Here is a 144179-nt window from a genome sequence, read left to right as displayed (position 1 = left end):
CACCTTTCCACATGATGTCCAAAATGGGCTATATATGACAATTTTGCCATCTTGCCCTTGCCAGAGGATGAGCCCTCCCATTGCTTTTTCTGCCTGACAGAGAAGTTCTAAGATGGTATACCTGTCTGTCTGTCTACCCTGAGCACTGTATGCCAAGCACAGATGTTCAGCTGCTCCTATGCTCTGGGCAACATTGCAGGTGCAGATGTTTAGGTGCATATGGTGCACAACCCCTCCAGCAGCTCCTGGTGCCTCACTGGCAGTGTCCCTGCAGTGTCCCTGTTTAGTAATGAACCGAGCTCCTTTCCATGCTGCCCGTATTTTAGAACAACCCTACTGAACGTGCCTCAGGGAACTAACTCCTGGAGAGATCCAAATGGGCTTTACTCTGTCCTGAAACCTCCTTTTTGGCACTCTTGCTTCACTGGGTCACTTATCAATTAATAATTAAAATATGAGGTCATTAAAATTTTATGAAAACCTTCTCTAGCCCCTCAAAGTAAGATATACCAGCTTCTCTAGCTACACCATTTATAACGATTTTGCTACATCCCCCAGACATGATGATCTGGCCATGGCATCTTGCTGCTGTGGAGATCTGGAGACAATAGCCTCTGGGAGTGACTGCACTAGTCGCCAGCAGTTCCCTCTGGGGCCTTGATGTATTTCCAGTACTGGTTGCATCATTTGCAGCATGGCTGTGTGCTGGGACATGCTCACATGTATTCATGCCAGCTTTTGTTTCAAAAACAGGGTGGCTTTAACTCTTTGTATTCACCAAAAATCGGAAGCCCTGGATCCTCTCACAGCTGAGTTATGAATGCACGAGATATAAGCAAGAATCACTGTGAAAGTCTAATTAAATTCTTCCATATCAAAGGAAGACTAAAAACATTTTGTCCTTTTTCTGCCAGGTAAAAGATGACCATTCTAAGAGTTGAACCTGTAAGCTGGGCCTTTTGTCTGTATTAGTCAATCTAATGTTGGCAATAAAATAGAACGTTTCCTACAGAAAACACTGAATTTTTCCAGGCATCTAGATGTTAGAATACATCAATCAGACTTTGAATCCATACTGCTCCCTGCTTTCTCTGCCAGAGCAGATCCCCTCTCCCCAGGGATGCTTTCCTGGGTGCATTCAGGCCTCTGAAACACTCTAGCTAAATGGCATTCATTAGTTTAGGGGAATTTCTTCAGGGGAAAAAAAAAATCCTGTGCTGGAGCCAGAGTCCACCAATGTGCAAGTGGCAGGGTCTGCACTCACCAGTGGAAGGAGGACGAGGAGCTGGGCTCTTTCACTCACAAATGTCTTTGACAGTCTTGACAGCTCTTTCTAAGTTTTTGTGGAAAACTAGCTGCCTTGCAGGATTAAAAAATGCTGCTGCATCAACAGCTGTGCTCACAGGAGCATGTGAGATACAGCCCTGGTGTTTTCAGGTTGTCCAAACAAGACAGTTTCTGACTGTAGCTTTGCCTGGATGCTAATGTTGGCTGCCTGACCACATTCCCCTCATCATCCAGGCACACAGGGGAGCAAGCTGGGGGGTGGGGGGGCTGCCACACTTCTCCAGCCACACAGACCCACCCCCCTGGCCGTGGGAGCTCAAGGGCACGTCTGTGAGTCTCCATCTTCCCATGGGCCATAAGCATCTGCAGAAATGTGCCCAGAGCTGGCAGTGGACACTTTCCAGTCTTCCCATGCTTCACAGCACGTCGTGGCATGTTTAAGGGTGGGGAATGTAGAGGTTCCTAAGCCTGAATTTCCTCAATAGCTTCTGATGGGCTAATTACTATTGACTGACATTTCTGGAGTTTTCAGGGCACTTTCGGAGAGGAGCAGAGTGTGGGAAGAGGAATATGTTGACAACTTTTCACATACTCCTTTCCAACCCCCTCACTTTTCATTCAGCCATGGAACATGTCCAAATATCTAGAATTTTAAAGAAATTAAAAGCAAGTGGACCAAAAATTACTCAAAAAATACAAGAAAACACACAAACGGCTGTTTCCCTCCTTTTCAGCCCTTATGCTGCATGGCTATGATGAGTGATCAAGGGGATCTGGTGGTGATATTGGTAAGCTGTGCTGCCCTTGTCCCTGGCCCCAGTTCAGGGCAGTTCTCCCACCCCTGTGATGCCACATGGTCACCATGCTTGGACACTCCTGTGGTGTTTGGTGTGAGGATCTTCCGCTCCCTCTATGGTCTGCCACCACCTCCCATCATAAGGACTTTTTACATGACTGTCCTCTGCCCACGCTAGGACTCTTATGACAGCCTCAGTCCTTTTACAAGGCAGGTGGTTTTGGCCCAAGGCCCTTCTGTGTTGAGCTGTCTTAAGCAAAGTTTCGAGTGTCATAGTTGCTGGTGCATATTTATCCCAATCCCCACTGCACCTCAGCATATGGTGTTCAGAATCCCTATAGGACTCCAAACAGGTTTGTCACAGGAAAATAAAAGATCTTTCTATTGATAAACAACAGTCTACTTTGACTTAACTGACCTGAAGAAAGTGATTTGTATTGCCTATGCTATAAAGATGCAGTTAAAAGTGGCTATAAGGGACAAATGATTGTGAACTGCATACATGAGCATCGACATGTGCAACATCTATCTCAGCTGCTTTAAACTCATTTGCAGAAGTTTAGCAGTGCTTGTGTGTCTGGCAAACATCACTGTGTCCTCACTGCTATAGCTGCTGGCTCTGGGCAGAGCCGGCATGGCAAAGTCTTCGAAAGATGTTTCTGTTGCCTGCTAACACTGCCAAAGTGCAATTCAGACATAGCTGGAGCTTTGGCTCCTACAAGATATTCAAACCTCAGCTTGAAAACACATACTCTTTGTATTTTCCCCGGGTAGTTTGCTTAACCCTTAGGCTTCCTGGGTTTTGACTTGACTCTGTATTTTGAGTGGGAATTTTAAGAGAAAAAAAATCAGCAGATTGAAAGTAATCTAACCATTTTGATTTAAGGCAAATGTGGGAAATACCAAGGGGAGAATAAAACCTTCACTTTGTGACCAGTGTCTTGGCAATCAGTGGCAACACGCACTTAAAACGGATCCCAATATCTGCCGTCCCCAGCTTAAGGTTATTAAAAGCTAAACAAAGCTGGATGGGAGGATTTTTCCCCCAGCATTGATTAGTGAGTTAGGAGAAAAATGAAATTCAGCAGAAATCCTCTTAATCATTTCACATCTGAATTTCAATTGCCTATTTGCATGGATAATCTCAGATTAGCTTTAGTTCACTTTTTTGTTTGTTTGTTCCTCCTGCCTAAATAAGTGCACTTTTGCAGTGGTGAATGAGTCAAACAATTCTTTAGGAGAATTGCTGTGACATCTAAATAAAAATGACAAAAAAAAGTCCGTCTAAAACCAAGCAGCTTGATGCTTTTGGCTTCTGCCCCCTCCTCCCCTGGCCTCACTATGCATTATTCATAGTAGACAACGGGACCAAATCTGTACACTCCCTGTGCAATTACCAGGAGAACATATTCAAAGACATATATTAGTGCCTCTTAGTGAAAAGAGATGTGCAAGCACCTATTATTTACTAGACACTGTTATAAAATCTGCAAGTTTGACTCCAAGGTTGAAGCTCCCCCGGTAGCTCTTGTCATCCATCTAATTCAAGCCATGCAAAAGCCTGGTGGTTGTTTTGTGTGCGTACAATGCACTGGCTGCTTTGGCAACATGTTGGTGGAAAAAATGTGGTTTGCATCAATTAGCCTTTTTATAGCAAGGAAAGTGACTGCATGACAGTCACATCTGAGAAGTGTGTACAACTTCCAGCACTTCACTCAAAGCAAATAAACACTGAAGTTGTCTGTGTTATCACATCTACATTTGACCATGCTCCTCCAGAGCCTGGAAGCTTTGGTAAGGATTACCTTCTCTGTTTATTGCTTTCTTGATCAAATAAATGTATTTCCTGTAAGAGAACTCTTCTGTGGGATTTATTTAAATTAGTCTCCTCAAATTAACCTCTGCAAACGTCCTTCCTCTCATGTCTGACATAAGATGCATTGATCTCTGCACAGATTACTTTCTGTACACCCTTATCAGTCAGTAACCTCTGTGCACGTGGACATAATTTTCCTCCAATCACTCAGATCAGTTAATCTCTTTTTTTTCTCAAAGTGCACCCTCAGATACGCATGCCTCTTTAGAAGTGATGTACTGAGCGGTGGTGGCATAAAGGCATCACCAAAAGCACCTTTGAGATGAAGAAGTCTTGGGTTACTTGTTTTTAATAGATGCATTTGACATCTCTGGTACAACCACTGCTAGGACAGAGATGTGTAAAGGACAGGGACACCAGTGATTAACTTGCCATCTATCCCGATGGATTACAAAACACCCCTGGGTAAGAAGTTGATGCTGACAAGTGTCATCAAGGCAGTAAGTGAAATGAGAGCAGCGAAGTCCTTCTTGTGCCATCTGTGCCAGGTTTAGGCAGCTGCTCTGGCCAGGAAAGGGCTCTGCAACAGCGCCAGGATCAGATAAGAGTGGGAGAAGCTTCCTCACGTACTGCTGAGGGATGTGCTGAGGCAACCTTGGTGCTGGGAGTTGCAGCAAGGCCCATTGCCTGTGTCACTGCTGTATCTTGTTGTAGTTTACCCACATCCCCTCTCCTCTTTGCCCTCCTGTTCAGTCTTGCACCAAACGGTGTTTCCCCAGGTCTGCTATCCCCTGGGGTAGCCATCCTCTGGCACTGATGGCATGGGAGGGGGCAGGTGGCACTTAGCACCCTGCTCTCCCTGAGCACGTCCCTGTAAAAAAGCAGCAGCTGACATACTGAAGATGGGTAGGTATGAAAACACAGCACCTCTTTCCTTTTGAAGTGGGACTGCACCTAGAAGTTAACTGTTAAACTTTAAATTTTTGATTTGACAGCATTGTTCCTTGTCTGGGAAAACAGTTAGTTGTAAGAATCTCTGTAGAAACACTCATCTTGATTTTGAGCAGAAGTAAATTGAATTAAGTAGACTTATTTTGAATAATTTATGTGAAATGTGCCCTTCTTTTTTTAAGCAGACACGCTCTTTGCAGTGCTTTGAGAGGTAAAGCATCACCTCCATTTCATCTAGACTGGAAGGAGTGAGAGAAATAGTGATCTGGTGTGCTTCCCATACAAATCCTTAATGTAGACATGCTGAAGCACCCCAAAAGGGAATTGACTACACTGCAAATGAAGCAAGGCTTCAAAGTGCTTTGTTGAACAGTGGCCGAGCTCTTTGGTAATAAATAATGGTGACAAAAGAAATGAAGCAGCAAGCCGTGCTAGTCTGATGTGGTTGCAGTGGAGTAGCTGTTCTGATGATTGCTGCCGTGCAAGATGACATGTGAATACAATCTATCTCTGCACTTTACTACAGTCTTTCACCAGAGGCTAGTTTAAAAACCTTGAAGACTTGGCAATTAGGAGGACCACTAATTGAAACAGAACAACGGTAGTATTTTAATTGCCATGCAGCTCCCCTCCAGAGCATTGTGGTCTAGAAGAAATTCAAGGTTTCTATAATCAGGTTTAAAAGCAGATTTTAAAAATCACACAGAAACCATGTCATGTGTGTGCTTTGCCTCAAGGACAGTTTGTATCTGTGAGGAAGGGATTACTTACTCCAAAGCACAAGGGCTGCTTGTAAGGGTAGAAAAGACAGGCTGCTTCAATGGGTGACACTTGTCCTGGAAACAATTGTGCTGGAGGACAGGGAAAACATCTGCAAGCACAGGACAAGTCAAAATGCGTAAAACATGCTCTGGAGCATGGAGTTGAGCATCCTTAAAACACACCACTCCCTGGACAGGGACTGGGAAAACCCACTGGTGTTGCACAAACTGGGATGGTGGTATTCTGATGTGCCCTAGGGAAGTGCTGCAGAGATCCAACTCACATCAAAGAAACAAATGGAATGGGAAACCAGGTTATTCTGACCATTATCTGGGTTATTATTTGGTTTGGTGGTATTGACACAGGGCTCTTCAAGGGACGTTCATACCTCCTATGACTGGGCAGAGAAACACACCAGGTAACGCTTAGAATATGGTAATGGATATGTGTGGAAGTGTATCCTTCAGGGAAGGAGAGAGATGCTAGAGGCACTGGGAGTGATGCCAGTGTCCCCTGTGGTGGATGCCTGGCCCCACACTAGGCAGGAGCCACTGGCAAGTGTATGTTGTAATATGTTAATATATTTTTATAATTCCTTTCATTTCTGAGACTCCCCCAAGACATGCTGCAGCAGATAATCCCCTTGATTAGTCAAATCAAAGCTTTGTGAGCAGAAACTGCACACTAGGGAGCTGTGCAACACGAAATCGATGTACTCTCTACAGCAAGTACAGCTGATTCACAGCCCCCATCTACTTCCCAATTCAAGGAAAGTGACATCTAAAGTATGATTCTGGTGTTGTTTTCCGTTGCTAATTACCTGCTGGTTGTGGGCTGGATGGTATTCGAGACATAAAAGACACTATCCTTTCCCCAGGTGGGATGAGGACCCGCCTGAGAGTAAACTAAACACACTGAGAGTAAACAAAGCAAGAGAAGGTTTCTGCTGCACAGTCTGTGCAAGACACCAAAGTTGGGCAGAAACTGCAAGTTCATTTTAGGAAGGAACCTGTAAAAATTGCTAAGCATGTGCCTGGGATGAGGAGGAGAGGAAACACAGAACAATGAATGAAGAATTAGGATCTTTTCCTCTACTCAAAAGCTGTATCAGGAATCTTAATCTAAAAGCAGCTGGAGTCAAAGCCCCTGCTGTGAGCTTGGGATTTGACCTTTATTTTTTTCAGAAAATCCCAATGTTAAGGGATCCAGTCTGCAGTTGGTTTCCGCCATGCGTTTTAAAACTGGATCTTGGTGCTCCTTGAAAGGAAGCAGGTGGCAATAGCATTGCCGGGGGAAAAAACACCTAGCAAGACCTCTGAAACGGCTCCTTCTCTGCAGCATCCATGCTTAGCACCACCAGCAACCTTATTCCCATCCCCCCTGGCACCTGCAGCACAGCGACAGCCTGACACTCCCCTGCAGGAACACCTATTAGATAATTGACTGTATTCCCTGCCAAGGCAGAAGATAGTCTCCTGACAGAGGCTGTAACAGATATTAAACATGCTACTCTTGATCTCAGCAAAAAAAAAAGGCCACTGGAGTAATTTTTTTAACCCGCTAAGTAAAAGCTTTTTAGATAATATTAATAGGTTTTATCTGATGACAATGGTACATTCATCACAGAAGGGATTTTCATCCCTTTTCCCCCCCTCATTTAACTTTCAAAGAAATGATTGGGTTTTTTCTTTTTTTAAGTTGTCATTGATTTTTTTTTTTTTGTGAGTAAAAATGGATATGTTCAAGCAAAAAAAAAAAATCTGTTTCATTCTAAATAAATTTTCACTTAGGAAAATATTTCAACAATACAATTTCCAATTTGATCTCGTCACATCTTCCTTGTCTTGCTGTTACACGGGTCAAAACGTTACTGGAGATTGATAAAAGTGTAAAAATGTGAGTTTGTTTTACCAGCAACTGGAACTTCTAGATTTGTTTCCAGACAGTTTTGTCTTGCTACTTTCCCCTTTTCCTATCAGCCCAATAGATTAATGCCCTCAGAGACCAGCATGTTGGTGCCAAGTCTGTCATGGGGATATTTGTCCCTACCCCTCTTCCCATTTCTAAATGACCTCCTCAAGTGGACAGGGGGTAAGACCCATATTCGGATGGGCAGGCACCAGCACAACTGCCACAGACAATGACCAACGAGTAATTCCCGTATTGAAACCAAACCCCTTGCTGAAATGCTGCCCATCCCATGTTCCCAAAAGCCTTGGGGCCCTCAGCCTTGACCTGCTCCTGCCTACCTCGTTGTAGGTGTGCAGGGTGCAGAGCAGGCAGAGGACAGCAGGGGCCAGACCCCCAGCAGAGTCCTGCTCCCTCTGGACAGGGACCACTGGCATGGTAAACCACTCTGTCCACCCAGATTGTGTCACTTGCTTGGCTTTTGGATATTGCCATATCGCCTTGGTGCCATGAAATACCAGCATTGCCAGCAGTGCTGGCACTGCATCTTCTAGGACTATGTGCCTTGCAGCCTCATAAGCCATATATCGTGTACAGTCAGAGCCATGTGGAGCCAGTTTCCAGGAGCCAGGACTTCCCACTGTTGGCTCAGCACCTCTGCCTGCAACCTCAGATATATGTTGTGATTGTCTCTGTGTGGTACCAGCCAAAGGAAAAGAGGGAAAAGGTGAAAAGCAAGGAAGTGAGCTCTTCTCTGAAGGAGGGAGGGGAACTGCTGTCACAGCTCACAGGGGCACTGTCTGCCATGAGTCAGCAACCAGCTAGATTTACTGCCAATTGATTAAATTAACATTTCTTATAAGCCAGGGAAGAGAGGAAGGAGGGGAGAAATCCTCTTCATGGCTCTTGAATTATTTATGCCCTGAAAACCTCCATCCGGTGCTCAAGACAAGCAGCAAGCAATGCAAGCTTCAAGCCCCTATGCACAGGGACAGGCTGGGCTGCTGCAGGACCTCCTGTCCTCTGACAAATTATGGCAACATGGGGTGTGCATAATGGGCTGCTCCAGAAGACATTTTCTTGCCCTTATTTTGAATACAAGCTGTGTTTTCCCACTAACGCCATGATGGATGGTAGTAAAGCATCGCTGTACTTATGCCCTCCACTAAATCATAGAATCGTTTCATCTGGAAGAGACCTTTAAAATCACCGAGTCCAGCCTTTGTCCCAGCCCTATAATCCACTAGACCATTTCCCTAAGTACAACATCCAAATGTCTCTTAAACAATTCCAGGGATGGTGACTCCCACACCTCCCTGGGCAACCTGTTCCAATGTCTGATAACCCTTTCAATACGAAATTCCTCATATTCATATCCAACTCGAGCATCACCTGGCACAACTTGAGGCCATTTCCTCTTGTTCTGTTGCTTGTTACTGGGGAGAACGGACCAACCCCTGCCTCACTACAACTTCCTTTTAGGTAGTTGTAGAGAGCGATAAGGTCTCTCCTGAACTTTCTTTTCTCCAAGCTAAACAGTCCCAAATCCCTCAGCTGTTCCTCATCTGAGACGTGCTCCAGATTCTTTACTGGCTTGATGGCTCGCCTCTGGATCTTCTCCAGCACCTCAACATTCTTCTTTGAGAAGGGCCCAAAACTGGACATAGGTGCAGTCTCACCAAAGCTGAGTACAGGGGAATAATCACCTCCCTGCTCCTGCTGACAACACTGTTCCTGATAAAGGCCAGGAGGCCACTGGCCTTCTTGGCCACCTGGGCACACTGCTGACTCATGTTCAGCCACTGTCAGTCAACACTCCCAGGTCCCTCTGCATGGCAGCTTTCCAGCCATTCCTCCCCAAGCGTGGAGCCCTGCTGGGGGTTGTTGTGGGCCAAGTGCAAGACCCTGCATTTGGCCTTATTGAAACTCATCGCATTGGCCTCGTCCCAGCCATCCAGCCTATCTACATCTCTCTCTGAAGCTCCCCTACCCTCGAGCAGATCAGCACTTCCACCCAGCTTGGTGTCATCTGCAAACTTACTAAGGGTGTACTCTATCCCATCATCCACATTAATTAATAAAGCTATTAAACAGGAGTAGCCCCAGTACTGAGCCCTGGGGGACACCACTCATGGCTGGCCACTAACTGGATATAACTCTATTGACCACTTCACTGACTGGTGCAAGAGTAAGGCTAGATTTGTATGGGCAGGGACAGGCAGGGCTGGCTTTATTCCACTCCTTTGGCAGGGGGCCATGAACAAGGAAAAAGCCAAGCTGAATTCCCACACATTTAATGTGATTTGTTTTTTTCTGAGGTGCTAATAAAGAATCTGGATGGAGTCACCTGGATGCTCTTAGATCTCAGAGAAACCTGCCTACATATGCAATACATGTGATGTAAGGCACTGAATTCAGGACTAGGCTCCGCAGGAGATGTCAGATGCCTGATGGGGAGGGCAATAAAATGTGGTGGCACTGCTGAGACACATGTTACATGGACATTGCCTGAACGGGCTGGACCTGCCACGAGAGACTATACATGCAAATCTGGACACTCAAGTTGCTGAGCCACTGAGGAACAGGACCATGGCTCTTTTGTTCTTGTGGCTCATGTTGAGTTTCAGTCCCAACACAGGACCATAGCCCTGTGTCATGGTTTGACATGACAGCCTTTTCTGGTAAGGGGGAAGGGGTTGTAAAGATGGCTTCTGTAAGAAGTTGCTCACAGCTCTCCCCAGCTCTGAGCCAGACCCACTGCTGGGGCTGAGCCAATTAGACACCGCCACAATCACTTTTTAAGAAGAAATCGGAAGGGGAGGTTTCTTCCTCCATCTTCCTTCCTTCTTCTGCTCCTTTTTCTTCTTCTGGCTGGTGGTGGTGCAAGGAGTAGGAACAGTGAGAGAAACAACCATGTGGACTCCAACATCAGTGATGAAAGAGAGAAGGAGGTGTGCTGGAGCACTCCCCTGCATTCTATGGAGAGAACTGGTGAAGCTGAGATTTATTTTAATTTCTTTAAAGTCCCCTAGTCAGGGACAGTGACTATGGCCGGAGGAGGCCGTGTCCCATGGGAGGGACCCAACCACTTCACTGCAGACCCCGAGATGGGTGGTGATTTTCTTCTCTAAAACTATGGTCGGAAGAGGCCGTGTCCCAAAGGAGGGACCCTTTATCACTGTGGCCAGAGCAGGCCATGTCCTGAGGAAGGGACCCAATATCCACAGCTGTAACTGTGGGGAGGAACCCACGACAAAGCAGCTCATTAAACTTATGCCCAGAAGAGGTCTTGTCCCGAGAGAGGGACCCTGTAACTGCAGAAACTGCAACCGCGGTGAAGAATCCACGCCAGAGATATTCACCAAGGACTGTGTCCCGTGTGAGGGACCCTGTATCGGCAAAAGCCACAGCTGCTGGGAACAACCCACACCAGAGAAGTTTGTTAAGGACTGTGTCCCGGGGGAGAGACTCCGTGTTGGAGCAGGGGAAGAATGCCAGGAGTCGTCCTCATCTGAGAAGACAGAAGCAGCAGAGCCCATCTGTGAGAGACTGACCACATGCCCCATTCCCTGCCCCCCTGAGCCATTGAGCGGGGAGGAGGTAGAGATATCGGGAGCAGTGAGCTGGGCCCGGGAAGAAAGGAGGGATGGGGGAGGGAGATCTTAAAGTGCTGGTTGTAATTTTCTCATCATCCTTTGTAATTTTCTCATCATCAGCAAAAAGGGAGCTTTTTGCTTTTATTCCGTTTCTTGTAGAATAAACTTTCCTACTTTCCTCTCTAAGTCAAGTACTGGAGTCTGTTTTGCCCAGAACCGTAATTGTCAGCGAGCCCTCCCTGCCCTTGTCTCAATCCACAACAACCTTGCTTATCTTTTTACTCTTATTTTGCTGGGGCCTCTGCCATCCTAATGAGGGTGGGGGTGAATGGGGTCACTGAGCGAGAGACTGTTTTGGTGCTGCTGTGCTAGCTGGGCCAAACCACGACACTCTGACCACAGCGGTCATCTATCCGCAGAGCTGGCCATCGGCCTGAGTGAGAAATAAAGCAACTCTTCCCTTTCTCCTACAAACACCTTGGCACAAACACCAGTGGGGTGTGTGTCCCTCCCACTGACTGAGTGGCAGTGTGGGATCCCTTGTCTCACCGGAGGGTGACGGGTGAGAGGCATGCTCCTGTGGGGATGGGGACACACAGCAGGGCACAAGAGCAGAGCGAAGAAAGGAAAAGCCACCCAGGCACCAGTGTAGTAGCAGCGGTGACCCCGGGTGCAGTGTCACACCTCCTGTCCACACCAAGCCATCCCAAATCCCAGCTGCTGCCTGTACCTTTGCATAGCCTCACCTCAGAGCCCATGCTGGCACGTGGGGAGTCCCTGGCCGCCCATAGCCCTGCAGAGCCCCTGCTAGCCCTCCGAAGCCCCATGCTACTAAGCAGCTCCCCAGAGTCAGCAAAGCAGCCAGTGTGTCTGTATCAGAGAATGAATGTAGGTATTTAAGCTTCCCATTACAGTCAACTATGAAATATTCATAGTAACAGATAAACGAAGAGAGGAGGGGCAAGCCTATTGCACAAGGGCTAAAAAAGGAAATAACTTTTTACAACTAGCTGATTAAGTTATAAATCTAGATACATTTAGGATTTATTTAAGGTGCTGTCTGGCTGTAGGCACGCAGCACTCAGCAGGGGAAGGCACAGGAGGTGTGCAGTTTGTCCTTCCCTGGGACAAGAATCAGAGCGGATGGGAAGAGGTAAAGGTGTTCAGAAAGAGAGGAATCTGGTGTTGGGGTTATAGGCAGAAGTCAATAAGGAAATCAAAGGAAGGCCCACCCTGCACAGCCTGAAAGAGGAGATGGGGGTGTATGGCAGTGAGGGGTGGCAGCAGGGCTGATGTTGAGTGAGCCAGGACACTGGGTAGATCTCTCCCCTCTCACTGCCCATCTTCATCCAACCTGCAGGATGTTATAATCCTACCTGCTGGGGTTTAAAATGAAGGCTCTGGTTGCTGCTGTGGCATAAAATGAAAAAGATAGCAAAAGCTGAGAGGTGGGCTCAGACCACTGAGCCCCTTCCTACAGGTGCCTGAAGGGCCATTGCTCAAGGACTGTTTCCTACCACTGTCAGCTGGAAGGCAAAAGGCCTCTTTCCTCAATTCCTGCTGCAAGAAACAGCCCTGCCAACCTGGTTTGTAATGGTATAGCTTGAAATATTGCAGGGAAAAATCCACATTGTCAACACGAAACAATGATACATGGCACTAGGGAGGGGATCTCCTCTGCTGGTACCAACCAGAAGATGCCCAGGAGTGAGGCGCTTTGGGTATCCCTTCCCCTTCAAGCAGCTGCTCAGCCTGAGCTCAATCTCCAGCACCTGGAGAGACACCAGCAAGGAGCAGTTTCAGCAGATTTTGTTATTTGAGACAGGCCAGTGAATGAAGGGCCTGATGGCACTGCTCATGGAACCAATGGCAGGCAGAGCTGCCCAGAAGGTATACAAGAACCCGTCAGCTTATCAGCAGATTCCCCTCTGTCATTATAGAAGAAGTGGGTGGGGTGGAAAGGCTGTTCTCTGGCTGCACATCCCTTCCACAGAGCCCCATCTTTAACCCTGTGGCTGTGGCTGTTGCAGGGGCACTGGCCAGTGCAGGAGTCCCACACTGAGGTGGGGGGGGGGGGCCTTTGCAAAGTTTTTTTTTCTGCACAAGAATTTTCTCTCACCCAGGCCAGGATTTTGCTGACCCCCATAGGCCCAAAAGCATTGTACAGGTCAAGGTGTATCTCAGCAGTGCAGCACATCTGGCACAAGGAGCAGATGCCTGGACCCCTCTCGCAGTAGCCGTTTCAGATTCATGGACGATATTGCATCACAAAGCTCCAGCTTTTCTGCATCCCAGGAAGCTGAGCTGGCAGGGAGGGTCAGAGGTGTACCAAGGAGAGTTCAGTCACTGATGATGTTTCCAGTCATATTCTATTTTAATGTTGAGATCCTTCATTTGTTCAGTTCCTAAAGATGTCCCACAAAGGAGAGTACAATCTGGGCTCATGCCCAGTGTTCCCTTCCCTGTGCTGAATAAAAAGACCTGAAAGTAGGTACTTTTATTAAGCTACTTCTTGGCATTAGATATGTGGAGCCTTGCTTTACCTCAAGAGTTTAGGGAGGCAAAAGGACTTGCAAACAGTGTGGTTACAAAGCTGATAATGGTGTGAGCTGAGCCATTGAGAGTTGACTGGAGCAAGCTGTTTACTGTCCAGTGTTTCTGTTTGTTTTGTTATTAACATGACTTAGTTTCAATAACCAAGGGACATTTTGGATAAAAAGCCTTTGTTAAAGCCTTGGCATCATTTTCCCTGTTACAGTACGCTTTTCATAGAGTCATTCTCCATCTGCATCAGTAAAACATATTGACTATCACTTCCATCAGCTAAAACAGCAAACAGGAAAAATCTTTAATAACTTTGCCCCTCCAGGACTGTCATCATAGAGAAAACATACCTATGAGACAGTAACCTGGTCCTAGGCCCCAGGTGCCCTGATGGCTGCACTGGCTGCTCAGGGCTCTTTGCTTTTCCATGAACTGCAGGCAAAGACGACTGTAGCCCTCCTCTGAACACATCCCTTCCTCAGAACAGCCACCTCCGCTCCCCACTTTGAGGGAGGATTCATGGCTGGCCTCCCATCAGAGGCTGTTGCTGTGACACCCGTACATTTTTGTGCAGGCTTTTGTCTGGATTTGTATGCATGTCCTTGGAGCTGTATCCCTGTCACCTCTGCATAGACAACCCACACCCCTCTCACCTTTTCTTATTTCCAGAGACAGTGTTAAGAGCTGGGTCATTTTTGACCTCAGTTGGATGCCTATACAGTTGACAGTAAAAACGGTCAGTGAATTTCACCACTAATAGAAATTCACTCCCCAAGGGCTGGAATTGCTTTTCAATGCCTTGAGGTTTCTCTTGTGGTGTCCCTGCCTCTCCAATCCTTGCTGCTGGGCCAAGGCTACTGCTTGCCTCTGGGTGGAGCATGCCAGCCGTGCTAGCAGGCAGGAGGAGGGCAGTGGTGAAGGGCTGGGGATGCTGCTGCAGCTCTGCCTGTGCTGAGTCACACCCACCGGATGCTCCTGCACATCCCTCTTCTTTCCTATGCTGCTGGAAAGGTAGCAAGAACATTAGCATTATGAGTACAATCTCTGAAAAGTAAGACAGCTGGATCCTTGTGAGCCCAATCTTTGCAAAATAAGAGCCTGATCCTTGCAGTAGGCCCTGTAACAGCCCATGGCTCCCTTCCCTGTGTCCTCCAGCCACCCATATCACCCAGGTTTAGTGGGTTCTGTGTGCCGGATGTTCAAACCAGTATCCTTGGCCCTCTCCAAAAAAAGCCTCCAGACCTGGTAAGTCTCTGTCATAGCTTGTTTACAGCCAGTTTTTCTCCCTTCCATGTTCCAGTCCTCCAGTGAGTACAGTGATGGCTCCCACCTGTTTGCCCCAGCCCGTGCCACTACCCATCTGTGGGCATCATTATGTCCATGCAAGGACCAGACTGACACCAAAGTGGCCTTCAGCAAAACTAGAGACTCAGATATTGGACTTTTGTTGACACTTGCAAGCATGGGGAGGAACTGGACTGTCCTGTGCCCTGGGAAGCTCACACCCCATGAGCTCCCCTTCCTTTCAGCCGAAAGCAATCCCAGGGTCCCTCTTTTGTCAGGGTTTCTGTGACAATGGCTGCATTTAAAGTCTGAGGTTCCTGGACACTATGGCAACAGGGCCATACAAATACTTAGGGCTGAGCCACACTTTGTTTGGGGTTTCTGGAGCTCTTTGGTGTGACTGATGAGCTCTCACCAGACCAAAACCATCTCGAGCAGGCTCTGCCAGGACCAGGCTCCTCTTGACGTCAGCAGGATTTGGACCAGGGCCCGTTTTCAGAGGAGGCAAAGCCAAAGCTGGTTTTAAACTGCACTGCTTTTGCTGGTGGTGGTGAGGACAGAGTGGTGTTCAGGTCTACAATGGCCTTGGCAGGGTCCTCCAGGGATGAAGCTTGATCAGATCCACTTGTTTCAGCTCACTGGCCTTGGCTAGCATGATGGAGAGCTGCTGGGGCCACCACCTTGCCCCCAGGACCACAGGGCTGCTAGTGTGGGCAGTGAAGCCAACATAATACTTAGCCTGAGAGTCCCAACTGTTGCTTGGTAAAATAGGGATTCCTCTGCCCAGCACATCAAGCATCATCCATAATCCCTCCACACTTTCCTCGCCAGCAAGTTTTCATGATGGGAAGAGGTTACTGCCACCAGGCTCTACTGACTCCTGGGAACTAAGGGAGACTGAGAAGCTACAGGACCAGCTCTGGTTGGCAACTGCACTGTGGGTGACACCGAAGAGATCAATTGTAAGACCCCATGATCCCAAAGAGCTATCAACAGTACTGTAAATGCCAAATAACCAGTATCTCCAAGGTTAAGCCATAGTGGTGGACTTGCAGCACTCCCATGGTGGTAGTGAGTTGGTGAGGCTGGGCCAGGGTGAATGAGTGACCTCCCCAGGGTGGGTGGCCAAGGTTAGGTGTAGGAGGCTGACCCCAGTGCTGTAGACAAACCCTGGCTGTGAGGCTGACCCCGTGGTGGGAAATCAAGATGTCTGGTGCTGGCTTTTGCTGTTGGGCATGGGTGGCTGACAACCACCTTGGGGTGATCAGCTGCTGAGGTCAACTTGGGGTAGAAAAATAACCACCCCAGTTAGGCCCCTGGTGAGAGGTTTGCCTGGGATGCACAGCCCTCTATCCCTGGGAGTGGCTGGTGAGGTCTGTTTGTGGCAGTCAGGCAGCCACTCTGGGGTTGGCAGATGGCGAGGTTCGCTGGGCTGTAGCGGTGGAAGTCTGAGGTTAGGCTGAGGAGGCTGACCCTGGGGTGGGAGGCTGGCCCCAGGGCTGGAGAACGAGGGTAGGCCAGGGAAGTCAATCCCAGCGTGGGAGGCTGAGGTTAAACTGAGGAGGCCGGCGTTGGGTTGGGAGGCCAAGGTTTGGTGTAGGAGGCCAACCCCAGTGAGGTAGACCAACCCTATCTGTGAGGCTGACTCTGCGGTGGGAGGCCAAGATGCCTGGTGCTGGCTTTTGCTATCCCCCAGCACAGGACCACCTGTTACCCCAGTCCCAGAGGCGGTGGATCTCATTGTACCCTGGTGCCCCACTGCCTGGGCAGAAACCATGCCAGGCACACTGTGAGTGGTCCATATCACCTTGCTGCCCCTACTGTCCTTTCCTGGGAAGGAGGGCACAAAGGGAGGGGAAGGGGGCAGGGAGGGAGATCCAGCCACGACAGGCTCTCAGGCATACTCTGCAATGCCCTGGAACAGGGAGCGCTTTTGCTGCTGCTCCTTCCCCACTGCTCCAGGACCTCTGCATGAACGTGTGTTCTCTGGCTCTGGGCTTGCCACGTGCCTAGAGCCCTGCTCCAGGGCTGCTAATCTTCCTCCTCCCTGAATTTGTTGAGCTGTTCTAGATCTCCCTGACAGGCATTTCCTTGTTTCCCAGCTCCTTCCTGCTCACTCTCTTCCATCTCAGGGCTACTCTCTGAATCTACCAAACTGCTTCTTGGGTCTTACACTAATTTTAACAAAGGCATTTCCTTACCCTGAGGATTTTGATAGTGTCTTTGTCAAAGCTGCCTTTGAAAGCTTTGATACTCACACTCACTAATAATTTAGTGTTTGGCTTCTGCATGGCTTCCTACTGTTCTGGCTCCAACAGTCTCCTTCCTGCTTCACTTGTATTCTGCCTCACAGAGGTTGGGAGAAGGAACCCATTAATATTTGATTTCCCCCCTGACTACTGCATCTGGGAGGCATCAGGGGATCAGCCACAGCTGCCCAAGTAGGGAGCAGGAGCTTCCTAGGGCTATTTGCTGCCCTCCCAGATGTCTCACTTTGATGCATTTGTGCCTGCTGATGCCTGGTCTTCTTGTTCCTCCCCATCCCCACCCCCTGAAGGTCTGTTCTCCGTGTTGATAATCCATTATCTACATTTAATGCCTTGTTGAAGTCCTTCCATTTGTCTGATGGTGAAACCCCCGACCAGATGTGAAGCTTCTTCTGTTACTAATGGCAAATGCTTTTGCAATAGCTGGTTGGAACACGGGGGAAACAGTTTTAATGAAATAAAAATTGAGATGCTGGACTCAGAGAACCTTACAGAGGTTTTGCTTGATATTATTTCTGTCTTTTTACAGAAAGTCACCCTTCAGAACCGTGGCTCAGAAGACAAGTTTGTATTATTGGTACTCATGCTGCTAAACATTTCTTTTGCTGTTCCAGTGTAGTTACTATTGCTCTCATGGTCCACTTGCCTCTGAAATAAAAAACCACCAAAAAAACAAGGGGGAGCAAGAGATAGAAGAAAAACCCACAAGCGTTCTGTTATGTGTTCAGACCTCAGAAAACAGAGGTAATGTTTCCAGAAAGATGACTGCCCTCTGTGGAGGCTGAGCATGCCAGGGTGGATGCCTAGAGAGAGTCCAGGAAGGGGGTGAAGTGCAGCTCAGAGTAAGATCTCCAGTTAACCCTCAAACTGTGCTTTTCTCATGTGGCATCATTTCCAGAGTCCTTCTGTAAACTTCCTCACTGCTATAACGTGTTTGGTTGTTCCATAGTGCCACCCCCATGAAAAATCACCACCATTCAAGTTACTATTAAAATATATCAGTGCTGGCTGCTACACAGTGGCAGAACTTTACAGCAACAGCAGCAGAGCTGCAGGACCCAAACAAAGCCCTCAAGAGCCTGCAGATGAGCCATGCCAAACTGGGACAGCACCTGAATGGAGACCCTCACGCTGGAGGGATGCAGATAAGGCGTGCCGCTTCCTGGCAAGCCAGCGCTAACACAGCACTTTGGTCTTGCACTGGGCTGTGTGCACTGGGATCTGCATCCTCTATCTTTTTGCTGAGAGAGATGGTAACAGGAGATCCTGGGATGCAGGAACCAAAAGCACTGCCAGCAAGCTGGGAGAGAACTGTCTTCCTGACCAAACCCATTGCTACATATGTGCCTATCTATGTTTTTCCTTCAGATGCAAGCATTCATTTTTGCAGCTAGTCCGAAATTCACTGACAAACGCCAGCCTGAAATGTCTCATCTCCTGTTGAATGAACTGTCACTGAACCAAAAGAACACCAGATCTGCAAGGACATGCCTAGTCTCCTGGTAAGTCTGCCCACAAGCCAGGATCTGAGGAGCCTTCCGGACTCACTCGTGACATTCTTCCAGTTGAAGGAAAATCTAACTAATTTCTAAGTTTTGGTCAAATTCAGGAGTTTTTTTTGCTTTTAATTTCTGAAAACAATGGAATGTTCTGTGAACTGGAAAGCCTGTGTTAGACCCATGGAGGTTCTTGTGTCCTGTCACTTGGAATGGAAAAGTCAATGAACTTATTTGATACCCCAAAGAGCTGAAACAATAATCAGAATATGCAAACTGCAGACACACCAAGAACATGAACACCTAGACTGCTTGAGAGATTCAATGAGAACTGGTGCAGCAAAGAGGCTGGATTGTAACTATGAAGATATCCTGGGGCAAGCAGAGCAAGCAGAGAGCAAAGCTGCAAGAGACAGCTGCCTGGAAGTGGAAGAGCAGGCTGGCAAAGGGAGCTGAGGAAAAGAGAATAGAGGGAGAGGTGCAGGACCATGCAGCAGCAAAACAGCCCTGGAGTCATGAGCAAAGATATTTTTCCCTATGCAATTTTTCCTGGGCACAAGGAAATGTTTATTTGTGAAGGTAGAGATCAGCAGCAGAGGTGATTCCCCTCACTATCATTTTGTCTTTCTAAGGCCCAAAGGCTGCCAGGCATTGCCCTTTCTGCTCCCCAGCACCACCAAGGAGAGGTGGCCATATGAGGAGTGATGGACTTCAGTGAAGCCATAGTTCACTGGATCACCCAGCTACAGAATTTTAACCTGGGAGGGAAAAACCTCTGGAAACAGTAACTGCATCTTTGCCTGGCTTTTACCCTGAAGCTGAAGGCAATAGCAACGAACTCAATGTGGGAACAACCAGGGCAGATGCTTCGGGGTCTCCCATCCTTCAGTCCCCTCACCTTGGCTTACTGCTGTAGTTTAACAGCAAGGAGTGCAGACAGGGGCAGACAGGCGCTGCTGGCTGCACAGTGTCAGCAGGAGATGCTCATTGCACTGGATTTTTTTCTTTCCCACTTTTTTTTTTTTTCTGGAAACTTTTGCTGCCAAGGTGCCCTCCCACACGCAGTGGTGCCACCAGCATGGGGCACATGCTGGGCATTGCTCTGCCAATGTGGAGTGAAATAAAAGTATGTCAGGAAATTAGGTATGACAGAGCCAAGGATTAGACTTGTCACTTCACTTGCCGTTGGTGTGAGAACCAAAAACTGCCAGTGCCAGTCAGCGAGCAGGACAAGCAGATGCTGGGTCATGGGGCAGAGCAGGCAGCCCCTGTGCTCCCGAAGCCATGGCACATACACAACCCGGCCACCACACCCATCTCCAGCAAAGGCTGAAGAAATTATTCAGGTTTTGTGGATTCTCCAGCCACCAACTGCACTCACCTGAGTGATAACTGAAGCAAACTCCTAAGCACAGGACAAAGGCACTAACTGCAAATACCCACTGCTTCTGCCGCAGCAGCAGGACAGTGCTCCGCCAGCCACTGCGATGCTCCTCAACGGTGAGGCCTGCCACCAGACACATAGCAGAACAGAAATCACTGCATGGGCCCCCAAATACTCAACTTTGCCCCATTAGTGCGGCAGAAAATCTCCCATCGTGCTGCTGCCTCCTGCAGCATAAGGCATGCTCCTTTGAGACCCTTCCTAATGGAAGTGCTGCAGAGCCACCACATGCATTTCTATGATGTCCACTCCAGAGGTTTTCTGGACATTTAGGGACCTCAGTACTCAGAGGTCCAGGATGGGACCAGACTTTACAGGTCAGGACAGGAGAGAGAATTTCTCACTGCTGAGGCAGAAGGGCTATTGTAGGCACATAGCAACTTTCTGGCAAGAGAACTCCACATAAGTGAGGGAAGATTTAGGCCTTGTGACCTCCAAAGCAACTCAACCCATGGAGACTGTGGCTGTATTTTGGCAAGCAGGGCCCTTCCACCTGAGATGGGGGTGGCAGTGGCTGGGGGTGGGTGGGCAGGAGCAGGACAAAGGCCCTGCTCCCCACAGCTCCGGCAGGCAGTCTGACAAATACGGATGCAGTTGGCACCTACTGAATCCTCTATCCCTATCTGCCCCCTGCCATGGCTCCCTTGTGCCGCCGTCCGTGCAACTTTTTGGGGGCTAAAATCAGTGCTGCTTCCTCCTTGCTCACAGTTAATTGCTTTAATGCATCTTGAGGCACCTGCTCTGCCTCCCTCCCAGCAGTGCCTCATGACTTATTCAGAGTGCTGAGCCGAGGAGCAGCATCCCACGGGCCATCACACAGCAGGGGGCTGATGCGGGCAGGCTGCTGGCCACTGAGAACCATGACATCACTTTTGTGTTGGGTGCAGACACACAGGGCTGGGGGAAAGGCTTAGCCCACTTATCTTCCAACATACACCTACAATTTTCCCTTTCAGTCTCCTTCCAATCTGGCTACTCCCACGTGAGTTACTAATATAGGACACACAATGGGGCTTCTCCCTGTCTGGCCTATCCTCATCTATTTGACTAATTAGCTCGGTTTCGCTGGGGGCATGTGGGGGTAGAGAGGAGGAGAAGGGATGAAAAGGGAGGGGGAGATTTTGTCTGAAATCAACCCTTCTGCTCTGTCTTCCCTAACCTCCAAGCTGGTCAAACTGAGCACAGCTCTGCTGATAGTGGCTGGCAGGACCCACTGTGGTGGCCCAGTGCTCTGCAAAACTCGGGTCACATTGGTTCTTTCTCATCCACCCTGACAAAAACCTGCCCACAGCAGCAGCCCTGTAGGTGCTGGGGCAATATTTCCCCTGCCCTGGGCAAATTATAGCCCCTGGGTGGCTGGAAGGAAGGGAGAAGAGCAAACAGGAGAGGGGTACTAATTTGTTCTCCTCCTATCTCCTCTTACAACCTGTACCTGGCGTGAGCCTGGAACAGATGGGGGGTTTGGGAGATATCTGTCCCTGGGAGGCGGTCCCTGACCTCCTGGCACCAAGACCCACCAGCACCAAAACTACCTGCAGCTGGACCTGTGGCACATGAGAAGCTTTATGAGTTGTTCAGTGGGGAATGAGTGGTTAATTACCATGTGGCACTGCCGTTAACCTTTGCAAATAAGTCTAATTATCACAGATTAATGAACAGAGTGCAGGCACATCCGAGGAGCCGTCACTGAGGGTCTTTCCAGGGCCACATTTCATTATCTTTCTAAGGGCTGCTGTCCTGCCTCCCCAACTGTCCCCCTCCTCCACCATATACCCCACTGATGTGCCAGCTGGTCTCCCAGAAAAGCAGCCCCATGGCTCCCACATTGACACGGCAGTGGAGAAATCCCAAGGGGTGAGCCAGAGAAGGCATGAAATCGGGGTCCCTGACAGCTCCCAGAGTCATCCCATGGGCTTCAGTGTGGACCTACAAGGATGCTTGCACTTCAGGGCCATCTCCTCACACAGTGTTAGGGGGATCCTTGTGATGTTTGGGTTCTGCCCATCCCAGAGGCTCTAGCTTTTGTAGCTAAACAATAAGATGAGATACTCCTGTGTCATCCAGGAAACAAAAACAATAAAATAAAAAACCTAAAGCATGTCATTAGCTCATGTGGTCACAGGGAAAATCTCAAGTGAATCTCATAAGCTGAGTAGACAAATGTAAAAGAGACCATCGTTTTTGCTGGTTTTTGGGTTTTTTTTAAACCCACTCCTTCCCCACCACCACCTTGTGAGAGTCCATGGCTGGGCAGAGAGAAGCCCTGGAGCCTGCCAGTGGCAGGGGCATCCAGCTCACAGGGCACAGCTGTGGGACTGGGCTGCAGCTGGGAGGAAGGGCAGAAGGCTGTGAATGGTATGGGATGCAGCCTCAAAGCAGGGAGCATTAATAAATGATAAGATTTTATGATCACGTCAGGAAAGCTTACACTTCCAGCATGAAAATAATAAAACTTTTTTTGTTTTTTTAGCTATTCTGACTTATTTTCAGCACTTGCTGAATGGCTGATGCTTTGTTACGGTTGCTTAGCCAGCACTCAGAGCATCCTTTCAGATTTGAACCAATTAGCCCATGCTCACCTTGATGAGCACTGCTACAACACACACACACACACAACCACCGTACTCAGGCTCCCGTGCCAGCAAACTGACGGAAGCCATTTTTTCATTACCCTGCCCGAATTTAAGTTGCTACTCTCATCTTCACGTGGTTTGGCACCAGGAGGGTTTTGCCAGTAGAGAAAGGAAGTTTGCAAGCAGGGATGTACTGCCTTTGCAACCAGAACCTTGCTTCCCCCACAGAAGAGCATCACTGGCCTCAGATGCAACATGTCCCATCACCTCCCTCATGATGAGCAGCACAAACGTGTCCCTGGCTTCAACACGCTGTCATGTGGAGGAAACCAGCAGATGCAGAGGAAGCTGGACGGGCAAATGCATGTTAAAATAATTGGAGCCACCATTTCGGACCTGGTGAATATGTTGCTCAAATTACAGCTGTGCCTTGAAAACAAAACAAAAGAAAAGCCCTGATGAATGTAACATTAATTTAATAACAGTGAAACTTGTAAATAATGTAACACTCATTTAAATGGTTGCTCATGCAAGATCTCTTGAGGGGAGAGTAAGGGACTTTATAATTTTGGGGCTGAGATGACACATGTTCTGTAAAACATGATGTTTTATTCATCAGCTCCCCCAAGAGCTGGGGGTGGGCAGTGGGCTGGGGCTGAGGTATTCACTGGCAGCAATGGTAGGCCCCCCCTCCTCAGTGGTCCCTTGGCTCTCCCCAATACCATCCCTCCTCATGCCGGGTGCTGGTGGCTCCTCAGGGTACCCCCAGCCCAGGGCCCATCTCACCCATCCTGCAGACATCCACGACATCCACACATCTCAGATGTCTCTCCTCCCTTCACTGCAGTATTTATTTAAATGTTTCTCTTATCCCTCACTCTCCACCACAAGGTAGAATTAAATTCACAGAAAAACAAGAAGCGCAGTCCAGGGCCAAGCTAGTTATTACTATCAAACCTAGAGAAAAACAGAGTAGAGATACTCAACTCTTTGTCCTTTCTATTTTTTTTTTCTTTTGCCCTGTTTTTTTTGAGGTTTTTTTGGTCTTTTTATTGCTGTAATAGTCTAATACCAGCATCTACAACTTCCTTTCACCAAGGATCTCTGGGTTTTTCCCTGCTTGCTTCCTCTGCCTTATTTATTGACATATTCAATAATTCAAAGAAATCTTATTTTAAATGCACAGGGCAGAACTCGCCCTCAGGTTTAAAAAACAAATCCTGTCACATTTGGCAAACAGTTGCACATAGAAGGCAGAAATCAAACATATATATCCAAATATGTAAATTCAAAGAATCAATAGATACAGCGCATTCTTTATTTTCATTTTGCATCTGGAAATAAAAGCTCATGGGTAACATTGTCATAATATTGTTGTATTGATTTCCTTGTGGTAAGGAGCATCCTAGGAGACGTGCCCTAGGAACAAGCTTTCCTCCTGGAGTGAAGGTCAGCTTGCTGCCACAGAGATTATTCTTACACAGCCAAAAATGCCTGATGGAGAGCTGATTTGCAGGGCTGGGCTCTTACCTAGTGAGATCAGTCTTCCTTCTCCTCAATCCAGGAAGCACCTGAGTATCAGCTAAAGGAAACCCTTATGCACAGGGCATTCAGGACGAGTCCCAAGGCACCTAAGTGCTCCCCCAGCAAAGATCTGGGGTCTGAGCTGCAGACACGAGGGCTGAAGCCTGCAGATCAGCACTGGCCATTCATCTGCCCCTTGTCTATATTGAGCCTATACACTAAATGTTTTCTGTTCCAATGTGCTATTCAGAAGGTTACCTCTCCTGTTTTATAGCCTGTAGCATGTGTACTTATTTTTCACTTCTCCAGTGTCCACCATGTTACACGACCTTGCAGTTGACCAGCTATCTCCAGCCATCACCTGCCAAATAACTGCCTGGGTTTTGTTTGTAGATAATTGAGAAAGAAATGTAAACACACCAAGATGATTAAGATACACACAGCTTCTGTCACCAGAAATGGGAAAAAGGAATGAGCACAGAACACATATGAGAGAGCAGCCCATGCTGTTTCATACTGACTCATCCAGGACTGGTAGCCTCCAGATGATGCCAAAGGCAAAGAGGCTGCATTGCAAAACTGCCGGGCTGTGCCTCTGGGATTTTTTCATGCATTATTATTTCCGTCTTGCTACTGTCAGTTACAAAATAAATACATACATCGATACAGTAGTGGCAAGCAAGGTTCTGTTTTGAAGAGATGTTGGCATTGTCTTATAAATGTCAGCAGCTGAATAGCAGCAGACTCTGTCACCTGTTACTGCTCCTATCGCTTCCCTTTTATTAAAGATACGTATTGACAATAAAAGCTCCAGGAAAATTAAAAAAAAAAAGCTCTTCTCCCTACCCAGAAGAAAGACCTTGCTCTGCTCTTCTTGGAAAATCTTTAAACTTGTGCCCTGTGAAATGACCTTACATATCTTCTCCCTTCCTGTGAATGCCATTGAAAGCTTTTAAAGACAGGCAGTGAAAAGCGAGGCTCCTGTAAGCACTTTAATAGTGGTGCTTCTCACAGCCCCTGCTGCAGCTGCAAATCTTTGAGCTTTCAAAAATACTGCATTTTGCCCAGCACACCCCGCTCCTGGCCAGGCAGGGTGGTCAGTGCCCAAATGGCACACGGCCTGTGGGCACTGCAGGGATGGACAAGGCCTGACACCAGCGTCTGAGGCTCTTGCTGAAATTGAGGGGCACTGAGTGCAGAGAGCTCTGCTACCCCTGGCATGCAGAAGCTGGGCTGGAGCTGCCAGGGAAGGCTACTGATCGCTTCTTTGGGTGCAGGCAGTGAGGAGAGGTCAGGAAGGGGGTTGGACTAGATGATCTCTAAAGGTCCCTTCCAACCCTCTACCATTCTGTGATTCTATGATTCGAAGAATTGTGAGTGATCCTCCTCATAAAGAGCTGGGCAGGTGTGGAGAGCATTGATCAGAGCTGACTGAAACACTGCAGACCACACTGTTACAGTTTTGCTATGATCACAGTTTGAATTATTTTTTCTTTTTTGGTAAGTGGATTAACTTTTAATTGAAAATTATTTTTAAAAATTGAAAGCCCATTTCTTTCTAATTAACACAGGAGAGAGAATTTAGAAAAGTGTCCCATGAAAGCAAATGGGCTTTATTTCAACAGTCCATTCCTAAAACCTCACAATTTGAGTTTCTGTCTCTTTTTTATTGCTTTCCTTCATCAGACATCTTGAGGAAAGTACAGCAGTGTTTTAAAAGGGTGGCTTACTGTCAGCAGCCAGCTGGGTGCTTCAGGCTCTCATGCATATCTCAGGTTTGCACTGGAGATGCTGTTAAACAGACGATGGTCACACCTGCAGTTTGCATCCCTGTACACCTCTGTATCAGGGAACCAGAAAGCTGCAAGTCCCAACACCTTCAAAGAAAATACGCTGTTCAGGAACATGAGCATGTGATCACTGTCACATTAAAGGTCAATCACCAGGAATCCTAAACATCAGCCATTTCTAAACTATCTGACTACAAGTCAAATTGTTTTATGGTTAGAGGAGCATTTAACATACTATGAACAGTTTCAAGTTAGCATTTCATATTCAGAGTGATTAATGACACCACATTGTATTTCAATTACTATAAGATACTTCCCCATAATAAACGATGACAATAATATTCACATTAAGCCAATAAAAAGTATCTTCAAAGTGTGATGCATAAGTGCCATTACTGCAGCCCAATGTGAAAGCATCATACAACAGGTTAGCAATAGTGATAACAGAAACCCCAGCACCCAAGGTAGATGTTTGTGTGAGGCAGAGGTATTGCCCTTTTGCTCAGGAAGCCATATCAGCTTCCCCACTGCATCTAGGTACAACTTCACAAACTCCAGCCTGGGAGCTGATGAGATGGGCACAGCGAGAAGGGACATGCTACAGGCATTTTGAAGGCACTAATGGCTGATAAGAACTACACAACAGGTCACACCAAAGCCTTTAATTCTCTCTTTCTTCTTCCCTGGGAAACCTCACTACCTGGAAAGGGAAATTATTTTTGCTCATACTGTTTTGACTTGCTTGCATGTTTTTTAGTTGCTAGCATTGATTTAACTCAAGTGCCCAAGAGCATGCTGACTGGAAACAGCTGCTTCCCACAACCCTACACCTAGAATATAGTGCCATCTCCATTCCAGAAGTGGAAAACTGGAAAAAAAAGTTGAAACAAAAGAAAATATTTAATGTCACTAAACAGTGACATTTTTTGCCTTGGCATCTTAATTTATTTTTTTTTCATCTTACTAAAATAAAAACATACTTGGCTTAGATGTCAAAACACAGCAACGTATATCAAAAAATTGCTACACTATTAAATAGCATCTATAAAAGATAATGAGAAATTAATAACTGTTGCAAACTGTATTTATAACTAGCAGAAAATGTAGTAAAATGAGAAGGCAGAAGTAAAAGCTCTCTGCATCATGGAAATAATAGTTCTGTCTCTGTCAAAACAAGACATTTCACCACTATCAAAACAAAACAGAAAAGCCAAAATTATTCACTTTGACTTTCCTGTTGAAAATTATATCCAGATCGGCACATTCTCACACAATGCCTCAATTTCCAAAAAAACCTGCATGTTATTCTGATGAAAATTCATTTTCACCAAAGACCTTTGCAGCCACTCCCGCTAAAGGGCTTGGGAGAAAAGGTGACTCTGGTCACACATGGCACTTCTGTCCCTCTGGTTAAGGATTGGGACCACCTGCCCAAACCCCACACACTCTCTCTGCTCAGTGTAGGCTGGACTCAATGGTCCTCCTGTTTCTAATATAAAATATAAGCAAGTTTGTCCCTCTGCTCCACAAAAAGCAAGGCACACTCTTTGGTTTGACCACTAAGAAGCAATGAGCAAAGAACCAATATAATCGGTATTTTGTTATACTCTGCAAGGTATTTCAAAAAGCAACAACCAAACAAGGAGAGAGAGAGAAAATAAAACATTTTTCTTTGCAGGTCAGCTTTAACACACTCGATGTGCGGATTTCAGGAGAGCATGGAAATCTCGGAGGGAGCCATTATCTGTAGATCACTGCCCAGGCAGACCATAATGGCCTCTCCCAAGCTATTACAGGCAATTGTTTCATCCTGCAATCAATGGCAAGACAAACAGTGGTGCCCCTCCAGGCTCCGCTGGTCTAGGTAAGACAGTCCTCAGGCAGCAGGTCCCACGGCCTTGCCGTGGTGGCCAGTGAGGACCATGTCAGTGCCTGCCTGGCAGTGCTTCTACACACAGATGGGCCTGTAATGGCCAGTGCCCTTCTGGAGCCAGGCAGCTGTAGCTGCCCACTGCAGCCATGTGTGCATCTGTACTCCTGCATGGAGGTGCCTCCAACGATATGCTCTGCAAAGCACTGCTGAGCTCCTTGGTATTCTGCAGACTGCCTCTGTGCTGGACTACAAACCCCCATTGTTATGACCAGTGGCCTTTATCAAACAAACCTTTAGACAACTTAGACACAGCTACAGATCCTAGCACTGTCTCCCTGTGCTGCAGCAACCAAGATCTGCAGTGGTCTTGCACAGATGCACAGGGTGACCACGTGGGCTATGCCAAGGACTGTGCTGCATCAGAACCCTCCCACAGTACCTGCTCATCTTGAGGCCTAGTTTCCTGCAGCCAGCAAAGGCTGTGCCTGGGGACATGCACCATGTCACACATAAGGATTAAACCACTGCAATCACGTCAATGTATTTTTATTGTGTCTAGTATACTCTGAATGAGAAAATATCAGTCTCTTCAACAAGTCTGTATTTAAGGTTTTCTTTACAAAAATAGCTTAATTTTATATATCTATACTTCTCTACCAGCTTGTCCAAAGGAGGAATAAAACATGCATGACTAATACAGGGTGCATGTGCAGACACACAGTGTGCCCAAGTCCAACTGAAAGTAGAAATTGCCTTAAATTAATTAACTTAATTAACTTAAAGTAGAAAATGAAGAAACCTCCATAGTTTATCAGTTCTAATCCAATTAATGCTAATAATGCAGGTTAGTAATAATAGTCTGTAACTCTCTCCAACACAAATCAAACTTGTGCTGCTCACTGTACAGCTGAGAGGTGGAGACAGACAGAGCAGTAAAACACAGGCTGAATCTCCAGGTCAAATCAGGCCATGCCCTGGTCATATTGTTCTCGCTTTCCAACTTTTCGTATTCTTCATTTCTTGAAACATGTTCCTACTTAAGCCAATGGGAAAATTGTCATTGACTTCAAAGGGATGTGAAGCGAGCTCCTACAGCAGTTGCTCTCCTTAAGGAGAGAGAATACTCTGCTAATCTTCACCGCGCCAGCTTACAGAAAACACACCCAGATTTGTGCAGAATTCAGCAAACATATTCATAGAAATGATTAAAACATATCAGAGGCTCAGCCCCCACAGTTGGCCTCCCCAGGTGGCCTCTGGTGAAATGAGTTCTACCCAGGTTGGAGGAGACAAAGTGGAAGCATGTAGCCAAGGGCTTTTCCTTCTCACCCAAACAGGAGAGGGTTCATTCCCTGGCAGGGCTGTACTGACAGCAGGATAAAGTAGCATTGTGTGTCACCTGTCCAGCGAGTGCAAGCCGATGTCAAAAAAACAATGATGTCTTTGTGTATTGCCACGGGGAAGAAGCGACACCAGAGACCGAGGCAGCCACTGAGCCCAATTGTTCGCTTCCAAGAATGTGCAATAGTTTCCGGAAAGACATATCCCTCTCCCCTTCTTTGCTCCTCCAAGGCTCTGCCTCTCCATCTCTCAATGACTGGTTTAAAAAATCAGAAGGGATCCATCACACCTGACAGACATCTGCCTTCTGCTTAGCAAAGCTCTGTCAGAAATGATGACACCTAATATTTCTAGCCTCAACCACCCTCTCCAAACCAGCTCTCCAGGCAGGCTGTTGCAGAACAAATCTTCCTGGCTACCACTTAGCACCTGTATGATCTCTTAATTTCTTTCATCAGAAAGAACAATGTCCCAGATAGCTCATCTTCCATAGGCAATCTGCACTTTATAAAATTATTTCCCCCACTCCTTGTAAAACAACCTCATAACATTCCCTGTGGTTTTAATAGTAATAATCAATTACTCACTGTTGGCAGGAATTGCCACGGGTAGAAAGAGCAGGGATGACAAACTGCTGGCCACCATGCTGGGTGACCCAGAGGAAGGAACAACTCTGCAGAGCTTCCTCAACTCCCAAATGAAGGCAGGCAGCAACAATCTTCTCCAGCCACGCAGAGCTTGGAGGGAGCAGGTACATCAGCTACAGGCTAGTCTCTGTGCACTGATTGGCAGTTTGAGAGGGTACGGGGTTTGTTCTAGGTTCTGTCTTGCTTTGTGACTTGGGCTAAACTTTATCTCTCACATTTAAATCACAAGCTCTCATGTTGTGCAATGAACACGCCAGGAGGAACAGAGTGCTCTTGGTACTACTGCCTTCCAGCAGAAACAAAGATTATGGTGGAAGAGAGGTCCAAAGAAAATTCTCCCTCTTTAACAATATCCATTTTCCTTTCAGAGTCCACAGCTGCCCAGCAGGCAAGGGCTGAGCCCCCAGAAGAGTAATTTTTATTTTTTTTTACCGACTGTCTGCAGGGCCTTGCTCAAAGGTCTCACTTCAAGCAAGGTGAGGGCTGAGAAAGGGAGAAGCCCTCAAGGTGCAGCTCATGTGGGATGTGAAGGGACTTTTCAAGACAAAAGCTGCTGTTTCCATCCTTTTTTGTACAACTGTTGTCTCCAAAGAGATGCTCTTCACAGGGGGAAGTTCTGTGATACCCAGGTGATGCCCGTGTCATACCAGCAGAATTTGACTGACAAACCAGAGCAGGGGCTCTGGCCCAGGGTTGAGCTTGGCTCCAGTCTCTTTGTACGAAGCCTGATCACTGCTGTGGGATATGTATGTGCTTCCTGTGCCAAGCCAGGTATTTTCAGGCACCTCTGCTAGGGAACATGAAAAGCTGGCCAGCAGGCATGCAGCACTGCCAGGACACCCACATGCACCCAGCATGATTTGCTCTGGCAGGCGACCCCAGAGCCTTGGCTTGTTTTCCTGCACTCCAGCACTTCCTTATTAATTGACACATCTGTGCCTGACCGCAAGAGCCACATCTTCATCAGCTTCTTGTAGGGAACAAGACTGAGAGTGAAAACCCAAAAAGCATGTGGAAACAGCACAATAAGAGAGTCTTGCAGCTTCCAGATGAAGACAGGCTTTGCTATCAATGCACTGCATTTCCTTCATCTGCAAAAAGTCTAAGGAGAAAACCCCATTCATGCGGCTCTAATCCTTGCTTTCTGGATAGCCCTCTCCTTCCCACAGGCATCAAGTGCCACAGGCGTTTGCTGTGGTGCCCCAGAAGAGCTGCCACAATGAGCCCACCTTGCTGCATGCGCTAAAATGCCAGCATATTAAAGGGCTCTGGCTGGTTAAAGCCAAGACAAACCAATGCTTTGTCCAGAGTAATTTGTATTGCCAGTCCCCAGTTACCACCTGCTGAACTCTGCCAATATTCTTCTATTTTATTGTAAGGTTTCCTATAAATTACCCAAGTGCAATCCAACTCAGTCACTAAGAGGCCATCAACCTGAGAGGAAGCACAGAAATGTGTATTCCTCATGTCTGCTGACAGCCACACAGCATCTCTCACTGCTGCTGAGAAGCCAGGCCTCTCCAGCAGCATTGCTGCACTGCCAGCAGCAGCAGCCCAGGAAGGTCTACAAGGCAGACACCTCATGTGAAGGCATAAGAGTCGGGCCAGAGTCTGAGACTCAGAGGTCTTCCCTGCAACTCATTATTATTTATTATTTGTACTGTGGGAATACTGAGAGCCTACTAATATGATCAGAGACTGTTTATGTCAGGTGCTGAACACCAACAGAATAGTAATGATAACTGTCCTTGCCAAGAAGTTCAGAAACATACAGATGACTTTGGGCAGAAGGGAGGACTTGAAAGATAGCAGAGGGAGCAGTCAGATCCCAATGGCTTCAGAGCTCCTGGTGGGATCTAAAGGAAATCCCATTTCCCATTGGTAACACTGGTGTTGTACCTACCTGCCTCTGGAAGCTTTGACCCATCACCAGACTGCTCTGAGAGTAACTGCAGTGCTCTCCTGGACAGCAGTGCTTTGCATTCTTTGCATTAGTCCAATTCCTAATGCAACCAGCCACAGCCATAAGGTAAAAATGACTAAAAGAAATATGAAAATCCTAGAGCACACGAACAAACCACTAAGCGGAAACTTGATCCTATGCCAAGTGTGCTTGGTGTCTTTTCAGGACAGGGAGGGCCAAAAGCCTCCAGGCCAGATTCAGATCAGGCCCATTCAGCTATGATTCCTAACCTTCCCTTGAAGCATCAGGCTTTGTCTTCTGTCTCAGCCCAGAGTACCCAGTTGGATAAAGTTTCTTCTTCAGGATGGCATGTCCTGCTTTCCTACCAAGTATCTTCTGCGTCTGGCCAGTGATTAACTTGCAAAGTCCACTGAAGGCTGTTGGATGCCCTAAGCTATGATTATGGTTAAACCCATTAGTTTCCAATCCTGGAGGGTGCTCATTTGCTGCCCTGTAATTAAACCCACTGCAATGTCCACAGAGCACTGATTTGAAAGGCAAGGGGAGCCAACTGGTGCCTGTTTTTAGGAAGGAGGAGAGGCATGGGAACCTGGTGTGCCATGCTCTGCTGTCCCTTTCCATCACTGCAGATCTGGTGAGTAGCTTGTGGCTCAACGGATGCCAGGAGGCAACTCCCACCAACACAGGCCCAGCAGGGAGATGCCACCATCTTGCTTCACAGTGTGGCCTGTCCAGGCAAAGCCAAGCACTGGTGAGAGCAATTGCTGCAAGCTACATCCATGCTACTCCCCAGGGAGACGGGAAGGGAAATCACCTGTCACCTGTGCCCTTGGGATGCTGTTTCTGGGCTGCATCTGCCAGAGGGATGCACGAAAAACTGATCTACTCTTCAGGTCACTGAAACACTGCTGTGCAGGGACAGGAGAAGGACACAGGGACAACAATACAGACCATTCTCCAGGAAACGGAGGTCTCAGGAAGAAGCAAGAGGTTGGGAGGGTAGGAGGTATCCAACTGGAGAGAAAACAGAGGATGCCCAGGGCTTGTGGAGAAATGCTTCACATTTGGAAAGGAAGTTATCTGCCTTTCAGCCTCCTGATGCTTGTTGGGATTTTGTTTCTCATCAGGCATGGATACAGATGTAGACACATTCAGGTATCAGGAAGTGGCAAATCTGAACAGCAAGGTGGCTTGTGAGCTCTCCTGCTGTGCCACCTGGCTGTAGACCACAAGTCCTCCCCTTCCTCAGCAATAGCTTTCTGCACCCACTCCTGGAGAAGGTGTAGCTGCAAATACAAATGTGCTTCAATGGGCTTTTCAGTGCTCTCCTTCACTCTTTGCAAGGCTTTAAAACCAGCAGCAGCTTCAACCCTTCCAATCTGCAGGCACAGTCTCCTCCGTAAGCAACATTGACTGAAGAACTAATGCCAACACTGTCACAGACTTTAAGCATGGGAAAACTGTATTGCCTCTCAATTTGAGATGGGGAAAGGAAGAGATGCAGCTGGCAGCCTAAGATACAGATGTGATAGTAGAAAAAACTGCTAGCCTAGACACACAGAGAAAGTGCTCTAGGACTTTTGTGACAGAGAAGAGCATGGGCTTTAGAACTGCATCATGAACTGTGTACAGGGGATCTCAGTGCAGTTGCTTCATTGATACCGAAGGGAGTGCATCTGGTGAAATATTTATAAATTGATACAACACCTAGTGGCTTTACAGACCCTTGTCACCACTCACATCAAAGCAATGAAACAGCAAACCAACACCTCAAAGTTCCTGGAAAGTCAGTCTTCCCTGGTGGTTCCCTATTAGGTACCCCTCATCATTGGTCCCACAGGTACCTGGGCTTGAAATATCACAAGGGAAAGCAGAGTAACCAAAGTTGGGATTCTACACACACCAGCAGCTTGCAGAGACTCAGCCAAGCGCAGGGGGTGTTTCTCTGCTCCAAACTTGGAGACAGTAGAAGAAGTTGTTGCCAGAAGTCCCAGAGCAGACAATGAGAAATTCAACCCCTTCTCACAAGTAAGTGAAGTCACCTTTTCCCTTTCTCTAGAAGACAAAAGGAACAAGAAAATGCTTTCTTTCCTTTCACTATGACTACCCACTTCCATTACCACCCCTTCCCTTTCCCCAGATGCCAAGATCTGCTGGCACTATTGCACAACCAGCCACAACCTCCCTGCATCCTCCTGACACTTCAGCAAATCACAAGAATGATTTGGGCTAGCCATTTGATCTCCCCATCCAGGCTCTTCTTTTTACATATTATGGGACAAATCCATGCTATGGCTGAAGTACCCATCCTTACTGTCTGCAGGTCCAGCCTGCTCCCTTTGCCTGAATTTTTGCATAGTCCTCTGTGCCCTTGAGCCAGCTGTGTAGCAGTGAGGAGGTATTGGCTCCTCCTCCACATTCAATTGCATTGCTCTCCATAATGGGTGGTGTGGTTGGGCTGGAGCAGGGAAAGTGGCTATCTGCCAAGAGTAAGGTCACTACAGCCTGGGACAAAAAAGAGAGCTTAGCAGAAATTGCCTTCCATTACCTCCAGGTTTGCACAGGTAGATGTTACCTCAGGTGCAGGACTGACAGCATTATACCCAGTGTATCATCACTTTTTTGTCTAGACTTTTCTACTTCTGCCAAGCGACAACCCCATTCTGCTTTCTCAACTGACCTCCAAAGCAGAGTATCCAAGACAATAAAAACATAATGTCTGCCCGGAAACCACTCAGGCAAGCAGCCAGATCTGTAGCCCAGCTCTTCACCTCAAGGCTCACAGCCAAAATCTTTCCCTTAGACACAATTCTTCCTAAAGCCAGTCAGAGCAGCAGACCAGCATCTGCTCACCAGATCTGGCCATCAGTTACAGTGCAACCTGGGTATGGGCTGGGCTCTTTGCTAGTGTACAGCAGCTGAGCTTCCCAACTGAGAACACCCTTCACCCTGAGGGTGGAAAATTGCCTTTTCCTACAGAGTGTTCAGCAGAAAGTTCAAGATAAGATAGACAAGCAAAAAGACTTCAATTGATTCAAATGAAAGATACTCAGTAGCAAACAGAAGGGATTATCATAGGCAGAGGGTTGCCCTCCTGGGCTGCCCGCCATACAATGAGCTTTGCAATAAACCAAAGCATGAGCAACTCCCAGTTTGCACAGGCCAGGTGTCCTCTCATGTGTTAGTGGGGAGCTTGGACATGAGAGCACTAAACTTTCTGTGTATTAAACAGCAGTTATGCTAAACAAGGCCCTGAAATATAGCACATAACCTTTTTTAGCCACAAGAATTACAACATTTGAAGACAAAAAGGTACATTTAATTAGTCTGTACCATGAACCTTTGCTGCTTTTGTCCTCTATTTCCTTGCCTAGGTCAGAAAAAGCCTCTGCATATGCACATGGCCTTGTTCTCACAAGCTCTTAAGGATAAATGCTTATCAAAAGCTTTTTCTGAAACAGGTATTTCTTGCATAAGCCTTTCGGCATGGGAGTCATGTTATGATATCCAAGTGCTGCTTCTTTCCAGATCTGACTACCTTAATCCAGCTCCCTCCTCTCATCTTCAAATTTTCCCTTCCCATGGTGCCCAGGAAAAATGGCGCTTTGCCAGATTGAGGCATGCTTGGAATTGGTAATGACAGTCTGCAAGACCTCTCCAGCAGTGCTCGCTGTGCAAACCTTCCCACTAACACATTTACACATATATAGACACATTTAAGAGAAAGAGCAGTTTATTATTCACATCCAGCCTTGCATGTAGCTTTTCTGCCAAGCTAAAGGTGCCAGAGATGGTCCTTTGAGACCTACAGCTCCCTACATGAAGGCTGGGAAACAGGCACTGTTTTCATAAGCAGCTCACAGAAAAAAGCCACCTTCAAGGGAGCTGCCCCTGGACAATCCAGACCTGCAGTTTCAGAGTCAAGGCCGGACCAACAGCTCCCACAAGCCAACCTGCTGCTTCTGCAATGCAACACCCAAATGAAAAGTGTTTTGCAGAGGCAAGACCATTTACTTAAGACAACTGCTCAATTCCAGTCTCTCACAATTACTGCAGTTCCTTCAGTAACAGCTTTATTTCCCCCTTTACCTCTAGATTTGACTCCTCAAACTACAGTGCAGTGTTTGCTTCTGAAGTGTTTATTCTATAGTTATGCAGTATTGCTTGACAGAACCTAGAAGAATCTGGGGTTGGTACAGCCATCATCTAGGCTTTTTTAGGGGTTTATTCTGAGCAGCTTTCTTCAAATATGGCTTTCAGAATTATTAACATGGACACAGCCTTGGAAAAGGCAATTTGCCTCATCACCAAGAAAGAAGACATACCATGAACTAATTACTTACTGATGAGTTTTGCTGCCTCACACTTTCATATCAATCCTAGTGGGACACCTGGGATGAGATGTGTGTACTAGTGACACTACACCACTTTATACCAGCTGAGGCCTGGCCCAGACACTCATCTAGTTGCAGAAGTTAATAGCGAGTAGAGACATTTTAGTTACTTAAGGCAAATGTGGCACAACTGGTCTAAAACCAGATAGATGAACCACCTTAGCAGCATCTGCTTGTCTCAACATCCAATCCAACTCACACAGTTGACAACTCAGCATTAAATGGCACCAGGTGGATGCTTATCCAGCAGCCTGGTAGTTAGATCCCCTGGCAATACTGGGGATGGGACTACAGGGGTCTGTGAATTTGAAAGCAACAAAGTGAGAATGTTATTTCTTCTATTAGTAGATAAACCCTCCCATCATTAAATGAACACACTCAGTTGTACAATCCTTCCAAAAATAGAAATGCAACCATGTCCAGTGCCAGACAAATTCTGGGGAAGATCTGAACCACACTAAGGTCAAACAGCTCACAAGTCAACCCAAACTAGCACTCAGGGCTCAGCCTACAGCTAAGCCTAGTTAAATACCATGACAGACACCTTAACAAGCACACAACCTGTGTTGGCCTGGCTGGATTGACAGCCAGCACTGCCTGTGCCTCAGAAGCTAGGCTGCTGTGGTCTCCACACACAACTGAAAACATACTCCTTAAGCCAGCTATTCTTGCTCTGCCTCCTTCCAACTTCCTCAGCATACCTTTTACCCTGCCACCTGTGACCGAGAAAGCAAGCCTTATGTCGGTCTGGCCACCCTCGGTCCCTAGGGAGTCTAGGGCGGATGGCTAGAGAGCAGCACACGGATGCAAGCACCCCCGTATCCAGCCCGCTCGGCGACCCAACGCCACTCGGCCTCTCAAAAGCTGCGGTGATGCAGCCGACACCAACAGTAACCCGCCCGCAAAAGCACCCACAACACACTCTACCACTGCCGCGCGCCCCGCCGCCCCCTTATATAGCGCCCTAAAAATAGCTCGCCTCGTACCGCCTCGCGGCCGCGGGAAGGAGGCAGGAGCCGCGCTCCCGACCAATAGACAGCGCCACTGGTGGCTCGGCCCCGCTCCACACGCCGCTAGCGGCCCCGCCATTGGGCAGCAGTGACTTCAGGCGCGCCACGGGACCGCCCCTCCCGCCCCGCCGTTTACCCTACATGGTCACGCGCTGCCTGAGTGGGCCGCGCAGCTGCCTTCTCTGGGGGGGCCGGGGCCGGGGCCGGGGCCGGGCCCGGGCCCGGGCCCGGGGGCGGAGCGGCGCGGCCGGGAGGCGGCCATGGGCACGGGGGGGGTCGGGCCGGGTTTGCCGAGGGAGGGTGAGAGGAAAACGGGGGCGGGGGGGGGGAGGGGGAATGTGGTCTCCCGAAAATAAGCCGGGGGGAGGGCGAAGGGGCGGGGAGGCTGTCGCGAGCGCGCATGGCCGCGGCGCGGGGCCGTGCGGTGTGCGGCGGCGGGGACGTACCCCGGTGCGGCGGCCGTGGGGTGCTCGGTGCGCGCCGGCGCTCTCTCGCTCTCGCTCGCTCTCTCTTTTTTTAAAGTGTGACTGAAACAAAACAAAGCCAAAGGGACGCTGGATCTATCATTGGTTGATTTTCCTCCTCCTTTTTTTTATGATCAAAAACAACCCCCCACTCGAGCAAACAAACACACACAAAAGCAGAAAGAAAGGGTCTTACTCAGCAGCAGCATGGATGTCTTGGCTAGTTATAGTATATTCCAGGAACTCCAGCTTGTCCACGACACCGGCTACTTCTCAGCTTTGCCATCCTTGGAGGAAAACTGGCAGCAGGTGAATAATTTAAATTACTCCTGTAAATCTCTTAAGCGCAGACAGGCGTTTCTGACTTTATTTTGTTTTTGTTCTTTAAATCAGGGTTGGGTGTGGTTTTTTTGTTGTTGTTTATTTTTGGTTTTGGGTTTTTTTCTGCGTGGATAGACCTTTAAATCTCTGTATTTTTTGCTATGACAAACTAAGCAGTCCACTCAAATCTGTCTGCCTTCAGTGCTTTCTGAGCACGCCCGGCAACACCTGAGATCCGGTGGCATTCTTCAGGGTTTTGTTTTTATGACGATTACTATTTTAATTTTATTTTTGCGCTGTTGTCATTCTCTTAAACAATGCCGATCACTTCCAGCCAGTGCTGACAACTGGCAGCTGGTGGAAATGGAATAGATAATTCTTATTTTCAGGTAATTAGTATATGCCAATAAAAATCATAGCTTAAATCAGATGAGGGGATGGGCAGGTGTGTGGAAGCACTAGCAAAAGGTTTTAGGCTAAATTCTGTAACTAGGGAGGTGAGTTATTTTTCTTTTTTTTCCCCCTTTTTGTGGAAGGTGGGAAGAAACACACTTCTTGCTGTATCTTGAAACAATGATGCCTTAGGCTGGTTCCAGGAAACCAGCATGTTATGAGGTAGTGAAGGGTTAATATGCAGACAAAATTAGCATAAAGATAGAAATCAAGTATTACAAATGCATTAAAATGACTGGTGGCATAGATAAATAAGATTCAGGAGATCAGGTTACAAGGAAGAGTTGTATGAACTGAACCATGAGCCCAAATGCATAGATCTGCAGTTATTAGCTGGGATACTGAGGGAAAAGGGAAGACAAGATTCCTTGTTATGGCAGGATGTTACGGAGACAATTCTATGTCTTGTTACAGTTTTCTGGCAGCGGTGATATGCCAGGCGAAATTCTGGAAACTAGTATCTCTTTAAATAAAAAAAAAATCCACTAGTGGGTAGGAATAGTGGAGTGTGGTTGGGATGACATGTGGTGCTAATGCTGCGCAGGGACCTGTGGCACTAGTGGTGTGAGAATAACGAGCCACTGGATTTCGATTTGCCAGCAGTAACATTATTGTTGACTAGTGTCAAGGTACTGTGTGCTGGGTCTCAAGTAAGTGACAGCTTGAGATATTATTTTTTTCTTAGAAGTGTGTCAAGACAAGAGTGGATGGTAGTGCTTTGGGAGAGCATTTGGGCTGTAGCATTGTCATCCAGCTGGACTGGGCCTGGATCGTTAAAGATTTACCTAGTAAAACTGTTTCGGCTTCAGCTTTGTATGTGTATATGCACACACAGGAGAGGTTTGTTGACAAGCTACAGTGTGAAGACGTTCAGGATTTTAATTTGCAAAATAACCAATCCAACTTTGCTTTATCCTCTGAGGGGGAGGGGATGCTTTTTGTTACGACTGTTCAGCTTGCACATCCATGATGGTCACATCTGCTTCCCTTTTATATTTTTAACATGCTAATTAAACTGAAGAGCTTAATATAATTTCGTTTAAGAAATTAATTTCATATCATCATTGTTGTTGGATCAATTGCATATTCAGTTGCATATTAATAACAGTCCAGACAGTCCAAAGCGAGATAATCTGTTGACATAGCCAGCATGCTTCAGGCAGTGCTGCGTGTGATACTCCCTCTCCTGCTGCTTTCTTTTATGGGTGGAAGAACACCAGTTTGTTTTATACAGTACAATGTAGCTACCCAAGGCCACTGTTACTATTGTGAAATTTAAACTCATACTCTCCTGGTTAAACCCCACTGATTCTCCTCATATGTTTGAAAATAATTTATTACATTTTCCCTTATTTTCCCTCAAGTCTTCCAACCAGTGCCTGGTGTTTAATAATACATCCTGTATTTTCACTTTGTTTTTATTCCCTTGATGCTGCCCAGGCTCTCCTTCCAAACAAGGGGTAGCAAACCTGATGTGTCAGTGGTGGTAGCAGCTGAAGCTGGCTGTGCAGAGCATGCTGTTATGCAGGCTTGGCAGACCCAGTGACACAGAGACCCCGATTTCATTCTTCTGGATCACTTGCAAATGTAGATGGGTCTTGGGGAATTATTTATTTTAGTCAAACCATGGCAACTTTGGGACAAGGGATGTATGTGCATGTGCGTATGTTTCTAAACCTATCCTGTCAGGCTGCAGTCAAGACCCCAGGAAAGAGAAGCTGATAGGGCAGTGACTGAGCCCTGCAGGAAGCATCAGAATTGGGAAGCAACAGCTTTAATTTTGAGTGAAAACATTTATATGGGCCTTGCTTCTGCTTCCATAAAGAGCTCTGGTGCCATACCTGAGCTCCCCAGAAGCTCCAGAGCAGTGCTTCTCCCAGCAGCAAAGCAGTGCCCTGGGAGATTACTTCACTCTCTTGAAAGGGGGAAAGTAGTTGTGTGGGTCAAGAGCAAGCTTCCTTACCGTGTGAGCTCCACTTGTTTTGTGGTTAGCAGCTGCTAGTGCTTGATGTGGAGAGGTTAGTCTGTGCCAGTTCCTGCTCCTAAAAAAGGTGTCTACTGTGATACCATAAAAGATGCACTTGCTCCACAGAAAATCGGAGCACGCCTTTGAGTGCAAATGTTGACAGTCGTGTCTTCTTTTTCTCCTGAGTGTGGACCATGCTTTTGTAGCTGCTGGCTGAGGACTGCACAGCTGGGGCAGTTGTTGTATTTCTGATTGTGAAACACCACTCACAGAGGGCACTGGCAGCACACGCAGGTTACTAAATGCTTGCATGCAGTCAGCTGATCTCTTCCTTTTTTCCTTCTCACTGTGAAAGAAATGTGACCAAGTTTGGTATCTATGCTTCTGACAATTAGCATTGGAGTTGAATGATAACAACCCAGCAGTATGTACAAACCAAACAGATTTTGTGTAGGAAGAGAGTGTCATCTCTTGTGTAGGTTTCTTCTTTTGGAAGGAAAAAATACAAATAAAAAACCCCCTTGCTCTGCCCTGGACATAATTTACACTGTGAAACTGAAAATACCTGAGGTGGAATCTGGAAATGAATCCATTATGTGTTTCCCATTGTTTTAAAACATGTTAGAAAGGAAGAGCTTGGTTTTTAGGCAACAAAAGCTTAGCTTCACTCTGTGAGCTTTGGATGTACTTTTTCAGGCAAAACACTTTTGAGATCAGGAGGGATTTATCTTGGAGTGAGGAGATCATCCTGATGAAGCATCAGGAGAGAGAGAATTGTATTTAGTCTTTGTTTGGCTTTTCCATCAGCATTGAGTTGCCACAGCACTGAGAGAGATTAAAGAGGTGGGCTCTGTGCATTGGAAAATGAGGTGTTCACCATGCGTCAGCTGGATTGTATCTCAGCATCTGTGTGTTTCTGCCAGGCGCTTCATCCTGGCTCTGAACCCATCCTAGCTGTTCTCTGTTCTTGCAAGCTGACTCTGCAGTTCAGGACCAGGGTGGAGCGGGGGCGGGGGTGAAGATTTCAGCACCTGTGTGGCTGCTGCGGTGCAGCGGGGGGACCTCTGGCCACAGTTGCCATTGCTCCTGGGACTAGCTGTCTGATATGGCATCCCTGAGATTGGAACCAGACTGCTGGGAGACACAACATGAGGCTAGAGTGCCTCGTTACTCTGCAGAGGAAGGAAGTGGGTAGGAGGCTGTTTTTGAGGGAAGCGACTGTGAGGAGTATAGCCTGTGTGGTTGCACGTGGTCCCAATCTCAGTGTGCCAGGCTGTAAAGAGAGGGAGAGCAGAGCTGAGAATTGGGAAGGGCTGGAGATGTGGCTTCAGTCTGTTCTTTCTGCTGGACCTTCAAGATGTCATTTGGGGGATGGTGATCATTAACAGATCAGCATGCCGGAGGCATCTTTTGTAGACAGATATGTCTCTTTCTAGGAGTAAAATTTCGAACCATCTCTATGTCTCCATAAGCTTCAGAGGACTCTGGACTCACTATCCTTATGTGGAGAAGGGGTGTGCGATATTTTGGGGCAGCCTCTGGTATAGCAATTCCCAGTGCCAGAGCATGGGAGCACAAAGAGCAGGTAGACACACAGGGTTCTTGTGTGTGTAGCTGGTGCAGGTGTATAAAATCAGCAGGGCTTAGCTGCCAAACCCTGCTTTACTCTAAAGGAGCCAGCCTTTCCCACATGTGTCATTGGGCAGAACAGGTCTAATTGGCTGGCAGAAGGGGAAATGGCATTACATTGTTTGCCTGAGAATTATTGCCTGGTAACGTTTCCTCTTGCCTTGGCTGACCCAGCTGCTCTCGGCTGCAGCAGTGATCCTTTCCAGGAAGGTGCATGTTTCCTGTGAAGTGTAGGATCAAGGAAACCTTTGTTTAACTGTTTTGACTCTGTCATAGAGCCTTCTTTGCATATTTTTAATAAATTCTTCAAGCCTCAGTTTCCCTTTTCTGAAGTGAGACTGACAACAATGATGCTAAGGCATGGTCTTTGTGGGACTTGGGAGGCTGTTTTGACCCATTCTGTCAAAGGGCTTTGAGATCCCTGTGCTGTGTGAGAGCAGAGTATCCTGAGATGACTTAATCTAGCAGAACTCTTAGATCTTAATGCTGACTTCTAATTGGCGGACGGAGTCTTTTTTAGGCCTATAGGAAAAATTTCCACTGATACTGGAAAGGAATAAGTCACAGTGGAGAACATTTCTCCTTCCCCATTGTCTCCATTATTCTAGTTAAATGGCATAGTTGGCCACTACATAAACTAAACCATCTCTTTTAATATTGCTATTTCATCTTGGTTCCAGTCACAGTGTAACACATTTCTTAAGTGCTTATAGTACATCATGCCTCTTGAGAATTAAGTTGCAGAAATGGTTGACTTCCAAGAAGAGGCACATGTGTAATACAGCATATTTCAGACTGAGCGCCGGTCCGTTTATACCTGCAGGCTTGCTTGCTTGCTCCCATGTGCTGAAAGCATGCTCTTGTCACCTTACAGAAAGAGAGAGGAAAGACAAATTTGAAAAGCTTGAAAGACTGACTTTCTGTCTTTATCGTTTTGTTATTCTTTAATTACTGAATCCGTTGTTATAAGTGATTACTTCTTGGCATTAGGAAAATGTAGAGCCCTACAATCCATCTTACAGACCTTTAAGTAGGAGATTATGTGTATGACTTCTGCCAAGTGATTTTGAAATGGAGTAAATACCTTTAAGCAATGCACAATCATAATGTGTGTACTCAACTAGAAAATATTTTCTGCTATTTGTTTGGTATGCTCAAACCTCCCCTCCCCTAAGCCCACACATTTCTGTATGTCCTACTGAATAGGCTACATGAAAATCATGATCTGTTTGTTGCTTGTTTGCAATGTGATACTTCCACATGGAAACAGCAGAAGATCTTCAGTTCCAGGCAGTCATTTCACACTTAAGCCCTCCAGAGTGAAGGCAAACAGTATCTTCTGGATATTGCCATATGTTTTGATGCCTTGTCAAATGACTCTCTACTGAGAAACACCTAGAGTGTTGCATATCCATTCTGCATTGGGAAATGTTATAGGGAAATGAGAAGAAAGCTGTTTTGTTTGACTCTGTAGCACTATACAAACAACCTTGATTGCAATTATCGTTATAAAGCAAAGGGATTTTGCAAAGGGATTGACAAAGCAGCATTGATGTTCAGTACATTAAGCAATGGAGTAATGGTACACCAAAGAAAGGAAGAAAAATTGTAAGCTTTCATTGTCATCATCATGATCTAAACCTCGTAAAAAATCTAAAGTATTGAATGGTGGTGATTTTCCTTTTTTTGATGGTAAACCTGAATTCTTGAGAGTTAATAAAGGTGTTTTCGAAAATGGTGCTGGGTCACTCGTACTTTATTTTCTGTTTCCCTGGAATCTCAAGTGCCTCCTGCCCATTCCTATACATATTCATATACAGTGCCCCCACCAATTCCAAACTCTCAGCAACACTCGGGAGCTGCAAGTGCCATTTTTGTGGTGTCTTTCAGGCTCAAGTTGCAGGAATCACCTACCTAAATTGCTGAATCTCTTCTTCCTATAGGTCCTCTTTGTACTATGGATGCTTCTGCCATGGTCCAAATGAATCTTTATTCATTTGAGCTGCAGGGTTCAGTGGATTCTGTAGCAAACAAACCAAACAAACCTGCCAGGGAAAGAGCCTCACAAATTTTCCTGCATAGTGAACAGGTTTGAAGTACAGATGTTACACAGGTATATTCCCCAGCTTGAGGCTATTGGATTTGAGTCTGTCTCAGTTTTCTTCCATTGGCTTTAGTCTTGATAGGTGCTACAAGAGTTTTGAGTGTCTGAGTTTGGTACTTGTCTTGGCAGTATCTCCTTTCCAGCATAAACACTTTGAGTTAAAAAACTGTATGCCTGTTTCCCAAAACACTGAGATTGTTTCCCAAAGACTGAGATTGTCTTTAAAATCACAGATTTTTTCCTTTAAATTTTATATTCTTTTTACTTTCCTGGCTTCTGAGCTACTAAAGATTTGTTTTACCGTCTTTTATTCTAAAAACCAAAGCCCAACCCCTGGTATTTCCAACACTTACTTGATTCCAGCTGCATTAAGAAAGTGCCACTATGGTGAGAGAGAGACTCAGAGCTATTTTGAGAGCTGGCAGTACCGAGATAGGTGTGTACGTCAGAAAAAAATCTTGCATATTGCTGCGTTCACCAGGCTGTATTTGCCACCCCTGCTCTGGCAGCAGCTGGTGAGGAAGGCTGGCTGGTTGTGAGAGCAGGGTTCATGTCTCATATCTCTTTTAGAAGGAATCATTTCAGCCCTTATGCTCAAAGATAGATAGACATCTTGGATTTAATCAGGACATCAAACCTTTGCTTCTCAGTTCTACAGTTACCAGATGAGTTGGCAGCTCTTCCTTTCTCATGGGCCTACTGCAAGGATTCACGTTATGGGTCTGTGATGCTCCAGCGCAGCAATTAGGGTAGGAGAGGGTTGTGCAAAGCCATGGGGAGATAAGCAGCCAGCCCCTCTGAAGCTGCTCCAAATGCTGCCACACCAGCTGGCAGGTGCCAAATGCACAGGACAGCTCTTGTTCAAGGAGCCCTCAGTGAGATGCCACATTGCCTGTCTGGAAAAATAAAAAAAAAAGGATCTGAAAAGGAAGCTTAAATCCCCTTTCCCAGAAGTCTATGTTGTTTTTGAAACAACCTGTGCCTCGCACTAACTTGACCCCTTCTCTAGGTTTTAAAAGGTGTAGGAGTTGGGTGTAGGAAAGTCAAGCTGGAAGACGTGGGATTCTTTTTTTTTTTCTTTAAAAGGTTTAATATATCAGCCCTGGCATATTAAGCTGTTCTGACACCCTTAATCCTTTTAAAGCAGTTACTTGTCCTCTCCTTGTCCTTACACATGAAGGTTCCTTTCCAGTCCAGAGCATTTTTGCTTAGTGCAATTGTGTATTCATTACATGGGTTGTTTGGAGAAAATTCTTAAGGTGCATGTGGTATATACCTTAGAATGTACACCAGAGGCTGAGCCATTTATGCGCAGACTGCATATGAATGCTTGCTGAAGGTCCTGCAGGTGTACAGGTTGAAGTGTCATAATGGTGAGACCATGTCTCACATGGCCTGATCCTCATGGTTATTTCCCAGCATTGTGGGCCTGAGTGCAAAGCTAGGGTTTAAATCCTATGTGGGGATCAGGAGCTCCTACTCTGCAAGGGACAGAGAAGTAGGCAGTGATTCAGGCAAGCTTGGGAGATAGCATGAATAAAGGAAAAGGATGCTGGCCTGTGAGAGGCTCTTCTGAGATGTTTCAGTTGGTGTCCTGATTTACAAATCCTGTCCGTACACCTGCAGCCTCCCAGGATCAGTTTTAAAGTGACAATGGCATGGGGTTGACATTTGACCATGACAGATCTTTGTAAACCAACATGTTCTGGCAGAAACTGCCATCAACTGAAGTATCTCCATCCAAATGATTAGAAAAGCCCTGAAAGTAGGGTTTGTGTTTTTTGGGCGGGATCATCTCTCCCACCTGCTGCTTTTGCAGCTCTCACACCGCAGCATTCTTCCCGTACCACTGAAGTGACTGGAAATCGAAGTGAAAATGACTGTTAGTTTGGGTTGTGTGGTGAGGAAAATGCATGCATCATGACAAGTAAATTAGATTTTTAAAATGCTTTCACTACTAATAGGCCACTATGCTGTTAGACATTTGGTTTTAATCTTTACTCTTGAGTTGGCAAAGTTCACTTTCAAGCATCAGGAAGGTTCTTCGGTTTGTAAACAATTACAATTTTTGCTGACTTGTCTTCACTCCAGCCCAGGAGAGAAATTGCTTTGTGCTAGTGGGGGTGAAGCAAGGGACTACCTTAAATTGCCTGTCTTTATTGCCACTGTGAAAAGTGTTCAGTGGGTGGAAGAGCAGAAGGAATGAGAGATGTCTGCTTGCTTTTTACATCCAAAATGGACATTGGCCACATCACAGCACTTAAGTGTTTCTCTAACAGACCTAGATTTGAGTCACTGCTTTGTTTGATTCAGGTCTGCCTTTCCTGATTACATCTTGGATGTATGAAATTTCAGTGGATGATGTGGTGGCTCCAAACCCAATACATTCCAATAAAACACTTTGAACTGGGAGAAAAAAAAGAGAGAAATTTATTGAGAATGTTTGGTAGAAATGTTTCACCTGGTTCTACTTTCTAGAAGTTGTCCCGAGGGCCTGGCCCTGTTTTTTATGTGAGAGACTTGGTTTTGCTAACATTTTCAGCTCTTGTCAATTTCAGCCTTCCCTTCCAGGGCTTAGGCCCCTGAAATTCAATTCATTTTTTTTCCCAGCTATTAGCAATATGGCTAGTAAAAGCTATCCAAACTCTGAATTCTGTGACTCTCTTGCATCTTTTGAGAACTGCAGCCACAGCCCTATGTGATGCTGTAAGCAATGTCTGAATACTTCTGGTCCCTAGGCTAGGTGCCTGCTCTCTGGGTAAGGGTCTGACAAGGCACCTTGATGCACAAGATGCACAGGAGTGGTACAATTACATGTTTTCCTCAGCTCCTGGCAACTGCTGGTCACTCCTTTCTTCTCTTGTCAGCTGCTGCCAGTGAGGTACTGTGCTGGTTTGTTGGTGAGGAGTCAGTGCACTCACCCTCCCTTGGCACTGCTGGCTTACCACTGAGCCTGAGGTGCCCTACATCCCAGGGTGCTGGGTGAGGTGAGCGATTCAGGGCCTTTGTTCTTTTCCTGTGGCTGCACAGCAGTTTGAAGGGTGCTAGTCCTCCCGACCTTGCTGTCTGCTTTGAGCTGGTGAAAGATACTAAATAATCCTGGTTTGGGATTTGTTTTTTTTCTTTTCTTTCTTTTGGCCTCCCCTGTCAGCCTGGAAAATTTATACTGCTCTGAAGAAAACATTCTACACCTCTGAAAGCTACAACAGCTGCTGTGTGAGTAATAAAGTATGGAAAGGAGGAAGGGAGAGGGGAGAAGGAAGATGGGAGCTGGTGTTTCATATGGAAAGCATCAGGCCAGAAGTGGCTTTGTTTCTGACACGTGAACATTGGAGAGGCTGCATTTGCTACTCAATGGAAAATCAGTGCCAGTGAAAAGAAACCTCCTTCATCAGTGACTAGATCAAATGGGGATGAACTCCGGGGGGAGGGGGGAGTTTGGTCTCTGGCTTTTGTGTTTTAAATTTATCTGCAATTTAAAACAATAAGGGACAAGCAAGGGGCCCTGGACTGACAGATTTGAGAATAAAGTCAGTTTCAGCAAAATAGTCTCCATCTGATGTGGCTGTCCTAGTTCACTCTTGTGGAGTTACAGCCCTCCCCAGGCATGAGCTATGCCAGCACCTTAAATTGGTTGTGAACATCTGAAGGTTGCAATACATCAGATTCTTAGGAAACTGCGTGTTCCTCTTCCTATTTGCTTTCCGATCTTTCAGGATAGTGTGAAGTCATGTTTGTAGGCTTTCCTGCACAATTGAGGAAACCGGGAGCTTGTATTTGGTGCTGAGAAAGGCAATTCTGATTCGGAGGCCTCCGAGAGGTAGTGCTTTATGAAACATGTGAAAGACATGCAGAGGTGCAACTGGGAAGGCTAGAGCCCTTCTAGAATTAAATTTAGGCAGGGATGTCAAGGACGGTAATAAGGCATTTTTCAAGTACGTCAGCAGCAGAAGGATGACGAGGAGGGATGTGGGCCCGCTGCTAAACACAGAGGGTGCCCTGGTGACCGAGGATGCAGAGAAGGCTGAAGTACTGAATGCCTTCTTTGCTTCAGTCTTTACAGCCAAGCTGGCCCTTGGGAAGCCCAGTCCAGCAAGGATAGTAGGATGGCCTGGACAGCAGAGGACTTGCCCTGGGTGGAAGAGGAAGAGGTTAAAGACTTGTTGGCCAAGCTTAAGGTTCATACGTCAGTGGGACCTGATGGCATGCATTCTAGAGTGCTGAGGGAGCTGGCTGATGTGATTGCTAAGCCTTTCTCCATCATTTTTCGTGATGGACATGGAGGACATCATGGAGGACAGGCGAGGTGCATGAGGACTGGAGAAAAGCCAGTGTCACTCCAGTCTTCAAAAAGGGCAGGAAGGATGACCCAGGAAACTACAGGCTGGTCAGCCTGACCTCCATCCCTGGAAAGATGATGGAACAACTCATTCTGAATGTTATCACTAAACATATGAAGGAAAAGATGGTTATCAGGGGGAGTCAATATGGATTCACCAAGGGAAAATCCTGTTTGACCAACCTGATAGCCTTCTATGAGGGCGTAACCGGCTGGCTAGATGAGGAGAGAACAGCGGATGTCATCTACCTTGATTTCAGCATGGCTTTTGACACTGTCTCCTATAACATCCTCATCAGAAAGCTCAAGCAGTGTGGCTTGGATGAGTGGACAGTGAGGTGGATTGAGAGCTGGCTGAATGACAGAGCCCAGAGGGTGATGATCAATGGCACAGAATCAAGTTGGAGTTCCACAGGGATAGGTTCTGGAGCCAGTCTTGTTCAACATCTTCATCAGCAACCTGGATGAGGGGACAGAGTGTACCCTCAGCAAGTTCCCTGATGACACCAAACTGGGAGGACTGATTGATTCCCCAGAAGGCTGTGCTGCCATTCAGTGGGATCTCAACCGGCTTGAGAGTTCGGCTGAGAGGAACCTCATGAGGTTCAACAAGGACAAGTGCAGAGTCCTGCATCTGGGAAGGAACAATCCCATGCACCAGTACAGGCTAGGGGTTGAACTGCTGAAGAGCAGCTCTGCAGAGAGAGACCTGGGAGTCCTGATTGGTAATAAGCTAAATATGAGTCAGCAATGTGTCCTCGTGGCCAAGAAGGCCAATGGCATCCTGGGATGCATCAAGAAGAGTGTGGCCAGCAGGTCAAGGGAGGTTCTTCTCCCTCTCTACTCTGCCCTGGTGAGGCCTCATCTGGAGTACTGTGTCCAGTTCTGGGCTCCTCAGCTCAAGAGGGACAGGGAGGTGCTGGAGAGAGTCCAGCTCAGGGCCGCCAAGATGATCAGGGGAATGGAACATCTTTCATACGAGGAAAGGCTGCAGGAACTGGGGCTGTTTAGTCTGAAGAAGAGGAGATTGAGGGGAGATCTTATTAACATTTATAAATATCTAAAGGGTGGATGTCAGGAGGATGGGACATCCCTTTTTTCTATAGCAGCTAGTAACAGGACAAGGGATAATGGGATGAAGCTGGAACACAAAAAGTTCCACTTAAATGTAAGAAAAAACTATTTTACTGTTCAGGTGACAGAGCAGTGGAACAGGCTGCCCAGGGAGGGTGTGGAGTCTCCTTCCTTGGAGGTCTTCAAGACCGGCCTGGACACATTCCCATGTGACCTGATCTAGGTGAACCTGCTCTGCAGGGTGGTTGGACTAGATGATCTTTAAAGTTTCCTTCCAACCCCTACCATTCTATGATTCTGTGACCAGTGAGGGTTGCAGTCAAATAATGAGAGGAGGATGTGTTTCTGTCTGATAAGACCAGAGGAAGGAAACATTTGCAGTTTCAGATGTTTGCAATATCTTAGAAGAAGAAATAGACTCCTGATGTGTGCTGATGTGACCCAGTGAAAAAGCTTGTAAGATGCTTTCTCTTGCAGGTTTGGGAATTTCAAGGTAAGTGGATGTCACCTGGGGTAGTTTCCTACTGTTTACCACAGGAAAACAGCATAGACTTCTCTTATCAGCACATCCTTTTCTGTGTTTTTAAAGTGAAAAGAAAAATTGTTGTATACAACTATTGAAAAGTGAAAGGGCCTAGTTTAATCTGTGAGGTTTTTTTTTCTACAGGGAATGAGTCATTTGGTGTTTGTAAAGTTAAGGTCAGGAGTAGCTTTGCCATTTTATCCATTTATTACAGGATGAAACCTTCCAGACACAGGCTGGAATCTGTCTCCAGTGCTTCCCTGGATTAAGGTGTTTGCTTCGATTAGTGCCTCAGGAGCTATGGTGATTGGGGTGTTAAAGAAGGTGGAGGAGAAGGCTTGCTCTGCTCATTTCAAATGCCTACAGGACAGTCTAGTGTCATGGCACCAGCCTGTACTTCTGAGTTGACTGCACAAAGCTCTCTCTTCAGGCAGCCCTGATTTTCTGCTCACTTCAAGACAGTTTTGTGTTTCCTGAGAGTCACTCTTTTACTGACATCTCTTTTGGATGCTAGGAAATGAATTTCAGGGTACTCAGTTTAAATACTCTCTACTGAGCATGCCTAACTCATCTTAAGCTTTCTGAGCTTGGGTGGTTTTTTTAGAACATGTATAAACCCCAGTTGTTTGAAGGAAAACAGAAGAATGCCAGTGTATTTCTAGTGTAAAGGGCTTGGTGAACTGGTGACTCACAGTTTCTCGATGAAGAATACCAAAGTGCACAGAGCCCTACAGAGGCTGGATTGGGATTTCTGTTTCCTGACATGAGAAATTCATGTGACATTTCTTTGAAAAGCACATTTGAAGGAGAGCAAGGGAAGTAAGGCATGGGTGGTTTCTTACTCCAAAATACCTCCAGCGCATATGACTGTAGAAAATGCTGAATACTCATCTTCCAGGTCTTGAGTGCCTGTCAAGCTGGACACTGAGTGGATGCCTTAGGTTGAAAAGTCCTCCTCACTGAGACTGTCTCACATGGATTATCTTCATGTAGTGAAGCTGTATCAGTGGCAGCACCTTGTAGTTCAGTCAGTATTTATTTGAGCAAGCTGCATCTCTGGTGAGATGTTGTTGCACTGTGGGATATGTATGGGAATTTCTGTCTCCTTTCCATTTTTTTAGATTTAAGTGGAAAAGGTCAAGGAAGCCTTTGCTATTTGGTGCTGGATGCCTTTTCTCTTTGTAAAGCGGAAGAATAGTACCCACATCACGTTGGGGATTTCAGATCAGACAGTGAGTCAGATCTCGCGCTGCTACAAACTGATGCAGATTTACCAAAGTCACAGCAGCAATACTGGATTTATACTGGTCCAGTGTCCACGAAGACACTTGACACCTTGCAGGAAAATGGTTTATACAAATCTCAGGTCTTGTGAGGATGTGGAATAAATATCAGGATGTGGACAGAAAACAACACATCTATATTACTTTTTTAAATTAAAACAATGTTGCTGCTCTGTGACTCTCATAAATCTATTTCCCTGGTGTTGGGGCCAGGGGGAGGGGGGAAATATTCTCAGTGTTCTAATGAGAGAGAGCATTTTAAAATATGTTTCAGAGTAGGCCACCAAGTTGTGCTCTAGCCACATTGGCTTATTTCTGTTTTATAGTGAGTGTGGCCTTAGGCATCCTATAAATACTGTTTCTTCCTCCACCTTCAGCTAATAAATAATGGAAACTGTACTGGAAAGACATTTTCTTTCCATGAAAGAATGGGAGGTCCTGAGCTGCCCTCTATAGAACAAAGGAAGTAACATGATTTGTTTTCTTTGGTTTTTCAAATTAAGAAGATGTGAGAGTAGGAGGGAATTGAGAAGATGTTTCTAAGCTCTAAATGTGCTCTTCCCAAGACTGCAAGGTAGGATGATGTCTGGTGTGGGCATTGCCTCAGAACAGTAATACCTATCTATGAAATGAAAACAGACAAGGACAGTTTCAGTGCATGGGAAAATGGAAAGATTCCATTCTGATTTACCCTTGGGCTTTCATATCCAGCAGTACAAACCAACCCAAAAGTGAGTGTAAATGAGCATCTAAAGGAGACATTTGTGTACTTCAGTGGGCTCTGTTGTCCGGGGATCATTATCAGAATGGCCCTTTTTAACTTTAAAATCCACTTCTCTTAAGTCCTCTTCGAGACTTTTTTGGTGTGTTTTAATTATGTCAAAAAGCTTTAGTAAATGTGAGTCATGAAGGATTCCTGTATGTGCACGTACAGGTGGCCAGAAATGTTTCCTTTTGAGAATCCATCACACGTACTATGTGTCAGATTGGCAATGTGTCTGAGAGGAGAGACCAGCTTTGTAGAGGTGGAAGCTTCCTCCTGCTCTGACTAGAATAAAAAGGGAGTCCATGTCATGTCATGATGTGGGGCCACATTCAGACTACACGCAGGCCTCGGAAGTCAGGGGAGACTTTGTGTTCAGCAAGGGGACCTTACTGGCTAGTTTTGAAGGCAAATGAGGTTCAAGAGCAGGATGCACATGGTGAAAGGGCATTTTGGATCACTGCCTTTATCCAGCAACCATAGACTGTGCATGTAGGCAGATCTGGCCCAGAAACAAGCTCAGGAATAAGCAATATTAGATCATGAAATTCTTCTTCCTAAGTGCCATTTTTTATTGTATGCCTTGGTAATGCTTTCTAGTCTCATTTGAAATCCACATAGCGTGAGGCCCTGCTTTCCTTGGAAGCATGTGCTAAAACCTAACGACGGAGAATATCTGACTGTTCTCTGTTCTATTTGTGTCTAATTCTTCTCCTTCTCATATTCTCTCTTCTCCATGAGCAAGTCCATTGCTTTGTTTAGGGTCACCCAGATCATAGCTGTACAGTCTGTGATGCTTTTTCCCATCTTCATATTAACTCTTTCAAGGATTTTTATCTAAATATGATATGAGACCCCTGCTCATTGGCTGGAGATTATAACACTGACTGTAGAACAGATGTGATACAGTAATAAATGTACATGTCCCTTTCAATTTTGTCATACTTTCCATCTCCATGTTTCCATATATCAGATGCTAAGAGCATGTCCTCAAAGCTGTATTGGCCTTCTCTGTGTCTTATCTGTTCTAGGTCCCTTTTTAACCTAACTGGATCTCTGCTTTGTGTTGAATGTGCATGTTGTGTTGCTTTTCATTCCATAAATGCTTTAATTTGTCTTTTCTCCAAATTCAATCTCAAAGATTTACTTCCTGCCCCTATGTGCTTTTCTTTATATACTGCCTCTCTCTGCTGGCATAAAAAAAAAAATAGTAACATTTCCTCCTTGAGCCCTTTTCCTTGCTTTTCTCCACAATTAAAGCTTTTTATTGGTTTCCTTTTCTGATTTGTTGCATGATTTTGCAGTGAGAGTTGTGATCCAGCAGAGTAAATGGAAACAGAAAAAAATTGATGCTACATTTTTTTTATGTTTAATGAAACAGATCAGACTTTAACCAGGATGAAATCAAATTGCCGCTAATGACTTGATGGTAGCTGGTTCTAAGTGCTGGTTATTGACAGCAAGTTGTGGAAGATTTCAGCATTTTGAAGAGCCTAAAAACACAATTAGAATTGTGAGGTTGAAAGTCACATTAGTGGTATTAGTATCAGAAAGAGCAGGGTTCCTCTGAGTTACTGCCCTTTGTTTGGGAAACAATATCTGTATGGTGGTTAATGAGATGAAGACTACTGATTTTGTGGTTGATGGGTGTTCAACTTGGATCATGGTTAAAGATTAAAGGCCTCTTGGATTTCGATGCCCACACAGCACACCTCTGCTCTTCTCTTGAGCAAAGGGAGCTGCTCCTATTTAGGCAGGGAACAGGCCTGCCTGAAGTGCTGCAGGGTGAGTGGCAGAGTCCTACCACTGTCCCTCTGGAGAATCCCCCTCACTGGGGTGGGTGGCTGTGGTGGCTGTGAGCTCTGTGGCTCCCTGCCAACCTGGCCCCATTGCATTTAAGAGAGGATTTGCCAAAGCTGCTGGCATGACTCAAAGAAGCCTGCCTGAGCTGCAGGGAGTATTAGCTGCTCCAGCCTGCAAGGCACTCTGGGGTTCACTTGGTGCATCACCCCAGGCACTGGACCTTCCTGCTGGATTTGTCTGCTGGGCTGCTTTTAACCATCTCCACACCTTTGAGTCAGTTTGGGCTGCTTGCATGGCAAAAAAACCCCATTTTCCTGGTGTTTCAGAAGATGAGTGATTCCTTCCTATGCAGGAGGAAAGCTGCTTGTCCCATACAGGGTCTGCTAGAGTTTTTAACAACAGTGGGGCCTTGCCAAATAGCAATGAGGTGCACAGCTGGCTTTGGGCAGTGAGGCCCTGCTGGTTTTTTGTTTGGTTCTGCCTCTCAGAAAAGTTCTCACAAGAACTGTCAGGTTTCTTCCCCGTATTCAGCAAGCTCTTAAGCTGTGGGTTTGTGAGGCTTTTTTGTGTAGAATGTGAGGAGTGTGAAGAAACAGGTCCTAAACCATGTGCTGTTGGTAAGGATCCTGCAGGCCAGCACTTAAAAAGCCAAAAGTTCTAACAGAAATTAAGGAATGAAAACAAAGAAAAGACCTGCTACAATGAAGCACCACATGGCCTTTGCACTGGTCTGTGCATTGCATGTGTTCTTCCATCTAATGACTTCCTGGAAGAGCTGAAAACAGAGGGGTATGCAGAATATCCACTGTCCATCCAGATATTAATTGGTACAAAAGTCGAAGTTCAGAAATAACATACGACTTAGAAAATTTTGGGAAAGCAATATTCTCTCTGCCTACCTCTATTTCCGTACCAGGGACTGTGCCAGCAAATTTGTGCAGTCTGGAGCAGCAAAACCACTCAGCAGTACCCTGATAAGTCAGAGGATCTGACAGCTACAGTCATGGAACCAAAAATGGCAAGTTGCCTTTTTGAAGCTCAGAATTTCGAAGAGTAGTGACAGAACTGTTTCAGCAGAGAAAAATACATACCCTTTCATCCAAGACCCAGAGGTCTATAGCATTCATATGTCTGTCTGATTTGATGATTGGGCTTTGAACAGATAAGACGCTTCACAGCTGTTGCCCTTAGAGAGCAGGGAAGCTGTAGCATGCCCATTTTACATGCTGGGAAACCGGCACAACCAAGCACTCAGTTGTTGGAGAGAGGAAGTTGAGAGCAGAGCTTGAAAAAGATACTAGCTCCCTGATCTCCATTTTCATTAAATTCTTTCTGCAGTTGTCTTCCCTGGCAGTTTAACTGTTGGAATGTGGTCTAGTAGAGGAATTTTTGGCTGCAAACTTGACAGGAATATTTTTCTGGGCCAAATTCTTGCTTAGTGTAAATTAAGATGATTCCACTAGCGATGATTACAGTGCTAGCGATTTACTCCTCTCTCTGAGAATCTGGCCCTAGTTTGGAGACAGTGGGCAGTGTCATATCATTTGTTCTTTTTAATTTTACTTTGTCTAGACACTTTTGCTGCAACCATTTCTGGGAGGACTTTGTGCCAGCAGCTCTGGAGCAGCACCACACTTCTCTGGTGAGGAAACACTTGGCAGACAGAGTATGGAGGTGGCCTTGTGCTCAAACTCAGCATTTCACCTCCCTAGTGCAGGTCTAGCTTTGATAATCTTTGTTTTTTGGTGGAGAGATGGCAGAGGGTATTTGTGGCATGATTTCATCCCTGTGGAGGGGGAGCAAGTGTGTTGTTTACCCCATTTATGACAATATGTTGTCCCAGCTGAGTGCCGCAGAAAAATGGCTGTGCTGATGCAGCACTTCTGTGGTAGTTTTTCATTCCAGCAATGGATGACACACCTCTCTTTGTGAGTAATAAGGTTTTTCTCTTGGTTTTAAAGGTTATTTACTGGTCTTGTGTTTATTAATACAGCCAGTCCTTACTGCAGTCAGTATTTACTGATCAGCCCTTAGCTTCTCTGCTATGTTTTCTTCAATACTGAGTCATGTGGCATAGGCATGGTACCTCTCTAGCCTTCTTCAAACTCATCAGGAGGCACACACAAGACCTAGTTTTTACTAAATGCTCCGATTTGCTGGCCATGGTTAAGCAGATGATTAGCTAAAACTGGTTTTCTTCCCGTTCCATTCTCCTGCTAATTCCTGAGTCACTCACAAGGATTGCCTGTGTTTTTCAAGAGCCAAACACAGAAAGGCCACGACTCTGTCTGGAGCTCAAGAGTGGCAGCATTATATACCTTTTTACTACCATTACTTCTGTTTGAATCCAAATGCACTGAAATCAACCCCTAATCCTCATAATAATTTTACAATTTTTGCTAATCGTAAACTGCTACCTCTGTTGTTAACCATCTCCATTTATGTGTCTGAAAGTCCCTGAAGATAGGGATCTTAAAGTTGTTAAAACCAAAATATATGTTTGAGAAAGCCATAATGCACACACTGTTTCTGGGATTCCACCTTAGCTTGATGAATACTAATGAAGCAGAGCTCTCCCAAAAAAGCAGCTTACATAGAAATAGATAAGAGAGTCTTTGTTCAGTCTTAATGATTTTGAGAGATATTTCTCCTGTGAATTGCTGTAGGAATTTGCACCCCTTCCCCCACACTCAGCAGAGGCAAGAACATACGACTATCCTCATGTAAGGTAGCACAGTGTTAATAATGCTGCTGTATTGATCAAATTGGGCTGCTTTGTCACCAGGGACATCTGGGAGGATTTATTCTGATTCCTAAGGCTGTGCCTCCTAAAGTGCATTTTCCAGTCCTTTCACTAGGCCCAAGGGTGTGTTGTGCTTTTTGTCTTAGCCTGGAGGAGTGATGCTTTCAAAAGCTTTCATGGTGTCCCACCATCCTCTGCCTCTATCATTTCTGCTCTCAGGGCTCCCACTTCACTCCCACTCAGAGTTCAAAATTGTCAAAATGCATTTTGCGGTGAGATCCAGTTGTTTGCCCTTGGAGAGAGCCTGGAGGAGCAGCCACTGGCAGCTGGAATGTGGATAAACACAGGGTGACGGGAACAGGAGAGGCTTCCGCTTTGCTTAGAAAGTGAGCAAAACATCACTAAGAAAGCAGTGTAGAAGGAAAAACATGTGCAGGGTGTTTTTCTTCACAACATCCTAGGGCCGATACTCATGACCTTGTTAAAAAGATCAATCTGCTTCAGAGACTGCACGTGGTCACTTTTAAGTGCAGTGAGAAATCAAATGTGGCTTTTATTTTAACATGTGATAAATTGCCAATTGCAGGTTTTACTTACAGAATACTCTGAGCAGGCTGAGAAGAACATGATCACCTTGATATTATATTTATTAGTAAAAACAGTATGAGGCAAAGAAAGCTCTTAGCTCGCATGTAAAGAAGACTTTTAATGCCATTTTTGCTTCCAAGAATTCACGTATTACTCCTGGTGGGGAAGGGACACATTAGCAGGCTTGACAGGAGGACTGAAATGCCTAGGGGCACTCAGGGACTCGCAGGGGCCATTTGACATCGTGCTGCTTTAACAGGTGTTACAAGCTTGGTGTTGGGTAGTGATGGGACATCTGCAGAGCAGGGAAGAGTTTGAGACATTTAAAATGTAGGAAGACCCCTGAACCTTGCTCTGGTGATGGTAGAAGCAGATCTGGGGCTCTCTGAGCAGAGCCTGCATGTTCAGTGTGCTGCAGTTTCTTCTGCAATTGATGGCAACCAAGTCACGAGTTATGCTGGGAAAATTGTGTTCTGAACGTGTAGGCTGCCAGTAGTGCCAGCTATAGCTAAAAAACATAGTTTGAGTGCATTTCTCTCTGTTTCTGAGTCCCAGTTCTTGGACTACTGGGTCTGAAGCAGATTCTTCCAGCAGCCCGGGCCACCACAAGGCATTTTGGCTCTTGCTCCAGCTCTGATATCATGCAGCCACTTGGGATGCACAACTGCTTGGGAAGTGGAGCCGGCTGGAGGCAAAGTAGCAAAGTGCTCCCAGGAATGTTCCCTGCAAAGCAGACTCAGTCTGTGGTCTCTCATGTGGCTCCTCCTCCAGCATAAAGGTTACCTTGTATGTTTATAACCAAAATAAAATTGCAGCTCCTGAAAGCTATAATTTGCACTTAGGGGAACATAAAATTTGTGTTTAGCTATTGCAGGGATTGTACCAAAGCACAGTGACAGAGGTCTGAAATGTTTAAGATGACGATAGCTGGCCACAGACTCTGCCTTTGGGGCTACTAAAAACAACTTTAGTTAAGCAGTATCAATGACAAACAAAATACCCAAACAAAATGCTGTACTGTGAGGAATGCCCCTCCTGCAGTGGGAGAGGCTGTCCTTCCTCAGTACCTGCTCTTCCCATTCCCACAAACCAAGCCAAGAGAGCCCAGCTGTGGTCTTCTGAGCTGTAACATTGGAGATTTCTGTCCCATCTCAGAAAGACAATAGGGGGAAGGAGTGGTATATAGCCAACCCACAAAGGCAGACTTATCTTGGGAGATGCTATATAGGCCTAAATAGAGTGGAAAAGGGAAATCAGGGAAAATAGGACACTTAAGGTAAACTGAGTACATTTTTAAAAAACATCTGAGTTGGAAATACTCCAGATAACTTGTCCATTGTTGGGGTTATAATGACTACAATACATTTCCTCTTTTCCTGGTTGGTAAGTGGGTTTTGTTTGTTTCCTTTCTGGACAGTGGTGAGAGACCACGGTTCCCTGCAATGCATGTTCAGTAGTGAGCTGGAGCTGTCAATGACAGTTTAATGGGTGAGTCTGTGAACATGACATCTTGCAATACCTGGCATCATCATTTGGGTATTTTGGTCTCAGGGAAAGATGCAGTGATCCATCCTTAAGGAGGATGCCTAGGGATGGAGCTGAGAGCCTCTTGGCAGTGAGGGTGCAGGCAGAGCAGGTGCTAAAAGCATTGCTGGTGGAGATGCCTTTGTCTGGTATTGTCTCTGCAAGGTGGTGCTGAGTGTTGCGTTTGGTGATGTACCTGGAATTAATTTGGGAACACTCCCAATTAATTTTAGTGGGCAATGTGCCAGCATAAACTTGAGGAGGAGTCTAGTAGTTTTGCATGCTATTTTCCAATGCATTTCCAGTGATATTTTGCCAGGAGAAACAGAAGGTTTAAGAGAGAGCGTGAAAAGAGACAGTGACTTTCCTTTGTTGTGAGGCTCCCACCCAAAAGTGTTGCTGAGGATGTACTGCACAAAGAAGCAAGGGGAGGAGAGAGTATTCACAGCGGAAGGGAGGCTGAGAGGAAGAGTCTCTCTGGGGTCCTGAAGTTAGACAGGTTTCTGAGCAGGGCTCAGACAGGTCCAGTCCCATCCTCTACCTCCTTCAGAAAGAGGAGAGCTTCTCCTGGCCTCTGTTTCTAATGGTGCTTCAGCCTCTGCTTTTCACCAGCCTGCTTAGAGTAACAAAGTACTACCCTTTGGGCCTTTCTGTATTGCAGTCTGCAGACTTGGGAGTCTGCAGGTACCCATACAGGGCATTTTTATTAAGGCACATATGATGGTTTACCATATAGTTAGCTCCCTGTACAAAAGACATTTTTATGCACAGAAACATCTTGAAGCCATGTTGGCTGCTTGGATGCTGAGAAGTCATAGTATCTTCCAGGAATACCAAGACACTGCATTCCTTCTAGGCTATTTTCTGGCTGCTTTGCTATTAATAACTTTGTCCTGAAATAGCACTTTTGTATTGCTGCATATTAAAATCCATGACAACTGGTGGATGACCACAGTCAACAGACTGAAGAAAGTGAGCCACTGAGGGAGCCATGTTTGTGTAAATTGGCTCACAGAAGTGTGCTGACTCTGAGCAGCTGGTGATCTGATGTACGGAGCTTTCTCAAGTCAATATATGCCAGGGCCCTTAATGGGATCCCCTGGCTTCCCATGCCATGCTGCAGTAGCTGTACAGCCTGCTGGAAACCATGCTGACACAAGGCTGATCTCATGATCCTTCCATGAGGAGTGAATAGTGCCTCATCCAGTTCTGACAGCACACCTTCAGTTGCTAGTGACATCCACAAAAGGCCCTGCCAGGTCTCCCTGTTGTTTGATCTGAAGCATTTTGGGGATACAGATCTCCTCAGATGCCTGTTGGCAGCTGTCTGGGTGGCTGCTGAGCATCTGGGCCAAGGCTGGCAGGTGCTTTACCAATGTGCTCTACCAAATTGCTTTTAAAGAGGACTGTGCTGCTTTTACCAAGGCGCATAGCAACCCATATGCACTGCCTGTGAGATTTGACGCTGATCAAAATCCCTGGTGGATAAGAGTTATGCCTTGGCAGAACAGTGGAGGAAAGAAAAGCAATGGAAAAGCACCCTTGGCTGTAAGGGAGCATCCTTTGTAGAGCATCTGGCTTTTGAGTGAGAGGCGAGTTTACCTGCAGTGGGATATTAATGCGTGAAGGCTGTTGTTTCTGTGTATGAATGGTGAAAACTCTGGCCTGGAAGTGTCAGAAACCAGTTTGTGAATACCTCCCTACAGACTGCCCAAATTAAAAAACAAAACAGAACAAAACAAAAAAAGAGAGTAAAGGATAGTAATAAAAAAAAATAAACAAGTCCAAGTACCAGGATGTCTGAAGTTGGTGTTGTTTTCAAATTCTTCCAATTTTTCCATTTGGGTCACATTGTTCCTAACAAAGTAGACAAGATTTGTAATAACTATCTCCAGCTGTCAAAAAACACGTCAAATTCTGCTCCACGTAAGCCACAGATTTAAGTGGCGCTAATCAAGAGCAGAATTTCAGGGAGTTTTAGTGTTGGCAAGGTCCTCATCTGATGTAAACACTAACCATGAAATCAGGGCTGCTCTGTGCTGGTTTACACCAGCTGAGTGCCGCGAAGTTTTCGGCTCTTGGCCTGAAAAACCAGACTCGAAGTCATGTTCTTATACACGCCCAGGATGGGATCCACATTCTGTCCCAAATGTTTTGGCATTGCTGGTAAAATTAAACATAACACAAAAATCCATCTTTATAGATCTCAATAATTCTAACTCCTGTGGCTCTGTTGTCATTATTGGCAACCATGAAATGATCAAATCCCAGCTGTCAACTTTGCCATTTTCCTTAACTAAGGGATTTGTTTTTAATGCATTTGGTATAGGCCAAATTGTGCCACATCTGATGGAACTCCCACCAAACAGGTAGAAAAAGGATTATCTGGAGTGGCCATTGATAAACATATTGTAGACTGATTGATTGCTTTGGCCAGTGTAACCCACATGTTTTGCTTGGGTTGTTGAAATTGCCTAAAACCATTTACCACAATCATTTGAAGCATCAACAGTATGACAAAATCCTTTTTTTTTTTTTATACTCTGGATCAAAAAAAAATCCTTCACCAATGAGTCTAAAACACAAACCACCTTTTAACTTCTCAATGCCAAAATGTTCTGTTCCTGACACCTCAAACACCTTAGAAAGTTTCCCCTGTAAGAAAACCAGTATTCATCATCACATTTACAGCAAAATGCATAACATCACGACCAACAGTTTTTACACTCGCTGAGGCAAGGGATTGAGGATGGAAAGGACGAGCCCAGCGGTCCGTGAGGGCCGGGGCCGGCGGTGTCGGCGCGGTGTGTGTGGGGGGCTCCGGAGACACCGACCGGGCGCGGGAAGCGGCTGCGCGGCGGCGGCTGCGGATGGAAGGGGCGGGGGGGGTCTGGCTCACTCCGTGCCGGCCCCGGCGCCGGCGGCGCAGTCGGTATTAGTCTCTCCTGTGTTTTCTTTGTCTCCCCTCTCGTGCCCGATGGTGTCGAGTCTAACACGGGGTCGCGCTCCCCCACTCTCCTCTGATCATCCTGCGCTGCATCCCCGCCCGACTCCGCCCGCTCGGCATTGCCCTGCGAGTCTTCCCAGGGGTAACTCGGCGGGCTGGGCTCGAATGGGAAGCAGCTCTCCCGCGGGGGCTCTGCTCCGAAGCCCCTTCGCCTCCCTGACTTTGTAAAACTCTTGTGTAGAGAAGAACTTTTTTTTTTACTTTTTTTTTTCTTTTCTTTTTTTTTCTCTTTTTTTTTTTTTTTTTTTTTCTCTCTCAGCACGCCCCGCTCAGCGCCGGGCGGCACCGGGCTGGCTTTCAGCGGCGACAGGCTGTGTTTCCATGGGCTCTTGTCGCTCCATTTTCTTTAATACTTCCTGCAGGAACCTGTCCATTCCCTTTTCTGTCTCCTCGGCACAACAGCCAACGCCTGGGCTGCAGGCATGGCCACACGCTGTTCTGCTTGCATTTCTTTTAAAGTATTTATCATGTCTCTCCAAACGAGACCTAAATTTTTACTGATCTTACTATTGTCCTTATCACCATTAATAGTGGATTCCCAGAGAAGGTTTTCAATTTCTTGCCACTCACCAGAAAAGGGAGGTGAGACATAATTAGTCCTGATACCAAACAGTCCAACTCTTGGCTCAGCTACAGTCTCAGGCACATCAAGCCGCTGAGTTACAGCAGCGGTCAAATCCTTTTCCAACTTACACTTTTTCAAACAGTTAATTACTTCTCTCCGTGGTTTTATCAGTTTCCGAGCAGTCTTATCTTCGTCTATAACCAAGTCCCAAAGACAAGTCCCATACGCTCTCCACTCCTCCTCATCAAAATATTTCTCAGAGTCTTTAAAAAAGCCTTTACAATTACTATGTACAAGTAGACCAGACAAATCGGTCAATTTTAAGTCCACCCCCCGCTTTTCTAAAAAGTGATGTAAAAGTGAGAGTGCTGCCTCCTTATCCATGTTGTCGGATCCTCGTCTCACCGCAACCTGTAGTCACTCCCCCGGGTACAGCAACCTCTGCTTGGGGTCCGGCAGGCTTCCTCCGACGACTGCCTCTGCCTCCGGATTTTCAAGTCTCAGCTCCCCGCAGGCAGGCTCCTTACCCGGTAACACCCAGTGATGGTCCCTGTTCGGGCGCCATATGCCGCGAAGTTTTCGTCTCTTGGCCTGAAAAACCAGACTCGAAGTCTGCAACCCAGATTCTAAGTCTGAAAAACCCAGGCTCGAAGCCTGAAACCAGCCTCGAAGCCTGAAAAACCCAGGCTTAAAGCCTGAAACCAGGCTCAAGGCCTGAAACCAGACTCTAAGTCTGAAACCAGACTCTAAGTCTGAAACACCCAGGCTCAAAGCCTGAAACACCCAGGCTCGAAGCCTGAAAAACCCAGGCTCGAAGCCTGAACAACCAGCTCCAAGCCTACTTCATGCGGCGATCAACCCAGGGTCCGATTCTCAGCTGGGTGGGAAAAAATCAGTCCTACTCAATGTGAGTGATAGCAGAAATCTTCTTCTTTATTGAGAGCAGGCTCTAACTTATATCCAGCAGCTTCAAAGCTAGCTCAGCAACAGCAGCTAATAGATTACATTCTTATGTTCATCCTACTTGCGGTTTCTGCCATAAGCAAGCTCCCTCACATTTTCCCATCTTGTTTTTCTCCAAAGTTGTTTTCCACCTTGAGCTGTTAGCTCGTTAGCTGAAAACAGCCCGACCTTGAGGGAGCAGAAAGCGGCCTGCTGTCTACATGACAGAAACTGCTTTAACCATGGCTCTGACTCTGGTCTTGATTGTGCATTAAATTCATATAACTAGAACTCAGATTGCCTTGCCCCGTCGGGCCTAACATTATACCCTGGGGTCCATGTCCATTCTCCCTTAACCACTCCTCCACAGCTGAGAATCTGGTTGTTCTTCCCATAATTTTGTTTCTAGTCTGAGAAATTTTTTTCGCAGTGCAACAGTGAAATTCAAGTCTGTTGTTGTCTCTTTTCCTTGTCCAGACTGGGATATTTATCACAGTACTGCATGCATCTTCTTGCTCTTATAAGATAACAAATTACCCAAATGATTTTTAAAAATAAATAAATTAAAAAGTAGCTTTTTGTAAATGTACTTGAATAGTTGCTGTCTTCACGTTAAAGTTTAAACTTAAGCCAAACAGTCCACTTCCCCCCATGTGGCTGAAGCAGGCTTTGGTCCTATATGTTTATTATTTTTTAGAAATGGTATAAATGTTCTTCTATCCATTTTTGTTCTGTCCTTATTCTACAACATATTTCCCTCCTTCCTCCTGCTGTTTCCCAGACAGGACCCTACCTCTTCTTCCACACAGCCAAAAATAATCCAAAAGGGAATGTACAAAAGGTTTTTTGAGCCATGAGATGTGATAATCAATGAGTGTCATGTACAGGATAGATACACTACTCCCAGTGCAAAAATGCTGATCACACGAAGTCAACATGAGGAATTCTGTGTTTTCGGTTAGGAATACAGTGTTGTGCATCTCCTTGTTAAATATGTTTTTAGGTCAGATGGGAAGAGATGACTCAAAACCCAGGACTCTTATGAAACGTAGCACATACTGAGTGTATCGATCACATCTCTTCTCCATGTTTGATTTAATAAGCTGATTGTGAGGAATTGCGCTTATGAATATTCTATTTCCTGAGAGTGCATGAACACGACTGGTGTGTATGTTTGTGTCAGCTGCCAAGGAGCAAATGTTAAGCTATCTCTGGATGTTAATGAAACATCTCTAAAGAGTACATTTTTCATTCATGATCCTGTCCAGAGTAATTACAAGGAATCCAATTCTGCTGTGTAACCCCACTGCAGTACTTTGTAAGGATGAATCTTAATTGAGGATCGAGACCTAAAATATTTCTCTGCTTTGTACATTCCAGAGTCATCAGCATTTGCTCTTGCATATCAATTTCCTGTGAGAAATTTACCAGGCTCTGGGGCATGCTTTGAACCCGGTCCTTTGATTTCAGTGCGAGCTAGGACTGGCAATTCAAGGAGCTAATTGTCCCTTTTCACTATTTATAATGCTAAATTAAAGCTGCTTCCAAACCTGATGGCAATAGGTTAAATACACACTTGATAAAGTTTGGAGAAGAGTTTACAATGAGAGCCACTGGACAGCTCACTCATCAGCCATCTAAGGTTGTTATATAAATAACTGATCTCTTCAGAAAGGTTTTGAAACACACTTATGTTACATACATATAATTTCTCAGATGGTCATTGTCTGGCTAGTTGCTGTCTGGACTGCGTGGCAGCACGTTCAGCTTGTGCTGGTGTACAAGCACATGTGGGTTTTATCATACTTCAATACTAGCACGATAGACTGCCTGCACTTTTGAATTTTTTATTTGGTTATTCTAAATCCTTTTCTGACAAAGATGCTATATTTTTGTTGTTGTGACTGGTGGCAGATATTTTTTCTATCTCTACTAAACAATCCAAAAGCAACAGAAGCCCTCCAAAGCCCCAGTTCAGTGTTTGCAGATTTCTTTCATCCTTTTTTTTTTTTTTTTTTTTTTAATCTAGATGCCTATCAAATTCAACCATGCTTAGCTGCAGTCTTTTGTTCAGTATCTCACATCCAGTACACTGAAGCTCTCTATGCTTGGGGTCCAATTATCACAGATTTTTAGTGAACACATTTGGCTTGTCCATTTAAAAGAATACTTGTTAGGTATATTTCAGTAAGTTTGGGAACAAATCTTGATTTTGATTACTGGACTCAAGTTACGGATTTGAGCATTTAATTTTTTTTTTTTCCCCTGTTTGAGATGTGTTTTACCACAAATTCTGCTGGTGAAAAATGCCCATTTCTGGCAAAATTGATTTTGATCCTTTGAGCTTTAAAGGCTGATCCAAGTCTTTGATAACCCTGGTTACATCATGTCCCGAAGCAGCAGGAAAATAGCTTGTGTTTATATGAAGATAGTTATTCTGTTCTTTAACTAAACCCAAAGAACTTTTTACATTAAATCTGTCTCCAGTGAATGTGATTGAGGCTTCTGATTTAAGCATCTTTTATCCTCTGAAGAGAAATGCATGCAGGGAGAAAGCTATTTGAGTCATAGTAGGAGAGGGTTCATTGAGAGTAGTGTTGCGTGTAAATCTCACTAGTGAATGAGCTAGTTTGGCTAAGTTCATTTCCTAAAAAGTTTCATTCTTTGAGCTGATAGCAAGGGAGAAAATGGAGACAGGCCCTTATTGTATTGAAGAAATTTGCAAACAGAGGCTTGAGTCCTGTGTAACACACTCAAGAGTTGATAGACTGCAGACTTTAGTGGCTGGTGAGACCCATTCAGCCAGTGTTAGAGAGGACTTGCCTGACAGCTCAAGCATATGATAAAGTGACCACAGGAAAAGAAGTCTTTGTGTATCTGATTAACTTTGGTGACTATCTGTGTGCCTGCTTTTTGCTCTTGGCAGAAACCTGTTTGTTGAGCATGCAGGTAACTTGACTTGCTTCATATGTACAAGGGAATAAGAAAAAACATGGAGATATTTACCAGGAGTTGCTGTCATTAAGTGTCTTATTATTGTACCTGAAAAATTAGTTTAACCGTCTCTTTTTTTCAATGAACCATGTAACTCATAGGCAAGATGTGCTGGCACATGACTAGGATTTGTCTTAAATTCTTTGCAATAGAAATTATTTGCTGTCGCCTTAAACTTTTTCTTACCATTCATTCATTTCAGACTGTGGTTTTCTCATTTTCCCAAGTGTATTTTGCAAAACTACATATTTTAATACTAAAATTCTGTTTATTTTATGCTGTCCCAAAAGTTAAGCTTCTGATGTGCTGCAGCTTTTTAACAACTAGTAACTGCCCAGTAGAGGTTGCCAAGAGGAAAAGCTGGAGGTTTTGGCAACTGGATGGTAACAGATGACAATCTTGGAATAGATGAGCAAGAGTATTGGGTTTTGTTCTTGTTCAGGAAGTAATGAAGGCTTTTGGTAGTGTGAAGAATATGTGTCTTTCAAACTTTGTTTTAGAGTAAGGACAAAAATAGCATGACATTTCAGGGAAGGCAGGTCAGTTGTGAATCTCATTCCTATTAGTTTTGGGGCTGACCCACACCATCCAGTCCAATGTCTGTCCATCAGTGGAGTTGCAACCGTAGCTCAAAGCTTCTGCTGTTCTGCTGAAGAACAGGTACAGCCACTGGACCTGCTTCTGCTCTTTGCTCTGAGCTTGAGTGAACTGTGGTGGCACGGACCTTAGAATTATTGTTTTGGGTTGCCTTCAGGTTGGACAAGCTTTCTCTTCCTTTGCAGTCTTGAGACTTTCACAATTATTTAAAGTTAGAGATGAGACCTCTTTTTTACATGCCAGTGAAAAGCAATGGGGTCATGATGGAAGGTGGAAATTGACCTTCACTATTGCATGTATAATTCTGCTTTCCTCATATAAATTATGCTGCAAAGAGAATCCTTTAAAGTATTGTAAACAGAGCTGGTAGATTAGACCTGCTTGTCAACAACATTTGACATTTTCATTTTCTGTCACAGCCTGATCTAAGTATCCAACTTCTTAATTAGGTTTTGGATAACTTCCAAGATCGGTGTTTGATGTCCAATTATATCTGCAGTAAAATGGCACTTAGAAGTAACTAGCACTTGCAGATAAGAACTTACCATGATCTTCTAGAAAAAAATCAAAATCAAGATGTTATAAAATACTTCAGCATCAATAAAACAGATGGACCTAGAAAACGTGTTGATAAGGTGTCTTCCCTCATTTTCTGTCCTCAAGTCATTGTGTTTCTTGCAGGTGATGAAAATATGCCTCTGCTGGGAAAGTAAACCTTTTTGCAATTTTATCCAAAATTTAAAAATCAGACTGAGGCCTTCTTGGGATTGTCCAAATGCCAGACTGCTATCCTTCTCTTTGCAAGTATGTGAGGTCTTGCAAAGTCACATCCTATTATTTTCCAGCCATGAATCATAATTTCTTTTAACTGGCTAAATGGAGGAGCAAGGTGCGAGGAGAATGACCTTCACTAATCAGGGCACATGGGTTAAAGTAGTGGGTCACTTTTTATCCCTAGTCTGCAAAAACAGCTTGACAGTAAAAAGCAATCTTATGGATCTTCTTAAGTTACTGAAAGGAGCCATCTTCCTCTTCTCATAACAATTTTCTAAGTGTTTATTGCTGCAAATCCTACAGGCATTGGCTAAGAAAGTTTAATACCCACCAAATTGCCTGCAACATCACACCAAAGGATAGCTGGACTTAATGTCACATGTGACGTGTATTACATCTCTTACACAAAGCTCTTTGCATGAGCAGTTAAGGAGAAGGTTGACATCTAACAGAACCACAAGAGCATGTCAAGAGCAGCTTTCTCCTTTCTTGGGTATCTGTAGACCATTTTCCTTCCAGACTGGAGATCTATAAAGGTTCGCTGTCATCTGCATCCAGCAGTTTGGGTTCATATCTCTGTGGATAATGGTCAATATCCTGCTTCTTCCACAAAAAAAGTTTTTGTTGGGCTTACTGTGAAATAACTTTGTGGTAATGGAGACCAAAGAACTCTCCTGCTTCTCCTGAGGAGCGTCTGAGAGAGCTGAGGATGTTTAGTCTAGAGAAGAGCTGAGAGGAGATGTGATCACTCTCTACAAACTACCTGAAAGAGGGTTATAGTGAGATGGAGGTTGATCTTTTCTCTCCAGTAATGAGTGATAGGACATGAAGAAATGGACTCAAGTTGCACCAGAGGAGATTTAGATTGGGCATTAGGAAGAACTTCTTCACTGAGAGGGTTGGAAGGGGCTGCCCAGGCAGGTGGTGGAGTCACCATACCTAGAGATATTCAAAAGATACACAGATGAGGTGCTGAGTGACATGGTTTAGTTTAGTGATGGCAGTGTGAGGTTAGTGGTTGGACCTGATGATTTTAAAGGCCTTTTCCAATTGTAATGACTCTTTAATGGTCCACTGGGCTAGGAGGGTGGTTTCTCCAAGTCAGAGCTGAAGATGAGGCGGTAGGACTTAGTTGGCCTAAAAGTTGGCTTGCCAATTTTTAGAAAGATAAAGAAAGAGAAGGCAGGCAGGTTTCAAAACCCTGTCTTACCACTTTATGGGTGATTTGGACCAGGAGAAAGGAAGGTCAAGTAAGGTACTTGGCAGAAGCTGGGAAGTGCATATGAGGAATGATCCTTTGTTTCTGCTGGCAATTGCCTGCTCTGGCAAATGCAGCAGTAGGTAGGACCCTGTGGGGGGTAAAGGAAGGGCTGTGGCCATAACCCCTCGCAGGGCTTTGTCTGCCATGCAGATTAGGTGAAGGGCTTTTCTGGCTCAGCTTGCTAGGCTTTTTCCCCCCTATTGACTTGGTGGAGAGGCTGAGGGGGGTGGAAGGGAGGGACTGCATTATATTGTTTCTTTGAGTTGTTTTTTTCCTTCCTCTATGGGGAGATGGGCTTGATCCACTGGTTTTGGATTTCAGAGGCAGAAGGCAAGACATGACCAGCTGGTGTCTTGAAATGGCACAGGTGCAATGGCTGCGGGAAGGGGGGGAGCCAGGAATAATTACAGGTTTCTGAAGCATCAGGCTTTGCCTGAAAAGGGCTCATCAAGAAACTGCTCTTTATGGAAAATTAATGGTGATGCTGGAAAAAACTGTCAGGCCCACTATTGTTGTCGTGGAGTAGTGATGCCTTAAAGGAGCAGCACCTCCTGCCTCCCCTCTGCAGCCTGGAGCCAGCGTGCAGCTTTCTGATCCTACAGCAATTGAAATTTCCTGTCACTGTCATCAGATTTAATGGCCTTGAGTCCCTGTCTCTCTCTTTTTTCCTTTTTTCTTTCTTTTTTTCACCCCTTTCCCCCCTTAATTTCTGATCATGCTTGTTTTTTCCTTTGGAAGCCTTTTATTTATTAGGCCTCTAACCCTGTTTCTGCCCCACTGGATGAAGGCTAAGTGGGCCAGAAAGCAGAAATAATGTCATGTGGGGAATTCAAAAGCATCACTTCTCCTGGTGTTGGGAGTTGTTCCTGAAAGATTGTGGGGCATATTGAAAAGCTGGTCTCAAAACCTATTAGAAAACCTATAGAATTCATCTGAGGAGAGACTAAATCCCCAGATAAAGCCATTTCTTATAGTCCCAAGAAATGCACTTCAAAAAGAGAACAGAAAGGTTGCTTAAGACAAGTACTAACCTGAAGTGTCCCTCCTCCAGGCCTCTACATACACATCGTTATGTACAGTGTTGTGCCTCTAAAAATGACCTCACACTCAAGTATAGCATATCTCACTTTCAAATATTGATGCTTTTTGTCCATCTCTACAGGTCAGCTCTATAATTCAGGTATTACTTTAAAAAGAAACAACAGATAGGCTGACAAATTCTGTTGGGAACTCTGAAAGTCATCTCACCACATTGTATATGCAACTATCAGTGCTGCTTCCTGGGTACATTGAAAGTAATAACCTTGAGTTATCTGGCGGCTCCTAGAGAGGTATGAGTGGGGCCTCTTCCCACTCCTGTTGATGAGACCTTTGTACCCTGAAGGCAGGAGTCTCTATCTCTCCTCCAGTCATACAAAGCTTTTGTTTCTTGATCAGATGCTGGACTCTCCAAATTGAGATGTAGTGGGGTCAGTAGCTCCCATAAGCTGAAATTTTTGCCTAAAATCCCTTTCTGAATATCTCTAGAAGTGTTCTCTGAGGAGTACTTTTTAGCGGTTTCTAAAATTTTTTAGTAAAAATGTCTCTTTCTTTAAGTCCTGTGTAATCACAGTGGCAGTATTAAACCAGCTAGCCTTTTAGGCAGCGAGAGATGAAAAAGAACATCAATAAGTTCCATTAAAAGCTTCCTGAAACTACAGCAAACTGTTTTCTACAAACAATAAAAATTTATAATGTTGGTTATGAAGAACACTGGGCAGTGTGGTGGTGCCTGGAGGCTTTATTTGGGCTATCTCAGGGCACTTCATAATAAGATACGTTCAAGGAAGAGGCTTACCCCATCCTTGTGCTGAGGATTGTTGCTGTGGAGATGCAGGAATATATGTTTATGTGGCAGCTTCTTTGACTGCAACTTCACCTACTTTTTAATCAGGTGCATGTGTGTGTCCGTATGCATGTCTGGTGTCCTGTACACAAGAAGCCCCATTTGACCAGATGTGCCACAAACCATCTAAAACTGACAGTAGTTCCTTCTTTTCTTTCCTGTCTTTCATTCTTTCAGGCCCTTTAAACAAGCTGTTGTGTCACTAGCAGTTTTTCTCTGTCTTCTGTCTTAAAATGCTATGCTTCAGAATTCAGCTGTTTTAAGAATAGATTGGGCCATAGCCAATTATGCTGAGTTACGTTTGGAGTGAAAGTTAATGTTTATGAAGGAAGAGGAAGCTACTGTTTGGAGAAGTGACTTGTTTGTACATGGCCAAGCGAAGGGGCCATTAAGATAGTTTCATACGGTAGCTAGTAGTTCCATATGGTGGCTAGATTACACTTAAAATTAGGAAGGGCCTGGTATCTATAGGACAATGTGTAGACTTTCATGAAAATGTAGCAGATGATTTCTGGCTGTCATATCTTCACTTGTACTGTAATATCTGCAGCCACACATGGATATTCTGACACTGTTTTGCCAAAACGTGACCATCTTGTGAGAAGGTGCTGGTGTGCATGAATACAATCTCTGAGTGGCTCTGGACCATGTTGTCCTGCCCTAGGTGGGAGCTGTGCTGGAATCTCTCTCTTAACAGTGGTTTCTCTCCCACCCCTCTTCCTTCCCCTTCTGCAGACTTGCCTGGAGCTGGAGCGGTATCTTCAGACTGAACCACGGAAGATCTCTGAGACCTTTGGTGAGGATTTGGACTGCTTCCTTCATGCCTCCTCAGCCCCAGATACAGAGGACAATATCCGACAGCTGGACCCCATCCTTTTACCGGTGGAGACAAGTACGTGTGACAAAAGCGCCAACATGGACATTATCCTCTCGCGAGACAAGCTGCTGTCTGAGACGTGCCTCAGCTTGCAGTCCACCAGCTCTTCCACAGAAGGCTACACAGCCGTCAACCAGGCCCAACTCAATGCAGTAACCTCTTTAACGCCCCCTTCCTCTCCAGAGCTCAGCCGACACCTTGTAAAAACCTCACAGACTTTGTCAGCAGTGGATGGCACGGTGACATTGAAATTGGTGGCCAAGAAAACTTCACTCAGCTCCGTGAAAGTGGGTGTAGCAACAGCAACTGCGGGGACGATAAAAAGCGGGCAAAGTGACAGTGAACAAGGAGGTACAGGGGCAGAAGCATCCCCGGAAAACAAGAAGAGAGTTCATCGCTGTCAATTTAATGGATGCCGGAAGGTTTATACAAAGAGCTCCCACTTAAAGGCTCACCAGAGGACTCATACAGGTACTTGTGTAGGATGCTTCTCTCATCTTGCCCTCCTGCCAACCTAACCGTGACCATCTCCTTTTACTCTCATTTAGGAAAAAAAAAAGTCTATTCTGAAAGTCTTAAGTTTCTATCTATGTAACAGGGCAGTGGAAAAATATGATAAACTAGGAAATGTACACATTATTCAACAAAACAGAGTGGTTCACCATCTACCATTAATCTGTTGGGGGTTTTATATGTCTTATGGGGCTTGATGCACAGTAATTTTAGGCTACCTAAGGGATGCAGATGTGACATTCACGTTAAAACTGTGGGCATGCCAGTTTGGGGTTTAGGCCCTCACTTTCCCGAGACAACTTTAAAAATGTTAGTTTTAGTCAAGTGTTATTGCTTTATTGCTTTAAATGGAAAAGAGCGTGGGTACATTTTTGTTGCCTTTTGTATGGGGGAAAGAGAAAAATGTGTTTCAGATTTGAGATATGCAGGTTAGGAATACTGTGTGCATGAGGGAGCATACATGTCTGCAGATGCAGACTTGTAGGTATGCCAATGTATGTACCCTTGAGATACAATCCTGGACTTCTCTGGTGATAAAATATAGTGAGAACAAATGAAAGAATGACACGGAGTTTGAATGGAATAGTGTAGGTAGAGAGGGAGGGTATGTATGGAAAAATGTCAGTCTGTTATTTTGGTTAATATTTACTAATGTTGCACATAAGCTCCACTGTGTAAGCTTCTTGAAGCATACCAGATTGGCTTAGATTTGGCTATTCAGGATCCCCACTCTCCTGTCATTTGTTCATAGCCCCCAGCAGCTTTTTAGCTGGTATTCATTGGCAGTAATAGCTGTGCAGTTTGTGCTTGTTGCCGCTTTGTTCTAAGCTTCACATGTGATGAGAAATGATAAATTTACATTAGTACTGTCTTATCATGTGATTGTTCTTGTTTCCAGAGGGATTGCTGTAATCAGTTTTCTCAATTTTAATGTAAAATGTGTGATCTCTTACAATAACCACGTATTTAATTCACAATCTTATCATGCAAGCAGATTCCTAGAAGCAAGGTTTTTCTTGCAAGGTAGAATATAATACGTTGGAGCGGTGCAGTAAATCAGACAAATGTGTGAGTTGTTGAGAGAACCGCATCCATCAAATACTAGGCAGCCCTGTAAAAGTTACATGGTCTGAAGTATAAATCATATTAAGACATAAAAGACATTGGTTTTGATCTTTCAAAAGGGCTTTCTAGTGCTCTGACTGGGGATAGCCACCTTGCCAGGAGTGACATCACTTGTGATCCGGTCATTTGAAAGCCAGTGAAAGTAGTGCAGTCATTTTAAAATACACAGCACCGTGGTGAGGAGGCTCCTTTTGACACTGGTGCTGCTGTGAGGCTGGACCCCACTGGAGCTGCCCGGGGGCGCATCCCAGACAAGGCCTTCCAGCAGGCTGTGAGGCTCCCCTGAAGGCACAAATGCAGAGTGGGTGACCTGTTAATGTGGTGGTCTTGTCTGTTCAGATGTGGTCCCTGTGTTCTTCCACAAGCTGGAAGTGATGGATCTTACACAACACTTTCTGAAGTTAGTCAGGGATATGACATGATCACCTAGAAAGGGTGAACCAGTGGAGTTTCTCCAGTTTTGTCACCCAGTCGATAGGGATGTGGGCAAAGAGTCCTGAGGGAGCATTCACTCTTTCAAACACCTCCACCATTTGGAGTAAAAATCTTAGAAAATTTTGCATGCTTTTGAACCCAGCCTTAGGTCTGGTTGAATTTTGTACTGGAGTCAAAAGCTTTCCTCTTGATAAAACCTGTGAAAACTTGTGTTTTACAATTAATATATGGCAAGAAACATTTCTCACTAACCCTATGATACATCTGTTGAATAGCCTTAGACTGTGCACGGTGCCATTGACATGTGTCTGCCCGTCTCTCAGGAGTGCACAACATGGTGAGAAAGGCAGATCCACCTTTGCTGGAAGATGAGAAAGACCTGGATCAGATGATGAGACTAGCTGCCTGGGTGCAGTGCCCACACCTTCCACTCTCAGCACCTAATCTAGTGGATTCAGTGACTGCTCTGATCTTGTCTTGTATAAACCATCAGTGGTTTATACAGACTCTAAATAATTTACTAGTTTATAGAGTGTTCCTGTTTAAATCTACCAAGTCCTAAGAGATAGCATAGGTTGTTAGGAAAGCAGGAAGGCAAAAGACAATACAAACCTGGATGAGGAGCTCACCTGTCTTTGCATCATGCACCTGACCATGTCCTAGCTGTGCATAGCTGTGTAGAAAGCATGGTTTCATTTTGTGGTGAGGACTGGGTGCAGCCTTGTGTCCTGGTTTGAGCCAGGATAGAGTTAATTCCCGTGAGGAACCAGGAAAGGGCACAGCCTGAACAGCTGACCCAGGCTGGCCAGCAGGTATTCGATACCATCCTAACCGTCATGCCCAGGGTACAGGTGGGGGCTGGCCGGAATAAGCTCTTGCCCTGGTATAAGCCCTTCCGGGGGGCGCGCGGGCTCTCGGTCGCCGGTCGGGAGCGGTCGCTCACGTCGGGTCCCGGGTGGTGAGCAACTGTATCACTCACCAGTTTTCTTTGTAATATTCCCTTGTCTTTGTTATAGTTGTTACTCTTCAATTTCCCCAGTAAACTGTTCTTATTTCAACTTACGCGGGCTCTTTTACTTTTTTTTCCTCCCTCTCCGATCCCCTCCGCATTCCGTCGAGAGGGGGAGGGGGAGGTTTTCTTCCCCTTTGCTCCGGCTGGGCAAAACCACGACATTTATTGGCGCCCAACGTGGGGCCCGCAGGGTTGAAGTAAGACACAGTAGGCTGAAACAATTGTCACAATGTTGATGTATTTGCTTAACTGCTGTTGGCCCATAATTTGTCATATGCACTATGTATTCTCTCTGATAGTGTTTATGTCCTTTGGAAAAGGGACGAAAGCACTCGTTCTGATATACTGGTTGTTACTGGCTTATGGTATGGTTGTATCACTGGGTATGGAGCTAGGCCAATACTTGTACATGACTTGGTTGGCATTTCTGCAACTTGGACATTTATTTTCAGAATGTAGTGACAGTAATGACACCCAGTTCATGGGAAAAATGGAGGGACGTAATTTTTCCATTTTTTCCATCCTCACTTATTCAAGTTAACTGCAATAGCTTTTGACAATTCCGAACACACTTGGGATGTCCCAGCCATTGTGGTTTTATTGTTCTGTCCTCTAGGTAGGGTGTTTTTCTTGGGTAGAGTTGTGAAATGTGTTTTCCAGACTGTTATGAGGTTGGGCAGCTATGGAGGGATTGATATACAGAAGAATATGAACAGGTATTGGAAGAGTTTTTCACTTGTACAGATTAGGAATGCCACCCTAGCAACCACTGCGGCTACTCAAACTGAGGCAACTGATGCTGTTGCTGCCCTAACTCCAACAGCAGACACTGATCCTGAATCAGAGGATCAACCTGTGGCAGTGTCAGTTGCTCCTGTCCAGAAAAAGAAACACATAAAAAAATCAGTTCGCCTTGGGAGGGATGAAGATGAACCAGTGTCATCACGGGAACAGGAGGAAGAGTCAGAGCCAGAGCCAGAGATAATCACCCGATCCTTGTCCCTGAGCAAACTGCGAGAAGTGTGAAAAGATTACAGCTGTCACCCAGGTGAGCACATTATCACCTGGATGCTCCGATGCTGGGAAAATGGAGCCCACAGTTTGGACTTAGAGGGCAAAGAAGCCAGGCAATTGGGCTCCTTGTCCCGGGACGGGGGCATTGATAAGGCTATGGGAAGACTGTCACAAACCCTCAGCCTCTGGAGGCGACTTTTGTTGGGCGTGAAGGAAAGATACCCCTTCAAGGAAGATATTACAAGCCCCCCAAGCAAGTGAACCACCATGGAGAAAGGCATTCAATATTTGAGGGAGTTAGCTGTGCTGGAGATTATTTATAATGACTATGCACCCACAGACCCAGATGAAATTCAATGCACACGAGTTATGTGGCGAAAGTTCCTACGAAGTGCACCACCAAGCTATGCCAGTTCGTTGGCAGTTGTCTCCTGGAATGAAGATGAGAGGCAAACGGTGGAACAACTAGCCGCTCAACTTCGGCAATATGAAGAAAATGTGCCTTGTTCCCTACAGGCTGTTGTGTCAGCTGTAGAGAAAATGTCACGGAAGTTTGACCAATTCATGTATCGCTCTCCACCTGCCAGTACTCAAGCTTTTAAGAATAAGCGTCCCCGTGCTCAAGAGCAGGAACATAAGGAGTATACACCCCAGGATGTTTCGCGGTCCCATCCACAGGACCAAGGAGAGAATATGAGCAAGTGTGATAGGCCACCTACCCCATCTACTCCAAGAGCACAGGCACAGGAGTTGCGTAAAGGAAGGGTTAAAAGAAGTAACTCTCCTTGGAGGAATGTCGCTCCAGTTTCCAGTGAGCAACCCCCTAGACAAGATAGGAGGGTTGATTTCAATTCTAATTCCCTCGAGGGGACCTCTGGTGTTTCCTGGGAAACAGTAAATGATGACTGCGATGACCAGTATTAGGGAGGCCCTGCCTCCAGCCAGGTGGAGGAAAGGGATAATCGGGTTTATTGGACTGTGTGGATTCGTTGGCCTGGCACATCAGATCCACAAGAATACAAGGCTTTAGTGGACACCGGTGCACAATGTACTCTGATGCCATCAAATTTTAAAGGGACAGAATCTATTTGTATTTTTGGAATGACAGGGGGATCTCAACAGCTATCTGTATTAAAAGCTGAAGTGAGTCTGACTGGCACAAATTGGCACAAGCATCCTATTGTGACAGGCCCCAAAGCTCCATGCATCTTAGGTATAGATTATCTTAAGAGAGGGTATTTAAGGACCCAAAAGGATACAGGTGGGCCTTTGGTGTGGCTGCAGTGGAGGCAGAAGAGATTGAACAATTATCCAGCATGCCTGGCCTTTCAGAGGACCCTTCTGTTGTGGGTTTGCTGAAGGTTGAGGAGCAACAGGTACCAATTGCAACCACAACAGTGCACCGTCGGCAATATCGCACCAACAGAGACTCAGTGATTCCCATTCATAAGTTGATTTGCCAATTGGAGAGCCAAGGGGTGATCAGCAAAACTCATTCACCCTTTAACAGCCCTATATGGCCGGTACAAAAGTCTACTGGAGAGTGGAGACTGACAGTAGACTATCGTGGCCTGAATGAAGTCACGCCACTGCTGAGTGCGGCTGTGCCAGACATGTTGGAACTCCAATACGAATTGGAGTCCAAGGCAGCCAAATGGTATGCCACCATTGATATTGCCAATGCATTCTTCTCAATCCCTTTAGCAAAAGAGTGCAGGCCTCAGTTTGCTTTCACGTGGAGAGGGGTGCAGTATACTTGGAATCGACTGCCCCAGGGGTGGAAACACAGCCCCACCATCTGCCATGGACTGATCCAGGCCACGCTGGAGGAGGGTGAGGCCCCAGAACATCTGCAATACATTGATGATATTGTTGTGTGGGGTGACTCAGCGGTGGAAGTCCTTGATAAAGGAAAGAAAATAATTCAAATTCTTCTAAAGGCTGGCTTTGCCATTAAACGCAGTAAAGTCAAAGGACCTGCACAGGAGATCCAGTTTTTAGGAGTAAAATGGCAGGATGGATGTCGTCATATTCCAATAGAGGTGATAAACAAGATTGCAGCCATGTCTCCACCAACTAACAAAAAGGAAACACAAGCTTTCCTAGGTGTTGTGGGTTTTTGGAGAATGCATATTCCAAATTACAGTATGATTGTTAGCCCCCTCTACCGTGTGACACGGAAGAAGAATGATTTTGAATGGGGTCCTGAGCAGCAACAAAGTTTTGTACAAATTAAACAGGAGATTGTTCATGCAATGGCACTTGGGCCAGTCCGGACAGGACCAGATGTTAAAAATGTGCTCTACACCGCAGCTGGGGAGAATGGCCCTACTTGGAGTCTTTGGCAGAGGGCACCTGGGGAGGGTCGAGGCCGACCCCTCGGGTTCTGGAGTCGGGGATACAGAGGATCCGAGGCCCAATACACTCCAACCGAGAAGGAGATACTGGCAGCATATGAAAGAGTTCAAGCTGCATCAGAAGTGATTGGCACAGAAACACAACTCTTCCTAGCACCTCGACTGCCGGTGCTGGGCTGGATGTTCAAGGGGAAGGCATTCCCTACACATCATGCAACTGATGCTACATGGAGTAAGTGGATCGCACTGATCACACAACGAGCTCGCATAGGGAAGCCCAGTCGCCCTGGAATCCTGGAGGTGATCACAAACTGGCCAGAATGTGAAGATGGTGAAATATCACCAGAGAAGGTGACACGTTTTGACGAGGCCCCATCGTATAATGAACTGTCAGAAGATGAGAAGTGTTATGCCCTTTTACTGATGGCTCTTGTTGCCTTGTGGGAAGGCATCGAAGATGGAAGGCAGCTGTATGGAGTCCCCTACGCAAAATTTCAGAAGCTGCAGAAGGAGAGGGTGAATCCAGTCAGTTTGCAGAAGTAAAAGCCATCCAGTTGGCTTTAGACATTGCTGAACGGGAAAAATGGCCAAGGATCTACCTCTACACTGATTTGTGGATGGTGGCAAACGCTCTGTGGGGATAGCTACAGCAATGGAGACAGAACAACTGGCAACGACAGGGCAAACCCGTCTGGGCTGCTCCACTATGGCAGGACATTGGTGCTCGAATGGAGAAACTAGTTGTGAAGGTGCGCCATGTAGATGCTCACGTACCCAAAAAGCGGGCCACAGAAGAACATCTGCATAACCAGCAAGCTGACAAGGCTGCTAAGATTTCTCAGATCTGGATTTGCAACATAAGGGGGAGTTATTTTTAGCTCGATGGGCCCATGATACCTCAGGTCATCAAGGCAGAGATGCTACCTATAAATGGGCTCGCGATCGAGGGGTGGACTTAACCTTGGACACTATTGCACAGGTTATCCATGAGTGTGAGACATGTGCTACAGTTAAACAAGCAAAACGATTGAAGCCCATATGGTATGGAGGACGATGGCAGAAATATAAATACGGAGAGGCCTGGCAGATTGATTACATCACACTGCCACAGACTCGCCAAGGCAAATGCCATGTGCTCACAATGGTGGAGGCGACCACCGGCTGGTTGGAAACGTATCCTGTGTCTCATGCCACTGCCCGGAGCACCATCCAGGGCCTTGAAAGGAAAGTCCTCTGGCGACATGGCACCCCAGAAAGAATGGGACACACTTCAGGAACAACCTCATAGATGCCTGGGCCAAAGAGCATGGCATTGAATGGGTTTATCATATTCCCTATCATGCACCAGCCTCAGGAAAAGTTGAGAGATACAATGGGTTATTGAAAACCACACTGAAAGCGATGGGAGGTGGAACTTTCAAGCATTGGGATACACACTTGGAAAAGGCCACCTGGTTAGTCAACTCTAGAGGATCTGTCAATCGAGCTGGCCCTGCCCAATCAGAACCCTTACATATTGTAGAAGGGGACAAAGTCCCTGTGGTACATATAAAAGACATGTTAGGGAAGGCAGTCTGGATGTGTCCTGCCTCAGGTAAAGGCAAACCCATCCGTGGGATTATTTTTGCTCAGGGACCTGGGTGTACTTGGTGGGTGATGTGTAAGGATGGGAAGACCCAATGTATGCCTCAAGGGAATTTAATTCTGAGTGAGAATAACCCGTGAATTAAATTGTATAATGATAGCTGTTGAATGTCACGATTCCTTATAGTTGCTCTACGTTATGTATGTGTAGGTGATTATGATGTGTAAACCTAGACATGACGTGTAGATGGTATAGAATAAGTGGTGGAATGTCCTGGTTTGAGCCAGGATAGAGTTAATTCCCGTGAGGAACCAGGAAAGGGCACAGCCTGAACAGCTGACCCAGGCTGGCCAGCAGGTATTCGATACCATCCTAACCGTCATGCCCAGGGTACAGGTGGGGGCTGGCCGGAATAAGCTCTTGCCCCGGTATAAGCTTCCGGGGGGGCGCGCGGGCTCTCGGTCGCCGGTCGGGAGCGGTCGCTCACGTCGGGTCCCGGGTGGTGAGCAACTGTATCACTCACCAGTTTTCTTTGTAATATTCCCTTGTCTTTGTTATAGTTGTTACTCTTCAATTTCCCCAGTAAACTGTTCTTATTTCAACTTACGTGGGCTCTTTTACTTTTTTTTCCTCCCTCTCCGATCCCCTCCGCATTCCGTCGGGAGGGGGAGGGGGAGGAGTCGCGGTTTTCTTCCCCTTTGCTCCGGCTGGGCAAAACCACGACACCTTGTTGTTAAAATACATCTTTGATGCAGAACCTGGGAGCAGGTAGACATCTTGCTCTGTGGAAAGTAGATTGTCTAAATACATTTGAACATTTACATCCTGGGAGCAACGCGAGTGAATTGAGCGAAGGCATGTGATCGACTCACCTAAATAGTTTACTTGAGACCAAAGCACAAAGTCATCCAGACCCATTCATTCTGTTTAAGTGCTCTGTTCCCTTAAAAAACAGTGACCATTGGATGTCTTAAATCAGAGCTGGTACAATCAAGACATTAAATCAGTTCATACTGACCTCTGTAGTTGGGTTTCCCCACAGGGAGCTCCTGCCTCTGGGTAAAAGAGAGAGATGGAGAGGAATAGCTGTTGAAATTTAGGACTGAATCATAAATGGCAGGACTGCATCCTTTCTCATGCATGCCTTCAGGGTTAGGGACAGAGGCCCTTTTCTCCATCAGGACTTTGTTTTTTTCACCTGTGGGCTGAGTGTGCCGTGGGTTGTGAGTACACCCAGCAGTGCCAATGGCTAATAGCCACTTGGCTTAGTAACTGAGCCAGAGGGTCTGAAATGATTGCAAGATATTTTCCATTGACCGGAAGTTTTTTAGTGTGTCATGGAAGAGCAGTCTGCCAGTGCAGGCTCTGTGTGAAAGGGAGCAAGTGCCCTGACAAAGAGCTTTCAGTGTAGGGTTCACAGGCAGGGAGACAGATGCAGGCTGGTCGCCCAACTTGCACGTGCAAAGTCCACTTGCTGGATCAGAGGGATTTACTGCAGTGCATGAAAACAAGAAAACCATGAGCTGCAGAGCTGGAGAATGGAAGATGGCAGAAGGAGGTTGCATTCCTTTCGTTCGTATGTAAGGCTGACCAGACAGATGCTGGCTGCCATTCCTCACTGCTGTGTGATGAGCCAGACTGAGCTGGAGGCAGTACAGACTGATAGCAGCTTGCTAGATTGGAGACAATCTTCTCTTAGGGCTTTGCTTTGCTAGGGAGCCCAGAAACAGACCCCACATGGCATTTTGTGCATCCCCCCACATTGCTCTCCTGCATCTCTTCCGTAAGAGAATCAGGACAGCAGATTCTCTTGCTGTGAGGCCCATCAATGGTTGAACTGATTATGAAACCACTTTCTGGATGACCTCTGGAGAGGGAAAAACAATCATCTGCGTGGGAGAGAAATTAATCTGGAAGGGAAAGGGAAAAATATTGTCTGAATGGAAAGGGAAATGAAAATATTTGACTGAATTAAAAGTAAGCTGAGGCATCTAAAGTGAAGGTTGTGCAAAGAAATTGAGAGCTGTGGTGGGACAGAGGGCAGCAAAGCAGCCACTTTGGGGGAGAAACAGCGACTGAGCCTGTAAACAGGAGGTGAGCTGTAGATTTAGAAAAACCATGCTGCCAGTGTGAGAATGAGGTAAAAACATATAAAGAAGGAGCTACCAGGTCTGTCACGGTAATCCAACCCTAGTACATTCCCTCAGTTATTCATGGAGCAGACATCAGTGCAAACAAAGACATTTTGTCTCCTTTGAGAGACAGAACTTTTTGTTCAGCCTTCACATATGCATGAAGAGGAATTGTCAGTATAATGGAAGGTGGAGAGAGAAAGAGTTTCAATGAGCTAAAACCCATGTATAGTCATCGGTACTTCTTAAATTAGAAAACAGGATATTCCTGGCAAGTATCTGGATGCAAATAAGTTTAATGGTGAGCTAGCTGGTGACCTGTGGAAAGAGTAGTCATAGGACATGGCTGTGTCTCAAATCAAAGACCTCTGGAGGAGATCTCTATCTCCTGACAAAACCATTCATATCAGCCTTTCTTGCAGTAATGTATAGGGGAAGGTATGAGATGGCATAGAGATTTCAGATTTCTGGCCAGAGATAAGGCATCACATATAAACTGACTGGGAGGTCCTTAAGATTGGAACAGGGATAAAAATGACCCCGGGGGGTGGGGTGAGTTGCATTTTATGAGGATCAGAAGGTTAGATTTTTTTTTTCCTTTATCCATGTATCGCATCTATATTTAGATTTCAAAAACCTAACCAAGTGGGAAATACCAATGTGAATAGATGTTAGAGACTACACACGATCTTAAGATAGCACTTATTTAAGTGAAGCTAGTTTCACATCTTATTTTCAATTATTTAATTCTTTGATCCAAAGTGTTGGGTGAGAGTAACTAAAACAAACAAATCCACCCTGCAGGAAAACAAATTGCTACATTTACAAGAAAAGGACAAGAGACATAAGAGTATTAGAAAGAGCATAAATAAACAGGAAGGTTTTTGAGATGGGAGTTGAGAAACAGAGAAGAGCTTTCTCAAAGTGTTGGAGATAGAAGAGGTAACATGTAGAATTTGGAAATGATCGGAGAAGACCAAATTGAGGAAAGAGGCTGGATGATGGATAAAGAAGATTAATACAAAGTAAAGGAAAAATAGAGAAACTTAAAACTGTGTTAGTGATAGCACAGGAATGGGAAGCTGCATTGCTATATTGTGTTAGCATGATAGCACATGGAAACAGAAAGACAAGAGAAAGGAAAAGCAAATAGCTGAGCAGAGCACCAATTTTGCAGTATGCAAGATTTTGAATAATGACTTAGGGAGAAACATTCGGGAGAACACTATAGGTAGAACAGAAGAAATGAAAGCCAAAGCCCAAGATTTTTTGTTGTACAGTGACAGACCCACAGCTTTATAGCAAGTCCACAGCTCTGTGTGGAGGTACATGGAAGGCCACAGGATGCTCAAGCTCCCATGACAGCAGCTGAAGTGACAGATGAATTTGCCACTAGAAAAGAGAGCAATGAAATTGAGAGAGGAAGGGTGCATGGGGAAGACTTTCATTCAGGGCTGGACTTGTTTTGGGGTACAGCTGCACTGCCAAATTGGAAAGATGTGGGCTTTTGTGGAGTTGGGGTTTTTTGAAGATTTTTGGGGGTAAAATCATAGATGTTTATTATAGCTGATTAAAATAAGCCCAACCTGATAGTGAGCTCTTTAAAACTTCCTGGTTTTGAAGCCTTTTAGCCATTTGGCAAGTTTGGAGGTAAGTGTTGTGCTTTCACTGTGGAGGGCCAGAACCTCACTTCATTATTACAGCAAAAGCTTAGGCTGAGGAAACCAGTTTTGTCAACCTCCGAGGCAGCAGGAGGACAAGCCCTGCCAAAAGCAACCCTTGACATTTAAAACACCAGCGGTGTTCATCCATTGCATAGTTGCCAATACCTAAATTCCGTGTTTCTGCTCCATCATTTGCCAAATCAACAGCACACAACAGTCTTACTGTTTGGGTGTTAAAATGTAAATAGGTATTATTTGCTTACTTGCTTGTTTGTTTGTCGTGTGAGATGATTTTTGGCACAAGAGGGACCTAAAAAGTGATGTTTACTCTTTGTTCAGCAGCTGCAGGAGGGAAAGTGTGGATGCCTCCAAGCGTTACGGCAGGCTGCCTCAGTAAGGCATGGAGGAGCCATCATTAGTTGTCATCTAGTGTTTTCTTTATACCCATCCGCCCCTGAGACCACTATGAGGCACCCAACGATGGGCCGAATTATATGGAACACACAGAAGGACTCAAACTTATCTTCTGACATTTTCTTGTTGTGTTGCTGCTATTCCACTTTGGATTACAAGTGGAAGGTTAACAATGAGAAGCTATGGTTTTCTTGTCCATTTATCCAAAGCACTGGTGCTTCTGAAGTGTTTGAGGTCACACCAGTCGTGAATCAGACATGTGTCTTCAGAGACACTGGTTTAGGCTAAGGTGGGCTTGCTGGATGAGAAAGCCCTGAGCTCACTGGGAGAGCTGAAGTGCTCTGGGGAGGAAAAGCCAAGTATGCTACCTTTCATCTTAAAAGCAAGTGCTGAGTTAGGCTTTTCCTAAGCACAGTGTGGGCTTTTGAGTCTGGGTCACATCTGAGCAAGCAGCCAGGAGCCTAATCCAGAGCCTGCCTTTCACACCTCATGTAGACACAGTCCTGGATACCTACATATCAACAGGAGCAGTTGGCAAGCAGGAGCAGATGAGTTTCATGGAAACTGACCTGAATATGACAGAAGTGTTCACACTTCTGCTAAGGGGTCTGAAATAAAACCTAAGGGGTCTCAAATAAAACCATGGGCTTTATGGCGTAGGTGGTGCCCACTGTATAGCACTGACCAGCTGCAGGTAGGGAGACTAGCCAGGCCTACAGTAGTGCTAGGAATAATGACCAAAAAATGTACTAAAAGATAGCTGAAGGGCAAGCTTATGATGGAAGGTGGATTTCGTGAATAAAATTGTCTGGTTTTGTTTTGCTGTAGTTTTGGAGAAAGTGTATTTGTGTTTTCAGAAAACCTGTCTAACACCACTCTCTAAAGCCACATTATCATGTATCAACTGGCATTTCTCAGACTTGAACTTTGGTTGTATTAGATCCTACATGGTGTTAGATGGATAAAGAAAAAAACGTAAAACTTTCTGATACCATATGTGAATCAGTGAATGGTAATGTGCTGCAGTAGATGGAAATAAATGAGAGACATTTTTAAGGACTACTGTACCCATTTCAGAAAGAGCATGACAAAATACTGCAGGGAACCTCTCTTATCCACAGGTCTCTCAGAGTGACCAGAACTCTTGTGTCACTGCAGAACCAAATCTTTCCATTGATCAGCTTTATACAAGATAAAAAGGCTTAATAAGAAGTAAAAGCCTTTAAAACAACATTGGAGAGATGCCATTGAGAGGGATCTTGAGAGGTGGGCCTGTGCAAACCTCATGAAGTGCAACAATGCCAAGTGCAAGGTCCTGCACATGTGTTGGGGCAATCCCAAGCACAAATAGAGTCTGGACAGTGAATGGATTGAGAATAGCCCTGAGGAGAAGCATTTAGAGGTATTGGTTGATGTTCAACATGACTGGACAATGCACACTTGCAGCACAGAAAGTCAACTGTATTCTAGCCTGCACCAAAAGAAGCATGTCCAGCAGGTTGAAGGAGGTGATTCGCCCCCTCTGCTCTGCTCTTGTGAGACCCGACCTGCAGTGCTGCCTCCAGCTCTGAGGACCCTGACTTAAGAAGGACATGGACCTGTTGGAGCCCAGAGGAGGCCACAAAGATGATCAGTGAGCTGGAACATGTCTTCTGTGAAGACAGACTGAGAGAGTTGGGGTGGTTCAGCCTGGAAAAGGCTCCAGGGAGATATTATAGACCCCACCTGCAATGCTGCCTCCAGCCCTGAGGACCCCAACTTAAGAAGGACATGGACCTGTTGGAGCCCAGAGGAGGCCACAAAGATGATCAGTGAGTTGGAACATGTCTTCTGTGAAGACAGACTGAGAGAGTTGTGGTGGTTCAGCCTGGAGAAGGCTCCAGGGAGATCCTATAGCAGCCTTCCAGTACCTAAAGGGGCCCTACATGAAGGTTGGAGAAAGAACTTTTACAAAGGCATGTAGTGATAGGACAGGGGGTAACAGCTTTAAACGGAGAGTAGATTTTGATTATGTGTAGGGAAAAAATTCTGTAGTATGAGAGTGGCAAGGCACTGAACAGTTTGCCCAGAGAGACTGTGGATGCCCCATCCCTGGAAGTCTTTGAGGTCAGGTTCAGTGGGGCTTTGAGCGCTCTTGTTCAGTGGAAGATGTCCCTGCCCATGGCAGGGGGGTTGGAACTAGATGATTTTTAAGGTCAATTCCAACCCCAACCATTCTGTAATTGCAGTCCAGCCATTGCAGTCACAGCCATTCACATTTATAGATAGGTACCCAAATGTTGCACTGAACAGATCTTTCCCTGAGATATGTGGCCTTCAAAACCCAGTGGCTGCAAAAACTGAATGCTGAAAAAAGATTTGCAGGCGTGCTAGCTAAGCTGATGATGACAAGCATGTGTTTCAAGATAAAAGCTGATCCCCAGCTGAGTTCCAAAACAAACGTCCTCACTGTATAGCAGTGTGCATTCAGGGCCTTAGCAGGGATTTATTCCCTTCTTCTGTATGTTTGGAGTCTTACCACCGACAGAGAGAACTTAATAGACTAGTTGGACAATTTTGCAATTGTCATTCTATTTTTTTATTATTTTAAGTGATCATTAGTGCACTAGAAGCTTGTATTAGTTCTTGAAAATGAATGTTATAAAAATATAGTAGTTTTGTTCAATATGTAATTTCATGGAACTGTATTGTGTTGATTTTGGATAAACTTCCATTTGGATGTCTTCTTGTTGGTCACCTGTAACTTTGCAAAGCTTTCCTTAGTGAAATTTTCCACATTTGGTCTTTTTCCAGTGTGGTTACTGCTCGTTATTTTAGAAAAACACTTGTTTTTTAGGAGAATGTGACGTGTGTTGGAGAGGGGCGAGGAGAAGAGAGCTATCCTCACTGTAATAAGTTTAGCTAAAAACTTGGTCTGTGTTATGGAAAATAGTCTTTGAGTAGAAGACTTCTATCTGTGAATATCTGGATAAAAATTAACTTGGACTAAGATATGATCAGTTGCAAAATGATTTTCATATGAGTGTGATACATTCTATGATTCTATGTGATAGAATTTTATAATTAATTGATTGCAAAACCTGTAGAATCTGAAATTTTATTATTTTCCTGGCCTTTGTTTGTCTTGAATATATATTTCCTCCCTGAACATGCAGTGTCAGCCAGCAATGGAATTTCATACTATATTTGTGTCCTCCTTTAGTTACAGTCATCTGGCAGCACGAATGACCTGGGTGGTTTCCAACTGGGTGCTTGTACCTCCCTTAGAGCCAAGGACAGGCAATCACTTGTGTCTTTTCCAAAATCCAGATGAGGGAACTTTCTAGCTGGTAAAATTAATTATCTTTACTTGCTGCCTTGTGCTCTTGAGCCCAGGCTACTTGGTTCACCAAGTTTTGCCCAGCAGTGTTGCCAGGACCTTTTCACTCAGCCAGAAGCAGCAAGGAGCTCCTGTGCCATGAGGCACAGCCTTCCACCTCCAGCCCTCTTGGAGAAAGCACCAGGAGGATAGGATCTCCCTCAGAAACATCACATACCTGCTGCCATGTAGGTAGCCCTGCCCTGACACCAGGGCAGACTTCACTGGGAGGACTTGCCAGTATATTTTTTAAGCCCATTTTTTTAAGGCTCTCTCCTTTCCCTCCTGCCTCACCCCAAATCAAATCCAATGTCTGAATGAATGGAAGCATCCTGAGTCTCTTCTGATTTTGTTGTTGACAAAACTGGGAAACAGAAGGGAATGTGTGTTATTTTCCCCTTGTGTCTTATCCCTGTGCTGTCTCTGCCAGTCGGTATATTGTGTTACTGTTGTTTTTCTGTGACTTTTCAGTGTCAAAAGTGAGAACATTAAATGACCCACAAATGGTGGAAAATATCAACCCTGTAATAGTTTGAATAAGCAAAACCCAACATTCATTAGCAAAAATACAGAGCAAACCCATTTAAAATGTTTGCATTTGGAAGAGGAGGTGTCTGTTCCTTTTTTTTTTTTTAATCATCAGCTCTAGGCTCTGTGTGTCTTATATTTTGCTTGGAATATGTGTCTTTATATTTTTGCCTGGAATGTCTCAGAAACTCTTGGCCTAAATTGCGGATGCCCAAAGAGCACATCTTTGATATGCTCTCCTGATGATGTCCATATGCACCATGTCCCATAAAGGGCTGTCTTCATTGCTTGCCCTTTGGGATTGAACTTACAAAAAAACAAAGGCAAAAAATATATTTTGGGGTCCTGGAAAAAATCTGACCCAGTGGACCACTAATTTTTTTTTCCTTTCTCATCTGTTCTGTCCACTGCTGCTACCATGCCTTGCATCTTTGATCTCGCAGAGCTACACTGAATCTTAAACCAAAAGCTCTTGTTAGAGATGCTTCTTTTTTTTTTTTTAAACTTCTTGCCGCTCCTCTGGGAACTGAAGTAATGGCAGCTTGAAGCAGCGAAGAATGTGTAATTAGGGCAAACAGCGATGCCTTGCATGATCGGGAGAAACAGGAGGACGGGAGGGGAAGCGTGCATCAGCCCAGCATGCACAGGCTGTTACCAGGAGACCCCAGCACAAAATGCATGAGATACAGGGTGCTAATGGGCCAACCTGGCACCCGGGTACCAGCCCGACCTGCTGCACAGCTGCTTCTGCCTTCCCGTTGCCAAGCAGCTCCATCTCCATTTTCTTCCCTCTCTCTTCTTTTTTTTTTTTTTTTACTCCATGCTCTCCTCCCCAGCTTGTTCTGGAGCCTTAATAGTGTTGTGCTGCCGGCCAGGTGCCTGCTGGGCCACCACGCTGCTGCTGTCCCCACAGCCAGGGCTGAGGGAGGATGTGCGGGCAATTAATGGGGCAGAAGTGTGGGCTGTATGCATGGGCTGCCACCAGCTGCCATCTCCTGGCCCCACTTCCCCCCAACCGGGACCCTCCTTCGAGTCAAGTGGTGGGAGATGGGGTTTGAAAGAGCAGCAGTGTTTCACTGTCGATGGGGGTCTTGCACAGGCCCAGGGAGATAAAGTGTGTCATTCGTGCAGGCCTTCAGTGCTCACCATCTATGGCAACAGGCATTTGTTAAATGCATCCTCTTATGCAGAGCAGAAAATGGAAAATTTCCATTTCTCTAAATGTTGCTACATGCTTTGCCTCTCGACTTTTCTGCTAAGCAAGTGAGCTTTGTAGATCTGTGTTAGGTGTTTGGATATGTAAAAGACTGCTGCAAAAATTCATCTCTTTTTGTGTCCCAAATGGCTACACACCAAAGAACTGCTGTGGGCCTGGTAGACACACTTTGGCAAGGCCCTCGGGGACTAATTCGCAGCTTTGAAGTTTGTAGAAAGACTGATTGGACGTTGGCTCTGGTTCCTAACCTCTTTTCCCACATCTCTATTATAGACATGATCAGAACCATCTCTCTATAAGGATACTGCTGACTTTTTTGGTTGAAAGGAGCTGTACATTGTTCATGGAAAGGTACTGCTTTTACACTTGATCATCCCAGGCCATCTAAAAATAGGTACAAACTCCTCACATTGTGAGTTTCACAGTCCTGTCACATTCCTCTTCTGCCCCATACTGTCTTCTCCTGCCAGCCTTTCTCTTGTGCTTTGTCACCTTTTCAAAGACTTTTCCATTGTTCCAGGAGGTAGCAAAATAGTGAATAAAAAGCATTGGTGAGCCACTTAAGCACTGACCACTGCCCTCCCTTTCATTCCTTTGTAATAATAAAAATAATAATTAGGGTTTCTATTCTCGAACAAAAATCAATTTAGGAGTATATTGAAGAATGAAAGGCTCGGGAAAGTATCTGAAATTGATTTTTGTAATTAGTTTTACTGGTTGATGGGTTGCACACACATACACTTAGATGTTTGCATTGATCTCCAGAGGATGTGTGTATTAAATAGCCTGCTCTTCCTTTTTGCTAAAGAAATTAAGTTATTAATCTTAGAAAGAGGGTGATGTTGTGCTCTGAACTGCAACTGCTCACTAGCTCTTCTGCAATCTCACCAGCAGAGCAGCTGCCTGAGCCAAGTGATAGTAACTTGCGGAATCTAATGTGAGTGGGGATAGTTAACAAGCAGCACATCTTGGGCTACTCCTCTTCAGTGTCTCGTATTTGAGGAAGTGTGCATATGTAGTGAAAAAAGACAAATGTGAGTGTTAAGGAGACCTATCTGGTTAGATTTTATTTTTTCAGGAGTCCATAAAACTCAATGTCCTTCTACAGACTTCTTGTATTAAATATCAGGTGACTCTTTCCATATGTAGAGAGGAAGGACGTGGTAACATATTCTGTTGTGCCACGTGCTGTGTGCTGATGTTCGGCTAATTAGAAGAATAATGGCTCAGCTTCATTGGTATGCCATGTATGTAGCTTGTAAAGCACTCAGGGACCCTTGGAGATGAAGAGTGCTACAGAAATATAAAATATTGTTAATGTGATGTTCCACATTAGGCATCCCATTGTGCTGTGGCAGACTTTTGTAATAAACTTCAAAGCAAATACAAACACCTAGCTGGCGTTTCTCTGCGAGGCGATCTGGGGGGCTGCTTCTCACAGACAATCATACTGGCTTCTAGCCTTTCTGAGCCACTTGTATCTGTGCTGACAGGGGACTGACCCCTGCGGGCAATGGCCTCTGAAGGGTGCTTTGGAACATCCTGCAGAGACACCACTGCTTGCCACAACAGCTTGGTCCCAGTCACCCGCCTGGGAACAACAGGTCCCAAAAGAATGTACTGGAAAAAATGATAAGGAAAGTTACTAAAACATTCTCTTAAAAAGCCATTGGTACTACTAGATTTTTCACACATTTCGTTGCACAGCCCAGGCCCTAGATTTTCCTGCAGGAGAAATCCAGGTGAAAAATCTTACATTTAATTCCTTTTTCAGTTTTTATTTGAAGTTTATCTGGTTCTCCAAGAACATCAGGCTTGAAGCAAGTGTAGCTAAAGCTATTTTCCAAAACATATTTTTAGACATTGAAGCTTTTAGAACTAGTTTCATTTTGAATAGTTTTTAAATCACAGATTTTTAAAAGGAAGGAAAGACTTTGTGTTTCTTTCATGAAACTTTTCTTTTGATCCTGAAACTGTATGTAAATAATTCACAGTAGATTACAACACATGGGGATTTTTGAGGAGGTGTTTCTCTTGTTTTCTTAAAGACACTTTTGCATGCTGGCTTTGTGTAGTTACATAACACAGTATTAAGTAGCTCTTAAAATGTAGTACAACAAATGTCTTATTCGAATGGCCTTCAGAACATGCATATAGGCAGGATTTGGGTGTTTTTTTCCTCAGATTGTTTAAGCATTTTTAAATAAATCGGTCATACTAACAAAAGGAGTCCCGCAACTGTACTGCACAGTTTAGCACAGATACTGGCAATGGTATTGACTGTGATTCACCTCTGAAGTTCATTGCAGGACTGGCAGCTTAAACTGCTTGATTGTTTTACTAAGTGCACTGTAATCAACATAAGTTTGTGGTGTGGTATTTAACGTGAGGTGCAGAGGATAATCACAAATGGATAATCATAATAACTTTGTTTGCTTTTAATTCTGTAAAGATACAGGGTAAAACTGCAGCCTTAATGGGCATTTTTCCAATTACTTTGATGCAATCAGGATTTCACTCCACAACATTGCCAACTCTGTGATCTTAATGATGCACAACCCAAAATCTGGATGATTTTCTTCTTAGAGTCCTTACTTTTGAAATCCAGCAAAGAGAGAGCAAACTCCTTTCTCTATATTTCATAAGAAATGCTCTTTGCCTGCAGGGCTGCAAAGAGGAGTTTAAAATCATGGCCCTAGGTGGTTTACAAAGCAGAAGGCAAATGAGCCCTAAATATTATTGATTTCTTCTTTAAATCTCGTTATTTGTATGGGAGACTGGACTCGTGACTTTTTAACCCTTGGGGCTGAAATTAAATAACGCAAATACAAAATGTATACTACACCCAGTGTACATTGTATGCTGTAGTTTTGTGTTCAGGACACATCATGTTTCTACTAGTGCCTCTCTGTTGAAACGGTCACTGTGAGATGTTCATAGCAAACACCACCTTACTCTCTGTACAACAGAAATATCCCTGGGACCTAGAGGGTGCCTGTGGGATGTAGGTGGCAAGGACAAGGAGGCCTTGGGATTTTGGGAACAGAGAACATTCATGCTGTTGTGTTTTGTGAGGAAATATGTATTGTGAAGGCTTGTGTAGGGTTTACAGTTTAAGTCCATGTTGGAGAGAAAAGCTGATGGTCCCTGTTCTGTGCCTGGAGAGCCAAGATACAGCTGCCTGCAGCTGAGCTGCTTCCCTAGGCCCTTGGACTGTCAAAGGAGAGAATTTCACCTCTGGTTCCAGTCTGACTGGGATTTGATGTGTCACACTTCAAGCATGCTTTTGCCTCTCCATGGTCCCAAGGACCAGTGCAGTGTCTCCATCGCAGAACCAGCCCAGCATTATCAACCTGATCTTTTGCTGGCAACATGGTGTGTGTTTACTACAGTGATGTTTCTGGGATTATGTGCTTGACTTTTTCATATTTTTTAATGATAAATTTTTGGCTTTCAAAAGAAAACGATACCAATAATTTGTTTATTTTTGTAACTAGATGCTAATATCTGGAGTCTTGCATTTATCTTAGTCACCAAAAGAATAGTGACACAGTTTCAGAGTCTGATGGATTTTTGTTCGAACTCATGAATTGGAGTTTCTTTATTGCATGTTTCCCATAAATTTGCAAAGATCTTTGTCCTCCAATTGCTTGATAGGACCAGACTGGGTGAAATAAAGAGGATGGAGGACCAGACTGTGCTGACGTGTGCTTTGGACGTATGTTCAGAAGAGCTATGTCATGTGAGGTGCCATAAACAGAAGTGGAACCAAGTCTATTCCATAAGCACCCCAGTCTCAGAGTGTGAAAATATGCTTCAGGAAAATGAAGAGAATGGGCTACTGACCACAGTGCATAGCCACAATGGAGAGACGCCACTTCACAAAAGTATGCAGCCATAATGGGTGTGGAAACCCTAAAGCACACCTGAAGGGCTAATAGCATTTACGTACTACTGTTTTTTCTGATGGTAACGTCCTTCTAGATAAGTAGATTTCAGCACAGTGCTCCGTGTGTCTGTAGGCATGTGTGGGTTGCTTCTCAGGGATCCTCAACAGATGACTAAGGATGTGTCTCTGTGAGTGTTTTTCCCGTTTTGAGGTGAATCTTCTGGTTGTCCCCATTCACTGTTCTTTGTTTCAGCCTGGGTGGAGAGCAAGCAAGCGTGGTTTTGGATGGCCTGTCCCAGGAGCTGCTCTGTGAGTGCGCAGCTGGCCTGCCTCAGCTGGTCCGCCTCACCTAGGAGTGGGCCCAGGCCATGGGCCCAGGCCGCAGCTAGCCAGAAGGAACGCCCTGCAGATGCACATGGAGTGCACGGCGGAGCCTGCTTACCTGCGTGTTCACTCCACAGCTTGCCTTTGCTGTGCTTGCACTGCTCCCTGGTGCACCTGCTGCCCAAGGAAGCTGCAATGTGGTCAGTAAGCTTGAAATCACTAGGTAGCGGTCTCCACCTCCTGGGGAAAAACAATTAGGAAAAGCTGGAAACTACTTTTCTGAGTCAGTTCTAGAAGATTTTCCATAAGTGAATGGTACATTGTTTTGACACTAGTGCTCATCTCAGAAAATGTCATCAATTCACTACTTGGATGTATGTCTGCACTGCTGGCACCTTCTCAGGTGCGTTTGTGCATGTGTGAAAGCTGAACTGATCCCAAGATATGAAGCACATTCTGAACTGAAACAACTGAGTATTTAACAGCTGCATATCTGGGTATCAGCTTCTTTTTGGAAGTGCATTGGCTCTGCTGTTGAGTGCATTTATGTAAATGTTGATTTGTGTAAGCACTGCATAGCTCCTTGTATTGAATGAATGTGACTTAAGGAGTACAGCTTCCTTCCTGGGAGTGGCTCACAGGCATGAGTTTTCAGTGTGGTTATTAATTTTGAGGAATTTAATTGAGTCTGAAAAAAGTCAGTGTGGCGCAGCTCCATGATGGTCTTATTTTTAATTGGATTTTGAAGCTCATAATTAATTTGTTTAAAAAAAGGAGGAGATCCTGGCCCTGTGGAAGTGAGTGGGAGCTTTGCCATTGCCTTCAGCGAAGGAGGATTTCACCATCTATCCTTTTATTCTCACTAATCATCTGCAACAACAGAAGAACAGCTTGGCACATGGGAAGGATCTTTCCCATTTCTTCTCCCTGCCATTGCCAGTAGTGAGGTAGGACGACCCTCCCCCCCTCTTTTTCGATACCCATGCTTCTTACATATGTGCATCTTGGCAAGATATGCTTTCATTTCATCTTTGGCTAAGGTGAAAACAGCCCTTAAAGAAGCAATTTGTTCTTAGCATTCATGTGCAGAGATACAAAGATCTCTCTTCTCCCGATTTGAATAGCTGCAGGAGGGCAGGAAATCTAACCTCTCTGAGGTCTCTGGGTCGATGCTGTCTGACATGGCTTTAAAGGTCACCATGCTCTTTTGCATTTATCTTGTGCTAGGCAGAGTACTGTACACCAGCATGCTGTCTGGAGCACAAAGAGGTACTGTCTGACATTTTGTGAAACGGGGCTTGGGTTACAGAGAAGCATCTGAAAACAAGACTCAGCTTAGGGCTGTGCAAGGCCAGACCAGGAACACTGGAGAGAAGAGCCCCTACAGCAAGTAACAGAGATATGTGGCATCCTATTGGGTTTACCAGTAATTGTGCTTGGCATTTCTGTCTCTCGTAACCTATATATAGCAATGTACATTTTCAAAGCTCTTGACAAATGTTAACAAGCCAAACTTGGCTTCAGTCCTAATAGCACTTGTTTCACAGAAAGCCCGGGATGCTTTTCCTTCACCCTTCTGCTCTGTAGGCGACTGTATCCTCTAGACTGACTGTACGCGCCAGATTCTGCTTTGCATTAGCTTTGCAGCATGTGTAGCAAACGTGCTGCAAGGCAGTTTGTCTGCCTGGCTGTCTCCACTCTAGATAGGCACTAGAGAGCGTCAGAGAACCAAGGAGGCTGAATTATCATCAAGGCTTGTTTACTGGCAGCTTTTAAAAAATAATGCATGAACTGTTCAGACTAAAGCAGTGTGCTGTTGAAGATGTGACCAGGGCCGGGGAAATCCCTTTTCTCCAAGAAGGGGAGAGCAGATGCAGTATGCCAGGTGGGATGGGATGGCAAGGGCTAGGGCACGAGGGCACTGCAGCTGCAGCTTTTGTTTCTAAGGGCTGGCATGAGTGACGGTGTTCGAATTACAGTTGAGTAACCAGCCCAGAAACCAGACACCAGCACTTGGCTCACTAACAAGAAGTTTCTTGCTTTTTTTTTTTCCTTCCCCCTGAAGAAATCCTATCAAAAGAAAAAAAGAACAAAAGGCAAGTCTGCAGAGATGACCAGGCAGACACAATCTGAGTGGAATGGTGTTATTGTTGGCTCAGTCCTTTGTTCTGTTGGTCACTTCCCGTGGTGGACTGCAGCACACAACAGAGACATCCAGACGGGCCTTTCTGCATTCAGGGACTGAGGGACAAATGACTATTTTGTCAAAATCTTGCCAGCAGCTGCCCTCTCTTCATTGCTTCACCGCAATGAATCCTTTAATTGAGCTACTGAGCCAAGGAAACTTCTCAGAGGCCAGTAAAGTGACTCAACTCCAGTTAACATCTCAGCCCATTCTCCTGTTCTCTTAGGAGTGGAAGACCACTGTGCATCAGAGCTGCCTGTGCAATAAAAAGTCCACAGAAATTCACTCACCAGAGAACAGCTTTCTTTTCATGTATTTTGATGCAATTCTCTTGCCCTTTTCACTTTCCTTGCTCTTTTGGTCCCTCCAGTTTGTCACCTTGAAATACATAGATCTCTCATAATCAAATCTCACTCCTTTACTTGCTGAATAGACATGCTAAATATAGAAATCTGCATCTCTGCACTGAGAAATGTGTCTGCTGTGGCCAAATGATTGTTTCACATGACTGGCATAGAGAGGTCATACAGACTGCAACTTCAGTTTGGTCATTGGTGGATTTTTTAAGATCCACCTTCTTAGCAATATTAAGAACAAATATATATAAGTGGAAAATGCCTAAACATGTTCCTGTGTGACCTGATCTAGGTGGACCTGCTTTAGCAGAGGGGGTTGACTTAGATGATCTTTAGAGGTCCCTTTCAACCCCTACCTGTGATTCTATGAAGTAATAATCCTTTCTGTGTTTATGATTCCAAAGTTTAGAAGTTTGGTAGTGAAGGTGATTTTTTATCTGCATTTTATCTCAACTGCATCCTATTCTAATGCATCCATGCAGTGCTGACTGTGTGGAGTTTATATAGGAGTAGTATTTGTTCTAGCGGGGAGATGATAAACTTTCATGCATGTGAATACCTGAGCACTGAATAAGAGGGGAGGCATGAGACCTTGGAATACTTCATCACATATTAATGGCTCCATGGCAAACATTGATCTGCAGAGACTGGTTTGCATTAGAAGACAGGTAGATGTGAGCACAGCAAATCAGAACCTCTCCTGCACTATTTCACTGCCTTCAGTATTATGGTTAATATTTTGGGGTGGGGTAACAACTGATAAAGATGTAGTGCAAAAAACCTGAAGGACCAGCTGATTTGAAGAAGAAGATGTGTCCCCTTCTGCACTCACTATCCTGATGCATAATTTCTTGAATCAATAAACAGTTTTTTGTTGTCAGGAGCAAGTGAAGAAGGTGCAGTCATAAGGGACAGCAGACTTGAAAGCTTGAGGGGAAGAGGTGAGGCCATATGAAGTGTAAATGGCAGCCAGGGTGACACATGCGGTGCAGTGGTGGTGATCACTCTGGAGTGGGGCACACCTGCAGCATGCTTAGGTGTTAGTACAGCCACTCTCAGGTAACACAGTAATTCATCTGGCAAGGGCAAAGTGAGCTGAAAAGCTGACTGAAAATCAGGCTCCAGCCACACAGCAGGACTTGCATTTGGGGTCATTCTGAGGGCTTGTTTGAAGAGTAATTGACTGGTTTTGTTAGAAATGGGAAATAAGGTTATGCAAGAATTTTAGTAGTGGTAAAATTTGGGCTGATCCATCCTCAGTGCAGCGCATCATAAGCCCTAAGTTGTTTCCATCCCACACTGGTCATGAATTGTGTGAGAGGCTAACCTGCCTGAGTGGGACAGAGGCAAGGTGGGAGGACACAGGGTTTGCAAGTTGAGTGCTCAGTAATCCTACTGCCACGCTGACTGTTCTCTCCTCCCCTCTGCAGGTGAGAAGCCTTACAAGTGCTCGTGGGAAGGGTGCGAGTGGCGTTTTGCACGGAGCGACGAGCTCACGAGGCATTACAGAAAGCACACGGGTGCAAAGCCCTTTAAATGCAACCATTGTGACAGGTAATGCAGCCTCCTAACATGGTGTTCAAGCAACATATGGGCTTTGTGAGTAGCACAGAGCTGCCAGTTACCTAAGAAGAGACACCTGGCTCCCTGCAGAGGGGCTGCTTCTGCCCTCCCATCCCACTGCTTCCATCCCTGAGCCAAGGAGTAACCTTTCACTGCCCCTGTCCCCTCTGCCTCAGTGGCCAGAAGGGCTGGCAGAGGGGGAATGCTTTCTAAGCAGTCTAAGCTGCTTCTGTCCCCACAGCACAGAGAAAGATGTGGGATCACTGTGTGACTGAAATCTGTCAATGTCTTGGGCACAGGATTCGGTTCATAGAGTAGCTGTGGTTAATAGTCTCAGAGAAGACATCCAGAGGGCCCTAGACTACTTTAGTGATGGATTTCTCCACAAAGCATCTCCACAGCTTTCCATCTTCTGGTCCTATGATCCTGGAGCCCTCACAAAGGCAGAGCTCCCTGTATTTGCTCTGCTTCAAAGACTACCCCAAGCACCACTGCTGGCTGCCCCATTTTGACAGGGTGGGCTTCACAAAAGCCATAGGCCTCACAAATACATAGGTGTACAACAAGGGGCACAGGGAGTGTGTGTGGCTGTTGTGCTACAAGTGCCCTAAATCTATAGGAAGCCTCTCGAGAAAAAGCACTGAGTTTCTGTATGATCATTGTCGTCTCTTAACACTGAGTCCAGGGCTCCATACTTGCCCTGCTTAACAGATGACAGTTAATAAAAGACATTTTCAAAAGCAAGAGAGTGATTTAAGCACATCTTACAATTCAAGTTCATGACATTTTTTGTAGGCTCAGTGACCTCTCTATGTTCCTACTAATTAATGAATCTTTTTTCTACAGTATTAGATCCCATCCTTGGCATCTGTTTGATGTGGGAAACACTCTGCACTTATATTCTGTGTGCGCCCAGATTTAAAAGCCTGACAGGTCCCAGAGACAGGATTCCTGAAGAGCCTGTAATGCCCCCACAGCTCTCCTCTGGGCCCTCAGAAATGAGAAGCCAGTTTCGCCTGGTGAGCTGAGCACCCAGTAGCTCCCAGGGAGAGCCACGGCTGCTGCCACTTGCTACCCATCCCTTTTTGCACTCCTCGGTGCTTTAGCTGCTTGAATGAACGATGAGCTCTTCTTCAAAATCTGGTCGTCCTTGTTTGGTGCTTAACTTTTTTGAAAGCAGTGTTCTTTGGGTTTAGAAATAAAACCAAAAGAAAACCCTCCTCCCCATTCCCAGTCCCAACTGATAACAAATTAGGGTGGAGCAAAAGCAATTACCCTTGTAATGACTCTTGACAGCACTGACAAGCTCAAACAATGAGTGCTTCTCCCCCTCGAAAACCCCCAGCTGGAGATTGGCAATGCCCTGGGTGAAACCTGGATCCGCTATTAAGTAATCAAATAATGTGCTTCCATCTGAACATGTTATCCAGCTAATCCTATTTATATATTTTTTTAAAAGAGGCTTAAGAAAATTACCCATCTTTTTAATGCAGTGCTAAGGTTCTCTGCTCTGATAAGGAAATGTTTTGTAATACAATAAAGGCTCTAGGTAGCCTCTGGGTACACCAAACCAGCAGAGAATATGCGTGGAGAGAGGATGTGTGGGACATAAACAAGTGACCCCATCCTTTTATGGGAAGGAAATTCGATCATTTTCACATCCTGCCTTTCCAAGAGCTTCATCTCCTTAAGTGCTCTTCTCCCCTTGTCTCCTCTCTCCTGTTCCTCTTCCCCCTCAGTGGGCTTCCTCTTGGATTATTTTTTGTTTTATCTCTGGATTATCTTTTGTTTGCTCAGAATGAGGGACAGGATAAGCCAAGTAGGGACTTCTGGAGCTCTGCTTTTCTATAAGCACCTCTGTGAAGGAGAACAGTTATGTTCTCTTTTAAATGTAAAACATTGCCTTTTTCTTTTCTTTTCTTTCATCTGAAGAACAAACTAACCATCCTGGCCCCACAACACACACACATGCACACTAAGCCCCAGGGTTTCTGAGTCAGGACAGACAGTATTTTTAGCATAGATCGGAAGAAATGCAGTCAGTATTTTCAACTCCTCGGTCTCTTTCATCCGTTTGGTAAGTATTCATTCTCCCTCCAAATAGTATCCCTTCCTACCTGGCATTTTTCTTTTGGTCGCCAACTCATCTGGTGCTTTTTCTGCTCTTCAACTGAATCCGTAGATGACGGAAAAGTATTTATTAATAAGAGTACTGGGGATTGTGTACTGTTAAACTCCATGCCTATACCATCTATGTGTGATGGTAGAAGACAGATTTGTCTTTATTCTCCCAGTCAGTTGTTTCAAGCTGGTAGAGCAACACCACACTTTTATGGCACACTTTGCCATAACACTATTTTTCTTTCTTTTCTCATTCACAGATCTCTGTATTACAATTTATTGCAGATACCATCTCAAGCAAACACTGAAACATGTACCTAAATCTGTCCTTAGCTATACAGGCAGACTTCTAATGTTAAAGGCACTCCTTGAGACAGAGTTTCTCTGTATTTGAAGTTATCCTTTACTGTACCCACCATTAGTGACAGGAGTTGTGATCACTCCCTCAGACATCCTGGATTGCTTTAAACTTTGAGGAACCTTTTGGAACTCTTTTAACATTACTGCTGTAGCACAAAACATATGCCTGTTGTTCGGAGGAGAAGGCTGTACCTTGGCAATCGGAGCGTGAAGTTGCAGTTCAGATAGCAAAGAAAGGGAATATTGTGCACATAGGCTAGCTGCAATTCCATTACTAGGCTGTTTTCAGATGCATTAGTATCTCTGACATTCTGGCCGACATCAAAAGGATACCAATATCCTCTGTGTAAAAGTCAATTTTAAAACAAGAGATAACAAGACATGATTCTCTTCTCCTGCTGTCCCAGCCCTATCCCAACACTATGCAGGCCACAGATGACATTGTTAGTCATAGCTGACAAACTACCACTGGTTTGAGTAGCACCATGTGTACCGCGAATGTTAAGTGGTTTGGTGGCAGCAGGGGAGAAAGAAGAATCAGCTAAAGTGGTGTGGAAAGCAGCTTACAAATCAAATCCCTAGTGCCTTTCAGACACCAATAACAGATACGCTGGTTATTGGCATTCCCCAGGAATTTTGTTCTTTAGAAACACAGACTAGGGTTATGTTCCTCACATAGTGCATGCCCTCAACACTCCAAGGGCAAGAGGGTGACAGGGTAATGGCACTTGCTTGTTCTTCATAAGTACATGTTTAGGAGATAGCAACTTAGTGCCAGACTATTATAGGGGTATATATTCCTCTGTGTGTGTATGCGCACACATGCATGTGGTTTCCTTTTTTGACAGCAAACTGAAAGCACACTTGGCTGGAATGAACACATCCCACAGTGGAGAATCTTCAGCTGGTAAGAAAGATGGCTGAGCAGTGTATTCTCATCGTAGTTACCTTCCCACTTTCTCCTGCAGAAGTTTCAGTGCCAAGCAGTACTGTGTTGCTAAGGAGGTAGAGCAACTAGAGAAAGGAAGGAATCATGTTTGGGAGAAGAGAACTTTTATATCGTGCATCACTGTGTGACTTTCAGAACTAGGATACCTTATTGTAACATGAACAATTATTTCTGGGAAGAGCTGGACTGGGGAGGGTTGATGAGAAAGATAGCGTTGTGCTCAGGTACAAGCTGATCTGGAACTGGAAGAGGCACAGAGCCAGGAAGGATGGGGAACAAGGTCTTGTCTCATGGGCAGGACTAGAGACCAGCAAGCTGCTGTTTCTTAATTTGTGATGAACGGAGTTTCCCTTGACAGCTTATCATGTGGAGCCTCTTCCACTGCTGACTCTTAATCCCAGAAGGAAAAAAAAAAAAAGTGTCCACTGATCAATAGCTTTTTTTGACGGTGTGATTTAACTTCAAAATTTTGTAGGGACTGTTTCACTGTTGAGAGTAAATGTCCATATCCACCAGCTTTACCAAAAGGTAGAGTTAATCAAATTATTCAGCAAGAGAATGTGAAGAATTTGTATTGTTCCATTTTATTAGCTATAAACTAACAAATATGGTACCATTTTATTAGCTATAAAAATATTCCAGGTCTGAAAAAGATATTAGGTGCTAATATTGTGGTTACTCATGTGAAACAATGTATTAAATCCATTTTTAAAGCAGATTTTGCTATGCTGTGACTCAGCATACTTTTTCCTGGGTTAGATCTATAATAGACACAATCAGAGAGGAAAAACCATGCTTGGGTAATGGTCTTATGATTAGTCCTAGACTGAAGTGCCAGCTGGTGCATGTATTTTTGGCAGCTCCTCAAACTGTTGTTTTGGCAGCCCTTGTAGCCAGAGCATGCTGCTGTCTCAGTTGAGACTGAGGAGAGAGATGTTGGTCAAAGGGTGTATTTTGGCACCTTAAGGCTAGAAAATTCTAGCTGTGCTGAGCCTGCTGTGTTGAAAGCCATGGTCAGATTCACGTTTGTCGTGCTGTACTTCATGTAGGAGCTTGGAAGAATGCACCTTCCATCCTATTTTGAAGTCTTTCTTTTTAATTTTTGCCACCCTGAAGGTATTAACCGCCTCGTAAGCTGCTAAAAATCAGTAGAGAACAGCTCACTTGAGCAGAGCTATGCTCAGCCCACAGAGGATGAGTATCTAGGTTTTTTTGCAAAAGTCTTCTTATAAGGTCTTTGTCTTAAAAATGCATCTCTTATTCACTTATCTCTGCATATAGATGCAGATAGATTGCCCATGCAGGGGAATACCGCCCAAGACAGAAAAGATCGCCTAATTATTTAAAATCTCTTCATTTTTATAGTTCTTCTCTTTCTCAGCCTTTTGTTGCTTATGGTGTTTATTCTCTGTGTGTTTGCCTTTGGATTGAGTGTGCCTTTTTTATGCTTTTGTTTTGTTTTGTTTTGTTTTTACTGAGTAGTTAAATACATTCTTTTACCTTCTTTCTGAAAAAAAAATACAAAGTACTAAACTACTGCTTATTTTGAAATACATTCAGTGCCAACATATGCACTATCCAGATTCTCACAGTAAGCCATTTGGACTATTCTTCAGTATCAGTGATTCTTATATACTCTAAATCTATGAAGGAGTGAAAAGACATTGCAGGCAAATCACTCCTGGAAGTGGCTTATCATAGTGCCCTTGAAACCTACAAAAGAGTTTGCTCAAAAACCACAAATATGTGCGGTTCTGTGTGATATAATAGATATTTTTTACTATTAGAAAAAATAAATAAGCCACATCGTGTCTTAGCTTAGGGTGGAAAGAAGGCAAGAAAAGATTTGCAGGGAACATGCTCAACTTTTAAGTATCTAGCAGAAGTTTAATTTTTGAGAGTCTGAGTGCTGCTGCTCTGACAGTCAGACTCCATTTTAGGACTTTGGGATAGGCAGCAGAACCACTGCTCATTTGTCCTGCGATTTGCTCTTTGGTGCCATCTGTATCTTTAATCATACTGTGATGGTGACTGTTAAATGAGTTGGTACTTTCAATTTCATTTCTAATGGGTATGAAAAAATATTGGGTTGAAATGGGTCATAAAACTATTCTTACTTACTGGAACTCTTGATAAAATGGGATAAATACTGAATGACAGGGAAGAAAAGCACTTGTCCTGAGATCTTATTCCCCTGATCACTCTGACAATATCTTGGTGGCACGAAGTGCCTAAATTTGGGCTGCTGTTCCTGCTGTGAGTGCCCTGCAGCATGTCTACTATGAGGCAGCTGTTCTAGAATAGTATTTCCCGATTAACTCTTTGTTGGGTTGCTCTTCCAAGGAGTGTGTTTTGTTCTGAATATCTTAACCCACTTCCCAAGTGAATTTAGTCCTTTCAGAAGGCGGCAGTCGTAAGCCTTTAGAGAGGGAATTAATCAAGAATAGTTGCTTCATTTAAAATTCATGCCCTACCTTTTTCTCAATGAACTGCATGTTTAGACCAGCCCTAAAACTCAACTAGTTCTCTAGGGTCACTGGTCTAAGTCCCTCTCATCAGCATCCACCTACGTGTTCAGAATGTCAAAGCATTCCATTTTCTTACGTGATGGGGAAAAATCAGCTTTGTGAATAAAAAGTTGAAAGCTGAAGTCTTGATTTTTTTTTCTGGTTTTACCACACTTCTTGTGTAATTTACAGTTTCTTCGCTTTCTTTATCTCTCAATTTTTACTCTTAGAAAATAGGTGTAATATGTTATCTTCTCTCAACATCCTTCAAGGAGATAGCGTTCATCAACATCTGTGTATTACTACCCAGATTTCCAGCAGAGCAAAAGGGAGAGACACATAGGCTGACAGATTGTTACTTTCCAAACTCTGAACCAGCTTTCCTTGCAGTTTGGCGTTATAAACGAGAATTCAGCTTTCAAAACTGGCATCGTACTTGAGTGCTTACTGGGCATTTGAGAAAGCTGGTGTGGGTGTTTTTTTTTTTAAACTGGTGTTGCTGAGTACTTAAGCAATACTGACTTGGTTTATTTCATTTTTTAAGGTGTACATAAGGAGGAAGGATCAGGAACCCTCTTTTCCCAAATCTTGTATTTGATTTCCCATTTGCTTTATTTTGCAGGTGTTTTTCCAGGTCTGATCACCTTGCCCTCCACATGAAGAGACACATCTAAGTATCAGTCAGCTTGGCATGGATGTTGTCTGAGCTTAGTGTTGTGAGATGAAAGTGGAACTCAAGTTACAATGTGCTACCATGCCGGAGAAGAGACCTTGATCACGTGTAATCCTCTGTACTGAGACCACACGCTCACACTGTTATGCACCCAATTATACTTCAATACGTACATCAGTTCTTTATGCCTTGCTCCAGCTGGATGGGAAAAGATGAAGGCGAGGAAATGGTATAGAGATGAAGTCAATGAGAAGGAACAGTTGCTTACAGTACTTCATCCCTCTTGGATTTGTTTCCTGTTTTTGCTGATAGAAATCAAACAAAACAGAGGAGGCTTCCCTGCAGGTGGACAGCAGTAGGAGGGGCTTATTTAACTTGCTTCTCAGTGCAACTCAGTAGGAGGATATGTTGTCTTGAAGTTGCATATTTGTAGCACTAACTTTCTTTTTAAATAGATGGGGGGAAAACATTGACCTAGAAAACCAAATTCCAGTTTGGTAGCCAAAATTAACCTCTCGGTTCATTTGTTCTTTGTTTGAGAATTCCTAATGTTCAGTGTGTCAGACTTCTCACAGACACTTTGACCTGTCTTGGTTTTGGTTCTTCTTCCTAGAACTGAGCTATTGAGATCCTTTTAAGTCAATATCAGTGGCCTTAATGGCAGTAGACTGTGGAGTGACACTTGTGACACAAATATCCTCTTTTTGGCCTGAATTTAGGTAGACATCACGGAGGACTGTATTTTTGTTGCTTGTTTTTATTTTAAGTTTTATTTTGGCTATCACACAACATATGCACTAGGGACTCTGGAAGCTGCTGCCCTGATGGCTAAGAGGCCAAGGGATAAACCCCTAAGAAACAGCACCTAATATCTCTTTAGGACTCACCTTATTGGCATAGCTAGGACTTCTTATTTGTTGAACAAAAAACTTTATAAGCTTATTTGGAAGCTTATTTTTTTTCTCATTTCTCCACGGACAAGTGATCTTCAGAACTACTTGATTTCACCTGGATATCAGTCTGGGACTGGCCACACAGGCATGACTACAGGATTCCTTCCACATCATGTGATCATGTTAGCCACAACCCACAGTGACTCAGTGATGAAGTATGTTGCTTTTTCTTGCTGTTCTTCTATTACCCAACTTAAAACATTAGACTTTTCTTTATATAAAGAGCACCTGCAGACATTTTAATTTAAAGCTAATGTTTGTTACACACAAACACACAAAAATACCAAGCCAAAAATCCTACTCCAGTCTCTGAGTGGGAAATCAAGAACCTCTTCAGTGACTTCATTCAGCATTAGCCTTTAAAAGATAGAATCAAAGTCCTCCTTTTCCATTCATCAAGTTGATACTGTATCTCACTCCTATATGAAAGAAAAGGTAACAATGTGAATGGTGAAGGAAGGGTTGGATTTTCCAAACAGCAATGAGGCCTTTCCAAATGATTGGTCTAAAGTATTACTAACCTAGAGGTCCATTTCGGCCTACTGCGTGAACCATCAAGGAGAAGTTGGAGGTCTCATGCTCACCCTTCAGGCCTATTGATAATTTGATTTTGTTGGCTCAAAGTGGATTAAAGTCTTCATTACAAAAGAAAAACAAAAAAATGTATTGTACCATAACTTGTATTTGAAACTATTTGGCACTGGCCCTGACTCCAAAGACTGCATTTAGGACCATAAAAATGGCCTATGCAAGCAGGCAGGTGGTCATTAGGTTGTATATTTTGTATATTGTGGGACCATCCCCACAAGATGTGTCTAGAAATGAAACAAAATGGCACGTGGCCCACAAATGGTTGCTGCTTTTTTATACTGAATTAGCCAACTGCCTTTCTTTGACTGTTTTGACTCATAGACTGTTAAATATTTCCCTTAATTTCTGTTTTGAGAGGTAAAACTGTACCCTTAGGGGAAGAAAGAACAAACAAGAAACTGAATAGATGTTTAAGAGCTGGCACCGGGATCCTTGGCACTTGAATGCTCAGCATTTTGCAACCTTTGGTTCCAGTGAGAGATTGGATTTACTCAAAAGATGCTGTTTTTCCTCACGGTTTTCACAAAGCACTGTGACTTGTCGACTGAACACTTTGGGAATAGGGGGAAAATACCATGTCTGGCCCATATGGTATGAAATATGGACCAATTTGTCGCCATCTTTTAGGGACAATGATGTAACATTCATGATAAGGGCATGACAGAGAGCAAGAGAGAGAGTGAAAGAAAGAAGAGAAAGAGCGAAAGAGATAGAACAAAAATTGAATTAATTCCAAAGATTTAAAACTAACTATACTCATGTGTATATATATATATGCTTATATATATATATGTATACATTTGAAAATTGCCGAGCACTGCTTGCTGACAATCTCGTATTTCTCTACTTCTGTATTTGCTTACTTTTTATGGCCATTCCATCCAGCTATTCCACTGGGACTGAGGGCCCTAGAATCCAATTTGTGTTGGAATATATAGAGCATCCTGACTGATGTCTAATGGGAACTGAAACCTCAGCTGTGTGAAACTGTAGAGTATCCAGTCAGTGCATTAGATTTAAAAAAGGATAAGAGCAACCCAAAATTTTATTACTGTAGTATCCTAAAGTGTGTGCTCTCAAACCCACCACTATAATGTTCATTGGCTTTGAACTTGCATAAATATCCTCCTTTGGCCTCTGAACACACCTGCCTTTAGACTTTCTATCAGTAGTCTACAAATCTTGATTATAAAGTGTTGGTTTAAGTACCAGACTCTATTTAAAATGGAAACAATCAAGCAAGACCGTTTATTTACTTTGAGTTGTTATTTATGGTCTTGTTGACATCTTCTTTAAATAAGGCAGAACAAGAACCCCATGGAAAAAAAACCCTGAAATATCTGATTATTTTGTTCTAGGGGCAGGCCTACATCTAAATCATGGATCCAACTAGCTTAAAAAACAGAGAAAAAGGGGATAAGAGACTTAACCAGATTTCTCAGGCTTTCTCTGTGGCAAGGGCAAGTCTTGAACTCGGAAGCCAAATTTTGAGCTTTGGGACCATCTCTTCTGTAAGCAAAAGGAGATATTTTTCACCTTTAAACATGGTGTACTCCGTCTGTCTCTGGAATTCAGTTTTTGGGTGCTCATATGAAAGTGTTTTAGTCGTTACTAGAATTTTGAACCATGACTGTTTTTTTCTAGGAGTCTCCATTTTGGAAAGGCATAATAGTGACACATTCCAGGATATATTTTTTCACAATGGCAAGTTTTGTTTCTTTGCAGATATTTTAAGCTGTGCACTTCAATCTTGTGTAATCTGTTATAGGTAGATGTGTTTTGGGTCTGTGTCTCCTTGCTAAAGGTGTACAGTCGTCCTCTGTAAACTATGAGTAGAAACAGACTAATGAGGAAAGCTAATCCTCCCTATAAGGCTTCTTGGAAGTAAATGCATAAATAGATGATTTAGTAACAGTTGGGGACCGAATTATCCAGCTGTAGAAAGGAGAAGCTTAACCTTGTTTCCTTCATGCTAGATTTATGCTTATTTGCAAAAGAGAAGTAAGAAAGTCAGATTGTGGTTTCCAAGGTCATGGAAGTATAGGATGAGGACAAATTGATACAAAAGACTAAAAAATAGTGTACATAGGGGAAGCAACTAAAGCAAATGTGAGTTTTTGTGAATAGATAAATAATATTTTGGAGCAGAGCAGTCAGTCATAGAATCATGCAGGTGGGAAGGGGCTTCCGGAGGCCATCGTGGCCAATCTCCAACTAGAGCTGACTGCTCAGGGCCATACACTGCTCAGTTTTAAATATCCCCAAATATGTAAATTCTGTAACCTCTCTGTACAAGCTGATCCAAACCACCTTTATGTTAAAAAAAAAAGAAAAAGAAAAAAGAAAAGAAAAATCCATGTGTCAAGGTAGGAATTTTTCAGGTTCAACTTGTTTTCATTGCCTCTTTCACTATGCACCTCTAAGTAGAGGCTGACTTCTTCTCTACACCCTGTGTTAGGTATCTGTAGACAGCAATAAGATCTACCCTTAACCCATCTCATTTTAAGGTATCTCAGCTTCTCTTCATTCATCATATGAGCCAGGACCTGATTTCCATGGCGGCTCTCTGCTATACTCGCTCCAATATGTCAATAATTTTCTTGAAATGGGAGACCAAAACCAGACAGGATCTTTCAGAGCAAGACATGCTTCATATGTTGCAGTGTTGACATATTTATTCTGGATTTTTCCATTATCTAATTGAGACAAGCTATAGTTTATGACAAGATTCTATTTTGAAAACTGACTTACAAAAAATCGTTTAGGAAGCACCGGTCTAAAGATTTTTCTAGCCAGATTTGCTGAATCTGTGTATAAAAATATGATTATAGGAATATGCTTTCTATAGTGCCAACTTGATGCCTGGCAAGAACAATTCTGTTTTTCCAACATTCCTCTTTTACCTTAAACTAAAAATGTATTATTTCACTCGTATCAAATATGAAGAATGTGATGCTGTATTTTAGACCAAAACAAAACTTCAATGCATCTTTGTTCTGTTTGTTTTTCCCCTTGGGAGATAAGAAGTCACCTAAAATATCACATGTATTTTATAAAGTTTGATCTAATAGAAAAAGGGATTCCAGAGTCCAGAGTATTTTCTGTTATCCCAGAATTGTTCCTTTTCAATAGCCAGTACTCAGTCTAGAAAATCACATTACCTGGATAAATTGGCTAATGAAGAAAAGAAAGGACAGACTGAAATCCTGTATTCATTCAATGTCTTGGACAAGGCCCTAAGCAGTCTCATCTGACTGAACTCTTTTTTAAACAGAGGGTTGAATTAAGTGACTTCCAGAGGTATTTTCCAACTAATTTTTCTGTGTTTCTATGACTCACTTCAGAGCTCCCGCTGATTAGATGTGTTGCAGTTCTAGTTCTTCCTAGTCTTGTGCTGGTGGAACAGACTAAAGGACAAGTCTGTAGGGTTTCTCTCAAACTCTGATAGTTCCATCCTAATTAGGCTTCTTCATGAGGGACATTTAGAGAAGAGGCAATCTTAAAAAACCCAAAACCTTTGGCAAACCAGTTTGATGCAATATCATTCCATGAGAGGTGTCACAGCTGCAGGGACCAACCAGATATTGTGGAAATAAGTTTGCTAGCTGGGAAGGTCCATGTAACGTCTCAAAAATAGTTCCCAGGGACTGATATGTAAGCTAACATATATTTCTACAAAGGTAAACATTATTTGGGGGTTTTAAATTCATTACTGTTTTCCTCCAACTTTTTGGAATTGAATTTACTGTTTTTTTAGGCTAGCACATTTCCACTTAAGAGTGAAAGCATCCTCCCAAGATACTACAAATACTTATTGACAAATCTTGTCCATCTTTCATTAGCATTAAATCTTGACTGATCATTTCCAGATCAAGCCTGGATATTCTTCTTCCTTTTGTTACATTTGTGTCTCTCTGTATTAAATAGTTTAGGGATGACTCCTGCAGTCTTTCTCCTCCACAGCTCTATGCTGGCTTCAGTGGCAAGATTTAGCATTGTAAGAAGTGTAGGATCTGGCCCACCAGGTACGAAGATCTGTCTTGTAAAGCTGAGACTTTCCTCTTCCCTTAGAGGAAGAAGTCCAACATATACTTGTGCTATATAAGTTATATATATAATGATACAGTTGTATATATAAATTATATGCATGGTAATGTGGAAATGGGGTTGTAGGCTGCCTTTATCACCTCAAGAACAGGATTTGTTACCTGAAAATTTTCAAATGCAGGTGTCATTTTTCAAACAGGGTTTTGTAGTTTTCCTTAATGCTTGTTAATGGCATTTTTTGTGTAATAATTGAAGTTGGAACTCTTTGCAATTTTCAAAATGAAAGCTTTTATTAGGTTTTTTTTAAGTGCTTTGGTCCTAACTTCTATATACTGCCAGAAAACAGGCTCTCCACCCTGTCTCTGTGTGGGTGTAGACGTAGAACAGTATACCATATATACCTACACAGAAGAGGAGACTGAGCTGCTGACTTACGGTTTGTAGTAGCCAACCGTGCCTATTGCTTTGATTTAGGGAGGGCACTTGCTGTTGCCACTGCATTTTAGGAGTCATGTCAACTTCTGTAGGAAAGTCTTCAACAGTGCTGGGAAACACATGTTGCTGTGTACTGTGAATGAGTAGGGGATTGGGAGGGGAGGTGGGACGGGAGGGAGATTTGAGGGCTTATCATGTACACACTAAAAGTGAACTAGAATGAACAGAAAGATGACAATTTTAGCCTTTATTGTTTGTCTCTCGGGGAAATGAAAAGTTAAAATATAGTCCCTGGAAGGCCGGATGGCTGAAGGGCTGATGTTTATATTTTGCAACATACATTTTACCTGTCGCTCTGTGTTTTAAACCCCAGGCCTGTCAGATTCTGGAAGTAGACTGAAACACTAATTTAAACACTATTTTTTTTACCAAGGCCATGTGTCTACCAGACAAGCTACTCTGTGCTAAACTGTCAGTCTAGTTAAAATAGCCTATTACTTGATTGCCTGGACTGAGTTTGCATTGGCATCCTATACAGTTAAGCTGAAGTGTAAGAAATGCTTCAGCCAATTAAGATACCTCTACAGGAAAGTTCTTGCACCAATATAAGTATCTGGTCTTGAAATCTCTGCGTATAAACCATGGCAGCTTTTCTTTTAGAAACAAGGCCTTAGTTTAGCATGTCTGCTCATCTAGTTGAAAAAATAGTAATGCAGGCTGAGATATCTTTTTTCCCCTTGCCTGTTTGCTTTCTTGTCCTTTGAAACCTTTTTTGTTTAGGGGATTTTTTTTTTTTTAAATCAACAACAAAAGTATGAATGCTCCCTATTTAATAAAAAACAAACAAACATTGCTTGAAGGACTTTCATTTTGCACTATAATTTTTCTTTTACCAGATGTGTCTGACAAGTGCATTTTGGAGATGCCCTCGGTCACATTCTCTCAGGCCTACTCTGGTATTTCTAATATATCACAGAAGTACCCAATCTTGTAGCCCTCAGTTCTGACTTTTTTTGACATTTTATTTTTTTTAAGCTTTTTATATATATATATATATATAAATATCTATATTACTTTGTCATTTTTTTTGCTGTACAAAAAGTCTTAAGATTTAAAAATATTATTTGTATTATATGATGGTGGTATGTTAATGTTACAAAATTATTAATGAAGAAAAAATTTATTTTTGTTACTGGTCTGTTTCATAATTCTTTTTTAAATTGGTATATTGTAAGATATCTATGCAAAAATGTTATGTGACGCATTTTTATTTAAGAATGTAATATGTGTAATAAACAGTAGAATGTGTTTGGCCCGACAGCGTTTAGTGTGCCTTGTATATTTTTTTTATGAAAATGTCTGTGAACAGTGAAATAGCTTTTGAGTATCCGTTAAGGGTATGGTTCTGTAAACAGTTATTGACATAAACTGTACAACTTCTGAGTATGCTTTAGCTTATCAGAATCATATTTAAATAATTCCTTTTTTAAAAAATGTGGTTGATAACTGTTCGAATGTGGCTTATATCGATGCCATACCACATGTTGCTTTTGGAAAAGATGCTTGAGAAGGAGGTTCTTACTCTTAAAAGGTGACTAGATTTGGCTTGTAATCCTGCTGCTGCTGGAATCAGTGTCTCCTGTTATTTGACAGTTTACACTGGTTGAAGATCTCAGCCAGTATTATTTTTGGAAAACACACAGAGAACACTTGCATTGCATTTTCCATGCCTAGCTGCAAAGCATTTGGCAGAGAGTGAGTGGTCAAAATAGGACTAGACTTTGAGGCTAGTGGTGTGCTCCAGGAGTGCAGTATTGTTATCTTTCCCCCATCTCAGTAATTTAGTCTCCCTCTTTAATGTCTGCAAAATTGCAAGCACAATTGAATCTGCCTGGGTACTAAAAATGCATTTAGGCAGTAAAAATAGTAATTCTTAGCAAAATTACTTTGCAGTGTCATGGCATAAAATGAAATTACTTTTTCAAGTCAGCCCAGTATCCCTTTAGGTTTTTGCTGTCTTGTGCTCACACACTGCGGCAACCTCCTGCATCTGAATATGCAATAGGGCTCATCTGATGCCAACTTGCTAGCTTTTATTTCTGGGACAACATGCCTCACTTGCCCTGTTTATATCAGACAGAAGGTAGGAATCCCCTCCTGACATCTGCATCTAGAAACCACATGATCGTTCTAACGTACTCATTTATACTCTATAGTTATGAAGAGAGATGTTTCCAGAGGTGACTCACTCCAAGGAATAAGTTGAATGCAAAAAGAGATGAGGTGATGCCAAGCATTTCTGGAAAGCCACATGGTAAGCTGTAAGACAAGAGTTCCATAGCTGCTTTCATCACTTAGGTTCTACCAGCATGGTGGTTTAGCCCCAGCTTGGTGCCAGGTGCCCACCAAGTCATAATATCACTCCCCCTCCTAAACTGGACAGGGGAGAGAGAAATATAACAAGAGGTTTGTGAGTCAAGATAGGGACAGGGAGATCACTCAACAATTAGTGTCACGAGCAAAACAGAATCAACTTGGGGAGAAATGGTTTGATTTATTAATGAACCATCAGAAAAGGGAGATGAGAAAAAAACTGAATCCTAAAACACTTCCTCCCACCCCTCCATCTTCCCGGGACTCTCCTTCCTTCTCCCACAATGTGGGCAGTTCATTACAGATGGATTTTGCTGCTGCAAAGCTGCCTCACCATGGGCTGCACCACAGGTCACAGGGGAGTCTTTCTTCCAGGACCTAAGCACCCTCCTGCCCCCCTTCTCCACTGACCTTGATGTGTGCAGAGATGTTTTCACATTCTCCCTCCCTGTTGCTGCTGCAGTTCAGCAACTGCACAGAAATTTCTTCCCTTTCTCAAACACATTATTCACAGAAGTGTTACCTCAGTCACTAATTGGCCAGGCCTGGGTCAGCTGCAGGGTCCACCTTAGAACTGATGGGCATTAGCCCTGTCAGCTACAGGGGAAGCTTCTGGCAGCATTTTGTTTAAAGAAGCCACCCCTGTAGGCCCCCCCACTACCAAAAACCTGGCCCAGACAAAACCACTATGATCAGATATTTGCTGATGGATATAATTTGTAGTATTTTGGTGTAGCTCTTGAGTACTAGAAAAGTGCTCAGCATAGGTCAAAATTTTGGGCTTGTGTTCTAAACGGTCAAAACCACACAGTGCTCTGGCTGCTTCCGTGTGGTGCTGATATCTTGCTGTGACTATTACAGAGTGTGAGGCAGTTGTCGTAACTTTTGGCATCCTACCATGAAAAGACAAGGCTGAAAAAAGGGATCTGTTGTAGACTGAAGTATTTGTGTGATATAGGTATGAACGGAGTTATACACAGAATATATGGCACAGAATTTTGACTCTACAAGTTTTGATTGTAAAGGCAAGGCCCAGGTTCCTTCACTTTTTCATCAGCCTTGAGCTTTCGGACAGTTTTATGTCTGTATGTCTAGACAAACATAGTGAAAATCAGTCCTCTGCCCTCCATCTCAGAGAGGGACTTCCAAGCAGTTCTGGAACAACCTTTTTGAAGGAAATTTTGAGGCAGCACATCTGGTTCTTTTGCCTGTATTCAATTAGCATGAATTGGAGGGAAGATTACCAAGTACAGGTAAACACGTAGCCAGTTTGTTTTCCAGAAACTTTCAGAAAATACTGTCATACATTTCCTCTTAGAAGCAATTAGGTTATAGTTGTCTGCAAGAATAGCTGTCAGACACCTCTCTGGGTTGCAGACCAGAGAAAAGAGATACTGTGAAATAGCTCCTTCTCTTTGAAATTGTTCAAGTAACACACAGTCATGCACCTTGGGCAACTACCACTATCAGGGTGCAGATCTCTCTAATGAAAGGAGACATTTTTTCACTTCTAGGATTAGACTGCATGTGACCGTCATATTGAGCTCATCTGATGCAAACTCATGTGCAAACTTTGCATGACTTTTCAGACAGTTCTGCTCCTTAAAATGCATCTCAGATGAAGCAGAGAAGACCTGAGGAGTCTTCAGACCCGTTTCTTAGGCTATAGGAGGCTGAGTGAGCTCAGCACTGTCTAGGCATGACTGCAACATGAGGCTATCTGATGGACAGCTTACCATAACAAAGGAGGTTGCCAAATGCATTAATTTCCTCAAGTATCTTATTTTCCGAGCTACTTGAGCTGAAAAAAAGAAGAATGATTCCTAAGAAACTTAAAACTCTTATCCTTTCCTCTATTTTGATTTTTTTAACTTTTTGGCTTTACCTTACCTTTTCCTAGTGAGAGTAAATTATGAAAGCAGAATTAAAAGAATGAAAGTGAGAGTTTACTACCAGAATTATACTATTGTACTGCTTTTTAGAAATATTTGTAATACTTATGTGTTTAATTATTTTTTAAAGAAGTCAATAAATTTTTATATGAGTTTTTTCATTAACAGTTTCTCACCACCTAGCTGGAAGTATTTCCAAAAGTCCAGTCACAAGCCATATCTACTGACAAAGAGCTCATGTGCCTCATTGTGTACCTCTGTGGTGCTGAGAACTGATGAGGGTTATTGGAACTGTTGTTTCTAGGGGCCTTCTGTGTCCATTGTCTGTCTGTTGAGTTCAGTTTTCTGGAGCTCTTTTGTCTGGAACCATAACTGACTTGTCATATTTTTTGGACACCCATCCTCATGTACTCGTGCATATGGTTTCAGATTTGTTGTCTGCTTATGTTATGTTCATTAAGAGCAAGATGATGCTGTGCCTAATCAGTCTTGAGTTTGAAATTCCCCAGGGCTTTGGAGGCTCTTCCAAACTCAGTCAAATTTATCTCAGTCTTCTCGATGTTTCAGTGTAACGTGATCTAGGATAACCCACTTTAGCAAGGGGGCTGGACTAAATGATCTCTAGAGATACCTTACAACCCCTACCATTCTGTGATTCTGCTGGAACTTTTGGGGGTGCAAACTGAACAAAAGCATTGCATACAGGTAGAACAGGATAGATGTATCTCAGATTTTACTTGAGTGCCCCAAATAATGTGGAGTTTGGGCTAGAAACCAGAATCCCAGTCCAGGTAAATGTCTTCTGGTGTGAGACTCTGATCTAATATTTCTAATTTACTGAGGTAATTGGAAGGCAATTTTCCCCTCAGGATCTCATATAGCTGGTGTTCGCAAACCTAGGACCAGTACTAATCTCATAAGAGAAGTATAGTCAAATAATGACATTTTTAAAGTATTTTGGGATATTCAGGAAGGATCTTTGAGAACCAGGAACTTTCCTGCCCTTCAACAAAAAGCTGCAAAATAAAACAAGTTCCTAAAATTTAGTGGTGAAAACTTCTGCCTTCTGAGGTGAATGTTTTGGTCTCAAAATAGATTTCTTTCCACCTCTTTCTTGTGACAAGGAAGGAGGAACAAAAGCTGCCATAAATGTGCTCCTCCTGTCAGGTGGGTCCTTTCCCAGTACGTGGAAGCCATACCACTCCCTGAACAATGATTCTGTCACCCTTCTGTCCCCATACTTTACTGTTTTCGGGTCCCTCTTGAAAAGCTGGCCAGACTTTCTGCCGAGTCACGAAGACTTTTTTTTAACGGTACTGGAATTACAGTTTACTGTCATATTCTTCATGGTGGGGATTGCTATTAACCCCTCTTCTTCTTTTCTCTCAGTATTCCCAGTGCTTGATGCCTGCCCTGGTTGAGGCTGCACCTTGAATACTGTGTCCAGTTGTGATTTTGTCCAGCCAGCAATGAAGCACCATGACAGTCTGTTGTTTGGTGTCCCCCATCCACCCCCACCCTCATTAGTATGGCAGAGGCCCCAGTGAGATGGAAGGAAAAAAAATAACCAAGGATGTTGTGGATTGAGACAAGGGCAGGGAGGGTTCACTGCCAATCGTGGTTCTGGGCAAAACAGACTCCAGTACTCGGCTTAGAGAGGAAAGTAAGGAAAGTTTATTCTACTACCTACAAGAAACAGAACAGGAAAAAAAAAAAAAACCAAAACCAGGGCAGGATGATGAGAAAAATACAACCAGCACTTTAAGATCTCCCTCTCCTATCTCTCCTTTCTTCCAGGGTCAGGTCACTGCTCCCAGTAGCTCTCCTGTCATTGGCATAGGGGGGTAGGGAATGGGGGATGTGGTCAGTCTCTCACAGGTGGCCCCGACTGCTTCTCTCTTCTCAGAGGACAACGACTCCTTGCATTCTTCCCTTGCTCCAAAACAAGAAGTCCTTAATGAACATGGGTTCTTCCCAACAGCTATGACTTCTGCAAATACGGGGTCCCTCCCACGGGACACAGCCTCCTCTCTCCTGGCAAGGGGTCTTTATGAAGTGCAAACAAATTACTGCTTCACCAATCCTCTCCACAGGATGCAGGGTAGTCTCTGCTCCAGCACACCTCCTCCTTTCTTCTCTCACTTGGAGTCTGTATGGTTGCTTCTCTCTCTCTTCCAACTCCTTGTACCACCACCAGTCGGAAAAGAAGGAAGAACAGCAAGAAGAAGCAGGAAGAACCTTCCTCTTCTGGCTGCTTCTTCTTAAAAAGTGATTGTGGAGGCGTCTAATTGGCTCAGCCCCAGAAGAGGGTCTGATTCAGAGCTGGGAAGAGTTTTGAGCAACTTCCTACAGGAGCCATCTTTACAGCCCTTTCCCCAGTTCTGGGCCTCTCACTACAATAAGGACGTTGAGGTGTTAGAGCGTGTCCAGAGACGGGCAATGAAGCTGGTGAAAAGTTTAGAGAACAAGTCTTAAGAGGAGTGGCTGAGGGAGCTGGAGATGTTTCACCTAGAGAAGATGAGGTTGAGAGGAGACATGATCACTCTCTACAACTACCTGAAGGGGAGCTGTAGTGAGGTAGCAGTTGATTCTTCTCCCCAGTAATAAAAGAGACAACATGAGGAAATGGGCTCAAGAGACGCCAGGGGAGGTTTTGATTGGGCATTAGGAAGAACTTTTTCAATGAGAGAGTTATTAAGCACAGGAATGGACTGCCCAGGGAGATGGTGGAGTCACCATCCCTAGAGCTATTCAAAAGATGCATAGATGAGGTGCTGAGGGATATGGTTTAGTTTAGTGATGAGCCTGGCAGTGTGAGGTTAGTGACTGGACTTGATGATCTTAAAGGTCTTCTGCAATCATAATAATTCTGTGATTCTGTGACATGGATAAAAACCAGCCACCTAGGCATCTACAGTTTGAATTTTCATTAGTTAACAAGGCCATAGTCCAGTTGTCTGGACTGTTAAATTGCTAGTATGGTGCCATCAGACAGTCCCCACAATGCCACCTGAGTAAGGCTCAGGATTAGCAGATCCCCAAAGGCAGCCCAGACGTGGACACTGTTTTGGGAGATCATGTGGAGCAAAGCAAGAGATTTCAGCAATGTGAGATAAAAGCCATGCTGAGCCAGCCAGCCTCAGGGCCAGAGAAGGCCCCAGAGGTGTTTACTTGTCCATATGAACACAGCCAGCAGTCCCACACAGTGCCATTCTGACCAGCAGCTGCTGTTGGGCTCCTCTGATGAAAACAGCAGTCTGTGAGGACAGCACTGTGGCCTCAGAGAGCTGTGTCACTGTGGTTAGATGTTGCCTGAAGTTAATTGATCTGCAGGGTGAGGAGGTAGTTGTGCTGCTCTCTGAACACAGTCTATTCCACATTGATGCCTCAGATGTCTGCTACAGTGCAGACCACCAGGCCACCACCTCCTCCTTCCCCTGATGCTGCAGGTGCTTGGTGGTACTGTGCACTGGGAGGTAAGTTTGTGCTCCAGAAGGGAGTTGGCCCACCATGACACAGGTGGTTAAAACATCCATAGGCAAAGCAATTTTATTCAGCCCCTGAACAAAAGACCAGCACGTGGGTAGTTGCTGCCTGACAAAATTAGAGGTCCATTTTGTCTGTGATGTTAGTGGGAATTATATTGTATACATACCAAGGGGAGAAAGTTCCCATAATTAATCATATGTCACTGGCAACAAGTCACTGTGTTAAAAGGATTTTGGCCACTTGTCTCCCATTCTTCAGAAGGGCTTAATTTTCACACAGGGAAGGATTTGAAAAATAGTAAATGACTATGAGGAAATTGCCTGTATGGTTGTGTCAATTTAATAGAGAAATACACAGTTGGATTTAAATGCCTTCTGGATTTTTTTTTTTTTTTTACAGAAGAGAAAAGGATGAAGGAAGACAAAATGTTCAAAGAAAACCTCAATTTAAGTTTGGTTTTAAATAGGGCAAGATGTTGCTGGAACTGTATGCTAGGAACTGTACCAGGATTTGGAAGTGCCAGGTTGTACGTGCACCACAGAAGATTATTCACTAAATTTACCTAGTATTATTATCTTGTGTGGACTCAGTTTTAGTATAATCCCAGGCAACACTTTGAAAACTACAATGAAATGAATATAATAAAAACAACAATATAATAATATAGTAATAATAGTAATGAAAATAATATAACAAAAGACAGACAGAAATCATAGAATCATAAAATCATAGAATCATAGGGGTTGGAAGGGACTTTTAGAGATCATTTAGTCCAACCCCACCTGCAGAAGCAGATTCAGCTAGATCAGGTCACATTGGAACATATCCAGATGGGTCTTGAAGTCCTCCAAGGAAGGAGACTCCACACCCTCCCTGCGCTGCCTGTGCCAGGGCTCCCAAGGAAACCCAAGTCAAAAAACAAAGCAAGGGACGCACAATGCAGTCGTTTACTACTCACTGAATGATGCCTGAGCAGCAGTCCATTTCTAATAGTCAACTCCTCCCAGTTTATCTACTGGGTGGGATGTTCTATGGTACGGAAAATCCCTTTGACTAATTGGGTCAGTTGTCCAGGCTATGCTGCCTCCTAGATTCCTGTGCATCTGATTGCTGTCAGATTCTGGGAAAGTGAAAAATCTTTAAATTAAGTGCTAATTAGCAAAAACAAAAAACATCAGTGTGTTATCAACATTATTCTGACGCTAAATCTAAAACACAGAACTTTACCAGCTATCAGGAAAAAAATTACTCAGCTGAAATCAGGACAAGTGGGGAGAGTGTTTTCACTACAGTGTCTAAGCCTAAATCCAGATTCTGGGATATTACAGCATAGTCTGCAGAGGATTTTAGTTGACTTGTCACTGAGTTGGGAAAAGCAACTCTCCTTGATCAAAAACAACTCTGTGTAACTGTATCCTTTGTTGAAAGTACAGCAACAAATTTTCTCTAAGGCACAGAGTGACTTCATTATTCTACATGTTATTTTTCTGAAAAGAATTTGTAAGTAGTTTCAGAAATGTCCATGATTCCAGTAGAATTATATGACACTGAGACAGCTCCATACTCTTAATTTTAATTAAATTGGCACCATAGTCAAATTATGGCACCATAGTCAAATTATGGCTATGGTGCCATTTGTCTTACAGTGTGATGAGACTGAAAGCAAGAAGAATGTGATGCCAAAATCACTTTCTACTCATTATGGCTTTGGTTTTCCTTTGTTTGGGAAAAGTTATGACTGTTGATAATACTAGATAAATCAGGGAAGTCTACGATTCTTCTGCCACATGCCTCACACCTAACACAGAAGAACTATTTGAAATGAATGGAGTAAAACAGTCTCTACACCACTTAAATTCAAGGCTTTAGCTGTGCTAAGCATTACCAGCTGTGGAGGTGGAGATACCCGTATTAAGAGCCAGACTAACATTTATTTTGTGTGCTGGCAACTATTAGAGTGAACAGGTAATCACCTTCAGCATGATTACCACTTTATGTGTTGTTCCCCACACGTGCATATGTATTTATACACACTGATGTTTAGGAATATTCAAGATCTTGTGTTCCTTGCTGGTCTTCCTGGTGGTGCCATAGCACAATCCTTAAGAGGATTTTCTTATGCTATCCCTATACTTAAGCAATGTGAACAGAGGAGAGAAAAAGCTCTTCTGAGTGTAATGCTAGTATGGTGTTAAGAGGCCTTGTCTGCTAAGCCAGATACTCTTCTGACACTATAAACCCATCACTTTGGTCCAAATTCAGAGGTGGAGTTCTATGCCTAAATATCTTTATTGGTACCGGAAGGTTTTAGCTTTCCAACAGCTCCCTAAACCAGGAATGATAACTTTCCTCCAACAGATACTGATACCTACATTAATGAGATTATCAGATTGCAAAGAGATAGAGGCCCCAGATTGACTTCCCTGGTCTCACCTGTCTCTTAATCTTTTTATAACACTATGTTGTTCCTGGTTAGTATCATCTTCAGTGAAGCTGTATCCTGTTAATCATCAGCTTCTACTTAGTTGACTGATAAACCATGAAGTGATAGCCTCATTGGCAACCCTGTGATGTTAAAACACAGTAGGTGAAACCACAGATCTCCTCCTTTCCTGCCTTGTGTTCTCTGTTGTATTCTTTATTTGGTTTGTGTACCAAACCAAATAAAGCTGTGTATTCTGGGAAGAGCCAAACACGTGTTTGTTCACTGGATAAGTTCTCCGTCTCACTAGGACTTGTTTGTTTTCACACAGAGACATGTAATTTTAAAGGAGTCTTGGCCGAAGCCATACTGGTGTATGTTGTGTGATACTGATACAAACTTTGTGATGTCAGTGTATATTTACTCTCTCATTCAGAAACTGGAAGTAGTACTATGAATTCCTTGTCAAGAATGAATGTGAGGATCAATCGTATTGAGGTGAGGTAATTGTAAAAAATATTATTTTTCTGTGATAAGCAGAGATCTTTTTGCTGTGACCTACTTAGGAAAAAAAGAATGTAGGTATGGAAGAAGTTGTATTCTCCTTGGGAGTGATGAGAGCATCAGTGCATGCTCCAATTTCTTCCTTTCTTGGAGGACTGTAGGGTGCAGGTGTTGAAGTTCATGAACCACAGATATATAGGGGAGGAAAAAGGAAATTATGATATTTATGTAGCAATTCTTGGATAGAGAGATTATCTCCAAAGAGAAGCAGATATTAAGTTCCAATATGTCTGAAGAGATAGATTCTGCAGGATCACTCTAGGTTTTAATACAGAAAAAAATCCTTTTCTGAAAAGTTTACTCTAGCCTGGTGTCTGATCTAAAGATCATTAAAGCTAACAGAAATGTTTTCAACTTAAATAGAGTTTAGACTGCAACCTTAATTCCCAGTCCTCAGTATGGAGTTTTATTTAATAATGTCTTTAAATATATTTATCAAACAATCAAATAGTTTTTTTAAAAATAATCACCAACAGAAGTGCTATAAGACAATCAATCTAACTATAATATTTCTGTCAGCACCCATTTCTTTGGTTTCCAAAAGGAGCAGACTGCTGTCATGGTTCTGCTATTCCATATAGTTCTGATTTTAATAATAACAGGAGGAGTCATATAGACAGTGTAACATTTTCTACAGGGGACCAGTCCATGCCTCAGCATTAAGAATGTAGCTATTTAATAGTCTTCTCTAAGAACTGCTCCTTTGTATGATGACAGCCCAGTGTGCCATACTTCATACAAAATCATAGTTTATGACTAATACGCTGGTCAGTTGTTACACCTATATTTGTATCACAGATTACCAAATGGCAGTAAGAATAGAAATATTTTCCAGGCTTTATACTGACTTTTTCTTTCTTTTTCTTTCTTTTTATTAAAAAAAAAAAAAAAATACCGCTTCACCTAGAGCACGTCTGTTTTCTCGTCTAAGCACCCCCACTCCCCTCTCCACCCATCAAACTGTGTGAAATCTTTCCAATGAAGCCTAAAAACATGTGATATCCTCTTGGATTCATGTTTCATGTGGAATCTCAATCTGAGAGAATCCTGAGGATAGAGCAGTAACTGACAGGGGGACGGCAAGGCAGTGTAGGTTGTGGAGGCGTGCAGAGCTGAAGAACCAGGGTTGCTCAATATGTTTTTAATGCAACTAATAAATACAGTCCTTGAATGAATAGAGTTGATTGACATGGTTCCCCCTTTCCATCTGCAGCCTTTTCAGTAGCAGAAGAGAATAAAGAAATCTAAAAGAAAACTGGGACATGTATTTTCAAAGAAATGTTATACAAAATTGCAAGCAAAACGCTGAATGAAAGAAAAAGTGATCTTTTTGTACAAAAAGCCTAAGAAGGTTTTCCCTTGTTCTTTCCACAGAAAAGAATCAAACCCTTTATCACAGTTTCCAATGAGCCAATGGACAGATTAGTAGTGGAATAGATGTAAAAAATCTGAAGTAGAAATATTTTTTTTACTATCCTTTTCATGACAAGGAAAAAATGCTATGAAAAATCAGATGTCCCACTGCTCGTTGTTGTTTTTTAAAAAAAAAGAAGAAAAAAAAAAAAGAAATGACTTTAGAAATGTCTTGATGACAAAGAAGGAGCATTTCCAAGTGAAAATGCAGTCCTGCTCTAATTGTGGATAGGGATTTCCATCCACAAAGCTCTGACCTCATCACACCATGCAGGATCAGGGAGCACAGTGTCTGCACTGGGTAGGATGTGGGTAATCAAGTGTTTAGGTAAAAGATGTCTGCATTTCCACATAGCTTCTTTTTCCCCCCATCAGCATGTTGACTGTTCTAGAAGACGGGAAAAGGGGATGATGGATGACCTTGAGAATAAATAAACTGGAATCACAGTGGTATATTCCCAAGTAGGGAGTTAGACAGGACAGTTGTTTAAAATAGGCAGATGTCCAAAAAGAAATGCTATCAATATCTGCATGCCACAAGCTTAAGAATAATAACAGATGAAAGCAGAGTGTATGACAATGGAACTTGACATAATGGGTATTTCTGAAGAATGAGGGAGTGTCAGAAATCAATGGGATGTTGTAATACTATTATCTCTAAGAGTAAGGTCAGGTTAGGTCACAGAATGAGGAGGAGGAAGGGGACTCTGCAGCTGTAAGACACCATTGTAGATAAGATAGATAAGATATTAGTAGGTGAAGAAAACTAGATAGTAAAATCTTTATCCATTAATGGCTGACAAGAAGCAACTGTTAATTAAGAGTAAATAAACTGCAACATAATTCTAAGCAATTTCCTCTGGGTAAGAGGCATACCAAAGAGTATCTTGGCAATGTGCAAATCTGGAAAGAAGGAATTTTCTTATTAAAAAATACAAAAGCAAATGGAGAAGCTAGTGAATATGCCATAGAACCACGAAAAGGGATATTCAGAGCCTTAGTCTGAACAAGGAGTTTTTTTCTGAGGAACTCACAGTGATCACAAACCACATACAGTAGATTTATAAGACTAGATTATCTAGTGCCTGCTTCTCTACCCTCCCACCTTATAACATAGCATTATACTGAAATATTTTCCAAGATATTCTGCTTTCTGCTGTTCTCTTTTTAGTTATAGCAACAGCCCAGCTCTTTTCTTGCTGCTGTGGAGATATGTAGAAGATCCCACACTGTTATACAGGTGATAATGCCTCAAAGTATCCCTGAGCAGCTTAACCTTATACCTTACATATGCTGAAATCGAGGAATTAAAGTTGGAGGTGGAGGCTAGTCCATTGATGTGCATAAGTGCAGGTCAAATGTGCATAAGTCTTTGTAGGGACAGGACCATTGAATGCCATAGTAAAAAAAGCCCACCTGTATATTCATAGTCACAACAAAGATTATTTGTACTTGAAAAGTAATTTGGCCAGAGCCTGACTTGTAATGACCAACACTCTTATTCCATAACTAAATTAGTCTTTCTGTCTCTCTACTGAATCCCACAAACATCCAAATAAAACTAAAGTAGTTCAGAACAGATTTTCTGTAACTCTCACTTCTCATTCTGAGTCCTAAGTAAATCACAGAATCATAGAATGGTAGGGTTGGAAGGAACCTTTAGAGATCATCTAGTTCAATTCCCCTGCAGAAGCAGGTTCACCTAGATCAGGTGCATAGGAACATGTCCAGGCAGGTCTTGAAGACCTCCAAGGAAGTAGACTCCACAACCCCTCTGGGCAGCCTGTGCCAGGGCTCCCTCACCCTCATAGTGAAAGAGTTTTTCTTATATTTAAGTGGAACTTTTTGTGTTCCAGCTTCATCCTATTACCCCTTGTCCTGTTGCTAGCTACAATAGAAAAAAAGATGCCCCAACATCCTAACACCCACTGTTTAGATATTTTTAAATGTTAATAAGATCTCCTCTCAGTCTCTTCTTCTCTAGACTAAACAGTCCCAGTTCCATGGTGTGCATCACACCAAGCAGGCAGGAAAGCTGAGCTCTGACAAGTCAACTACAAATGCATATTCCACGATCACAGTCACTGGTAGCAACAGAAATTTTGTCTTAACAGTAATCTGTTAAGTAAATTAAACAGTAAATCTGAGTCCCTTCTGTGATAGTCTGTTGTGGTTTCTTGTGGTATTAATAGACTACTCTAGAAGGGTGAATTTTTTTTCAAAGTAAAAGTGGTTCTAGGGAACCATCTATTTAATCAGGGAATTTTAATCAGATGAGTAGTTTTTACAGATACAGGCAACTATAGGACACTGCTTGTCACAAGTCTGGCTAAGAAGTGATACTCCAAGATTTATGCCTTCTATGGACTATCAAGCTGGAAGTCTTGCAATAGAATGAACCATCATGAGAAACCCTTATAAACACACCAGAATATCTTTGAGAAAGTGATTAGGCTCCAGTATTTCAAGTAAGGTAAATACAACATGAGATGCTCCAATTCACAAATCAAGTTCTAGAGTTTTGTTCTCTGGAGCTCAAATCCCAAACCTCAACTTCTGCCAACCCTAGGGATCACGTTTCTGGAAAATTAGAATCAATGCATTGGCTTCACAGGCAACACATGTAGACTCTAAATGTCTGACTAAAGTAAGAGATTTATTTATTAAAATATTTAAATGTATTAGCAATATTTTCCCACATTTGCAACACATGCAAATATTTTTTGCCACAGTCATAAGCACAAGTAGACAAGTATTCAAAAGATGTCCTGTCTTACATGACAGTTTTATTTCTTTCTCTTTCATTTCATTTTCTTTTACTTGTTATTTGTGCAGCTCCTTGGTGCTAATTTATGGTTTTGAAAATGTAAGCAGTTTGTTTATAAGAGACAAACACCAATTAAAAAGCTATATTCAGACTTACGTGTACTTAGTCCTCAGACTTCCAGAGAAAATGAAAAGGTTCAGAAGTACAAATTCCTGTTAAAAGGTTGGAAATGTGCTGCTATTTTTATAACTCATCCCTCACTTTATTATTTAAACAATTGCCTCCTGCCCACTCACCATATTTAGGAAAGAAAAGAACTTTGTAGAAATTCATTATATATGACAGTTAAAAAAGACAAGGGAAAAGGTAAAAAGGGAAGAGGAGGAAATGGGAAAAGGGTCAAAAAAGAAGAAAGAAGAAAAGAGAAAACAGAAGGTGCCCATCACAGAGCTGCAGAAGAGCCTCCAATTCAAGAAAGAGTTCTTATTCCCATAGAAGTTAAGCAGACACTTATGTGTATTGCAAAACTGGAATATAAGAGGAAAATGTGTGCTGGGCAGAACATCCTGATTTTATTTCCTAAAATTGCCAGCAAGTCAAATGAAGCATATCCTGCTCCAAGGACTAATTATGGACTTTTCCACTTGTTAAGAAATCGACTGAGGAAGACTATATTTTATACATATTTTCAGTATATGTATTTCTGATTTAGTCAGTACAGGGATAGAAATTGGGAACAGGGGAAAAAGAAATAATGGAAAGATTCTAATTTTGGAAGCTGAGTAACAAGGAGACATGGCACAAAGGGTATTCAATGGACTTAAAAGTTAAAGTTCATTAGCCTCACATTTAAAACTATTAGACCAGAGGGGGTTGTAGTTAAGAACTACATTTGTCATTTGCACGAGGTTTCTGAAAAGTAAACAGCATAGATACTCTGGACACTTTCTGGTTTCCTCTCTAGCCTCCCAGACAATTTTCATTTGCAAGAGTCCAATATAGGAGAATGGAGATTGAAGGAACCATTCAGCACAGTGTCAGCAAGTGTACATAACCTCTACTCTGATCATCACCAAAGTTAGCAAGAGAATGAATTAGAAAGGATTTGAGTAAAAGATGGTGTTATTACTAGAGTGACCCCTTTGGAAGCTTGAGAGTCCCTTTTTTTTCTTTTAAAGTCTGAAATTCAGTTATTACACTGAAGAAGACCCAGGGAGATGAACTAAAATGTCTAGTGAGAAGAAAAATGGCACTGTGAAGATAGGATAAAAAAAAACCCTTAGCAAAAAACCCCCTTGATCAATTAATATGTTTGTGGCTTCAAACAAAACTTAGTGAATTTAACGTGTTAGGTTACAATCAAGAAGCTGAGTTGTTTCCATGAATATATTATAGTTTCAGATTATCATGGGCAGCCATTTATTTGTTTTTGTGTTTGTGAGTCCCTCTATGTGAGTCAAAATATGTTTATTTTCCCACTCCCTGTTGTGTGTCTTATTAATATCATACTAGTTGAAAGAGATGTGCATACTAGTAACTATTTGCTGTTGAATATGTATTTCAGATATCTTTTTCTCTTCTTCTTCAGGCAATTATTTTTATAAACAAGTTCAAAAATCCCCAGGCACTTTTAATACAAGTTTTCCTTCCTTTTTAAAACACAGTAACAGTCCACAAGGATGCAGGTGCCTTTATGTTCTTTCAGACAAGATGATGGTTTATTTCTCTGACTTTCGAAAGCAAAGGATTGGGCAGTCATATGTGGTCCTAGTTCTAACTGCTTCTATTTGATAAAAATAAAAGGAAAAAAAGCTAAAAGTTCTCAAATGAGAAACTGAAGTTAAGAGAAAATGAATGTTGCTGTGAGATATACTGGTCCCTATAGTTTCCTAACAACCACCATTCTCATCTCTCCTCGCTCACCAAGGACATTCCTAGTAGCTGTTGCCACAGATGCTGTGGCCCCTTTCATTATGGGACACTGGTTTAGGCCCATCCAGGGATAATAGACGACTATCAGATTCAAGTACCACAGACTTGAGAATGGGCAGGGAAGACATAATCGAGCTTATGTTCCAAGAATAAATAGACCAAGCTATTCTACTTGGGGAAGGAAACTAATTTAATCCACCAAGAACTAAAACATAACCATAAAACCCCAAAACACAAACAGAAAACAACACAGAGTGGTACAACGATGAAGGGCACAACCAGGCCTTTAAGATCACCTTCTCCTCACCTCTTCCCTCTTCACGGGCTCAGAGCCCTGATCCTGGTGTCTTTTTTTTCTCCACCGCTGATCGGCTCAGGGGGTTTCAGTCAGTGTATTCCTGATCGATTCTTCCATTTGTAGGCTCTGCACCAGTCCTCCCTGAACCTCTGCGGAGTCCCTCACACACCCTGCAATCCTGAATGGGCTGCTCAATGTGTGTTGATCCTAAAGGCTGCATCTTCTCTCCCTCTCCTGTGGGTCTGCTCTGCAGCCTGCAGGGTCTCCAGAACAGCCTGTGCCATGGCCACCTCTCACACTCCTCCTCGCCTGTCCGATATGACTTTCAAGTCTGACTTAGCTGTTGTCACTCCCTTTAAAATGATGGGAAATTAAACACCTTTACTCGATAGAGCTATGAGGATTGTACTGGGGGCTCCAGATACCTGGGGGGGCAGGGGGGTGGAGGGGGATGCTCCTAAATTTGTATACACTTAATTGTGCTGCTACTGCTGCCTACGTCTTCACACTCTCAGCAGACATCAAAATGCTTGCTTCTGCCTGGGACTGAGCAGCACTCAAGTCCCTCGCTTGGCTCTTGCTTTGCTCCCCATTTGTCTCCACATTGTGTCACTCTTTCTTTGTGCTATGTGCTGTCTAGGAAGCAAGGCATAAAGGCGGTGGAAGAGATGCTGTCTTTATTTTAAATGTTCCTGTCAGACCTTGTTTAGCATAGCCCTGACCTTTTGATATTGGTCTTAAGAGCTACAGAAATACAAATTAATACAAATGACTGGGATTCTGTAGGTAGCAGACAAAAGACAGCTGGATAGATTTCTCCATGCACAAGTAGTTTGATACCTGCCTCTGAGATGAGAGAAATGCCAGGTTTTGACTATGCCCTCTTGTGTAATAATTTCCACAATAGAATACCATTTTTCTGGTGTGGGATAGTTTGTCTCTCCTGAGAATGACACTTTTATAATATTTCCTAGTCAAGTATTTGACACAGAAGCAGTGACTGAAGTAAGAAAAGATAATTTGAAGTCAAGTAGCCTCTATCATAGATTTATGTGGTTTTAGTTTGTTTTTAGAAACTAAGAACACAAACATTAAATAAAAAAATACTTTATATGTGTTATATGATGACAGTGAATGAGAGATCATTTATGACCTGTACTGGCACTAGCAGTAAATGATACTAAAACTTGAACTACAATCTCAGGATGGAAATTTCTGTTATGTGATTCTGGTAAACATTTACACCGAATTATCACAGAATGTGCTTCCTACTTGTGTATTCCCTACTACCTGCTTATGCTTTTGCTTAGTATCTCCCTCATTAGTCTTATTCCTTCTTCTATCCTGTGCCTCACTAATTAGAGGTAAGTAAGTAACATTCATAGGTAATCCTTTTCCTCCTCAGCCTTCTCCCAGGTAAAGCTGTATGAGTGTTGGAGAATAGAAAGAGTTTGTATTTTGAAAACAGTGTCTGACACTCGTGCATAAGTTAAAACTAGGCAAAATGGCATTAATAGTCCATCTGTAACCTACTCATTTCCTCTTTCCCACTGCTAAAGCCACTGTTACTTAAATCTTTGTCGGCACAACAAATTTCCATCATTTTTGCAAATGGTCTCCCTCTCCTAGAGATTTTTCCATTGCAGTTGTTACTACGAAATCCTAACCATCTCTACTCAAATGGCATTGCCTTCATTTCCTTCCCAAGGGATTGCAGCTGTGATGGGATATTCCTTAAGGGATGTTAAAAGTTGTGAGCATGATGCCGCATTTTCTCTTTCTGCTTGCCACTGACTGCATTGTGAATAACACACTCAGCTTGTTTGCCAAATTACACAAGAAAAAGAAGCTAGTTATATAAATGCCTATCATGTATATAAACAGACACTGTGAGATCTGGCAGACAGGACCAAGTGACGACAGGTCACAAATTTTGTATCATCAAAGATCACACAGATTCATTGGAAGGAGGATGTCGAAAATATAAAAAACATTTTAGACAAGATTTTCAGTTAAAAAAATCTGTTCAAATCTGCTAATTCTAATCTGCAGTTATAACCTCTGTTTATTTTTTCTTGTTATTGATTCCATCTCAGTTTAGTTGTAATGAAAACAAAGCAGCCTTGGCTAGCCCTTTATGTGGAAGGAAATTGTGAGCACAGCATGTCTCATGTAAGCAATGGACTCTGCTGTGTTTTTGGTGCGTAGTATAAGTAGACATCCCAACTAGTTCAGAAAATCCAGCTCTGGATGAAGACAAAAGATGACACAGTGAATAAGACAAAGCTTATTGGGACTGTGAATGTAGGCTGAGGGAACCCAAAACAAGCTCAGGGTACTTTGATTTCCATTCAGAGCCTGGCTCTTTTGTCTGAAGTAGGCCCCAGGCCAAGGATCCTTTGGAAAAAGGAGAGTTTTGGTTAGAGAGATTTTTGGATGCAAATGGCTAGGTCTTCAGCTGTCATAAATCAGATTTCCATTCACGATAATGTATGGAACACATGGTGACATGTTTCTGTGTTTCTGAGTAGGTTTATTCCAGTTAAGACTGCTTCCATTTTTCCTACACAATCTAAGATGTTCCAATCTGAAAGTTCTTCACTTACTATACAATCTGAACAAAAGAATAATGTTTGAATAGATTTCTGAGAGTTTAAGTGCTTTATCAATAAGTAACAACTTACATTACAAGTGCTTCCCCAGAAAGGTCAACTGTTTTCCACACTCCCCTCAAAGCTAGGGGTTTTTGTATGATGGAAGCATAGTGTGATACTCTAAGAAATAAGTCTACAAGCATTCATTGAATGTTGTAGTTCCCTTGAGATATCTTCACTTTCCTTAATGAGGACAGTGTTGCTAGTTTGGTAGGAGCCTGAGAAGTTTATGAAATTAACATAATATGGAGGAGAAATTAACAGAGACAAACACAAAAGGTACATAGAGAAGCCAGAAAACTGGGAAAGTATGTGAAATATAGTGCCCATTTAATATTTGTGAAGATAAATTCACTTGTAGATAAATTCAGTTGTAACTTGCTTGTGCAATTGTAGCTGTAAAAGGGACTGTAAGCCCCCAGAACATCTGTTCTACAATTGCAATGGGAGCAAAGTGCTGGTTCCACACAATCTTCATTTGTGGTTTCACTATGCAAGGTGTGTGAGTCATTGCTGACAGATACAAGGAGCGGGAAGTCCAGATATGATCAGTGTGCTGTCAGTAGCAGATATTTTTCTAAGTAATGATTGCCAAATATCTGATTTTTTGGGTTTTTTTGTTTGTTTTTTACTGGTCTTTCTCTTCGCTTCTGTGATTCTTTAATGCTGTGCACGGTGGAGGCAAAATCTCCCCTCATTTCCATGCCTAGGTGCCATGTGCAGAGACATCTTCCTCTACCTGATGATAGTTATTACATGAGGACCTAATGAGAGGCTGAGCCAGTCCACAGAAACCTGCTAATTAACTGGTTGTATCTTGTAGTAGTAAACAAGTTTATGAAAAGATTATCAGAACCAATTCCCTTCCTGTCTGACTCTAGGCTACAGTCTGTGCAACGTCTCTGAATCCGCTAAGGAAGCCAGTGTAGTCTTGGGTTAGTTTTGAGAGGCCCTTGGTGTAGCCTGAGCTTGGATTGGCTTGGGCTAGATGAAGGTATGGGCATGAGTCCCCAGAGGGCACTGCCATCTGCTGCTGATGGCACTGGGGAGCTTGACTGCTGTTTGCCAGCAAACAGCTAACACTCGTTGTCAAACCCACTTGTTTAAAGACAGCTCACATTCATAGGCCAGATGGACTTCTCTTATTTATTATGGTTCCAAAGACAAAATATAAAAAAACAAATAAAAATATAGAATTACAAACTACACAATAAAAAAATATAAGTTTGCGGAGTGAACCTCCTGTGGGGAGAAGTGCTAATTAGTGACACCTTCTGCTACAGAGCCTAGCAACAGAGAGGTTTTACTGTGTATGAGAACCTGGTCTGGAAGGAACCTGCAGGAGTGCCAGAGAGATTGCTACACCAATTGGTTATAATCTGTAGACAATGAACACAAAATTTAAAATTTGTCAGCTAATATTACAAGCAAAATGACAATAAGATTTGCTTTGGAAAAATGATTGCAAGGGTTCATTACTTTCATTATTTTGGTGTTGTTTTTTTTTTTAACAAATTCCAAGTGATATGCATCCTTCAGCATTGGAAGAGGACTGGATAAAAGAATTTGTCCACAGACTTCTGATATCTTAGTCAAATTGTTGAGTTTCACTGTGCAATTTATAGATATATATATAAAAATTTATATTTATTTATAAACTTATTTATATATCATTAGATATAATAATATTATATTGTATATTGTATATAATAATATAATATATTAAATATCATTTATATTATATAAATTTACATTTATTTATTTTTTTATATGTATATATATTTATAACTTGTTAACTTGCTATATATATTTATAGCTCGAAAACAGTTCTCTCAGTTATCTTGACCTGTAAGTTTTCTGGCAGAAGCTCCTGATCTGCATTTGTCATCAATAACCTTTAAACATTCAAGGGAAAAAAATACCTTCTCTGCCCCATTTTGTTGAAAATCTCTGGTTAGAACACCTTCAATTTTCAAGCAGAATCTTGTAATTTGCAAAGAAAATTGGATATCTTTTAAAAACCTCCCATTTTAGTTTATTTTTTTATTTTTTTTCCCTGAACTTTTCTTTTTCTCTCAAGGAAAAAAAATCTTTCCTATTATGTGATGGACTTATTTCTGGAATGCAAGATTCCTGTATTCAAAAGCAGAGTATAGGTTGAAATAAGTCTTTTTTTCAGTGAATGCCCTGCACCCTCTGGTGGTGTCTGTAACAACTTAGAAATTCCTTATTGTTCCTTTCAAGTGGTTCAGGCAGAATCATAGAATAGAGACCTATAATAGGTCATCAAGCCCAGAGTTTGTCGCAGCCCTATCAATCACTAGACCATTTTATAAATACAACATCCACTCGTCTCTGAAAGACTTCCAGTGACTGATTATGATGGTCTTCTAGCTTTCAAGGCCTTTGTTTTCTGGTAAATCACAACATGTCAGTTGAGAGAAGAACGGTGGATGTCAAAGAAGTTGTCCTGTTTTCTGTAGTGGGATTTAGGGATGTTTTACAAGCATCCTTCTAATGTCAGCAAGACCTAAGAGTTAGGAGGGTTAGGCAATGGGGAGAAGTGTGACAGAGCAGGATTTTGGCTGACAGAAGGACTGCACAGGCCCAGTCGATTCCCTGAAAACATGCTTAAGAATGAGGAGGTAAAAGTGTTCTGCCCTTGCGTGTACTCAAGTTGGCTTTTTGCACAGCCAGTAAATGAAGCTACTAAAAATGTCACAACTCTACATCTTTTCCTCTTTCCCCAAAACACATCTATCAAAAACATAAGTGGGTGCTTGTGTTTTGTGGGATGAGACTTTATTGAAATACTTGACATTTATTTCCTCTCTTTAATTTTGTCTTTTCAAAGGGACATTACACTTTTCATGGGAGTTTCTTGCTGGCTTCTCTAAGCCATTTTTAAGAAACAGTCCATGTAAGTACAACACTTAGACTTAGAAGTCAGCATCACAGCCCCACCTGGGAAGTACTTCTGATCAACATAGTCTATGATAGTTGTCACAGACAATATGGTCTCCTCACATGTGGATTGAATCTGATCGGAGTGTAGAACAAATCCATGAGTACCCTTGTCTTGCAGTTCAAATGTGTAGGAGAAAGGAATGCCAATGATGTGAGCCCAGTCCCTTGAGGAGCCCGAGTTATAGTCTGTGAATTAAATAACAGAGGGAAGGTATATGTATTAAGTATGGTTATTTGAAAATGCTACTTGCTATAATGCAAGATTTTACTAGAATCCCTGAACTAAGCAGTAACTATACATCACTGAGACACAGTGAGCAGAGTTTCTAGGTACTACAGTTCTCAATTATAATAAAAGTCTTCCGTGGAGTTCTCTAAGTGAAATAATCCTATGTAAGATGGTATAGATACATAGAGTAACAGGAGTAACAGGAGATGAGATGCAGAGATGCTGTGTAATCACGGATACAAGATAGACGGGCCATTTATCTGTTCTCATACATCATTTCATACATTGATGCTGCATGGAATTTCTTCTTCTGTGTTTGGTTTTAAGTATAATATTGATCAAGACTGAAAAATTTCTGGCTACCCCCTGTACCACTGTTCATCTGTCTCAAGGATCTTTTTCCTTACTTATTCAGTAGAAATACAAACTCTGGCAAAATGCAGTCCTAGTCATGGACAAGTTACTTTACATTTACACTGCATTGTTCAAGCAGTAGGTGTCTTGTGTGGCTCATAGACAGAAAAGGAGAGACATTGTGAAAATGCAAAACCACACGGGCACTTGAGACAGCTATTTACTGCTGTGAGAGACTTGTCCTTTAGGTAGAGACTGACAAATAATATCAGGTGTCATAGTGTGTTTGTGATGTTACTATCCCGTATATTAGGAAGGAGGCTGAAACAAACATATTTCAAACAGAACTGGAAGCAGCTGTCTTGTGATAATGTCTGATGGAGTAACTATACAGCTGACGAGGATTTTAAATTTTACTTGACTCCAGTGAAGACAAATGGGAGCTTTGCTGCTGACTTCAACAGAGTCAGGATGATCTGTCACTAATCTCTTTCTGTCCTTGTGATGTATGTGCAAGGAATTCATGTTGGAACTAGATCAATGCTTTCTTCCTTTTTACAGTCAGCTTTATAACCTATAGTGTTATCTTGTATTCAAATGATTACTACTTAGGCATTCCGTCAAACCAGCCCGTTAAACATTACTCAAAGAGGAAACTCACCAAAACTACTTACTGATGCATGTGACATACAAATGACTCTGTTTTTTGAAAAATAGAGCAATCAAATGGAACCACAAAAAATTTACATAAAAGTAAAGAGGTTGATCCTACTTCATAGCTGGTCCCATACTTTCTCTTCAGGGCAGCAGCTGCTTCCTCTGCAACATGTATATGTAGGTTCAAAATAAGAATGACATTGTCATCAATGCCAGTACACTTGACAATTATTTTGCGTGGACCAGAATTTTTGTCTCTCTCAGCTTTATGACCACACATGATCAACTTCGAGTTTTGACATTATTAGTTCAGGACTTTAGCGAAACCCATTACAAACATTTAGAAAAACTTTATTTTTGTAACGTAAATTATATTGCTATTTTTTAAAATTACGTTGTTGTTAGGTAGAGAAGATAATTGCTTTACTATAAAGCTAGAAGGCAGTATTTTGGAGAATTAGAGTCTATGCTGTACAACATATTGATACTGACTACAGACTCTTTGTCCCACTAGCTTTAGAAAATGTGGTAGAGACAGACTACACAACTTCTGCAATGACTCATATGAAGTTCGAACTCAAGTCCATCATGCTCTTTAATAGTGCTCCAGCTACTGGAATATTCATAAACATACATTTTAATGAACTGCAATTACAACACTCAAAAGTTAAGAGGAATAACCAGGATGTGGGTTCTTACTTGTTCCTCTTCCCCAAGTGAGCATATTTGGAACATCCCTTTCTGGATGCAGTTGTGATAACCGTGTGTGTACAATGTGCTGACATCCTAAACTGCAAATGTATTCTTGTATGCAGCAACAGCCTACCACTCACCTTCATTTACATTGTGATGCGCATTAGCTATCTGTAATATTTCAGTTGTCCTGATTTAAGGTCAGGATTGATTACAAGGTAAATAAATAAACCTTGCTGTTACTGCACAGAGTAGCAGTAACTACGGGAGGCAAGCCCATGAACAAGCCCACATCTTCTGAAGGAAAGGTAAGAGGGTGAAGAGAGTTGTGCCATTGCCTATACTTATTCTCCACAAGTGCAGAATGTTTTGCAATGTTTTGCCTTACCACTTCTTCACTGTTACTTGGAGGTGTAGTTGTGAAACCAGAGGGAGTGAGGATTTTCTGTCCATAGCAGTGAATTGTTAAATAGCAAAAAATGTCACTCTTCTTCCATTCTATAAACTGAGCCACAGCTTTTGTCTCTTACTCTGATTCTGGTTCAGATCCACAGATGTTTTCTCTGCTGCAGTAATAAGAAACACCAATACCTGGAGAGGTATACAGAAGATTAATCAAAGGAGAGATATATAAAGGTCGCTTCAGAGTGAATAAAGTATTTTGGAGCATTAAGGCATATTTATGAGGGCAGAGAGACTAGAAACTTCAGTGGAACTTCAACATTTCACTGCATTAATAACAACTAAAATTTGCCAGAAAACCAGAATATTTAATACACATTTACAAGTTGTCTGCAACAACAACACTCTGACACCACCACAGTGCACCACCTGCCAGGGAAGCTTTGGAGGTTCCTTAAAACTCATTGCAAACACAAATGCTACCTGTTGACTAAATCTTAAAAGAGTGGCAATTTTCTTCTCATAAAAATAAATGCTAGTTGAAAGACAGTGACTTGATACTTTTATAAACCAGATTTTTATATTTACATGTGTCTTGTCGACAAGATGAGAATTTCTTTCTTATATGGAGAACAGTTTTTCCTCCACAAATGTTCCTAAGCAAAAGTCATTTCAGTTACAAAGCAACTCAATTATCCATAGGTCGTAGGGATAATATGATGTAAAGACTCCATTGTTTTAGACCTCTGCACTCTGAGCAACTCATATTGTAAGACTGCAAATCTGTGAGCAAGGGTGATAAAGCTTAGTGATAGAACATTTTATCTACTACAGTTATGCTGTCATAGTCCACAAGCCTGCATGTTCATGGAAATTAGGCTCCCAAGCTTTAAAAAAACAAAGTGTGTTTTTTCTGTAGTACTCAATTGCTTCCATACAACGTTGCTCTCCTAAGATCTGATATTGTGAGGGATACCTCTGTGTCCGAGAGATGACAACTGAACTTGTGTTTGTTTCATATTCAAGAAGAAGAATGCTTTCTAGCCATCTAATCCTGCTGCTGATCCTTGATCACTGCTGCTTCTGTCACTGCTGTACTCTGTGCCATACTTGTTTCTCTCTGCACTGCCTGAGTTTTCCAGGTTAATTACCTGTGCATCCAAGTGCAATGTATGGAATGGTTCAAACATGCTGGGAGCAAACTAGGACTCAGCAGAATCCACTTGGAGGTAGGGTGAGCCTGTGGGGCAACGAAGAAATCCAGCATTCAAAGGTGTTTTGCTGGGCTCAGGAGCCTGGAAGCATGTGAGGGCACACCTCTTAAAAACCATAGTTATCTAATATTCGACCAGTTTTTCTCCTGTCCCATACTGTAAAGGTGCTTGAGCCCACCTGTTGGTTGAGTTCTCTTTTGAAGCTGTAAGTAGTGAGGTCCACCTTCAGAAACTCAAAAGCAATTAATGCTGTGGTTTAGTTCCTCTCTCTTTCCAAGGCTTATAACATTTGCTAGAAAATTTAAGCCCTCTAATCCCAAGTGATTGCTGATTTACCAGATTCTTTCTAAAATTAGGAAAACACGCTGTGCAACAAGTAACTTTCAACCTGTTTCCTGGATTTTCCCCTACTTGCTTTTTCCCAGGAATAGATGTAGCCATCAATATTGAGGACAGGCAAGATGTAGAGGATCCAATTCTGCAGAAATTTTCTTATCTTTGGGTCAGATTTGTAATTTTGAAGACTCTGAAAAGAAAAATATACAGAAAGAGAAGAAAATCTAGCAGCAATCGTTGGAAAGGTGTAGTTTAATCATCAGGGAATGGCTTCATGGACATCACCTCTGTATTCAAGATCTCAGTGATCCCTAGATATGCTGAGATATCTATTCCCATTTAGAAAATAACAGTGTCTCCAATTATGGTGCACTCCATAGGGATAGAGTGCTGACAAAAGCTGCATGATATTGTGCCTGAAAACCGCTGTGTGATAAAGATAGTGTTCTTCCAAAGGGACTGCGGCTTTGTGATGCAGAGAGGTTTGATCCAAAAGCAACTGTGGGAAAGGAAGAGATTGTTACCAAGTTCAGTGCCTCTGGAATCAGTTCAGGTGGAGGAAATAATGTGATAACAAATATTGTCCCATATCTCATCTCAGATTGTGATTTGAACTCAGATCTCCAAAAGTAACTGTACTACATGCTAATTTTCAAAACCACAATTTAACAGAAAAAGCAGAATTCTTTGTACTATGATAAAGAAGAAAACTTAAGTATCCAAAGTGATAAGAGTTTTTTTATTATCCAAGTGATAAAGGTGAGGTCTTACTTCTTTCACAAACCACTGGCAGAAGGCTGGAGAGATCCATTCTCTGGCAGGAATTCCAAAGTCCGTCCAAGTGTGGTTTTTTTGTTCTATCTGATGGTTGATTGATCTGTGAGAGTGTACAAATGATCTATTGGAAAACTATTACATTATAGTAAAACAGTCTAGAAAGAAAAGAATGTGCTTTGATGTGTCATTGACTCGTCTGAGATTATTACTATTATAGACATCATTATCACAAGCTCTCCTTTCTAATAAACTTATCCTCTGCAAGACAAGAGTTTTAAAGTGTCTGTGAGTAGGAATGCCAATGATTCAGTTTCTTTTTCACTTATATTGACTATCTACGGGACTGGTTCTTTTTACTTTAAGACTCTTTTAGAATGAACCAAACAAACAAGACAGGAAATGTAATATTATTCACAGATAGGAACACATTAGGCAATAAATAACCCAGTTATTAATACTAGAGTGTTTGCTAGAGTGTTTACTAAAAAAAAGTCATGAATACTCATAGAAGAAAGGATACATACAGTAAAATATAATAAAAATAACAATCCAAAATTATTTAGCCTCACACTTAGCTGTTGTCAAACTAGTTTCAGCTGGATTTGTATTTTTAAACAAGATTTTATTTAGAAGTCTTGTTTTCAATGCATAATAGCAATAGTGAGGTTTTGGTGAAGTGGCATTTCTTACTTTGCACTAGAAGAGTGAAAACCACCTCCTGTTATTTCAGTTAAGTACTGATTAGGAAAGATCTGTGTTGTCCTATGTGCTTTTAGGTGAAGATACACTTTAATTCCTCTTTTACCTGCAGATAATACATTGATTATCAAAAACATTGGTTTCCCCAGGTAGTTCTGAGACACTAACTCACAGTTAAATTTAGAATAGTCACAGAGAATTCTTGATCCAAAATTGGAATTTCCTTTTCTTTCCAATTCCTAGACAAGTAATTTTTTCCTCAGAATTTATTTCAATCTGTGATATCATTTAGTATTGGTAGAAAGCCTTTCACTTGACTCTGACCAAATGCACTGTGATATCCCACTGGGTTTTAAAAAATAACATCACCGCAATACAATATGGATATTCTATTCTGGATCTCATTCAAAATGTCTATCCTACTGGGTATTTTTCTATTGACTTCACCAGACACACCACGGAATCTTCAGAACCGTGTAACAGTCTCTTCCCTATCAGTACCGATTTTCCACACCTGAGTTCAGCAGCAGTCATCTCCAATGGGTAGCTCAAACAAAATATACAAGATGATTAACTCTGCTCTTTCACTCATTACGTGACTAGAAGGAAGAATACTTCTGCCTTTTTCCAGGCTTACCTGGTCTGGTACACCGAACCAGGAAGAATTCACTGCCAATCTTGATGACATTATTCTCTTCCGAAGTGTCAAAAACCTATCTATAAATGACTTCTTTCTATAGGTCTCCTACTGTTCACCTTTTGTTCCTCACTGGAATTCTAGGGACCACAATAAACGTTGCACTTCACATTTGCCTTTGCATCGAACATAGTGAGGCTTAAATGAGTAAGTCCTAGAGACAATGATAAAGGGTGGAAAGGCAACAAACCAATCAACTGAACCCCAGATATTATTTGTAAAGCAATATGTTTCATGCAGAGCATTTAGGTTTTGGTTAGAGAAGAATCGTGCATTTATTCAAAATTAATTCAAAGATTCTAGTCTATTCTAGTTAATTCAGGTAAATTCCATCAGGCAAAGATTCTAGTCAAACAGTAAGGACTGATTCTTCAAAGAAGAAAGACAGAAAGAACTCTACTGATTTCAGCCAAGCTTTCCATAAGCACAGACTTGCTTGCTATTGTGGCATATCTAAACTAGTAGCAACAAAGAAAGCAAGCAGATTTTGGTACCTCTTTACTCTTTCCATTGGATTATATTGAGTATAGACATAACCTTCTGGGACCTGTGGGTGGCTACTCCTCTCCCTTGTCATGCTCTGGTCCACGAGTTCCTGCACATCAGATATTAGGACTCTGAAAAGGGAAAGGGAACAATCCGTAACAATTACTGCAGAACAATTTTGCTTACATCCCTGAATGAAAGGATTTAGGTGCTTTTGCTGTTCGACACCATCGGCATAATGGTTACTTTCAAGTTAGAGAAAACTGAATGTACTGAAATTTTCTCTGAGTTTTAACACTGCTTTCTCACTGCAAGATTGTAATACTGTTGTAATACTGTTACAAATCTGTGCTCCTATTAAAAGCTTGTCATATGACAATTGGAAAGGTAGCTTACACTTTGTTGATCATGTTAAGTGATGATAGGTTGCAAAACTGAAACAGTGTAATTACTGAGAGTTGCACTGACTGGTATTTCTGGAAACTGCACATAAGAAACTTTTAAGAGTACTTCCAGCTTACTTTCAGTCTGAACTTTGATGTTTGTTCACATCAGACATCCAAACTAAAATTCTGGCAGTCCAAATTCCCATGAACTGAAACCACAAGTGCAAAATGCCTTATGAGATCATATCTCTATTGTTATATACCATTATATACCTCTAGCATATCTCTATCATTATATACCTGTCATGTTACTTTCCTTTCACTTCAACTGTCTTCTGTGGAGTCATCATTTGATGATTCCTACTTTGAATCTGTTATAGGAGCTTTAACCCTAACATTGCTGTATTCATCAAAAACCTCTTGCAATATAAATCCAAAATTTCATCTTGACTATGAAATTACCTTACTCTTTCTTTAGGACCCTACACAAGGTGAATACAATTCTAGTCTTAACCCAAGAGAAAAAAACTAATACCAACCCAATTAAGCTGTTAAGTTCAGCTTTATTCTTTCAATTTCCACTAGAATTAGTTGAATTAGAACTAAGAACTTTGATATAAATAAAAAATTAAGTATATTCTGGAATGACGTCTAAATCTTGAATAGGTAGGAAACTGCAGCTCTTCTTCAGAGCTGGTTGAAATTCGAAAGGGCTCTTCTCCAGAGACTGGCCTACAGTGATACTAATTAAAAATTTAGGCTCTCCAATATAGGGGCGACCCTATATTCCAAGTGTCTGTACTTTCGAAGAGAGAAGCATGCTCTTATAAATAGGGATTATTCCAAGTATGGCTTCCTGACTTTAGGCTTAAAAACTCAGTCATACTTCTGAGCACCATCTTCTGCCACTGAGAAGGCAACAGCAGGAAACAAGATATTGGGCTGTCTCAGATTCCAGTTCCAAATTCACAGAGCACACCAGTTGGAAGAGGAATAAAAAGAACACAGGAGAATGTGCTTCTAAAAGTCAAAGGTACATAGAGCATCTGTGCATTGGACAGTTCAAGGTAAGTTGAAAGCACTTCATTGCTCTATATACTTGATGACTGTTCGTTGAAAGGGCTAGGTCCATTCCTAATATAAAGGAAGATTAAGAGTCAGCATCAGGATATTAGAGGTTATACTTGTAAGAGATCATGTGCTGACTTAAGCTGTCTTCAACTTCCTGAACCAGAGGCTTTGGGACCCTTATGTGCAGCTCTTCTCCAGCTGAGATGTCTTCAGGTAGCAGGGGCTTCCACAAATACAGCTGTGTAGAAGGAAAGAAAGAAATGCAAAATCAAGTTCTGTTTTCAGAATGAGAAAATATATTTAAGTGGTGGAATATCAATAAATGGAAAAAGCTTTCCTTCTATATTTCCCTTTCTGTTCTTCAGCCATTTGTTCATAGAGTATTCAGCATAAGCTTGGTGTTTACAAGTGCCATTGGTAAGGAGCAATACCTTCACAGAACCGTGCCAGGAATCTAACTTCTTGCCATAAATTCCTTCAGGTGGCAGAAGAGCAGTTCCACCCTACACTAAGAAAAAAGTTTTAAAATGTTCTTCGAGGTTTACTTTAACCTTCATTCATGTCCAAAGTTAGATGCAAATCTGCTTTATACTTGTACAAGGCCCCATTCTGCTTTTTGGGCACATATTTTTACTTACCAGTAAAGTGCTGCAAAGGTGTAGAAGATGCTGGACTTGCTGAAATGTTTCTGGCACAATATGCAAAACCCTATCCATGGAAATTCAGCAGAGAAACAAGATCAGTTTTAATATCTGTTGAAGTATTTCTGATTTCATAAGTCAAAAGCAGATATTTTGTTATGTAGAGGGAAGACAAAGCATGTAACATAGTGTTGCTCCAACAAAAGCATGTCTAGGTGATGAATTCCTGGAATGTTTTACCTAGAAATAGGACTAAGTGATGTCAGTTTTCTGACAATTCTTTATTCATATACCAGCTTCACTGAAGCCAACCACATACATGATCCTTGATGTGTGTTTTTGTCTTGGCAAGACCAGGACCAAACCAAGATCACTGGTAATATATAAGAAATTACTTCATTTATGAGATGTATCTTTTATTTATTTGGTTTTTTGGCGATCTGCTTCAGCATGCAAAAGCTAAATTAGATAGCTATGATAAATATATATCTTAAATGAGTAATGCTAACAGCCTGAGATTTCGCAAACTATTTGTCATAAGAACGGCAACATGAGAATTACTCTAGAAATAATAAGTAGTGTGGTCTCCGGAGTTGTGTCTTCTTACTCAGTTCACAGGAAACAAATTTTTCTGGTAGAGCATCTATCATTTCACCTTTTAGAGAAAACACATGGATCCATTTTCTAAGTATATTTTCATGGGTCCCTGTAAAACATCCATTTACTGCAAGCTTAATGTTAAAAAAATAATGAATATTTACAATGGACAAATAAAATGGTTGAAAATGGAGAAAAGGTAAATCTCTATATTCTATTAAAAAAATCCTTTGTAATTATTTTTCAGATATTTTTTAAGTTTTTTATTCAGATCAGCTTTCCAAGACTGACAGAAAGAGTGATGTCTTTAATGAAAATGTTTCATAATGAGGACCGGGTTTTCACAACAGTGACTCACTACTGATGTAATAGAATGCGGAATCGAGATATGTTTGAGTTCATTAGTAACAAGTAACTAACGCTTCACCGTGTCCAGTGACTTCAGTGGGCCTTGGAGTCCTTACAGGACAATACAAAATAGAATATTTTACATTTTACAGCTTTTGTAACAGAAATTCCTGTTACAGAAGTCTTTCATGGCTTATTGTTAAAGCCATGGTCTTTACAGTCATCCCTATAATATGCTCTCATCATCTGAACTGCAACTGTTATCATTTCTGTTTCCACACACATATGTACAACTATCAGCTTAATATACATTCAAATAGAATTCACTGTTCATTCACATTCACTGAAAAACAGGAGGATTTGGGGGTTTATTTATTATATCTCCAAAGCATCACCTCTGACATGAAAAAATACAACCTGGTATTTAAGTTAGGCAGTTTACTACTGAGAGATGCTCTTGGTAGAGCCCCCATCTGTAGGACAAAATTATTACATTTGCACTGCTAACAATTTGGTATAACAGGCATGATATCTTTGCAATAAACCTTGTAGATATGGGATAAACATCTTTGCTAGGAGAATAAATATCTCAGCTGCAGGTCAGAGTTTATTCTATCTAAACACCTGGACGTGCTTTATTTATCAGGACAAGACACAATATCTTGTAATATCTTTCTGTCGTCATTGACATTATGTCTTAAATACACCAAATGAAAGAAATGCCAGACAGTCAGATTGCTACCAGATGACTAGCTCTTATTTACTAATAAACAATAGCCAGCATGGAGACAAATCTTTTTTAATAGCAAATTGAGATTAGAAATACACGTTTGTTTATGATTATGGACTAAGATTCTCAGTGGAAAAGTGCCAAGTGAGCCCATGTGACCATGGGACCACAGTTTTTAAGATGTGACACTTAGGCTTTCTTACCAAATTAAAGGATTGTTCTCTGAATTAGTCATATTTCAGATATGTTGTAAAACAGAGCAAATGACAGTAAAAATTGGCTTTACTACTCGTTCCGTCTTAGTATGAGTGCTGCCCAACTAAAGCCATACTGGCCATTTAATTAAGGCTGTTTTTAAGTACCATGTAAACACGCAACATAATCAGTCCCAGATAGCAATTGGAAACAAAAATTAACACTTCAGTACTAATGGCCTGTTGAATTTTATTCAGTAAAATCGATGAATTCTGACTGAGAATACTGTGCTACTCTCACAGACACACATCTAAAGTCTAACTATTATCTAAGAGAAATAACATATTTTAAACAGAGAATAATTCTGTCTGCCGTGCCAGCAGAATTGTCAAACAGGTATTAAAAAATTTATTTTGGGGATATGGTTAGCCTAGATGCACCCATCATTGTGCTGCTTTCCCTGTTTTACGTTAGAAAATTCCATGTATAAAGTTATTTGTATGAATACCTTGGCCTTCACACTATATTTGTGCCCCTCCTGCAAATCTCAGCCTCTGTAAATACAGAGGAATCTATCACTCCTTGTAAAACTGAGTGTGAATAAAACAAAATAGATAAGCAAACAGCATAATTTTATATCACTCATCTTCTTACAAAGCAGAACTGAGAATGGAGAAAAAAGCAAAACTAGACATTTCACAGTGTTCAACAACATTAATCTATAATTTAAGAAAAAAAAGTGATAGTCTGTTTCTCTGAACACCTTGGGGTGAAGATTGGGTCTGCTCCATTTTTTGCTATTGCTGTTATTACAGCAGAACAGGGGTGAAGTATCTGAGCTGTTGACTCCAAACCACATAGGAATGGGAAGAAGAAAACAGTGG

The 144179-nt window shown here is 43.3% G+C and overlaps 2 protein-coding genes across 3 annotated transcripts; one reads left to right on the top strand and one right to left on the bottom strand.

Moving 5' to 3' along the window:
• The first annotated feature begins 37644 nt into the window (after positions 1 to 37644).
• KLF7 (KLF transcription factor 7) lies at positions 37645 to 111197 on the top strand. 2 transcript variants are annotated; one of them, XM_062004783.1, is made up of 4 exons: positions 37645 to 38000; positions 71565 to 72177; positions 97244 to 97367; positions 103936 to 111197. In XM_062004783.1, the coding sequence occupies exons 1-4, from the start codon at positions 37899 to 37901 to the stop codon at positions 103985 to 103987; spliced, it is 891 nt and encodes a 296-aa protein (XP_061860767.1). In that variant the 5' UTR covers positions 37645 to 37898; the 3' UTR covers positions 103988 to 111197. The 2 variants fall into 2 exon arrangements, with proteins under 2 accessions (XP_061860767.1, XP_061860768.1); XM_062004784.1 differs by lacking the exon at positions 97244 to 97367.
• Positions 111198 to 132709: 21512 nt separating this feature from the next.
• CPO (carboxypeptidase O) lies at positions 132710 to 141500 on the bottom strand. The gene is given in 9 exon segments (XM_062004525.1): positions 132710 to 132969; positions 134114 to 134192; positions 135099 to 135355; positions 135735 to 135774; positions 136748 to 136858; positions 137440 to 137545; positions 139336 to 139458; positions 140898 to 141022; positions 141423 to 141500. Coding segments are annotated over 9 exon segments (1179 nt in total).
• Positions 141501 to 144179: the final 2679 nt, after the last annotated feature.

This window comes from Colius striatus, chromosome 11 (genome assembly GCF_028858725.1).
Source record: "Colius striatus isolate bColStr4 chromosome 11, bColStr4.1.hap1, whole genome shotgun sequence".
In the NCBI taxonomy this organism is placed as follows: Eukaryota; Metazoa; Chordata; class Aves; order Coliiformes; family Coliidae; genus Colius; species Colius striatus.
The sequence above is the reverse complement of the archived record's forward strand: the minus strand, read 5'-3'. Positions and strand labels throughout refer to the sequence as shown.

Excerpts from the sequence above, each read along its gene's own strand:
- KLF7 (XM_062004783.1), top strand. The coding sequence starts at position 37,899 with ATGGATGTCTTGGCTAGTTATAGTATATTCCAGGAACTCCAGCTTGTC. Across the intron at positions 72,178-97,243 it reads TCACCAGAGGACTCATACAG|GTGAGAAGCCTTACAAGTGC; the intron begins GTACTTGTGTAG and ends TCCCCTCTGCAG. Across the intron at positions 97,368-103,935 it reads AAATGCAACCATTGTGACAG|GTGTTTTTCCAGGTCTGATC; the intron begins GTAATGCAGCCT and ends TTTATTTTGCAG.